The 144,179-nt window shown below is 45.1% G+C and overlaps 1 protein-coding gene across 5 annotated transcripts; it reads right to left on the reverse strand.

Moving 5' to 3' along the window:
* Positions 1-3,774: 3,774 nt before the first annotated feature.
* On the reverse strand, positions 3,775-68,277 carry ELAVL3 (ELAV like RNA binding protein 3). Of its 5 annotated transcripts, none has more exons than XM_077261928.1 (7): positions 67,670-68,277; positions 42,366-42,570; positions 28,831-28,934; positions 19,212-19,365; positions 14,205-14,430; positions 12,566-12,604; positions 3,775-6,224 (listed from the first exon to the last, which is right to left on the reverse strand). In XM_077261928.1, exons 1-7 carry the CDS (start codon positions 67,676-67,678, stop codon positions 5,876-5,878), a joined length of 1,086 nt encoding a protein of 361 aa, XP_077118043.1. In that variant the 5' UTR covers positions 67,679-68,277; the 3' UTR covers positions 3,775-5,875. The 5 variants fall into 5 exon arrangements, with proteins under 5 accessions (XP_077118043.1, XP_077118042.1, XP_077118044.1 ...); XM_077261927.1 differs by having other exon boundaries at positions 42,366-42,573; positions 67,670-68,271; XM_077261929.1 differs by having other exon boundaries at positions 3,775-6,203; positions 42,366-42,573; positions 67,670-68,270.
* Between the last annotated feature and the right edge of the window lie 75,902 nt (positions 68,278-144,179).

The following is a 144,179-nucleotide window of genomic DNA, read 5'->3' on the forward strand; positions in this document are numbered from 1 at the left end:
CATCGGGTTACTAAGCGCGGCCCTGCGCTTAGTTACCCGATGTTTACCCTGGTTACCAGCGAACGCATCGCTGGATCGCTGTCACACACAACGATCCAGCGATGACAGCGGGAGATCCAGCGACGAAAGAAAGTTTCAAACGATCTGCTACGACGTACGATTCTCAGCAGGGTCCCTGATCGCTGCTGCATGTCAGACACTGCGAGATCGTAACGATATCGCTAGAACGTCACGAATCGTGCCGTCGTAGCGATAAAAATGCCACTGTGTGACAGTACCCTTAGGTTCCATAATCCCGTTCAAGAACCAGGGAGGTATACCTGCTGTACTGATACTGTCTTATCTCAGATTTTAGCCGGTTAATCCTTTCTTTGCCATCCCCGCCCACCAAATAGAGTGACTCCAATTCTTTACGCAGTCTTAGGTACTGGCCATACTTACTCCTCACATTATTAACGGTCAGTCTCTTCAAGAGGGATCTGATATGATCCTTGACATCCTCACACCAGTCAGCCATGTTGTCATAGAATTCCATTCTCTGTAGATGACCCTGAAAAAGGAAGTGGACACAACTCCGAACATGCATGTCAACCAGGAGGCTGGAATTTAGCTTCCACAACCCTCTACCTATGTCAGGATGGTTATCGGTCCCCAGGCAGAAATACAAAGCAAGGTGGTCAGAGTAAGGGACAACCTTCTCACTCATGGCACTGACAGTTTCAGTAGGACTCACAAAAGCCAAATCTATCCTACTGCTTCTGTTGGAACATGAATAAATGAATTTTTGCTTCCAACCTCCCTGTGTGAAAGCGTCAGTCAGTTCGGCCTGCAAAATGAAGCTATTTAAGACTTTGCCATCCCTGGTCACTGTCCTGCCTGAGGAACTGTCACCAGATGTCATTATGACATTAAAGTCACCCACCATTACCACCGGGAGAGAGGTGAAGAGATACAGCTTGACATTATTGAACAGCTGGATCCTGTCAGTGGACCATAGATATTAATAAGCCGGAGCCGTCTACCATGAACTGTGACATCTAGGACCAGACACCTTCCCATAACCACCTCCGTCATCTTATGTACAGTCACATAGTTTGTGTTAAATAGGACAGCAACCCCAGTGTAAGGCTCTACAGCCAGTGACCAGAATGATGGACCGGACCGCCATTCCCTTTCAGCCTCTCTCATTAGCCCCTAAGTCGTCAGTCGTGTTTCCTGTAGGATGATGACATCTGTGTTCAGGTATCTAAGATGGTCATATACTGCGTGTCTCATTTTCCTCACCTTAATGCTGTTCACATTAGTTGATGTAAATTTTAAAGAAAATCCCGCCATAATAATACATAAGAGGATCAGAGAAGTAGAACCCATCATCATAATTCAGAATTGTTCTGTCCATCACCGGTCTCCATGTCTGATGCTACATTAGTGTCTATGGGTAAGGGCTTCCGCTTTGTAGGTGGATGGTCCTCTATATCCCTGTCACATTCTGCTTCTATTCTTTTTAGTTCTTGTTCAAAATTTGCATCTGACTCAGACAGAAGTTCATAACTGTTAGACACGACCACCACACCAACATCGCTGCTGAGTTTTTTTCTTGCATTTTTGTCACTGTCCTATCTGTCCTCAGGTTTACGGAAGGACGTGTTTTTTTCCCTCCTTTTGGTCTGCTTGATGTTACCATTATCACGTAGTAATGGAGATACAGATGCACAGGCTTCCTGTGGCTACTGGCCTTGGGGGATGACCTCCATACTCCCCTGTGCCTCCTGCTGCTCTGGTGTTACATGGTCTGACTCCTGGTGGACCTCTGATCTAGTGAGTATCTCACCTGACATTAATGGCTCCTCTTCCTGAGTCTCTGCCTCTACCACCAAATCCTCATCAGGAAAGTCCCTGCAGATGTTATACAAGGCATCTGGACAGTCCTTGTGAGGGTGGCCAATCTTCCCACACAGGTTGTACCTTATATTTTGGCAGTCTGTAGCTACATGTCCTTCTTTCCCGCACAGGCTGCACTTGACCATAGTATAGACATTTGCCAGATAACCGGCTTTGCCACATTTAAAGCACTTGCGAGGCTGCCCAGGATAGAAGCAAACACCCTTCTCCCTCCCAATGAAGAAGGAGTTAGGCAAGTGGGCAGTGATGTTGTTATTCTGCGGCAGCTTGACCAGGACTTTCCACCCTCCTGTCCAGATACCATCACCGTCTTGATTCTTGGTGAGATCAGAGACAAGGTCACAATGTTATATATGTTATATTCTTGCACTTCGGGGGCAGCAGTATAGTAGTTCTGTGCTTGAAAATTTAAAATCAGAAAAAGACAGACCAATCAACATCTCACTTAAGATGTCAGTACCATACATATGAACAAGGTGACGCTGCATGTGAACAGATGTATTGTAAGAAATCCACATATCAGCTGTTCTTTGTCATCAGATTCATTTTTCCTTGTGGAATTTTTCAGATTTTTCTGCGGAATAATGTTGATGGGGTTTTGTAACGTTTTCTTAAATCGCAATCACACCTCTTACTTCAACCCTTATGAAATAATCAGCACAACAAAACATTTTTTTATTAATAATCTTTTTATTTCCTTTTTTATACGTTTTATTATTCAGTGCTCTCAGCTCAATGGATTTCAAACCAGCTTATAAAAAAATGCAAGTTATTCTTTTTTTTTTTTCATTTTTTTTTTTTTTAAACAATGTGTCAACCCCTTTTTTTTGTTCTTTAAATAAATTATTACCGTTTCCTCCAATTCCCAAATAAGCCCTATATCCTCTATAGAGACTGGGCTTTGACCGGATTAAAAAAAAAAAAAAAGAAAAAGAAAAAAACTTGTTTGCTTACGCTCAACAAACATAAATATGCACATATTTATACCCACACAAATAAAGAATAAATACTTCCAAATAAGTTAAAAACAACATTTCAAAAGATCTCGCCAGGTTCTCAGATTTTTTTTTTTTTACATTTTTTTCTATTGTTCGTTTCATTTCTTTACATAAATGTCTTTTTTATGCTCTGTCGACTTTTCATTTAATTTTTTTTAATTTCAAGAGATCCTACAACATTCTACTAAACACAGTCAAAGAAACCACACAGAACCTAGAACACAAAGAACAAACTAAAATTAAGGGGTCGAGAGATGTCCTCCGAACCCAACTACCTTATATATATTTTTTTAAATATTAGAAATAAAAGCACAAAAAAATGTAATTAAATCATATTAAAAAAACACACACATTTGTTAGAAAACTGTCTGAAGTCTAAACCTAAAAAAATGAACAAAAAAAAACGAGTTATAGAACAGACATTAACTAATAAACAACCAAATTATCTCTACTTTTATTTTTTTGTTTTTAGCTACACAATTCAACAGCAAGCTAATTCAATGTATATATTATGTATGGATATTTGCTTTTCTTAAGACTTCAGTCCCACTTTCCAAATTTTTTTTTTTTTAATTTTTCAATTTATTTCTGCTCTGATTACATTGAGAAAAGCCAGCTCTAGCACATCTATTAATTTTTGCATTTGATATATACTGTCCCCTCCCTGTGAAAATATTATCGCTTTGGTCAGACTAATATGTAAAAGAGAGGTGGAAAAAAAACCTAACGAAAAATATAATAAAAATAATTTCAATACTTGCTTTGTAAATTATATATATAGATTTGAATTGGTTTAACATTGTATTTTATTAATTTTTACATTTAACTAAATTATTATTATAATAGTAAGAAATATTTTTGAATTGGTTTCACATTTTTTTTTTAAATATTAAATTTAATTACATTATTATAGCAATAAAAAATATTTTTATTACGACTATTAAAGGGAATCTGTCAGGAGGTTTTTTTACGTAATATGAAGTAGAGATAGCGACCCTGATTCTGGCAATGTGTCACTTACTGGGCTGTGTTTTGCTGTTTCAATAAAATTAGTGTTTTATCAGCAGGAAATTATCACTACAGGACTAGGTGTCTCATGCCTCCTAGTCCAACCACGCCCCCAGCTCTGATATGCAGAAAAGGGCCAATCAGTGATGTGGGCGGGGTTATACACAGCTCAGAATTCTGAGTTCTGTTAAATCTGCAGCAGAGAAAACTGTGATTCTATCACAACTGCTGCACCCAGTAAACTAAGTGATACATTGCCGGAATCAGGGTTTCAGCCACTAGATCATACTGCAAATACTTGGTGACAGATTGATTTCCTTTAGTAAAATTCGAGAAATTAGATTTTTTTAATTTTTATTTTACTTTTTAGAAGTCTATGAAATTCCAATAGTAGAGTAGGGCTGATTCTCAATGTAAGTCATTATATCTAAATAATAATTTTTTGCTTCTGTTTGAGTGTTGGAATCGAAAAATATTATTTTTTTTTCTACTATTTTTGAACTAATGAAAATAAATTGGAAATTTTTGATTTCTTCCTTTTTCTCCTGATAAGTGGGACTGAAGCTTAACTTTTAACCAGTCTAGACATTTTAACTCAAGCCTGGCACAATATTTAATAATAATAACGATAATAATAATTAATAAAAAAAAGACACAATTTTTGGGATTTTCCATTATGATGATGGATGTCGCATGTTTTAATTAATAAAACAGGGGCCACTGTGTAAAATATATAAAGACAGTCTGAATGAAAAGTCTTTTAAACAAGTCCCAAAAATTTGGGAATCCCGGAACATATAAATATATTGCAGTTCAAATCTAAAATGCATCACGGGTTCGGATATTTTTTTTTTTTTCTCTTAGGCAATAACAACTTGGGGGAATTAAAATGATATGAATTATTGCAAGTTGTTTTTTTGTTATTTTTCTGTTGTATTCCTGAAGCGAATATGACTATCCGTTTAATGACCAATCCACAAAATACAAAATAAAAAAAAAAAATTATAAAATGATCAAAACATTTTTATTTCTTGCACTTGCCAACATAAATGTAAATATGAAATTTCAATATTTTTGTGACCCCCAAGTTATTTTTGCATAATATGTTTCACTTTAATTCTTCTTGGAAGCCACAAGCATGGAAAAGGGGTGTTTTATCTGGTAGAAAAAAAGTTTATTTTTGTGTTTTTTTTTGTTTTTGTTTATTTGTTCTGTTGCTTTACCCCGTAATGATTTAAAAGACCTATTATTATGTACCTATATATTTTTCATGGACTCTTTATTTTGGGACAAGTGCGAAAGGCTTAAAATGCTCATTGAGATTTTTTTTTCTCCTTTTTTATAAAAATAGATATTTTTTTTTTGTTCTCTCGTTTCTGCTCTCATTTCTTTGTTTTATTACTCGTAAGGAGAAGAGAGGATATCGAGTGGTGGGGATGGGATAAGGGATAGAGGCAGTGAAATGGTGCTAAGCCATATGGCAGCAGGTTAGTAAACCAGTTCACGACCAAAGTGAGAGAGGTTAAAAACCAAACAAGTGCTATCTTACTTGAAATGTTAGCCCGTTCCGAAAAATGGAGGTGGGACACTTTTTTACCCACATTTTTGCTCACTTTGAATGGTGCCCAATCACATCTTGTGGTTACACCAAGTTCTGAAAGTTCTAAGATAGGTGACCCTTTAGCAGGCCATATGCCCAGTTTGTTGGCACCAGTGGCGTCAGACCCTTCATAAAACCCTAGAACAGTCAGAATTGGCTCCCAAGTCCTAGACGTGGTCAACTATAAACCAATATATCCAGTCCTGGTAGACCACATGAAGCCCATCTTTGTTCTGAGCAGGAATCAGCCTGTCTATAATTTCAGGAGTGTCAGAATGTGATGTATGTCTAGACATTGGCATACCTTACCCTCTTGCCTGAACACCTTCTCTCTCACTCTCCCCTACCCTCCACTCATTGCCTTCTTTCATGCTTTGTGTTGTTTACTAGTTTTGAATGAAACTTGCAGGACCCTATCCCCCAGCCGGTATCCGTTCAGACTGGCAATGGCCATGGCCGCCTCGTCGTAGTTTGTCATGGTGACGAATCCGAAACCTTTGCACTTGTTTGTGGTGAAGTCCCGGATAACTTTGACGTTTGTCACTGCACCGAATGGCCCAAACAGTTGCCACAGGACGCTCTCGTCAGCCTCCGGAGATAGGTTGTAGACAAAGATGCACCAGCCGGCAGAGGTAGGACCTGTCAAACTGACTCCGGCAAGATTGGTAACACTGTCGATGGTTATGGGTGAGAACCTGGGGAGGAAAGAGAGCGGACTACATTGGGTGTAAGGAATAGGTCCATGAGAGTGAAAAGTAGGAGTGAATCATTAGAAAGAAGGACACCCTAAAATATACCATATTGAGGAACAAAAAGGTGATTGATTACTTGACCTGAAAAAGAGCCCAACATTTCGTTTTCTACCAAGTTAATGAAAGAAAGAGTGAGGGATGAAGACATGGAAATGACTTAGAGTTTTACACTAACTGCAAATATGTATGATGGGATGGAAGAGAACCCAAGCAGATACATCAAGACTCCAAAAGGACAAGGATGATCCTCAAAGATTCAGGAACGTATGCTCAAATAGAAGTTCTTCAGCTACGTCAACATGAGGAGCACATGGATCATCAGGACATTCAGGTATTATATTCCTGTGCTACATCTGGTCTACTACTCTAGTAACAGGAAAGAGGAATGCAAAATGTTACTGCTTTTCTGTTAGCTCTCAGCTACATAACACAACTAGGGCAAGGCGGAACTCTATGTAGGAGTCAATATGAGGCACTCGGTGGCTTGATGCTGAGATATGCCCAGTCTACTACAGTTCTACTTCAGTTACTGCAGGTACAATGAAAACTACATTCACATTGTTGCTGACTTCCAGTTAGCTCTCAGGTTTGGTTCTATGGAACGTTGGTTTTCCTTGGAACATGGTTAGAGGTTCCAGTTTACAGTAAGTCCTGACCTCACGTTTCATTACTAGACTTGTGCCGATGACAGCAGGACATAAATTCTATTTGCCATGGCATGCGAACTTGGAAATTGATCCGCACATGACACTGACTATGCAGATATACATTCAATAAATTAGGGATGGTGCACATATTCTGATGTAGCCACATAATAATAATAATATTAAGGAAATAGCACCTCTGTGTACTATGGCAGAGTTGAAATGTAGGCCTTATGAGCCATGATCTAAATGATTGTCGAGCCTCCCAGGCTTCTCACAGTCACCAGAACTTTCACGCGGACTTTGGATGTCATCTGTGAACTTCCTGCTAAAGTTAATTATGGAGGAGCTGGAGGTAAGTGTATTCTATATAAGCTCTATGGTTGGCACTTGTTGGTGTGATGTGGCTGGATCTGTTCTGGGAGACATTAGCTGGCACTCCTAGGAGAGGGCTTTGCATGGCTCTGTTCTGGTGGCGCTGTAGTTGGTACTGTTATTGGAACCATGGGCAACACAGTGCTATTGTAGTATTATGGTTGCCACTGCGACTGGCCCTGTTATTGAGGTGCTATGGTCGGTCCTTTTATGAGGAAGCTGTATTTTACCCTCGTAAGGTACTGTTATGGGGCAGCTTTATTTGACTGTATGGTGGTACCACTGTTGGTACAGTTATGAGGAAGCTGTATTTGGCTCTGTTATGGGGCTACTATGGCTGGAATTGTCATGAGAGCTGCGTGGCTGGCTCAGTTCTAGGGCACTGTAGCTGGTACTCTTAGAGCACCGTGGTTATAAGGTTACTGGATCTGTCCCTGATATAGGAGCCCTTTGACTGTTCCAGTCATTAGGCCACTTTTACTGTCCCTGTTTTAAGGCACTATGACTGGCAGTGTTATCACGGCACTATGACTGGCACTGTTATCACGGCACTATGACTGGCACTGTTATCAGGGCACTATGGCTGACTGGCACTGTTATCACAGCACTATGACTGGCACTGTTATCACGGCACTATGACTGGCACTGTTATCACGGCACTATGACTGGCACTGTTATCACAGCACTATGACTGGCACTGTTATCACGGCACTATGACTGGCACTGTTATCAGGGCACTATGACTGGCACTGTTATCACAGCACTATGACTGGCACTGTTATCACAGCACTATGACTGGCACTGTTATCACAGCACTATGACTGGCACTGTTATCACAGCACTATGACTGGCACTGTTATCACAGCACTATGACTGGCACTGTTATCACGGCACTATGGCTGGCACTGTTATAACAGCACTATGGCTGACTGGCACTGTTATCACAGTACTATGACTGGCACTGTTATCACGGCACTATGACTGGCACTGTTATCAGGGCACTATGACTGGCACTGTTATCACGGCACTATGACTGGCACTTATCACGGCACTATGACTGGCACTGTTATCACAGCACTATGACTGGCACTGTTATCACGGCACTATGACTGGCACTTATCACGGCACTATGACTGGCACTGTTATCACAACACTATGACTGGCACTGTTATCACAGCACTGTGACTGGCACTGTTATCACGGCACTATGACTGGCACTGTTATCACGGCACTATTACTGGCACTGTTATCACAACACTATGACTGGCACTGTTATCACAGCACTGTGACTGGCACTGTTATCACAGCACTATGACTGGCACTGTTATCACAGCACTATGACTGGCACTGTTATCACAGCACTACGACTGGCATTGTTATCAGGGCACTGTAGCTGGCACTGTTATCACAGCACTATGACTGGGACTGTTATCACAGCACTACGACTGGCACTGTTATCACAGCACTATGACTGGCACTGTTATCAGGGCACTATGACTGGCACTGTTATCACAGCACTACGACTGGCACTGTTATCAGGGCACTATGACTGGCACTGTTATCACAGCACTACGACTGGCACTGTTATCACAGCACTATGACTGGCACTGTTATCACGGCACTACGACTGGCACTGTTATCACAGGACTATGACTGGCACTGTTATCACAGTACTATGACTGGCACTGTTATCACGGTACTATGACTGGCACTGTTATCTCAGCACTACGACTGGCATTGTTATCAGGGCACTGTAGCTGGCACTGTTATCACAGCACTATGACTGGGACTGTTATCACAGCACTACGACTAGCACTGTTATCAGGGCACTGTAGCTGGCAAAGTTATGGAGCACTGTGACCGTTCCACTCATTAGGGCACTGTGATTTTCTCTGTTTTGAGGTAATATGGGCTGGCACTGTTATCAGGGCACTGTCGCTGGCACAGTTATTAGAACACTAGGATAAGCTCTCTTATGGTAATACTATGGTTGACTCTTTGATGAGAGGACTGTGGCTGTCTCTGATCTAGGGTACAGTAGCTGCTACTCTTGTGGAAGTATGGAGGCTGGCACTGCTATGAAGCAATCTGGCTTGCTCAGTTATTGGGTGTAGTGAAATATGTATAGGTATATTTGTGTGACCAGCAGTAATTTAACATCTGTCCTGAGACTGCAGATCTCACAGGGATCACAGGATATATTATCCTGAGAAAGCAGTCTACTGTCTCCAATCTCGCCAGGGAGCCTCGCTAAGAACCAGGAAGGGGAAACGTTTCACACCTTCGGCTCTTTTGAAGAGAGATGTCAATCACAACCTGACACTATCTATCTGTGAGAAACTTTACACAGGGAATTTCAGGGGAGATAATATATTCATTGGTGGAGTGTTCATGGCCCAGTCAATAAACAAGCAATTATAAATATTAACATGAGAGGCTGGTCTAGAAATTTGACCTCCAGGGTGACTCTATAAATTAGGCCTACACCTAAAGGGGGGTGTTCACAGATTGAGGGGCAGCCAAGCTGATGTGTTCCAGTCCATATTCGTACCCCCCTCAGGGAGCAGAAAGCAGACTACAAAGTTAGATATTTCTGTAAGTTTTCTCCCGTTTATTTTTATAACTGTTTTGCATATTTGTATGTCACTTTTTATTACCATATTTTTATACCCTTTTTATTGTAAGCACTGTACCTTTTCTATTAAAGCATAAAACTTTAATAAGTTGAACCTTGCATGTTCTAAAGAATCCATAGACTTATGATTGGCAGACAGTAGTAGTAATATTTCCGGGACTCATCGCCCGTGTGTTCGGTGAGTGGTGGCAGCGTGTATGAGTGGGTGTGTGGCCTGGGTTGGTGTGTGATTTATGCTCCCATTACAGCATAGGACAGAGGTTGAATGCTGGACTGAGAGAGGGGAGATAGATTAACCCTTGCAGGTGCAACCCCAAGTCACGTGCTGAGAAGTGGGTACGTGACATTAGGGTACTTTGATTGGCTCTGTTGTGAGGGTACTATGCCTGGCACAGTTATGAGAGCCCTGTGGCTCGCTCTTATGGGATCCCGCAGCACTCCCAGTCATTAGGGCACTGTTTTTGTCTCCGTTATAGTGGTACTATGCCTGGCAATGTAATGAGCGGACTATGGCTAGCACAGTTATGAGGGCACTTTGGCTCTGTTATTATGGCTGGCACTGTTACGAGCGGACTGTGGCTTGCTCTTATGGGCGCACTATGGCTGGCTCTATTCTGGGGACTGTTGCTGGTACTATTGCGGTTAGCTCGGCTATGGGAATAATGTCGCCCACACTGCTATAGGAGTAGTATGACTGACTGCCACTGTTATGGAGCACTGTGACTGGCTATTATGGGGCTGGCTCACTTCCTTGACCATTCTAATTTTTGGAATAGCTCATGTACATATTTATTTTACATTTTTTTTATGGCCACTCTAGAAGCCCCACCTCCACTAATAAGCCAAATGTGAGTGATCGAAAATCACAAACCCATGTCATTATCCAAGGATGATAGAAAACTGGCTTAGGAACATGGAGAGTTTACAGCCAAAAGTTAGATACTTTCTACTGGGGAGTGTATCTAACACGTAATTAGATACCAGGCAGTACTACTACAGTTATCTCTATATGCAGAACATAACAAAATGTCTGAAAGCTTAAAGTAGACATATCACTTGCTCATAAACAATGGTGTTAAATATCTTGTAAAAAGGTCCCCTGACTCTACTGCTCTCTTCCATTTTGCGCAGGGTCGCTCCTTTCCAGAGATATTCAACTTTGTATTTTCTGTAGGACAGTATGTGAAATCTCTGCTTGTAGTGCAAATGGACACTTCTTCATAGTCTTCTCTGGGGGTGATGGGGGTGTGCACTTTTACCTCTTTCTCCCAGACACTACCAATCAATGCTAAGCTGTGATTGGCAACATCTGGGAGGGAGGCATGAAAGTATACACTTCCAGAAAAGGCTCTGAAGAAACGTCCAGTTGTGCTTCAACCAGAGATTTCACATATTGGGCTCCAGAAGAAATAAATTTGATTATCTCTGCAATGGAGCAACGCAGCGCAAAACGGAAAAGCGTGGCAGAATCAGGGGAGCTCAGAGATATTAAGAAGGTATTTAAATCAATTTTAAGAGCAAGTGGCAGGTCCTCTTTAATAACATGGTGGATATAGAAGCAAAATTCTGTCCCACATAATAACCAATCAAATAAGAGCTCTGCTGAGATGGGGATCAGGTGACCTTAGCGGTAAGTACTATTGTTGGTCATGCCTAACTCGAAGCAATGTGTAGTTGATGGTATCATAGTTCCAAAGAGGTCATAAGGGTTATTGGCAGAGATAAACCCACCCCATCCAAGTGGCTTTCAGCTCAACTGGGATCTGTCAACCCATTGCCCCGGCTAAAATGACTGTCCATTAGCGCTAATATCTGATTGGTTGTTATGGCTAATGGCACAATAACAGTGCTAACACCATGTAATTATATCTGCTTTTCACTTTAGACGATACAAACGACTAAACACAACACAACACAGTCAAAACAATATGGTAAAAAAAGTCTAAAAAAAAAACAAAACAAAGAGAACAAACAGGTAACACAAAAACTGAAAAAAAAAAATCCAAAATACTAAAAAAAAAATCTCAGAGCAGCCAAAAGGTAGCAAATAATTTATAGTCAGCCATGAATCTAAGTAGGGGAGAGGACGGGGAACTGCTGGTTATTGTACGGGCGAGAGATACCGTCTCGTGTTAGTATGTAGGGAATATCCATAAAAACAGAGAACCAACCAAGGGCCCTCTTCTGGTGTTGTCCAGTCCTTCGTTAGTAGAAATGGCTGAATTAGGTTTTTGCCCCTTTCCTATTTTAGGTGTCTATAAAGAAGGCTAGACCCGTGCACACTCATAGTGGCATAGGCAAGGAGAAAATAGTCCCTCTTCCCATGTAAGGGGGGCAAAAAGGCCGATGATGTTCCACAACTACGAGGATTATTATGAAATTTTATGAAGAACTATAAAAGCTCCCATCAAAGTACCTATGGGGTCAAAACTTTTTATGCTTAGCGACCCAGAGCCAAAAAATTATATTTACCCAATCGTTATGATCCTTGCTGTTACTATTGAGACCAAATACCCTTTTAATCTACATCTCTCGTGAACGTATCGCCCTTTTCAGAAGGGTATCTCAGCCCGTTCATTAAGCCGCAGTGGGTACAGACTAAGAAAAGAGCGCAAAGTGACCAAAGGGATGGGTCTGGGTCTCTTATTTACCTCTTGACTCCATACGCCATGTTTATTAAAGAGTCCAGCCTGTGAGAGAAGGGACAGGAGAGGGAGTGGTACGTTAGTCATCGCGCAAGGAATAGAGGGATGGGGGCCACAATGCCGCTCCGAAGGAACATGAAGAACAAAAAAAAAGACAGGAAAAAAGTAGTAGGAAAAAAAAAGGAAACAAAGAAAAAAAACAAAGAGCCGTGAGCTGACCACAACTATATTCCATACATCAATGTATGTATCCCTACATATCATCACATACATGACACTGGTCTACTTCTTTCACACATATGGTCACACAGTCTTTTCTGCTGAAGCATAGTCATGAAAGTTTGGAGCTATACAACGTCACCCAATAGTGGGCACCATCAATAGCCACGCAATGCTTCACAACCATACCCTACAGTAGACATTTCCACTTTTTGTGCCACCAGGAAACTTCTATTCAGTGATTTCCAGTTGGGTAACCAGTTTGTGTTGGTCATAACCCAACAGACATTGCCCAGGTCTTAGTAGTCAATCTCAAGATCCATACAACCAGCATTCAACCATGACAAGACAATGTTGACAAGACTTCTCGTGCATTGGTCAATTGGCCCTGTGTTTGACAACTTTTGCTATTGTGCAGGATGATAGTATTCCCGAGAATACAACAATATCACAAAACCACCTGGAAACATCTAAACTCCAAAGCTTGGTCATCAATCAAAACATTGTAAATGTGTAAAGAATAGAGGGATTCTTGGAGAAAGGAAGTTGTCCCTGTCTCGGACAATGGTTCATAGACTTTTTGATATCCACACAACGTTTTTTTATATGCCTGGATGTTTTAAGGGCATTTCAAATAATCTGGGATCAAGTTGTGTCATATATAATTGTACTAGGTTTCGAGACAGCTAATTGTGTCATGGGACATGTTGAAGACCACATTTGGATATCCTATAAGCGAGACATGGAGATCTTAGAAGGTGGTGACATAAATACAGTAATATAGAAGGTCTTTTTGGATAAAGAACAATGTTTAAACCACTTGGAAAGACTTGATGGTCTTTCAAATAATCTGGGATAAAGATGTGTCATGTTTTATTGTACTAGGTTTCGAGACAGCTAATTGTGTCATGGGACATGTTGAAGACCACGTTTGGATATCATATAAGCAAGACATGGAGATCTACGAAGGTGGTGACATAAATACAGTAATATAGATGGATGGCAAAAGTTGGGAATCAAGGAAATGTTGAGAAAAAGGTATGTGGTGGACAGATAATAATGGGTGTTGGCAGACCGTAAGGCGGCAAGGAAGAACCTTAGAAGAAAAAGAGAGGTCCACCACTTCTTCCTATTCTATAGATTATGCAGGTGTATGGCACCTATACATCAACAAAACACCTGCAAAGGGCTTGAGCACTGTATAGACATCAGTTGTAGGTGGTATATAAGAATGCCATAGAGAATACGATGAGTTGGCATTGAGAATCAGAAAAATTCATTATGAAGAGCTTTGACTAGACACGGTTAGTGACAAATGTATGGTATGAGGGATGGGACTGTAGCATGAAGTGGGGAAAGTTCAAGAAGGGAGATGAGAGGTTTGATATTTTACAAAGGACTGTATTTTGGGTGGTGGGTATCTCACCTGAATCTCTGTGTCTGGTGGTGAAGAGGTCCTGTGTACCTCCGGGCTGTGGTCTGGTAAAGGTGGGTAAGCAGAGCTTGGCCTGTTTTCTGACTAGGGTTGTTGGCAAATTTCACGGTGATTGGTTCACTGGCACCAAGAGGTTTTTGCCCGTTCAACCCTTTGATGGCCTCTTCAGCCTCTATCCTTTTATCGAATCGGATGAAACCTACTCCTCTAGAAACACCTGCAAGGAGAGAAATGCAAAATTATGTGTAATGAAACATCCACTTACAGGGCGTAACGAACTGCTTCGATTTTGTGAACAGTCTACATTTTCTATGGCTTTTGGAAAATAATCTCGCGGCAAGTGATCCAGCTGTAAATTCTATGTGAATTTATCTGAAGATTTCCTGAGTTCCTCTCTAGGTGACCGATATTTACAATCCTTGTTCTACTTATGCTAAATTTGGTCACCGCAAAGTCAATTTTCTGTACAGTAGCCTAGCTCTCTAGGTGACATGGACTTGTTTTAAGTCCCTCCCATTGATACAATAGGACGTATAATAAGGTTGCATACATTATGGTGCAAAAGTTTTTAACAGGTATGGAAAAAAATGCTAGAAAGTAAGAATGCTTTCAAAACTGGAAGTGTTAACCGTTTATTTTTATCAATTAATGAAACGCATCACTTCCAGGACTCCTTGTTCTTCTTTACACTGAAGAAGTTCTTAATGGCATTGGCCGTATGTTTGGAGCCATTGATCTTCTGCTGAGTAAATTTGGAGCCAATCAGAAGCCTCACTGATGTATTGAATGATGGATAAGTATCTGCTTGTGTTTCTTAACACCGAGGACACAATTAAACCTGACTCAATCCACAACTCCATTTGATGATTGCTGACGAAAACTTGCATGGAGCCTCTACCAAGCATCACTGTTCCTGTAGACCCTCATTATTGTGCTGCTCTACATCCCATTGGGTACAAACTGTCTTCTGTTACAATCTTATATTTCACATTCTGATTCATCTGTCCAGATCATCACTTTTCTGTACCTCCTATGCTTTCATGAATAGGTGAGTCACTTGGCCTTGCTACCATGTGGAAGGTATGGTCTTTGGTGGCAATTTATATGTAGACTACTTCTGGCCAGACTTCTATGAACAGTAGACGGGTGCAGCTGGGTCCCTCTCGTTGCTGCCTGTTCTGGGTTGATGGCACTGCTGGGCATCTTCCTTCCTTATTTCAAAGGAAAGTAAACATGATGTGTATTTCATCTGCTACAAAAGTTTCCTTGGCCGACCTCTCTGTCTATGGTCCTCAAAGTTCCCCATTTTTTTGGTGCATTGTCTGAAAAGCTTGAACGGCACATTTAGAAACCCCAGTCTGCTTTGAAATCTTTACTTGGGAGAGACCAAGCTGATGTAGTATGCAGTTAGGTCCAGAAATATTTGGACAGTGACAGAATCTTCGTGATTTCAGCTCTGGAGGCCACTATTTTGGATGAAAAATGAAACAACTGAGATGCCATTGAAGTGGAGACTTTCAGATTCAAAGGATTGAATAAAAATGTCCTGTGAAACATTTAGGAATTGCAGCCATTTTTCTAGAAAGCCTTCTCAATGGAGGGGCTCAAAAGTAATTGGAGAGATTGACCTTACCATAAATAAAATGTTCGTTTTTAATACTCCATTGCAACAATGATGACCTGAAGTCTGTGAGCCACGGACGTCACCAGACGCCGGGTTTCCTCCTCTGTGAGGCTTTGTTGGTCTTTACTGCGGCTGACTTCAGTTGTTGCTTGTTTCTTGGTCTTTCTGCTGTAACCCCTTCATGACCTCGAGATTTTCTGTTTTTGAGATTTTGTTTTTTCTCACTCTCTTCCCAGAGCCATAAAACTTTTTATTTTCCATCAATATGGCAGTGTAAGGGCTTGTTTTTTTTCAGGAAGAGTTGTACTTTTCAATGACACCATTGATTTTACCGAACATCGTATTGAAGACCGGGGAAAAAGATTCCAAGTTTGGTGAAATTGCAAAAAAAAAAAAAAAGTGCAATTCCACAATTTTTTTTAACCATGTTCACTATATGGTAAAACTGACCTGGTATTATGATTCCTCAGATCAGTACAAGTTTGCAGATTCCAAACATGAGTCTCATGGTGCAGAGGCAAGTTCACCGCAGTTCATCGGGAGAATTTCACTGCGGTGAATTTGAACTGCGGTGAACTCGCCTCTACACCCTAAGACTTTCTCACAGTGCTAGCGGGGACCTCACTGAGGTCACGACAGTTCAGCCCGGCTGGGAACGCAGCCTCAGTGACCCGCAGTAACCTCGATGACATCACTGCCAGTCACTGATGCTGCGGTCCCAGCAGCTCATTCACCAGTGGTTCTCAACCAGGACAGTCGCATCTTGATACCGTCCAGGTTGAAATCTATATATCCCCAGACATGGATTACGGCGTGGGACAGAACGTCAGACAGGTGAGGGATATTGTTGTTTTTTTATTTTTGTTTTATTACAGGAGACTAGGGATTCAGTGGAATTAGGCGTTAGGTGAGTTAAATTGTGTTTGTTATTTTTAAATTAAAAAGTAAAAGTGTTTTGTTTTATTTCTAATAAAAGACTTTATTCTGGCTATATAAAAAAATAGTAGTAAAGCCACACCCTATAAAAACAACGTCTCTATGGACAGCAGGGTGCCCGTCCTTACCAGGGGATCCATCCCAGTATATCAGTCCAAATCCAAATAAAGAAGGGGACAGCACCACAGCAATTGTGAAAAATGCTTGATTAAGGTCTACGGACCGAAACGTTGCAGAAGGTGGAATAAACACGAGAGCTGCTTTTTCACAATTGCTGTGGTGCTGTCCCCTTCTTTATTTGGATTTATTCTGGCTATGTCTTTATTTACCATGTAACTATAGGATTAGTAATGGATATGTATCATATAGGCACTTCTCCATTACTAAGCCATGGGCTTGATGCCACCTGACAATACAAAGGTGACATCAACCCTACAAATATTGACCGCACTTTCAACCGCTATTTTGGCAAGTGCGAAGAGCCGGGCAAAGTGCCAGAATTGGCGCATCTAATAGATGCGTCTTTTCTGGGCATCTGTGGACTGGTATTTTTAGGCCCAGAGTTGGAAACCCCTCTATTCTTGATAACCAGCCTAGCTAAAGCTGACAGCTGATGGTTGCAGCGCCCAGCTGTGAGTTTTGCCTGGCTGGTTATTAAAAATACAGGGGAATCCAAGCCATTTTTCTTTATTATTTATTTACAGCTCAGGAGTGGCTGATGAATACTCTCATCAGCTGCTCCTGCTCTCACTGTTATTACCGGCAGCAGGTGTTGGCTGATGGAAGCAGTAGTCCCATCAGCTGACATCAATGACCACAGTGTGGGACAGTGTGGGAACCGCGTCAGTCTGACCGGTGGTGATGAGTCTGAGCAGATAGTATCGGCTTGTACACACAGGATTTATTAGTCTGTTTCTGTGTTCAGTCACATCATCAATAACCACTAGTGACCCGGAGCTATTGGAAGCCATGTATGCCAGCGCCATCATACTGCCTCCACCATGTGTTACAGAGGATGTGCTGTGCTTTGGATCATGAGCGGGTCAAAGCCTTCTCCATTCTTCTTACCATTATTCTGGTACAGGTTGATTTTGGTTTTGCTTTTCCAGAACTTGAACGGCTTCTGTAGATGTTTTTTGGCCAAGTCCAATCTGGCCTATTTTTAAGGCTGATTCATGGTTTGTACCTCATGTTGAACCCTTTGTATTTGTTCTCATGGAGTCTTCTCTTTATGGTAGACTTAGAAACTGAAACAGCTACTTCCTGGAGAGTGTTCTTCACGTGAGTGGATGTTTTGAAAGGGGTTTTTCTTCAGAATCGAAAGGATTCTGCCATCATCCATCACTGTTGTCATCAGTGGAAGTCCCAGCCTTTTTGAGTTCCCAAGCTCACCAATACGCTTTTTGTGCAGAATGCAAAAAACTGTTGATTTGTCCACTCCTAACATTTCTGATATCTCTCTGATGGATTTCTTTTTTTTTTCTTTCAGCCTAAAGATGGTCTCTCTTTCATTGAGAGCTCCTTTGACCCCATGTTGTGGGTTCACAGCAACAGCTTCCAAATGCAAATGTCCCATCTGGAATCAGCTCCAGACCTTTTACCTGCTTGTATAATGTTGGATTAATGAGGGAAAAGTCCATGCAGGCCACTAAAGAGCTTTTACAATAATTTTCCAGTTGCCTTTGGTCCTTTTAAAAAGAGGCAAACACATATTAAAGAGCTGTAATTTCTAAACCCTTACTCCAGTTAGGATATGAATACCCTCAAATTAAAGCTGAGAGTTGGCACTTTAAGCCAATATTGGTTATATAACTATATCTTGAATATGTTTTGGTAAACAGCTAAAATGCCTAAAATGCCAAAACTTGTGTCACTCACTGTCCAAGTATTTCTGGACCTAACTGTAGCTACTATGTGTCTTGTTGCTGTGCACATTTATGATTTGTGACATGAAACTGTCTTCCACAACCTCACCTTTGTGGCAGAGTTTGTCTGTTCCTCACCCAGTGTTAAGCCTCCTACACAGCTGTTTCTATTTTAGTTTATGACTTTCAACCTTTATCTGAAAATGATGATCATTATCACCTGTTTGGTATAATTGATTGCTCATACATCTATCTATAATCCTACAAAATCCCAGACTTTGTGGAAGCGCACCGAGAAGAACTGATATTGTTTTGAAGTCAAAGGGAGGTCACACCAAATATTGATGTGATTTAGTTTTCTCTTTTCACTTTACGTTTTGTTAATTAATAAAAATAAACTATTAACACTATTTTTTAAAGCATTTTTAACCTACGGCCATTTTTCCACACCTGCCTAAACCTTCTACATAGGACTGTATATGGACAGGCCATGATAGCAGCCATCATGGGGTAGGTGGTCCATGCCAAATACTTGCTCCATCTTTATTAATGCCCCAGTGTGATAATATATACCTGTGACCTGGTCGACCAGGATCCGCGAAGTGATAATTCTGCCGTACTGGGAGAAGAGCTGTTCCATCTCTTTCTGATTCATGGTTTTCGGGAGACTGCTCACGTACAGGTTGGCATCGCGTATGGAGGCTGAGCTTGGGCGGGCGTAGGACACCTGGGAAAGATAGGGAATGACAAAACATGGTACCAATAATAACCGTATGTAGGTGTTCATACCACGTGTGAATGGGGAGCATGGGGTTGGGCTAGGGTCAGTATGCGGCCATCCAGTCCCCGAGATTTCGGTAGCTTGCAGGTGAACACACAGTGTAACAGTGGGGTCTGCAGTATATGACAGTCAGGCGGCACACAGCCATCAGGTATGTGCCCCGCGGGTTGTACGCTCTCCTACATAATGCCGGTGTTTGCCGCCGTTAAGAGGTTAATTGACTGATTTCCCCCGAGAGGTTTGACTGTTTGCTGCACCTCTAGACACTGTTACCACAGAAATGCTAGGCCGCTCTAGGGAGCCTACCCTGAGCCTACGTCACCGTCACACAGAGAACTGATGCAATTGTGTCCATCCATCACTCTACACCTCCTAGAGTAATCACTGCAATGTGGCGGTAAGCTAAATACTGTAATTATGTGCACAACACCACCACCAGCAGAATAGTGAGTGCAGCTCTGGGGTATAATACAGGATGTAACTCGGGATCAGTAATGTAATGTATGTACACAGTGACTGCACCAGCAGAATAGTGAGTGCAGCTCTGGGGTATAATACAGGATGTAACTCGGGATCAGTAATGTAATGTATGTACACAGTGACTGCACCAGCAGAATAGTGAGTGCAGCTCTGGGGTATAATACAGGATGTAACTCGGGATCAATAATGTAATGTATGTACACAGTGACTGCACCAGCAGAATAGTGAGTGCAGCTCTGGGATATAATACAGGAGGTAACTCAGGATCAGTAATGTAATGTATGTACACAGTGACTGCACCAGCAGAATAGTGAGTGCAGCTCTGGGGTATAGTCCAGGATGTAACTCAGGATCAGTAATGTAATGCATGTACACAGTGACTGCACCAGCAGAATAGTGAGTGCAGCTCTGGAGTATAATACAGGATGTAACTCAGGATCAGTACAGGATCAGTAATGTAATGTATGTACACAGTGACTGCACCAGCAGAATAGTGAGTGCAGCTCTGGGGTATAATACAGGATGTGACTCAGGATCAGTAATGCAATGTATGTACACAGTGACTGCACCAGCAGAATAGTGAGTGCAGCTCTGGGGTATAATACAGGATGTGACTCAGGATCAGTAATGCAATGTATGTACACAGTGACTGCACCAGTGGAATAGTGAATGCAGCTCTGGAGCGTAAAATTGGATGTAACGTATTCTCAGTCAGGGCTGGACAGATAGACTGTTCTAGCTGTGGGCTTCTTGGGTCTGCATTACTTTTAACAGTCTTCATGTGTTAGTGTAACAAAGTAGTGGGCTATAGGCTCCCTAATCACCACAGTCTCTGGCAGGCTGCAGACTACTCCAGGCAGTCGGCCTTCCAGAGGCCGGGGTCATGCAGGGAATGTCAAATGGTGCCATGACAATATTAATTACACTGGTCAACAGCATTTTTGGTGCCAAAGATATTTCATCGAATTTAGGGTATTTTTGGGGTGCTGATTCTGAATATGTCATCAGTTTTGCCAGATTGGCTCAAGTTTTTGAGATTTTTGGTATCTTATTTATATCACTTGTTGGTAAATGCGACGCATCATCTCATTAATTTCTTTGGATTAGTACTTGAACTGAGCAGTTCTCAATATAGTTTTGTGTTAATTAGTGTTCTAAAAGTTTGTTCATAGCTTGATTTTTGCACTAACTTTATGTTGTTGTCTGTTTTCCAGTGAAAAGCATGAACTCATCAAGAAGAAGTTGTCTTAACGATCCAGACTCATTCTGTTACATTTGTGGTGAATACACACTGCCAAAACATAGAAGAAACATAACAGACTTCGTAAAAAAAGTGTATTTTGCCTATTTTGGGGTTATGCTTGGGGACCAAGACAAGTTTTGGGCACCACACATAGTGTGCAAAGCATGTATCGAATTATTACGAAAATGGAGCAAAGGACAAAGAAAAAGCTTCAAATTTGGTGTTCCAATGGTGTGGAGAGAGCCAAAAAATCATCATGATGACTGTTATTGATGGTAAACACAGGTACAGGCACATCTTCACAATGAGGGACAGGCCTTCTTGCAGATTCCATGTTACTCCCATTTTCGTTTCTTATGCTTATTGAATCCTTGCACTTGCACTGCACAGAAATAACAGTCATCATGATGATTTTTTGGCTCTCTCCACACCATTGGAACACCAAATTTGAAGCTTTTTCTTTGTCCTTTGCTCCATTTTCGTAATAATTCGATACATGCTTTGCACACTATGTGTGGTGCCCAAAACTTGTCTTGGTCCCCAAGCATAACCCCAAAATAGGCAAAATACACTTTTTTTACGAAGTCTGTTATGTTTCTTCTATGTTTTGGCAGTGTGTATTCACCACAAATGTAACAGAATGAGTCTGGATCGTTAAGACAACTTCTTCTTGATGAGTTCATGCTTTTCACTGGAAAACAGACAACAACATAAAGTTAGTGCAAAAATCAAGCTATGAACAAACTTTTAGAACACTAATTAACACAAAACTATATTGAGAACTGCTCAGTTCAAGTACTAATCCAAAGAAATTAATGAGATGATGCGTCGCATTTACCAACAAGTGCTATAAATAAGATACCAAAAATGTCAAAAACTTGAGCCAATCTGGCAAAACTGATAGCATATTCAGAATCAGCACCCCAAAAATACCCTAAATTCATTAAAATATTTTGGACACCAGAAAATTTTTTTTTTTTTGTTGACCTGTGTTATTAGCACTGCCTGTGCTGGACTTCAGAGGAAAAGGAGGAGGGCAGCTGAGAATAGGATGTGGTGCATCTCTGTGTATTTATATATATATATATATATATATATATATATATATATATATATATATATATATATATATATATATATATATATATATATATATATATATATATAATATACACACACAGTACAGACCAAAAGTTTGGACACACCTTCTCGTTTAAAGATTTTTCTGTATTTTCATGACTATGAAAATTGTACATTTACACTGAAGGCATCAAAACTATGAATTAACACGTGGAATTATTTACTTATCAAAAAAGTGTGAAACAACTGAAATTATGTCTTATATTCTAGGTTCTTCAAAGTAGCCACCTTTTGCTTTGATGACTGCTTCGCACACTCTTGGCATTCTCTTGATGAGCTTCAAGAGGTAGTCACCGGGAATGGTTTTCACTTCACAGGTGTGCCCTGTCAGGTTTAATAAGTGGGATTTCTTGCCTTATAAATGGGGTTGCCTTTTTTTTTTTTTTTTTTCATTTGTACAGCACTTAAGGATATAGGTAATGGAAAGTTGAATAAAATGATGCCATGATATCTGTGATCTGACATCTTATTCCAGAGAAATCCACATTTTTCTGAACATGTAAATGAGCTGTTAAGATCTCTGGGCCTGACATAGATCTCCCTGAGAATCTGCCTCCAGAGCTTATTGTAAATGAAAGGGGGCATCACCAGTGTGAGACATGTAATGACTGACAGTCTGCTCTCCTGCTCTAAGTGTCTCACACTAATGCCTACTTTCATTTGTAATAAGCGAAGATTCTCGGGGAGGTCTATGTCAGGCCCATAGTATATTGAGGCACAGAGAGGGGCACTATTGCTATATAGAGGCAAAGAGAGGGGCACTATTCCAATATAGAGGCCAGAGAGGGGCACTATTGCTATATGGAGACCAGACAGGGGCACTAATGCTATATGGAGGCACAGAGAGGGGCACTAATGCTATATAGAGGCCAGAGAGGGGCACTATTGCTATTTGGAGGCACAGAGAGGGGCACTATTGCTATATAGAGGCCAGAGAGGGGCACTATTGCTATATGGAGGCACAGAGAGGGGCACTAATGCTATATGGAGGCACAGAGAGGGGCACCATCCACTATAATTTACTGTGCCATCTGCATATTTTACACGTACTGTATATATGGTTTACAGAGCAATAGCACAGTGAATGTTTAATTCTTCTGCAGCGCCACCAGAGGACAAATGAAGTATTACACAGTTCTGACTGAAATGATTGGTCTGTGTGTAATATATGGATGTGCCGGGTCCTCCAGGGTGAGGGACGCCCATTGTTGCCACACTTTGCCGGATGTTGGGGGGTGTAGTAATCCCCTCTATTAAATATCTCTGAATTCATAGTAATATAATGTCACAATGCTCTGCTGGGAGTTGTAGTCTTGTTGTTGGGCTGATTTCCATTTCTATGTCTCGTCCCAGGGCACGATGGCTGCGTGCTACGTGTCACTTTCATTAGGTCGGAGTGGAGATGACAGCCATTAAACACGGCGCTGTGTTCGGTCACGGAGCCGCCGCTGTGCGCCTGACCCCGCCATTATTATCCTTGATGAAGTCACTTTTCGGCTACACAGGACTTATCCTGTAACTTTTCCTGTGAGGAGCTGATTTGGGCTTTAATCACAGCAGCTGGCTTCCTGCGCCAATCTCTGCTGCCCCCATCACTTAATCTCCAGGGGAAGCACCCCATAATTAGCCGGAGAGGGGACAGATGGCGGAGGGCCTTTGTCTGCCCTCCTCCCTCCTCGCCCCACTATTCACAGCATCGCTCTCCCCCAGGGCCAAATATTTCAATGACAAAAGGGAAGACAAATAAAAGAATCTTCCTCCCTGACCTGCTGCCTCCACCATAAGACCTGACCTTCAGGGAGAAGATGGAGAGATAGGGGGCATCTGTCAGTGCAGCCGGCAGGGCGGGGGGCACATCTGACTCCATTGTGGCAAGGTGGGATACAGCCACTATTCCCATTCTCTGGATGTACACACTGCTCACGTCACAAGTAGGAAAATATGGATTGCTCATCCCAACGACATGGCGTATCTAAGCCACGTGTGATAAAGTGTACCTGGGCAGGTGTATCTCAGCGCATCGTGGGTGATACTCTACAGCAAAAAGCACATGAATGGCTGAATGGCATGTTTGCAGCTAAATCTGTGGCAAATGTTTTTTTTTGTATGGTGTATCCAATCCTGCCATATGTGATACCTTTTGCTGAGTTGTTATATCTAAGCATATCATGTGTGATACTGTCTGCTGATCCCCTGTATCTAAGCTCATAATGTGCGATTCTGTTTGCTGAACTGATTTATCCAAGCCTATGTGTGACATTGTCTGCTGATACACTGTATCTAAGCATGTGTGATACTGCCTGCCTATACACTGTATCTAAGCCTATCGTGTGACATTCAAATGAAGAAACGGACAGCGCCACACCAGGAAGTGAAGAAAAGCAGCTCACATTTTATTCTGCCTCCTGCGGCAACGTTTCGGTCCAAAGACCTTTGTCCGAAGACCGAAGACCGAAACGTTGCCGCAGGAGGCAGAATAAAATGTGAGCTGCTTTTCTTCACTTCCTGGTGTGGCGCTGTCCGTTTCTTCATTTCAATTTGTATCTTTTTCATCTGGGATGGACCCCCTGGTGAGGACGTGCGCCCTTATGTCCACAGAGACAATGTTGTTTTAGGGTGCGGCCTGGCATTTATTTTTTGGATACTTGTATCGTGTGACATTGTCTCCTGATACACTGTATCTAAGCCTGTGTGTGTTACTGCCTGCTGATACACTGTATCTAAGCCTATCGTGTGACATTGTCTCCTGATACACTGTATCTAAGCCTACCGTGTGACATTGTCTCCTGATACACTGTATCTAAGCCTATCATGTGACCTTGTCTGCTGATACACTGTATCTAAGCCTGTGTGTGATACTGCCTGGCTATACACTGTATCTAAGCCTATCGTGTGACATTGTCTGCTGATACACTGTATCTAAGCCTTGTGTGACATTGTCTGCTGATACACTGTATCTAAGCCTGTGTGTGATACTGCCTGGCTATACACTGTATCTAAGCCTATCATGTGACATTGTCTGCTGATACACTGTATCTAAGCCTGTGTGTGATACTGCCTGCCAACACAATGTATCTAAGCCTATCATGTGACATTGTCTGCTGATACACTGTATCTAAGCCTTGTGTGACATTGTCTGCTGATACACTGTATCTAAGCCTGTGTGATACTGCCTGCTGATACACTGTATCTAAGCCTAGCATGTTACATTGTCTGCTGATACACTGTATCTAAGCCTGCGTGTGATACTGCCTGCCTATACACTGTATCTAAGCCTATCGTGTGACATTGTCTGCTGATACACTGTATCTAAGCCTATCGTGTGACATTGTCTGCTGATACACTGTATCTAAGCCTATCGTGTGACATTGTCTGCTGATACACTGTATCTAAGCCTAGCATGTTATATTGTCTGCTGATACACTGTATCTAAGCCTATCGTGTGACATTGTCTGCTGATACACTGTATCTAAGCCTATCGTGTGACATTGTCTGCTGATACACTGTATCTAAGCCTGTGTGTGATACTGCCTGCCAATAGACTGTATCTAAGCCTATCATGTGACATTGTCTGCTGATACACTGTATCTAAGCCTGTGTGTGATACTGCCTGGCGATACACTGTATCTAAGCCTAGCATGTGACATTGTCTGCTGATACACTGTATCTAAGCCTGCGTGTGATACTGCCTGGCGATACACTGTATCTAAGCCTATCGTGTGACATTGTCTGCTGATACACTGTATCTAAGCCTATCGTGTGACATTGTCTGCTGATACACTGTATCTAAGCCTGCGTGTGATACTGCCTGGCGATACACTGTATCTAAGCCTATCGTGTGACATTGTCTGCTGATACACTGTATCTAAGCCTAGCATGTTACATTGTCTGCTGATACACTGTATCTAAGCCTGCGTGTGATACTGCCTGCCAATACACTGTATCTAAGCCTATCGTGTGACATTGTCTGCTGATACACTGTATCTAAGCCTATCGTGTGACATTGTCTGCTGATACACTGTATCTAAGCCTAGCATGTTATATTGTCTGCTGATACACTGTATCTAAGCCTGTGTGTGATACTGCCTGCCAATACACTGTATCTAAGCCTACCGTGTGACATTGTCTGCTGATACACTGTATCTAAGCCTGTGTGTGATACTGCCTGCCAATACACTGTATCTAAGCCTATCGTGTGACTTTGTCTGCTGATACACTGTATCTAATTAGAAAAAGATATATATCCACCAGTCCAAAATAATGAATCAATGCAGGGTGTGACTATGAACTAAAATGTAACTTTTACTGTACAATTCTAAAATGGTATGAATAACCAACATGAACAACACACATACAGGACTCACAGACAAATCACATTCACAGGAATGTATAACCACAAAATCCCCGAGATTTTTTAAGCCACAATACACTTTAGCAATCTCTTTAGGGGAAAAAACAGAATTCTCCTAACATGAGGATCACAGAAAGCAATCGCCAACCGTAGGACTCATATTCCAAATACCTTCTCATGGAATGGAAAAACCGCAGTGATTGACATCTGGAACGATCTCACCTCAAAGGTCTTTGGTATGGATAGGAGCGCTCACTGTTGGCGCTGCATCCGGGAGGGGGACACATTCCGGCCACACATCCATCCACACATCCATCCACACTCGCTGCCAAAAGGATATTTGCTTAACCCCAAAATAAAGAAACCATTTCCCTACGTGTTTCGTTGTATAGACTCATCAGGGGAAAATTATAAACTGTCCCCCCAACTCCGTGGTGGGCACTCCACGCGGGGGGAACAAAGCCATTCCATGAGAAGGTACTTGGAATATGAGTCCTACGGTTGGCGATTGCTTTCTGTGATCCTCATGTTAGGAGAATTCTTTTTTTTTCCCTAAAGAGATTGCTAAAGTGTATTGTGGCTTAAAAAATCTTGGGGATTTTGTGGTTGTACATTCCTGTGAATGTGATTTGTCTGTGAGTCCTGTATGTGTGTTTTTCATGTTGGTTATTCATACACTGTATCTAAGCCTGTGTGATATTGCCTGCTGATATACTGTATCTAAGCCTATTGTGTTACATTGTCTCCTGATACACTGTATCTAAGCCTGTGTGATATTGCCTGCTGATATACTGTATCTAAGCCTGTCATGTTACATTTTCTGCTGATACACTGTATCTAAGCCTATTGTGTTACATTGTCTCCTGATACATTGTATCTAAGCTTGAGTGTAATACTGTCTGCTGAAATACTGTATCTAATCGTGTGTGATATTGTCTGCCAAAACACTGTATCTAAGCATATTGTGTGATATTGTCTACCGATACACTGTATCTAAGCCTGTGTGTTATATTGTGTACTGATTTGCTGTATCTAAGTCAATTGTGTGATATTTCTGCTGATACACTGTATCTAAGCCTGTGTGTGATACTGTCAGCTGAACTAATGTGTCTAAACCTGTGTGATACTGTCTACTGGTACACTTGTATCTAATCCTGTGTGTGATACTGTTTGCTGAACGAATGTATCTAAACCTGTGTGATACTATCTGCCGAACTGCTGTATCCAATCCCTTTATATGTGATACTGTCTGCTGAGCAGATTAATCTAAACTTATTCAGTGTGATATTGTCTGCTGACCTGATGTATCTAAGCCTAGAACGTGATACGGTCTGCTACTCCGCTGTATCTAAGCCTGTAATGTGATACTGTCTGCTAATCTGCTGTATCTAAGCCTTTTTATGTTAGAGACTGTCTGCTAAGTTGATGTATCTAATTTTTTCTTGTGATACTGTCTGCTGAACTAATGTATCTAAGCTTTTCAAGTGATACTGTCTGCAGAACTAATGTATCTAAGCCTTTCATGTGTGATACTGTCCACCAAGCTGTTGCATATAAACCAATCATGTGGGATACTATCTGCTGAGCCAAAGTATCTAAGCCTATCATGTGGGATACTATCTGCTGAGCCAAAGTATCTACGCTTATCTTGTGTGATACTATGCTTCTGAACTGTTGTATAAAAGTCAGTCATGTGTGATACTGACTGCTGAGCCCAAGTATCTAAGCTTATCATGTGTGATAATATTTACTGAGCTGATGTATCTAAGCCATTCTGCTGTAACTGTCCACAGAGCTGGTGAATCTAAACCATAGTGTGATGCTGTCCATGGAGCTGGTTTATCTAAGCTGTAGTGTGATGCTGTCCATGGAGCTGGTGTAGCTAAGCCGTAGTGTGATACTGTCCATGGAGCTGGTGTATCTAAGCCGTAGTGTGATACTGTCCATGGAGCTGGTGTATCTAAGCTGTAGTGTGATACTGTCCATGGAGCTGGTGTATCTAAGCAGAAGTGTGATACTTTCCATGGAGCTGGTGTAGCTAAGCCGTAGTGTGATACTGTCCATGGAGCTGGTGTATCTAAGCCGTAGTGTGATACTGTCCATGGAGCTGGTGTATCTAAGCTGTAGTGTGATACTGTCCATGGAGCTGGTGTATCTAAGCAGTAGTGTGATACTGTATGCAGGAGACACTCCTCACCTTGATAGTCTTCGTCTGTAGCTTCAGGCCATTGAGGGTGTTTATGGCTTTATCTGCGTCATTGGGGTCCACGTAGTTTACAAATCCGTATCCCAAGCTCTGACCTGCAGGGAGAAGTTAGATACCTGGTGGTCAATGTTATCTCATAGTCATAGGACAGAAGTCAGAGACAGCACAGAAGGCTCCCAGCTGGAGCTGCACTTTGGGGTCAGAGGTCTCCTGGTGACCACAAAGCCACCACCTGCCCGTACCAAGATCCTGCGTCTAGATACATGTATTTGGGAGACGTATGGAATATATGACGGGGGTTTCTGAGGACGAATCCCATAGATAATGGCATCCTGTCCACCATAGTGCTACATTTACACAACCGTGCTTCTAAGAGGTTGGGTTTCACCGTCCAGCCCTGACCCTAGGCCGAAGACCTTCGAAATGTCTCCATCTGTCAACCATGTTATTTCCCACAATTTCTCTTCCTGGTCTTCAATATGGCAGTGAAGACGTTTGGTCGTAGCCTGATTTTTGAGGAAATAATGGTTGTTACCGAGGCCACCAGAGGTCTCAATTATGTCAACAGAGGGGATTTGGGCCTTATAAATGGCTGCCCCCAGATTCCGGCCCACTGGATGGAGGTCAATAAGGGTTATTATTAGAGGAACGTATGAACTCCGACATAAAATGGCAGCCATATATTCCACCACTATGAGGCACATTGAGATCGACGAGGGTTAGTAGATCGACAGGTGGCTTTAAGGTCAACAATAGGGATCACCCCAAAAATCATTGTCTCCCCTAACATCCGCACGTAAGATGGAGAGGGGCATAGGCCATAGACATGTTATGCTATTGATATAGGGGAGGATGAGTTAATATTCACCCTTTTTCGAGAGTCGGCATAAGAATTTAATCAAGATCCCATTATTAAATCAAAAATGAAGGCAGCCATGTTATCATCAATTATCAAAGCAGAAGTAAACTACCATCAGATGAATAATAAATCTCAACCATAACACAAATATGCAACTTAAAGGGGGACTCCGTAATATTACAAATAAAGTTTATTGAAGCCTGTATTGAATGATCTCACTCTGTATAATCTATGTCCAGCACTAGAACACATCTTGGCCTCTCCTTACGATGTATATAACGACATACATTTCATAGTATCGTGTAACCACACTTTTCTGATAGGAAGACTAGCCTTGTTGTACGTGGCAACCAATTAGAAATCAGCTTACAGTGTTGTGGAAAAATTAAAGCTGCAATGCGATTGGTTGCTACGGACTACAAGACAGTAACCCATCCTATAGATACTCAGCGTCTGGTTTATTTCATGTATATCAGCTTTTCTAGGCCCCTGACTTACAAACTTGCTAGGCAGGAATTTTGATTTGTGACTTAGGGTTCTGGAAAAGATAAAAACAATGCTAAAACAATAATAGCAGCCATATTGGTGTTCATCCAAGTTTCTGAGTGACTACTAAGAAGCAGCTGAAAAGAATTTTTAAAGAGTAAGATTTTCTGCCCAAAGTGAGCTCTGTTAGGCTACATAGCAAGCCGATCACTGATCGTTTAGCTCCATTTACACAGCGTAACAATCGGCCCATGTAATAGAGCCTTTTCTAGCAGTCTGTTATGACTTAAAGGGGACATGTCACCAGGTGAAAAGTGAACACTTTATGCTCTTATTTTATTCCTGTTGCTCCCTTGAGATTTCCAATGTTTCTTTTCTTCAAAACCATCATACGGTTCTAGACGTATGGGTCTTTCTATCTACTGTACATCTAATATTTGTTGGTCTTTAAAAGGGGTGTGGCTCACAAGATCCTCTGGGGCGTATATTTCGGCTGCTCTGCATAAATAGCAGTAAGCCACGCCCCCTTAGTAAAAACTATAAACATCAGCAGAAAATAAAAAGTCCCCAAATCTATGGAACCGTATGGCAGATTTAAAAAAAAATAAAAAATATTCGGAGGATCAGCGGGAATTTAAAAAAAAAACAACAAAACAAATCTAGACATTTTTTACTCAGTGACTGGTCCCCCTTAAAGTAATCCATGTAGTTTTACAGGGATAAAAACAGTCAGTGAATAATTCTTCCACTGATGACCCCTCCATAGGAAATCAATGATGACTGACCTTAAAAAAGCAACCTCATTTTATTTAAAAATGTCCTGGGTGTGAGCCTTCCCACTACCAACAATGAACAACAACAACAACAACGTAGTACAACAGCGAATATCTTCCACTAATAAGGACCAATAATGATAAACAGTCATTTACACAATCCCGGGCCAAAGATGTGTCCCTGACCAGGAGAACGCTCCGAGTCCGAGTAGAGGATGACGATGGATGGAAGGATAGATAGGAGATCGTTACAGATAGGTAGATATATTTACATTAGTTTTACAAAGTTTTTACATCTGATAAGATGAGTTTTGGCACCCTGATAGAAAGAAAGAATTACGGTATACAAGATCCGATAGATATTTCTATATGTTAGAAATCTTGTTCTATAAGATAGATAGATAACAGATAATAGATAGATAGATAGATAGATAATAGATAGGTAGATAAATAATAGATACATAATAGATAGATATATACATATGTAGCGCCCCCACTGCCGCAGGGCCGGGCCTCTGAGTCTCTGCTTTGGGGTTGTCACGGTGGCTAGGCCCAGTCCGTGACCCTGCCGAGGGGCGTACAGTGATAGATATGATGGATGAAGGTGGTGGTGAGGCTGTGGTGCGATGCAGTAAATAACTGCCTTTACAACTACTATACACAGTATAGAGCATAACATTACTTTCAGTTTAAGAGCACTGAGCCATCTCTATATGGCTCCTAGGAGGACTCAGGGTTCACCTTCTATCCTCATTGTCTATCAACATTATCAGCATTTCTTTACAATTAACTAGTTGGATACATATAACTTCCTCATATAAACATTATCATCACTTTCTTTCATCAAACATTATTGCCACCTGTCTTAAAGCAATATCACCATTTAAGTGCAACAAATGAACATCCCCTTTAAGAGGGGACCAAGTCTCTATGAGGTAGCATATCTTCTCAAGCTACCAGTCCATACTCGGCAAAGGTTCCAGTGTGGTATCTTCACAAAGAGTCCTTTTTGAAGTAAAACCAGTAGGGAGCACCTTTAATAAGGTGCAAACTATTTACAAAAAGTTTGTATCATGCACTGTTCATGATTGCTCCGGCACGCCCCCAAGGTACATGGTGGGTCCGGGTTCCCCGCTGCTCCGCAGGGACAGGTTCCATTGCCTTTTCGGCAGGAGGTTCATCTTCGGATGTTTCAGCGGCGGCCTGGAGCGCGACGCACCGCTGGACGCCCCGCGCCATCCAGCCAGCTTCGCCTGTTTCCCTCCTCCACCTGGTGTAGGTTACAGCGTCACCTGGCTCCAGGTCGCGAGTGAACCTTCCGCCGCAGGGCTCTACCTCCTCCCGGTCTACGCGGACTTGTAGTGGCTCCCCGATCTCCTGTATAACCCCTCTTCCATGTCGGGGGTTAAAGGACACCACTACACCCCAGTGTGACGTCGGGATTTCTCCCACGCTGGTCAGGTCAATCCGGGCTGCAGGCTGGGGCCGGTTCCGCCACGCTGTCGTCAGGCGCCGCAGGTGTTCGGCCTCCGGCAGAAGTTTCATGCCCTGCGCCCGCAGCGTACCTTCAGCCACGGCCGGGTTGGGAGGAGCAGGGGACATCGGAGACAAGCGGACCACCGTGGGCTGGCCCAGCCGAGCGAGCACGCGGGCATCGGCCTCCAAACGGAGGTCAGTCCCACGCGGTGCTCCCGGCGTCGCCATCTTTTCTCCTTCTCCAGTGTCCTCTTCCCGCGGTCTCTTTCATGGGCGGCCCCGTCTCCATGGTCTCCACCCTCCGAACAGGATCAGGAGGCGGACCTCAGCTGTTGACGGACACGTCCTCAGGACACAGAAATATTTAGACTGGGCGGCCATTGTTGTTCGCGCTCTCCAGCTTGCCTATGCCCACTCCACGCCCCTCTTCTTCTCCTGCGCTCCCCTCAGCGCTATAATGGCGGCGGATTTTGGCGGTAAATGGCGCAGCACAGTCTTTGCAATAAAGTACAGTCCAAGCACAACAAATCACAGTTCCAAGGCACACATGACCTGATTCTTCAGGCTTAAGTAGATCCTGTTCGTGACGCCAAATTGTAGCGCCCCCACTGCCGCAGGGCCGAGGGGTACCCGGTACCGGGCCTCTGAGTCTCTGCTCTGGGGTTGTCACGGTGGCTAGGCCCAGTCCGTGACCCTGCCGAGGGGCGTACAGTGATAGATATGATGGATGAAGGTGGTGGTGAGGCTGTGGTGCGATGCAGTAAATAACGAGGACACCAGGTTGCAGTCTCTTTACCTCTTTACTGAAGATCTCTGGGTCCTCAGTCCGGAATCCGGATAACCAGGCTGCGCAAGTCCGGCCGGTCCAATGGCACCTCCAAAGTTCTCTTAGCAGGTGGAAATCTGTGCCTTCCTTCTAGCGCTATGTGTTGCGGTCCTTCCCTGCTGTGCTTACAGAAAGTCCCCACAACTGTTGTGTCTGTTTCCTAAGTTCCCTCACAACTCGATTAGATGATGTTCTGCTAATCCTCCGTCCCTCCCTGGTGTTCTGGTTGGGACGGCACCCGTTTGACGGGTAGGCTCGGAGCTCTTCCGGGACCCTAGAGTCGCCCCTCTCCACAAGTTGCCCCCCAAGACTGCATAGGTGATTTAAGTTAGACAGCCCGCCTTAGACTGACTGTCCTGCCGCTGTTTAGAGTATTGCTTGAAGCTGGATGTTGAAATACCCTCTCGGCGTTCCGGCCACCGGTAGTGCGCCTCAGTAGGGTGTTGCTTCGGTCTTACAGCACGACCCCTACTGGTATTCTCCTTATTGCCTTGATCTCGTTTCTCACTCAGCACAATCTATCTCGCTTCTGACCTTCCTTGGGCACCGCCGCTATCCTGAGCAGGCACGGTCCCGTTAAGTTCGTTCAAGTTGCCAAGCCTCTGTCAGGATCCCACCCCTGACAGAGACCCTACCGAATCTTCCCCCACAACACCCTCTGCCACAAGGTTTTGCCTGGTTCCAACCCAGTCAGCTTTCTGATCTAACTTCCTGCCTGACCCCCAGTTTACCCACTATGGTGGGGAGTGGCCTAGTGAATAGAACCCTTAGCTCCCCCCGGAGGCCCGACTGTGAAATGTATTGGTGTCTGTGATACCTGATCAGATGAACTCCTTCAGTGCCATCAGACGCACCATAGCCCCCCTTAGTGGCGGAGCCACAGTACTGCAACGACCAGGACCCTGGGGCGCTGCACATATATAGATAATAGATAGATAAATAATAGATAAGAGAAAAATAGACAGATAATAGATAGATAATAGATGATGGATAATAGAAAGATAGATAGATAGATAGATAGATAGATAGATAGATAGATAGATAATAGGTAGATAGAAAGATAATAGATAGATAATAAATGAATGATAGATAATAGATAGATAGATAATAGATAGATAGATAGATAATAGATAGATAGATGATAGATAGATAGATAATAGATAGATAGATGATAGATAGATAGATAAATAATAGATGATAGATAATAGATAGATAATAGGTAGATAGATAGATAGATATATAATAGGTAGATAGATAGATACTAGATCGATAATAGATGATAGATAATAGATAGATAATAGATGATAGATAGATAATAGATAAATAGATAGATAATAGATAATAGATGATAGATAATATAGATAGATAATAGGTAGATAGATAGATAATAGATGATAGATAGATAGATAGATAGATAGATAGATAGATAGATAGATAGATAGATAGATAGATAGATAATAGATGATAGATAGATAGATAGATAGATAGATAGATAGATAATAGATAGATAGATAACACAGGTCAACAAAAAAAAAAATTTTTTCTGGTGTCCAAAATATTTTAATGAATTTGGGGTATTTTTGGGGTGCTGATTCTGAATATGCTATCAGTTTTGCCAGATTGGCTCAAGTTTTTGAGATTTTTGGTATCTTATTTATAGCACTTGTTGGTAAATGCGACGCATCATCTCATTAATTTCTTTGGATTAGTACTTGAACTGAGCAGTTCTCAATATAGTTTTGTGTTAATTAGTGTTCTAAAAGTTTGTTCATAGCTTGATTTTTGCACTAACTTTATGTTGTTGTCTGTTTTCCAGTGAAAAGCATGAACTCATCAAGAAGAAGTTGTCTTAACGATCCAGACTCGTTCTGTTACATTTGTGGTGAATACACACTGCCAAAACATAGAAGAAACATAACAGACTTCGTAAAAAAAGTGTATTTTGCCTATTTTGGGGTTATGCTTGGGGACCAAGACAAGTTTTGGGCACCACACATAGTGTGCAAAGCATGTATCGAATTATTACGAAAATGGAGCAAAGGACAAAGAAAAAGCTTCAAATTTGGTGTTCCAATGGTGTGGAGAGAGCCAAAAAATCATCATGATGACTGTTATTTCTGTGCAGTGCAAGTGCAAGGATTCAATAAGCATAAGAAACGAAAATGGGAGTAACATGGAATCTGCAAGAAGGCCTGTCCCTCATTGTGAAGATGTGCCTGTACCTGTGTTTACCATCAATAACAGTCATCATGATGATTTTTTGGCTCTCTCCACACCATTGGAACACCAAATTTGAAGCTTTTTCTTTGTCCTTTGCTCCATTTTCGTAATAATTCGATACATGCTTTGCACACTATGTGTGGTGCCCAAAACTTGTCTTGGTCCCCAAGCATAACCCCAAAATAGGCAAAATACACTTTTTTTACAAAGTCTGTTATGTTTCTTCTATGTTTTGGCAGTGTGTATTCACCACAAATGTAACAGAACGAGTCTGGATCGTTAAGACAACTTCTTCTTGATGAGTTCATGCTTTTCACTGGAAAACAGACAACAACATAAAGTTAGTGCAAAACTCAAGCTATGAACAAACTTTTAGAACACTAATTAACACAAAACTATATTGAGAACTGCTCAGTTCAAGTACTAATCCAAAGAAATTAATGAGATGATGCGTCGCATTTACCAACAAGTGCTATAAATAAGATACCAAAAATCTCAAAAACTTGAGCCAATCTGGCAAAACTGATGACATATTCAGAATCAGCACCCCAAAAATACCCTAAATTCGATGAAATATCTTTGGCACCAAAAATGCTGTTGACCAGTGTAATAGATGATAGATAATATAGATAGATAGATAATAGGTAGATAGATAGGAGACAAAAATTAGATGCAGCACACCAGTTAAAGGTGAATAAGATGCTTATTTAATATCCCCAAGTGGCGATGTTTCGGCTGTGAGCCTTTCTCAAGCCGCAAACAGCTGACAGTGCCACCTTTTATAGGTGTATCCATCTACATAGTGCATAAAGTGTACAACAATTAGGAGATATCATAAATAGATTGACATGATATACACTATTTTTAACAATATATAACATTATTGGCATGTAATGTGCATACAGTGCAATTAATAGTGCGTGTAATAAGTACAGTACATGGAAACCAGTTTATGTACTGTACTTATTACATGCACTATGTAGATGGATACACCTATAAAAGGTGGCACTGTCAGCTGTTTGTTGCTTGAGAAAGGTTCACAGTTTTGAGCCGAAACATCGCCACTTGGGGCTATTAAATAAGCACTTAATTCACCTTTAAGGGTATGTTCCCACGGTCAGTAAACGCTGCGGCTTTGACGCTGTGTATATCCACGGAGTGCAACTCGCAGCGTCCAGATGTTTACAGCATAGCGGATTGGATTTCAAGAAATCCCATGCCCACTATGCGTCCAGAGACGCCCGCAGAGACTGACATGCGACACGTCTTTCCAGACCACAGCATGTCTATTTATTTTGTAGACACACAAGCCTCCTCAAGATAAATCTCACCCGTACAATGTATAGGATGCGGTGATTCCGCACGGTTCAATGAACACATGCAAACATGTGCTGCGTCCAAAGCGCTGCCAATTACTGACTGTGTGCACATACCCTAGCTGCTGTGCTGCCTCCATTTTTGTCTCCTATATAGAGGTTTGGTTGTTGCCTTGAAGGCACAGCACCCAGGTATATTGTTGCTTTTCGATTTTTTCTTTTTAGATGATAGATGATAGATACAGTAGATAGATAATGGATAGATTGATATTAGATAGATAATAGATAATTAGATAGATATATAATAGATAGATAGATGATAGATAGATGATAGATATAGGATAGATAATAGATAGATTGATATTAGATAGATAATAGATAGATAACAGAGAGATAATAGATAGATATTAGATAGATAATAAACAGATAGATAGTAGATACTTGTGAAAAAAATGGAACAGCAGACTATATAAATAGTGGGCGCAAAGGCCTCCCAAGCAAATTATCTGTAATTTGCCAAAAATATAGAAGCATATTATGGGCTAAATAAAGTCCACTTTATTTTTGGGTAAATATTGGACTGCTGCCTGTTTTTTCGCTTCTAGATATAAGATGCATAGATTAATAGATAGATATTAGACAGATAGTAAATAGATAGATCATAGATAGATGATATAGAGATAATAGATAGATAAATAGATAGATAGATAGATAGATAGATAGTAGATACATAGATAATAGATAGATTGATGGATAGATAGATAAGATAGCAAAGCGTTTTCAAGTTGTCCCTTCCTCAGTTCGAAATGTAATTAAGAAATTGCAGTTACCAGGAACAGAGGAGGTCACGATAAGGTCTGGATGACCAAACAAAATTTAAGTGAGAGCTTTTTGTAGGATTACTAGAGAGGCAAATCAGAACTCCCGGTTGACTGCAAAAGACTTTCAGAAAGATTTAGCAGACTCTGGAGCTGTGGTACATTGTGCTGTTCAGAGACACCTGCACAAATATGGCCTTCATTTAATAGTCATCGGAAGAAAACCTCTCCTGCGTCATAAAATTCAGCATCAGAAGTATGCAGAAGAACATCTAAACAAGCCTGATGCATTTTGGAAACAAGTTCTGTGGATTGATGAGGATAAAATAAAACTCTTTGGCCATAATGATCAAAGGTATGTGTGGAGAAAAGAGGGCACAGAATTTCAGGAAAAGAACATCTCGCCAACCATTAAGCATGGGGGGATCAATCATGTTTTGGGGTTGTGTTGCAGCCAATGGCACGGGGAACATTTCACGGGTAGAGGGAAGAATGGATTCAATGAAATTTCAACAAATTAGTGATGCAAAAATAACACCATCTGTAAAAAAGCTGAAGTTGAAAAGAGGAAGAGGATGGCTTCTACAAATGGATAATGATCCTAAACCCACATCAAAATCCACAATAGACGATCTCAAAAGGCGCAAGCTGAAGGCTTTACAATGGCCCTCACAGTCCCCTGATCGGAACATCATTGAATATCTGTGGCTAGACCTCAAAATAGCAGAGGATGCAAGACGACTCAGGAATCTCGATGAACTGGGAGAATTTTCCAAGGAAGAGTGGATGAAAATCCCTCAAAAAAGAAAGACTTGTCTGACTACAAAAAGTGTTTATAAGCTGTGATACTTTCAAAAAGGGGGTTGGTACTAGATACTAACCATGCAGGGTGCCCAAACATTACACTGGCCAATTTTCCTTTTTGTAATTTTTAAAATGTAAAAGATGAAAATATATATATATATATTTTTTTTTGCCTAAAATACAAAGCAAATCTGTCATCTATAACTTTCGTCCTTTTAGAGATCACTTCATCTTGCGATGAAAACTATATCTCCAAACACTAACAAATACTCGGAGATCACCCGAGCGTGCTCGGGAAAACCCGAGCAACGAGTATATTCGCTCATCGCTATTAAGGACGGACTGGAGGGGTGCGAGAGGCTGAGAAGGTTGGCCACAGAGGAGGATGTTGCAGTAGTCGAGGCGGGAGATGATTAGGGCATGCACGAGCATTTTGGTAGAGTGTGGGTTGAAGAAAGGACGGATTCTGGAAATATTTTTGAGCTGGAGGCGACAGGAGGTGGCGAGAGCTTGGATGTGCGGTTTGAAGGACAGGGCCGAGTCAACGGTTACTCCGAGGCAGCGGATTTTGGGGACAGGGAAAGTGTGATTTCATTTATTGTGATAGATAGATCAGGTAGGGAAGATGTGCGAGATGGAGGAAAGATAATTAGCTCAGATTTGTCCACATTGAGCTTGAGGAAGCGAGAGGAGAAGAAGGAGGATATGGCTGATAGACACTCTGGGATTCTGGAGAGCAGAGAGGTGACGTCTGGCCAGAGAGGTAGATCTGAGTGTCATCAGCATATATTGTAGATGCTACTGGAAGCCATAGGACTTTATGAGTTGTCCCAGGCCAAGTGTATAGATTGAGAAGAGTAAGGGGCCAAGGACAGAGCCTTGAGGGACACCAACAGAGAGGGGGCGAGATGAAGAGGTAGAATGGGAGAAGGAAACGCTAGATAGATGATAGATAGATAGATAGATAGATAGATAGATACAGTTGTGGCCAAAAGTATTGACACCCCTGCAATTCTGTCAGATAATACTCAGTTTCTTCCTGAAAATGATTGCAAACACAAATTCTTTGGTATTATCTTCATTTAATTTGTCTTAAATGAAAAAACACAAAAAGAATTGTCCTAAAGACAAATTGTATATAATTCCACACCAAACATAAAAAAGGGGGTGGACAAAAGTATTGGCACTGTTCGAAAATCATGTGATGCTTCTCTAATTTGTGTAATTAACAGCACCTGTAACTTACCTGTGGCACCTAACAGGTGTTGGCAATAACTATATCACACTTGCAGCCAGTTGACATGGATTAAAGTTGATTCAACCTCTGTCCTGTGTCCTTGTGTGTTCCACATTGAGCATGGAGAAAAGAAAGAAGACCAAAGAACTGTCTGAGGACTTGAGAAACCAAATTGTGAGGAAGCATGAGCAATCTCAAGGCTACAAGTCCATCTCCAAAGACCTGAATGTTCCTGTGTCTACCGTGCGCAGTGTCATCAAGAAGTTTAAAGCCCATGGCACTGTGGCTAACCTCCCTAGATGTGGACAGAAAAGAAAAATTGACAAGAGATTTCAACGCAAGATTGTGCGGATGTTGGATAAAGAACCTCGACTAACATCCAAACAAGTTCAAGCCGCCCTGCAGTCCGAGGGTACAACAGTGTCAACCCGTACTATCGGCGTCTGAATGAAAAGGGACTGTATGGTAGGAGACCCAGGAAGACCCCACTTCTTACCCCGAGACATAAAAAAGCCAGGCTGGAGTTTGCCAAAACTTACCTAAAAACGTTTTGGAAGAATGTTCTCTGGTCAGATGAGACAAAAGTAGAGCTTTTTGGGCAAAGGCATCAACATAGAGTTTACAGGAGAAAAAAAAGAGGCATTCAAAGAAAAGAACACGGTCCCTACAGTCAAACATAGCGGAGGTTCCCTGATGTTTTGGGGTTGCTTTGCTGCCTCTGGCACTGGACTGCTTGTCCGTGTGCATGGCATTATGAAGTCTGAAGACTACCAACAAATTTTGCAGCATAATGTAGGGTCCAGTGTGAGAAAGCTGGGTCTCCCTCAGAGGTCATGGGTCTTCCAGCAGGACAATGACCCAAAACACACTTCAAAAAGCACTAGAAAATGGTTTGAGAGAAAGCACTGGAGACTTCTAAGGTGGCCAGCAATGAGTCCAGACCAGAATCCCATAGAACAACTGTGGAGAGATCTAAAAATGGCAGTTTGGAGAAGGCACCCTTCAAATATCAGGGACCTGGAGCAGTTTGCCAAAGAAGAATAGTCTAAAACTCCAGCAGAGCATTGTAAGAAACTCATTGATGGTTACTGGAAGCGGTTGGTCGCAGTTATTTTGGCTAAAGGTTGTGCGACCAAGTATTAGGCTGAGGGTGCCAATACTTTTGTCTGGCCCATTTTTGGAGTTTTGTGTGAAATGATCAATGTTTCGCTTTTTGCTTCATTCTCTTTTGTGTTTTTTCATTTAAGACAAATTAAATGAAGATAATAATAACAAAGAATTTGTGTTTGCAATCATTTCCAGGAAGAAACTGAGTATTATCTGACAGAATTGCAGGGATGTCAATATTTTTGGCCACAACTGTAGATAGATAGATAGATAGATAGATAGATAGATAGATAGATAGATAGATAGTTAACACAATGTAACACAATTTTTGTTCCTGGCTTCCAAGTGTAATATTTCAATTGCTTATGTTTAAAGACAATGGAAAACAACTTCATCCAGCACAAACTTTGATTTTATGAGCACAGGACAGAAAAATGTCTTATATATTGTGTCAAATAAAGGAAATTATACTATAAAAAATTTTTATTAATTTTTTGTTCCTGGGTCCAAAGTGTATTTTCCTGGACCGTTGTGCCTAAAACAAACAGAAAATAATTGTTGTTCCACAAAAACTTTGCTTCTGTGATCAGGACAATGACATTTTGAAATTTGTCTGTTTTCGGGAAAATTCTCCATTCGTATTCAATACTGAGTAGTCTTCATTGTCCTTGATCACAGAAGCAAAGTTTTTGTGTAACAATTATTTTCTATTTGTTTTAGGCATAACGGGATAACGGGTTAGAAAAACACACTTTGGACCCAGGAACAAAAAATTCATAAAAATTTGTTATAGTGTAATAGATAGATAGATAATACATAGATAGATTGATAGATAATATATAGACAGATAATAGATAGATAGATAATAGATAAATATATAGATAATAGACAGACAATAGATAAATAGATAATAGATCAATAATAGATAGATAATAGATAATAAATAGATAATAGATAGATAATAAATAGATAATAGATAGATAGATCATATATAGATAATAGATAGATAGTAGATAGATAATAGATAGATAAATAATAGATAAATAGATAGGTTGATAGATAATATATAGACAGATAATAGATAGATAGATAATTAGATGATAGATAGGAGATAGATAGATAATAGATAAATAGATAATAGATAGATAATAGATAATAAATAGATAATAGATGATAGATAGATAATAAATAGATAATAGATAGATAGATAGTAGACAGATAATAGATAGATAATACTGTAGATAGATAGATAGATAGATAGATAGATAGATAATAGATAAATAGATAGGTTGATAGATAATATATAGACAGATAATAGATAGATAATTAGATGATAGATAGGAGATAGATAATAGATAGATAATAGACAATAGATCGATAATAGGTAGATTATTAGAAATAGCAGGCTACACTCAAACTGATTGTGCAAAAAATGAGGACGTTTTATTAGTCCATGTGGTGAGTGACGTTTCGATCCCATGCTCTGTGATGAGACCGACATGTTGCCATACGGCACATCTGCATGTATCCCATCCTGCCCACAATGACAATGGCCAGACCGTGCCCAATGATGCCACCTATTAACCCTTTATATGGCCTCATACCTGTGATTTTATCTCTGACCAGCTTGCAGGACTCAATATCTCCGATGCTTCCGAAAAGGCTCTTGAACTCTTCTTGCGTCATGTTCTGAGGAAGATAGTTGACGATCAAGTTGGTTTTACTGTCGTCCGCAGCTCCGTTTGTGCCGTTGAGAATGCCCACACTGCCGGGACCATTGCTGGCCTGCGTCTCCATGGTGCTTATTATCTGCTGGAGGGAAGAGAAGAAGAGGAGAGAGCAGCACGTCAGCGTCCATCTTTATGTCACGGCCTCATGAGTCACATCATAGCCTCATCTTATGAGGTCATCTGTAATAGCCCCCTCCCTGGAACACTTTGCCGGCCATGTGATTATGTCACCATATGCCGGAAATCTCATGAGGTCATCGGGAATATGAGGCTGACCAGTTGTGATGCCTTCACAGCATGAGGTCAGGCAAAGTCTCCAACATGGCCTCCAAATATCAGGGCTCTTTAAGAATATGGGCCTAAGGGACCTTCTGGTCCCCCTAATGCCCTGTTCAATAACAACCCTTGAACCGACTATAGTTAGACTCCTGGATCAGGATTTACAGAACTGCTGCAGAACCTCTTAGTCTACACACATATGCTGCTGCAGAACCTCATGTTAATCCTCACTATGGCTCCTCACTAAGAGGTTCTGCAGCAGCTGGACTGAACATGACACTCTAAAGTCCTGGGCCCCAGTGTGGTGTTTAAATGTTGAGGAACATGTGTTCTGTAGTGATAGGATGTCATCTAAACTCGCTTCTACACCGGCCGCCATCACGGATAGGAAGGGACATCTGAGTACATGTCAGTGTATGGAAGGGCTCGATGGGCATCTGTCTGCCGCGAGCCTCCTGCCGTAATTAGCCTGGCAGCCGCGAATAAGCAGGACGTCTTTAACGAGATTTCAGCAGCATTATGCCTGTAAAGACCCTGCTCATCCTCCAGGCCAAGGATTAAGGGAAAGGGAACAGGGGAGATAAAGCTTTAAACTCATTACTGGCCACCCTACGGCGGTGAATGGGTTAAGGACAAGGCCCCCTTCTTCCCCCACCTTCCCTGAATGAAACCCCTTCAAGCGAATCTTTATCCTAGAAGGAAATGCTGACAGTTCTTTTAACTGGGTACCAAGTCATTGCCAGTGACCCAGATATGGGAACGCTGGCATCAAAGCCGTTCATGCTTCTTCTATATATAGCAAGAACTAAAAATATAATAATAATAAATACAGCCATCACAACTTAATAATATTAATATCCAATATTATTATTAACCGAGCCTCCCCGTTCAAAATAGAGATGCCGAGATACATTGCCAATGGGCAAGGTTCAAGTAATGGTGAATGGTAAGAGGGGGGAGGTGCCAGTTATATTTGGTTCCTGGTCCATAATGGGGGCCGAAAGATCCCCTGTCACGTAAGAAGACCAATACTGTAAGTGGTCCGTGCAGGTGGGAGCTTCATTATCGATTTTGTATTAAGGACCTGAAGTTTCAGGTCCATTCCTGAAAATTTGATCTTAAAGGGTTTGTCCAGTGAAAACAAATTAGATGGTAACTTGCTGATTGTTGGGGGTCCGACCAGTGAGCAGCAAAATTTGTATCCCAGATGGAGAATTTTTATCTCTGTTACAAAATGGCATGGCAGGTCGAACACCAGACCAATGCTCCATTCACTCTCTATGGAGAGCCTGAAAAAGCCAAGGGTGGGGATACATGGAGAGACGATTGATCATGAGCACTACCGCTCCATTCTTACTAGGATAAAAGTTCCTCCTTTCTCCTAGCGGTTGGACCTCCACCTTATCCTGTGGATAATTTGATAACTTATTGTCACCAGAGAACCCCTTAAAGTAAGCTGAAGGACCTTTGGACCGCTTTGAGGCTCAAGGGTCCAGATGCAACTGCAACCTCAATATTTCCACCACTACAAAACTTAGTCAGCCATTGTATCAATTGAGCCAATTTAGGGAGAACCCAACTCCTGAAACCCCTTCCCACCCTGTTAATACATCACAATTCTCTTTTGTACATTGTGAAATGTCTGCTAAGGATCATGGTTGGCCCCAGTAGTATAAGGACTACATTGCCTCCAACATACGACAGGAATTGTCCCATCAACCCATTATCAAATACTTTCAAGTAGCCATAAACCTTTGATTTGTTCTTTTTCTTCTCTCTAAAAATGTCCTAGTCCTTGAAGGCCCTCATAAAGGTCAGATAAAAATGGTCCGACTGCTGACTGTTTGTCGACAGCTCAAAATACATCTCAAATTGCCTCGGCCAGAAGTGGATTTTGGATGGAGCAGCCAACACTCACCATGACCGCAGAGGACCAACATTCTCTATTAGTGTTTTGAACGAACGCTTGTTGGTCGGTCATTGGTCCAAACAAACCACTGTTTGTTTCACCTATTTAGCCAACGATTGTTCAATTTGGTCAAAATTTTATTTAACTGACAAATTGTATTTAACAAACTTTGGGGGGGTTGTCAGCTATTTTTCTTTAGAAGCCTACAGCTGTTTTACATAGAAATCCTTAAAAGTTTTGTTTTTAGAAATTTGAACACTATGGCATATAGATATTTTGGATATTGTCAACCCCTTTGCTTTCCCACTGTTCCCGAGTATTACATTTTCCATTTTCCTTAAATCTTCCATACGGTTCCAGAGAATTTGGTCTTTACCAAGAGGGCGTTGCTCACAGGGTGATTATGCAAAGCAGCCTAAAGACACACCCTAGAGGATCCATTAAGCCACACCCCTGAGTAAAAGCAATAAAAATTTGCGGTAAGTAAAAGGCTCATATCTCTGAAATCATATGGCGGATTAAAAAAAAAGAAAATAAAAATTGGAAAACTCAGGAAAGCAGTGGAAAAATAGATATAAAATTTGGGTTAAAAATGGCCAATTTTTGTCAGGGCGACAAGTCTTCTTTAAAGGGCTACTCCACCTGTCATAACTAGGAAAAAGTAGAGAATTGCAGTAAATGTGGGCTCAGAATTTACAATTTTACTATGGTTTCAAATGGTCATTCAAACAGCAGAGGCGTGATCAATATTGGGATGAGTTAGTTAAAGTATATATGTAATAAGAAGCACGGTTTCCCATGACATTTCTGCATATTAGAGGTCATCACAAGGTCCATACTAATGAGAGTCAAGTCAGCTTTCATGGACGTCATCCATGTTCTGGGGCTGTGTCCTTCAGCGAGAATAAAGCAATGAGAGTGGAGTCAGTATCTTTCGCTATTAATTTTAGTATTTTTTTTTTTCACCAGTGAAGTGAAAAAAATGCAATAAATCCCTAGTGTTGTCTGCCTTTGGAAACTTTTTTTTACTTAAATGCATGTATTTTGGGCTAATTGGTTAATATGAAATATTTCACCTTCTGCAGCCTCTGCGAGGCACTATTTATTGCTGGCTGCAGAATGAGGTAACTGAGAATCTGTCAGTGAGCTTGTTTTGGTGGAGGTCTAACAGGGAAAATTAGTAACCCTTTTGTTTTTCCTTTTTTTTAAGCTGCTTTCAGCTGATTTATGACCAAAATTTAATGGATTGGGACATAAATAGTCTGTAAATGCAAAACGGTGCAACATTTTTAATGAAACCCAATTGCAAAAATGTTTTTTTAGGCCCAGAAACATATTTTAAGTAAAATATATAAATAAAGTCCCCCGGAGATGGACAACTTTTTAATATTTTATTTGCCATGGGTCATTCAACCTAGGTTTCCCAAGTCAAAGATTTACATAAATCCTTTAAATTTTACTAAATTGTATTAATTAGACAAAAAATATAAGATAAAAACTAAGGCTGTAATGACCACTGGTTTCTTAGACACAGACATAATGGCCGAGTCACATTTTCCAAAATGTGAGAGATTTCCAAGACTTTTCATATTGAAGGTGGAAATGCCCTTTAATTGTGGCTCAGCCTCCATTTTCCGAGTATCTAGCCTCCGCTTTTTCTGTCAGCAGCCTCTATGATTTATTCGATATGGCTCAATCTTCACAGGCGTGTGCGCACAGGCCCGGTCCTGCGGCAAAGCCTTTCATTATCAGCCACCCCCTGCAATTCCTTTGCAGACATCTGTCTTGCTAGGCCTGGAATATAGGCCCGAGGCCTACTGGTCCTGTTGTCATAGAAACTGAGCATCCTGTGGAGAAAACCGCAAGTGCTGCTGTACCACGCTCCGCTATACCCCCTTCATCTCCCTCTTGAGACAGAGAATGACAAAGCTGAAATACAAATGCCGCGACAGTATGAGTCCGTGATATGATGTTTTGCCATCATACGGGTTTTTGCTTTTTTTTTTTTTTTTTAAGAGGATGGAAGTAATGATGAGCGAAAGTGGTCGGATAAGGTGTCATCTGCACTTGTGCTAACCGAGTGTTTGACTCTATATATTACAGTATACTATATATATATATAGTTTATATATATATATATATATATATATATATATATATATATATATATATATATATACACACACACAGTATATACATATCTATATCTATATATATATCTATCTATATCTATCTATATATCAGGGGCAGATTATAATAGGGTCAATCTGGGCGGTAGCCCAGGGCCCAGCGGTGTGGGGGGGTCCTCGGCTACCGCTCAGATTGCCCACCGCCATCAGGGCATTACTGCCCTGACTGGCGTATGGGCCCGGTGGGCAGAGAGGGGGCCCGCATCGGGCCCCGTCTCATCTGCTCACCGGGCCCCTACCGGCGCTGTGGCAGTTTCACCTATTGACGTGCGGGTGCGCGCCCGCACTTCAATAGTTAACAACAGCCGCCAGACAATTGGAGGCTGGCAGCTGAAGTCGGCCGCAGGCACAGCGCACACTTCGCTGGCGTCTGACGTCATTGTCAGTCGCCTGCGAGTGCGCGCTGCTGGAGGGAGCTTCGCCGCTGGAGCGCAGGTCAGGTGAGGAGAACTCATATTTTTTTTTTTTTTTTTTTTGCTAACGGCTATCCGGGGGGCCGGGCCAGAATGCTGGACACTGTCTGGGGGCAATGCTGGAGACACTGGGGCAGATTGTTGGACACACTGGGGGGAATGATGGACACACTGGGGGCAATATGCTGGACACACTGGGGGCAATATGCTGGACACACTGGGGCAGATTGCTGGACACATTGGGGGCAATGCTGGAGACACTGGGGCAGATTGCTGGACACACTGGGGGCAATATGCTGGAGTCAGACACTGGGGCAGATTGCTGGACACACTGGGGCAGATTGCTGGACACACTGGGGCAATATGCTGGACATACTGGGGCAGATTGCTAGACACACTGGGGGCAATATTGGAGACACTGGGGCAGAATGCTGGACACACTGGGGGCAATATGCTGGACACACTGGGGCAAATTGCTAGACACACTGGGGGCAATATTGGAGACACTGGGGCAGAATGCTGGACACACTGGGGGCAGGATGCTGGACACACTGGGGGCAATATGCTGGAGACACTGGGGCAGATTGCTGGACACACTGGAGGCAATATGCTGGACACACTGGGGCAGATTGCTGGACACACTGGGGGCAATATGCTGGACACACTGGGGGCAATATGCTGGACACTGGGGCAGAGATGCTGGACACACTGGGGGCAGAGATGCTGGACACTGGGGGCAGAGATGCTGGACACTGGGGGCAGAGATGCTGGACACACTGGGGGCAGGACTGGAGACATGGGCAGAATGTAGATACAGGGCATGATTGGAGACATGGGGCAGAATGAAAGACATGGGGAAGGATTGGAGACAGATTGTGCAGGATCATGGGGCAGGATGGATACAATGGAGACTGATGGGGCAGGATGGGGAGATCATATGGGGCAGGATGGATACTCATGAGGGCAGGATGGGAGAACATATGGCTGGAGCCAGGAATGAGATACACGGGGCCAGGATGGGGGATATTATTATTACCATAGGGGCTAATTAAGGGATATTATTACTGCAGTGATGTATTTATTTTATTTTTTGAAGACACTGTTTTAAATGAGGGGGTGGTCCTGTTACTGTGTAGAGTGACACTATGTTGCCTCTTTTTCTTCATGTGGTGTAATGTAGAAGTTGAGAAAAATTAATTAATGTGTTCTACAAGCGGAGCTCGAGATAACTGTGTTATTTCCTGCAGAGACGAGCCCTGGCTGGATGAAGTGATGGCGGTCTGTGCTGGATGAAAGATGAAGGACTTCACCTAGAGACGTCACTGGTGAGTCAGTGTTACCTATACACTGACACTATACACTGTATACTATATACTGGACTGAAGGGTAAATTGACTAGATCAATGGATGTTTGACAGGTTATAGTTTCACACAGCAACTATTTTTCTGGAATAATCTGGTTCAGGTATATGATGACCCCGTCACATGACCCCATCGCATGACCCCGTCACATGACCCCGTCACATGACCGGGGGGCCCACAGTGTCTGAACAGCCCGGGGCCCTGGCTACCCTTAATCCACCCCTGCTATATATAACTATATTATAACTATAATAATTCATATATAAACATCCATATCAACCTCTTTAGGACTGTAAAGGAAATCTAATAAAGCATAAAAAAAAATAAAACATATTTAGTCAGATAGTTCCCCATGTGACAATACTAAATATGTTTCTTTAGGTTTTTTTTGCTTTTTTAGATTTCATTTACACTCCTGAAAAGGGGGCTGATATGAACGTTTTTTATGAACCTACATAAATATATATAAAACTGTAATAATTCTTATCTAAACGACCATATCAACTTCCTTTTTAGGAATGTAAGGGAAATCTACAAAAGCGTAAAAAAAAACAAAAAAAAAACATACTTCGTATTTTCGCATGAGGAACTATCTGATCTAATAAAATATTATACGTTTTGTCCCATGCTGTAAAGTTTAGAAAAAGGGGGGGGGGGGAAAGTCGAAATGCAAAATGTACGTTTTTTGGTCATTTTTGCCTCCCCAAAAGAAGAGGAATGAAAGAATATCCTAAAGTCATATGGTCCACAAAATAATGAAAATTACAGCTCGAAAAAAAATCTCTAATACAACTCTATTGACTGAAAAATAACAATAAAAAGTTAGAGCTCTTGGAAGGTGAAAAGGGGCCCCCTGGGTCCTGTCACGCAAGGACCCACACAAGCCTGGAGCCGGCCCTCCCGGTTGGTAGCACACCCAGGCTCTGGTCAGAGGTGGTCCAAGAGTTTCCACGGCTTTATGTGAGAAAACCAGGACTATCAATGGTCTTTGGTAGTTTTTGGCTCGGTAACACAAAAATGTGCTGGAAAGTGCAGATCCGGCAGAATTGCTTTTGCACTCCTTAGGTTTTCCTATAATGTGGCAAATTTGACGTAAAGCCAGGTACGAACAAAATATGCTGATTAGAAGATGCTTCCTGCAGGGAATCAATATGTACTCTGCGATTCAGCAACTAAAACTGCCTACACAAAGCATAATTAGTGTTACCTTCCTTCCCATAGCCCTGCATTGAGTATTCTACAGTATGGGGGTTTACGCTGATTAGTGACGGCTTTACTATGAGTCTTGGTGACCAACGTTTTCCTAAAAAAGCTGCTACAATATACTGACTATATACTGTATGCTACACAAAGATGTTTGAGAAGGTCCACTCACTATGGCACCATGCCAAATCGAAATAAGAAATGTGTATACCTGTCAGCTGTATACTGCCAATGGTGGCAGTCTGTGCAGCTGCTATGGGGCCAGTGATCTGGGTGGGGCCTGGTGCCAGCATCGGAAAAACCACCTTCCCCGTCCGTCATAGCATGTTCAACTATATCGGCATCCTGGATGATGGAGGAGGGAGCGTCAGCTGACGATCCTTCTTCCATCATTCTTCCTCTGCATCTAACGTCTCAGTGCAGTGGGCGCGATTACGTCACTACATTGTACCCTCTGTGCTGAGATGTGCGGCGCTACAGACAGCTTGATGCAAAGACCAAAGGAGCTTGGGGGACGAGTAGGAGATGTGAGTATTGTATTTTTTTTTAAACCAGTGAATACATTGTGGTGGCCATAATACTATATGGAGGACTACAGGGAGTGCATTATACTAAATGGAGGACTATAGGATGCATTACACTGTATGGAGGACTATGGAGAGTGTATTACACTATATGGAGGACTATAGGGTGCTTTATACTATATGGATGACTATGGGCAGTGCATTATACTGTATGAAGGACTATGGGGTGTATTATACTATATGGAGGACTATAGGGGAGCATTATATTATATGGAGGGTCATGGGGTACATTATACTATATGAAGGATTATGGGGTGAACTACATTATATGGAGGACAATAGGGGTGCATTATACTGTATGGAGGATTATGGTAAGTGCATTATGCTATATGGAGGATGATGGGAAGTGCATTATATCATTTGTAGGATGATGGGTAGTGCATTATACCATATGGAAGGCTGTAAGGCCCATTACACTATATGAAAGGCTATGTGGGGGTGATTGTAATATTTAGAGGTCTATGTAGTGGCCATTATACTGTATGCAAGCAATTATACAGTGTGAAGGTTTGTGTGGGGTCCATCATACTGTATGAGGGACATTGTACTGTTTGGATAACTAGTGCAGGTCATTATACAGTATTATACACTTCTGCAATTCACTGTGGGTGTATCATTCAACATTTATAGGGTACTTGTCTCAGCATCTTTCTTATGCTTTACATTGTAAAGACTGAAAAGTTGTGAGATATGATCTTCTGTGACCCAGCAGCTGATATGTGTGTATTGTACCTGTACTGCGTATACCTGTCATGGTGTAGTAGTAGTGTAAGGAGGAAATGTGTGTACTGTATCTGTGCTGTGTATACCTGTCATGGTATAGTAGTAATATGAGGAGATGTGTGTACTGTAACTGTGCTGTGTATACCTGTCATGGTGTAGTAGTGTGAGGAGGAGATGTGTGTACTGTATCTGTGCTGTGTATACCTGTCATGGTGTAGTGGTGTGAGGAGTAGATGTATGTACTATACCTGTGCTGTGTACACCTGTCAAGGCGTAGTAGTATTATGAGGAGGAAATGTGTGTACTGTACTTGTGCTGAGTGTACCTGTCATGGAGTAGTAGTATTATGAGGAGGAGATGTGTGTAATATACCTGTGCTGTGTATATCTGTCATGGTGTAGTAGTATGAGGAGATGTGTGTACTGTACCTGTGCTGTGTATACCTGTCATGGAGTAGTCATGTGAGGAAGAGATGTGTGTACTGTAATTGTGCTGTGTATACCTGTCATGGTGTAGAAGCAGTGTGGGAAGGAGATGTGTGTACTGTACCTATGCTGTGTATACCTGTCATGGTGTAGTAGTAGTAATAGTGTGAGGAGGAGATGCGTGTACTATACTTGTGCTGTGTATACCTATCATGGTGTAGTAGTAGTGTGAGGAGGAGATGTGTGTTCTATACCTGTGCCGTGTATTTCTGTCATGGTGGTGTAGTAGTAGTAGTATTAGTAGTAGTAGTGTGTGGAGGAGATGTGCGTACTGTATGTGTGCTGTGTCTACCTTTCGTGGTGTAGTAGTGTGAGATTTGTGTACTGTACCTGTGCTGCGTATACCTGTCATGGTGTAGTAGTGTGAGGAGATGTGCTTACTCTACCTGCGCTGCGTATATGTCACACACAGTGTGTGAAGACTAAGTGCAATACGAAGGGATGAGGGGAGGGAAGGAAGCCCAAATGCAAGGGAAAGGGGGAGTGTAAACCCCATAGGCAGATCTAATGGCACCCTGCCTAACTTACCTTCCCTATATTAGTTCCACACCAATCGCCGAGCAGGAAACCTAAGCCCTTTATATCCCTAGAGCTAGGCCCTGAATAGGAAAGGGGTGGAAGATCACTGGTCAGTCCCTACTGTACCCTAAACATAAGAAGGGAGACAAACAAGGGGGAAGAAACTTAGCTTGAGCAGACTCAGAGAGGTAACACCAAACGTCCTCCAAGAGCACCAGAGAGGAAGTAAGCTGACTGCTATAGCTCCAAGCCTTCACAAGAGAAAATGTAAACATTACCCGAAGCTTTCTGAAGCAGACAGAGTCTATAAACACCCAGGTCCATGTGTGTCAATTAGAGCCAGAGGGAGGTTGCCACTGGGTCCAAAAGTCAGAAGGATAAAGAAGGCGTCTGCAATGCCAAACGCAGAGACCTTATGCAGCCACATGCAGAGCGACTGTCTGTTGAATCTGACACACCCGTGACAGTTCCCCCTTCTTCGAGTGGCCTCCGGACACTCAGGACTGGGATTCTCAGGATAACAGGTGTGGAGTGAACGAACTAGCTGGAGGGCATTCACCTCTGATGCTGAAACTCACATCCTTTCCTTTGGGCCATAACCTTCCTTGTATACAACCACCATGATATTCCTTGTAGACAACCACACAAAGTCATTCACATTCAGGTCTGGACCTGGCAAGCATTTTCTGTGAGCCATACGCTCGTTCCTGTCTCCCATGATCTTCAAATTACTCAGAATCCCCCCCCACCACACCAAAGAGAGCGACAAAGCAAAACGCTCCTCCTCAGGAACTCACAAAGCCACTACCCCGCTAAAAGTACCACATTATGGATGGTAACTGTATGCACCAACGATGATTATTAATAGCAAATTCTTCCATTAGTAAGAAGGATGCCCAATCCTCCTGATTCTCGGAGACAAAACATCTGAGGTAAGTCTCCAAATTCTGATTAACGCTCTCGATCTGTACATTCGACTATGGATGGAAGGCAGAAGAAAAGGACAGCTGCACCCCCAGTCGAGAACAGAGTGTCCTCCAGAACTTGGAAACAAATTGGGTCCCCCGATCTGACCACATCGAAGGGAACCCTGTGAAGCTTCACAATCTAATTTATAAACACCTGAGCAAGAATCTTGGCATTCAGAAGTGCCGGTAATGCGACAAAGTGTACCATCTTACTGAACTTATCTACGACCATCGAATCCACAGTCGTAGGTCCGTAATAAAATCCATGGACAAGTGCGTACATGGCCTGCTAGGAATAGGTAGCAGAAGAAGAGTATCAGACGTGCTATACTTTAGAACGCGCGCAGATACTACAAGCAGATACGTGTTTCACCACATGCCGATGCAACCCTGGCCACCAAAAACGATGAGAAATAAGGTCCACAGTTGCCTTACCACCTGGATGAACAGCAAGCACAGAGTTGTGATGTTCCTTAATTACTTTGCTACGCAGATTAGATGGTACAAATAACCTTCCTGAAGGGCAGGAGGTAGGGGCGTCCCTATTAGCCTCCAACATCCCCTTTCTGCCAAATCGGGGTAGGGTTCTCATGGTCACCACCACCAGGGAAGCTCCGGGACAAAGCATCAGCCTTGACATTTTTAACCCCTGGACAGAAAATGACAACAAAATTGAACCTAGTAAAAAACAGGGAACACCTAGCTTGCCTAGGGTTGAAAAGTTTAGCTGATTGAAGATATGAGAAGTTCTTATGTTCAGTAATAAAAGTAATGGGATGAACAGCCCACTCCAGCCAAAAGCTCCCTATTGCCCATGTCATAATTTCTCTAAGGGTACGTGTCCACCTTCAGGATGGCCAGCGGTTTGGACAGAGCGGCAAACCCGCTCCGCCCTAAGCTCCGCCCCCTTCTGTGACGCGATGATGCCGGATGTGTTCATTGCACACATCCGGCATCATCGCACCCAATACATAGGGCCCTGTGTTTTACCTTGCGGCGGCGCAGCGGCGCCGCAAGGTAAACGGACATGCTGCGATCTTACAAGACGCGCTGCGTGTCCGAAATCGCAGGGCCGCTGGGTGCGTGTTACCACGCATAGTGAAGACGGGATTTGATAAAATCCCCTCCACTATGCTGTAACACGCAGCGTTTCCTGAACGTGGAAACATACCCTGAGCCGAAGATAATTTCTTAGAAAAGAAAGCGCATGGACACCATTTACCAGGGGATGGACCCTGAGACAACACAGCCCCAACACCCACCTCCAATGCATCAACCTCCACAATTAAGGGGTGGGAAACATCAGGTTGACTGGGTACAGGGGCCATGTCAAAACAGCTCTTTAGGGAGGAAAAAGCCTGCAGGGCAGCATCTGACCATTTGGAAAAATCAGACCCCTTCCTTGTCATGTCAGTAAGGGGTTTCACAATTATTGAATAATTTTGGATGAGGTTCCGGTAAAAATTAGTAAAGCCCAGAAAACGTTGTACAGTCTTCAGGTTCTCGTGACAGTCCCAACCAAGGACAGCACGGACATTCTCTGGATCCATCCGAAAACATGACAACAGGTTCCACAAAAACTTCACCTCCTGGACGACGAAAACACATTTTTCTAGTTTGCCATATAGTTTGTTATCCCTTAATATTTGCAGCACCTGTTTAACATGCCCTCGATGTGTCTCAAAATCTGGTGAGTAAACAAAAATATCGTCCAGATAGAACACCACAAACCTGCCCACAAAATGAGGGAAAATATAATTAATGACATGTTGTTAAACCGCCAGGTGCATTGGTCAGACCGAAAGGCATGAGCAGACTCTCGAAATGACCTTCAGGGGTACTGAACGCCGTTTTCCATTCATCCCTTCTCTGATTCTAACAAGGTTGTAGGCCCCCTGAAATTCAATTTGGAGAACACCTTAGCTCCCATGAACTGGCTGAATAGATCCAGAATCAGAGGAAGAGGGTATGGATCTCGGATGGTAATCTGATTTAATTCCAGGAAATCTAAGCAGGGATGTAGACCGCCATCTTTTTTCTTCACGAAGAACCCTGCCACCACGGGCGAAGATGATGGTCAGATATGTCCCTTCTCCAGACTTTCCGCAATGAAATTCTTCATGGCTTGTCTCTCAGGGCCAGAAAGATTATACAGTCTGGACTTTTGAAGTTTAGCTCCAGGGGTCAGGTTCATAGGACAGTCATATATACGGTGAGGAGACAAATCCTGACACCACCTCTCAGAAAAACGTCATCAAAACCAGACAAAAATGCAGGTAAGGTTACTGTAGAGAATGTAGAAAGGGAAATATTTGAACAGTTCTCATGGCAGTAATCTCCCCACTCAGCGATTTCCCTGGCTTGCCAATCCACCAACGGATTATGTTTCACCAACAGGGAAGACCCAATACAATTGGGGTGGGGAAACCGTCCTGGACATAGCAAAGAATTATCTCACAATGAACCAACCCCACCCTCAGTCTTACATTATGTACAATCTGAGTGAGAGCTTTATGTGCAAGTGGTGCTGAGTCGATGGTGAAGATGGGAATGTGCTTAGTTAAAGTACAGTAGGCAAGCCCATGAGTTCTAGCAAACTCAGCATCAACCATGCTGACTCCAACTCCACTGTCAACAAACACAGAAATCTGCTTGCTTTTGCCTTCCAGCCCCACCTTTGCTGTCAGGACAAACCGGGAACTGCAGGAATATGCACCACTTGCACCGAGTCTCCTTTTGCTTTGACATCAAAGGACAGGCACCAATAAAATGTCCCTTTTTTCCGCAAAAAAAACACACTCCCTTCTTTTTGTGAATCTCTGAGGAAATGTTTGATGCAGAAGCACCCCCTAACTGCATGGGTTCCTCCACCATCCCAGAACTGGTTCACCACCAGATTGCTCCATTGATAAAGGGGCACTACCCTGAAAAGGAGGCTCCGCAGAAGGTGGCCTTACCCACCTATCCCGAAGGCGTCTATTGACACGTATAGCCAACAACATAGCAGCCTCCAAGGACTCAGGGGTTTCATACACTGCCAAAGCAACTTTCAACCTTTCAGTAAGGCCCTGAAGAAATTGGCTTCTGAGAGCCGGGTCATTCCATCTTATATCAGTAGCCCAACTGCGGAATTCGGAGCTATACATCTCCATTGACCGATTCCCCTGTTGACGGTGACAAATCCTGGACTCAGCCAAGGAGACTTGGTCAGGGTCATCATAGATAAGGGCTAGAGCCCCCCAAAAATCCCTCTACAGACTGGAAACAAACTGAATCCTGCGGCAAAGAGAAAGCCCAGGATTGAGGATCTCCTTGCAGAAGAGAAATCACAATACCAACTCGTCGCTCCTCATTTCCAGAGGAGTGAGGACGAAGTTTAAAATACTGTTTGCAAGCTTCCTTGAACACAAAAAAAACCTTGTCCCTACCTCTTGAAAATCTGTCTGGGAGGGCAACCTTGGGTTCCAGCTGGACCTGCCTACCTGCAGAGACCCTAACATCAGCGACCGGCAGCAGCTGTTACTGCTGCTGAACCTCGTATTAGAGGTCATTGACCTCCAGAGACAGACAGTGTAGCTGCTCTGCCAGCCCTGCAACTGGATCCATAACCAAGGGAGAAAGAAAAAAAAAAAAACATGCCCAAGGAGGTAAAAAAAAAATAAATTCACAAATACAACCACGTGTCATTTTTTTTTTAATGCACGGACAATGATAATGTCACGCACAGTGTGGGAAGACTAACTGCAACACGAAGGGATGACGGGAAGTAAGCCCAAACACTTGGGAAAGGGGGAGTGGAGATCCCTAGGCAGATCTAATAGCACCCTGCCTACCCTACCATCCCTATATTGTTTCCACATCAATCGCCAAGCAGGAAACCTAAACCCTGTATATCCCTAGAGCTAGTCCCTGAATAGGGAATGGGGGTACACACTGGTCAGTCCCTACTGTACACTAAAGACAAGAAGGGAGACAAACAAGGAGGGAGAAACTTAGCTTGGGCAGTCTCCAGAGAGGTAACACCAAACGCCCTCCAAGAGCACCAGAGAGGAACTAAGCTGACTGCTATAGCTCCATGCCTTCACAAGGGAAAATGTGAATATCACAAGCGGATCCCTGAAGCAGACTGAGAGTCTATAAACACTCAGGTACAGGTGTGTCAATTAGAGCCAGAGGGAAGTTGCCACTGGGTCCAAAAGTCAGAAGGATTAAGAAGGCGTCTGCAATGCTAAAAGCAGAGACCTTCTGCAACCAGATGCAGAGCGACTGCCTGTTGCATCTGACACACCTATGACAGGATACATGTCATGGTGTAGTAGTAGCGTGGGGAGATGTGTGTACTATACCTGTGCTGTGTATACCTGTCATGGAGTAGTAGTATTATGAGGAGGACATGTGCCTAATGTACTTGTGCTGTGTATACCTGTCATAGTGTAGTATTAGCGTGAGGAGGATATGTGTGTACTGTGCCTGTGCTCTCTACACCTGTCATGGTGTAGTAGTATAAGGAGGAGATGTGTGTACTGTACCTGTGCTGTGTATACCTGTCATGTTGTAGTAGTAGTGTGAGATGTGTGTACTGTACCTGTTTTGTGTATACCTGTTATGGTGTAGTAGTGTGACGAGGAGATGTGTGTAATGTACCTGTGCTGTGTATACCTGTCATGGTGTAGTAGTAGTGTGAGGCGATGTGTGTAATGTACCTGTGCTGTGTATACCTGTCATGGTGTAGTAGTGTGACGAGGAGATGTGTGTAATGTACCTGTGCTGTGTATACCTGTCATGGTGTAGTAGTAGTGTGAGGAGATGTGTGTGCTGTACCTGTTTTGTGTATACCTGCTATGGTGTAGTAGTGTGAGGAGGAGATATGTGTACTGTACATGTGCTGTGTATACCTGCCATGCTGTAGTAGTAGTAGTATGAGGAGATGTGTGTACTGTACCTGTGCTGTGTATGCCTGTCATGGTGTAGTAGTGTGAGAAGGAGATATGTGTACTGTACCTGTGCTGTGTATACCTGTCATTGTGTAGTAGTAGTGTGAGGAGGAGATGTGTACTGTACCTGTGCTGAGTGTACCTGTCATTGTGTAGCAGTGTGAGAAGGAGATATGTGTACTGTATCTGTGCTATGTATACCTGTCATGGTGTAGCAGTGTGAGAAGGAGATGTGTGTACTGTACCTGTGCTGTGTATACCTGTCATGGTATAGTAGTAGTGTGAGGAGGAGATGTGTGTACTGTACCTGTGCTGTGTACACCTGTCATGGTGTAGTAGTTTGAGGAGGAGATGTGTGTACTGTACCTGTGCTGTGAATACCTGTCATGGTGTAGTAGTTTGAGGAGGAGATGTGTACTGCACCTGTGCTGTTTATACCTGTCATGGTGTAGTAGTGTGAGGAGGAGATGTGTGTACTGTACCTGTGCTGTGTCTACCTGTCATGGTGTAGTAGTGTGAGGAGATGTGTGTACTGTACCTGTGCTGTGTATACCTGTCATGGTGTAGTAGTTTGAGGAGATGTGTACTGTACCTGTGTTGTGTATACCTGTCATGGTGTAGTAGTGTGAGGAGGAGATGTGTGTACTGTACCTGTGCTGTGTATACCTGTCATGGCGTAATGGTAGTGTGAGGAGGAGATGTCTGTACTGTACCTGTGTTGTGTATACCTGTCATGGTGTAGTAGTGTGAGGAGGAGATGTGTGTACTGCACCTGTGCTGTTTATACCTGTCATGGTGTAGTAGTGTGAGGAATAGATGTGTGTACTGTACCTGTGCTGTGTATACCTGTCATGGTGTAGTAGTGTGAGGAGATGTGTGTACTGTACCTGTGCTGTGTATACCTGTCATGGTGTAGTAGTGTGAGGAGATGTGTGTACTGTACCTGTGCTGTGTATACCTGTCATGGTGTAGTAGTGTGAGGAGGAGATGTGTGTACTGTACCTGTGCTGTGTATACCTGTCATGGTGTAGTGTGAGGAGGAGATGTGTGTACTGTACCTGTGCTGTGTATACCTGTCATGGTGTAGTAGTTTGAGGAGGAGATGTGTACTGTACCTGTGCTGTGTATACCTGTCATGGTGTAGTAGTGTGAGGAGGAGATGTGTGTACTGTACCTGTGCTGTGTATACCTGTCATGGTGTAGTGTGAGGAGGAGATGTGTGTACTGTACCTGTGCTGTGTATACCTGTCATGGTGCAGTGTGAGGAGGAGATGTGTGTACTGTACCTGTGCTGTGTATACCTGTCATGGTGTAATGGTAGTGTGAGGAGGAGATGTCTGTACTGTACCTGTGCTGTGTATACCTGTCATGGTGTAGTAGTGTGAGGAGGAGATGTGTGTACTGTACCTATGCTGTGTATACCTATCATGCTGTAATGGTAGTGTGAGGAGGAGATGTCTGTACTGTACCTGTGCTGTGTATACCTGTCATGGTGTAGTAGTGTGAGGAGGAGATGTGTGTACTGTACCTGTGCTGTGTATACCTGTCATGGTGTAGTGTGAGGAGGAGATGTGTGTACTGTACCTGTGCTGTGTATATCTGTCATGGTGTAGTGTGAGGAGATGTGTGTACTGTACATGTGCTGTGTATACCTGTCATGGTGTAGTAGTTTGAGGAGGAGATGTGTGTACTGTACCTGTGCAGCCACTCCCTGTGTCACTACAGCCAAGAGTAACAAAATATTAAAAGAACTTCAAGTTGCGCAAAAATATTTTTACATTTCAAGTAATTTTACGCCGTAAAAGAAACCTCTTTAAAGAATGGGGGTCTTTGTGTATATCGGCTGTAGTGAATACTAGTGATAGCGGCTGCACACGAGATGGTGTGTCTATGTCTGCTGGGTGACAGCGTCGCTGCAGCCTACACAGTCTGAGTCTTTCAGGTGAATGCACAGTATAAAAATAACCCAGGTGTATAAAATCATCTCACAAAAATAGACGCTCTCCTCTTCCTCCTGTGTAGGCATCTATGAATAGAGAGGAGACAGCGAGGAGGGGTCGGAGCAGATCTGAACAAAGCGCACAAGTAGAAGGATAATGACTGCAGGAGATGTGCCTGGATGAGGTGCAGCCACAAAGATACTGCAGCCGTTAGGACCTGCCCCACAACCCCCGCACCTCGGTCTCTTCATCATACCTAAAATAAAACTGGTGCAATTACGTCAAAATATACGACATCCAATACATGAGCCATAGGTATCAACGTATGCACCCCTAAAAGACTGCCATGTGACGCCACAAAAAGTAAGCAGTAGGTGACAGTTCTCTCTTACGCCTTCTGTCAGCTCCAATATTCCACCATTTTTTCCCATTAGCGATTTTGCCATTTTTCACTTTGGACTCTCCTCCACCCACTATTGGTTAATTATAAATCCGAGAGCCCTTTGGACTTCACTGCACCCCTTATAGCAGTTGTCCCCAACCTGTTTTAATTTGAGAGCCACATTCAGCTTTGAGAGATGGCCAGAAGTCACAATCTATGGGAAGAAATCATAGAAGCCAGAAGTCACAATCTATGGGAAGAAATCATAGAAGCCAGAAGTCACAATCTATGGGAAGAAATCATAGAAGCCAGAAGCCACAATCTATGGGAAGAAATCATAGAAGCCATATTTAGACCAATGTCTGATAACCGGTCCTTAAAAGGTTATTCTGGCTGACTTTCATTTCGGAGAGGAAAGCAGCACCAGTGACAGATACCTAAAGGTTGACAGGTCTCAGCTCTTGTCCTTTTCTAATCCTCGTACCTGCGTGATACCTGCCGTGCGTGATACCTGCCGGTGGTGGTGCACATGTAGTGACATGTGCACCATGGGTAGGTATCACCGGTGGTGCAGGGGCACCAGGACCTCTCACCTTCGATATTGAAGCGAGTGGAGCTGGATAATTTTTAATTGGGAGATGAGCCGGTGACGTTATGTCAGGATGAATGTGCCATCGGCGGGTCCTGATGAAGAGGAGTCGTCCACAACAGCGGCCAATCACACACACGTCACTGCAGGTATCTGTAGCTGTGATGCACCTCCCAATACAGAAGGGAGTGGAAGCAGAATAAATATTTAATGGTAATTATGTAAAATGCACACTCTTATGACCTGCTTTCCTCTCACTTTAATAACTGGTGGCGGTGGAAAATGTGGAAGAGGGTAGATTTTGGGGAGCATTGGGGAACCTGGTGTTTGTATTGGGCATACTAGAGGAGTCTGCAATATGGTGCAGGCAGGCAAGAAGTGGCCAGGAGACCTGAAGTGATGAGGAAGACTGTTCGGGACAAGATAGGAGGAAGAGGAGGTGGCAGGGACAGCCCCGCGCTAAGAGGGATACGTCACTAACAAGTAGAAGGCAGTCTTTGCATGACTCGTCCTATATTTCACTTCATCCTACTCTAGTCTGTCTGGTGTACCAACGATAATGTGCCGATCTAGCAGATACTTCTGCCCTATGGCTCTACTTCTGAGGTTGAGGAAAATGAACCAAATCTTTCTCAGTCAGTATGGCCATGTTGAAATGTCACCTAAATCAATAGTACAAGTGTGTGTATATATTCTACATCCTCCCCAGTTCTGAATTCTCAGCTACACTGCTCAGTACTGCTGTGAATGTCCTCCGTGCTACTTCAGCTTCTGAATATGTGCTACATAGAAACAGGAGAGAAGAAGTTGCTCATTCCTGTGCATGCTGTTTTTGGAAGACATCAAAGCAGCTAGTCTCTAACCACTAGCTCAGATACTGAAAATTTGAGCTAGAGAGGGAAAAATTGAGGAAGAAGTAGGATCCAACTCATACAATGAAATAGTATTTATGTACACATAAAGTGCAACTTATTCTAAAAAGACGTCTGAAAGGATGGATACGACTTAAAGTTGTAATTAAGTTGGAGAAGGGTAGGGTAGGTTTTTGTCATAGATACAACATAACACACTAGAATTTTGGCCAGATTTATGATATTAATAGGGGAATACTTTATTGATTTCCAGATAGGGCAACAAATTTACCCCAAAATTGGAAAGTCACATGGATAGTCATAAGGACTAGTAGTGTCATTGTTATAGGACTTCTGAGGAGACTTTCTACATTGACTACTTTTTACTTCTACTGTAGAGGAACACTGAAGGTCAGCGGCTACACAGATGATCACCATTATCTCGAAACAAAAGGTAATACTTATCCACTCGAAATCCAGCATCGGTCTTGTGTCTTTTCCTTCTCTGGCGCCCAGGTCTCTCCTACCTTGTGTGCAACAGGTTGGTCCTGCTGAATCAAAGTACCTTTCTGTCTGCTTGACTCTATTCTAAGGTGCAGTCTGCACACTCGTCTCTGCTGTACCAAGGTCCTTGACCATGTACATTGCCCAGCCGATCTAAGGTGCTGTCTGTATACTCAGCTCTATTATTCCAAGGTGCCTGTCAACATCTTATCTGCTAATCCTTGCTGTTCCATGTGCTGTCTATCTTGTACAGCTCTGCTGTTACACATATTGTCTAGCCTATCCATCTTCCCTGATTCATGTGCCCTCCATCACATCCAGTTCCTCCGATCAACTTGACATCCAAAATAGCCAACTCTACTGATTCTTGGAGTTCCACGCAGCATCCGGCCTATCTAACTTGGCTGCATAAATGCCATTTGTCCATGCTTCTCACCATGACCTTCAGCTAGGCGAGTCATAACAGTAATATTTTGGACTTCTCATCATCAACTGAATTGATATGAAGTCCAAGTTGTCCAAACTCATCAGATGGCCAGACTTAATCATTAATGAAAGGAACTTGAATGAAGATCACCATGGACGTGAGTGAACGGAGGAGGAAGTGGAAGCACCCACCAAGTGATGCACAAATTTGGAGCTGTGTTGGCATATAATCTTTAATTATAAAATGACAGATGAACGTTGATTAGCTAAATTGCCAATAAGGCGAATGATGAAAAGCACTGAAGAATATTAAACCAAAGCCTTCCTGGAATATTGAAAATGGAAAATCTACTCAAGGATCTGGGATGAAAAGTCAAACTATGATTCGGTAGAGCAAGGTTTCCCAATGGTCCTAGTGTTCAAGACCAACAATGAAGTTATGGAGTATTGTATTAGTGTTAATCATTACCCAGCCAGTAATGGCATCTATATGACTATAACGAGCACAAGGACTGTCTGCAAGGTTTTTGTCTGGGTCGAGGGCAATAGACTATACTGTGAAGTGACGGCATGGGTGATGACATGGCGGCTCACAGTGATACTCACAGGTCACATCACTATGGTGTAAAGTCTTTTTTAATTCATTGCTCTCAGTCCTCATTACTGGGAAAATAATGCTAATTAGTCCAAGCAAAGCCACTCCACTTAAGTTGTTCATTTGGTTCTTCTTTTATAATTGTGGGCCCTTTGAAGCCCTGCTGTAAAGTAACAATTTGTGGCCTAATTGCTTAATTAGAAGATGTAATGGTTGTTGTCTACTAGTTTGATGCCTGAAAATTCACATAGTAAACAGAAACAGGTCCATTCATTGTGGCCATGACAGGCTTGCAAAATTCACACTGCTGTACATTCATACGCATCACATAAAAATAAGTGTCCATATTCTACATCACTCATATACTACTGTGGTCTTAATTTATTTTGAGGGATGCTCATTGGTCATTAGTATAATTAGAGTTGACAAACGCATACTCATTCAAACAGAAGTTTGCTTCACTTCCTGCCACCATGTCATCATTCAGTGTATCCATGTATTCAGTGGGTTCCATATACTTCCATGATAAGTGAGAAGGTGCACATTGCAGTAACACCATTTAACTATTTCATTATTATCAGAAGCTTTAAGAAACATAATCATAATAAAAACTGCGTTTCCAGAAAATAGTGACAGAATAAGATACTGTATATGTCATATCAGATCTGATATCTTCAGATCCGTGCCACTGCTATGTTCTGGCATCAAAAATTGTCTTGTAAATGTAGACTTTCTGGGGTATTTTATTTTAAGACCACACAAGTCTGATATTCAAGAAATTAAAAACATTTTTATAACCAGGGGTGTATTATACACCCATAGCGGGACCTAACAACATTCCATTTTTTTTCCTGATACTATTTATTTACTTGTGCATCCCCCTGTCCTTATGATTCCAAGAAATTCTGGAGATATATAGTTAATGGAGCATGTAGTACCCTTCCAGGAATTTGTACATTAGGCAAAAGTGGAATGACAATGGGTGCCATCTTCATCTCTACAGGCGGATACATGTAGGCAGGGCCGGGGGGCTTTGTGACATGGCCTTTGAACAACTTCTGTAACATTTATATAGTCTCATGTTACTAGCCCCTTATTGTTTTAGATTTACTTATTGTTACATTTATCTTTTATCTTACAGATCTCTGGGTGACCCTGTAGCACACAAAGCTTTCAATCTGTGTTTATGTAAATCAGCATTTTACCTTGGCCAAAACCCTCAAAGATTGACCTGGTAACACTGACTACAATACTGAATTTCATCTTTTCTCCTTCACAATGTCCTTCACATCATCGTTGCTTCCTCTTAGCGTCCACCTCCATTCTTCCCCTCAGTATCTTCCCCCCTCCTCCTCCACATCCTGCTGCACCTCATGATAGATTCCCTTTTATACCCATATGTACGTCCCCTCCATTTTCCACTAATCCAGCCTATGAGACTCTGTTTCTAGCCCAATGTATCATGGTGACACCCGCCACATACAGACCACGGTCTTCCATTCTCGTCTTTGTCTCAGAAATTTCCTCCTCATCAATCTGATTCCATCTTGGGTATAAGTCCCTTCCTTCCATCGCCTCTCCAAATCTCATTATGGTCTCCTTCATCTATCTCCCTGTCACCCTGTCAATATCACCGACTTCTCTATTGTAATGTACCGTAAGTTCCATGTTCAAAACTGCAGCACATAAGCACCATTCCCGATTATTCAGTTCTGCATATAAACAGCACCCTGACATGTAAATCTCTGCACTGGGTATACGAGGCCCACATGTGTCGGCCTGCAGAGATGTGCAGCACGATTTCATAATATATATCCCCGCTAGCCGATCTTGGCAGAGCCAAGCTTGTCAGATGGAGCAGGGCTGAGTTTACCATTTTGCTCAACCCATTGTGAAACCATCTTTCATTGTTTTGTCACCCAGGCCAGCAGGTGCACTGAATACATTCAGAGATCTCGTGTTCCACGAACGATGTGTCGCTGAAGGGTTAAATAACAAATTCAGATCTGCTCCATCTGTATGTCTTGGGTTAGAGTGTGAAAACTGAGCGTGCCAGACAGAGGATGGATTGTGTGTGACGGAGAAAGGGCTAGGAAGGGAAGGATAATGCAGAGAAAGCAGAGAGGAGGAGGACGGAGCGAGAGCAAGGTTCCTTACAGAATGGAGCTTTTGAAGAGGAATGCATGGCACGGACGCGGGCACTGGCAGCATGTAACATAAGGTGGACTGTCACGGGCAGGGACGCCGGAAGTGGCTGGCAACCAAAACCACAAATAGATAAATAGATAATAGATGATAGATAGATAGAGATAGATAGATAGATAATAGATAGATAGATAGATAGATAGATAGATAGATAGATAATAGATAGATAGATAGATAGATAGATAGATAGATAGATAGATAGATAGATAATAGATAGATGATGAATAGATAATAGATAGATAGTAGATAGATAATAGATAGATGATGGATAGATAATAGATAGATAGTAGATAGATAGATAGATAGATAGATAGATAGATAGATAATAGATAGATGATGAATAGATAATAGATAGATAGTAGATAGATAATAGATAGATAGTAGATAGATAGATAATAGATACATGATGGATAGATAATAGATAGTAGATAGATATATAACAGATAGATAGATAATAGATAATATATAGATAATAGATAGATGACAGATAGATACATACATACATACATAGACAGATAATAGATAGATAACATATAAATAGAAAGATAGATAATAGATAGATAATAGATAAATAGATAATAGATAGATAATAGATAGATAGATAATATATAGATATTAGATAGATAATAAATAGATAATAGATAGAGATATATAATATATAAATAATAGATAGATAATGAATAGATAATAGATAGATACAGTATATAATAGATAGATAGTCGATAGATAGACAGATGGAACATGTGATACGTGCAAGGCAGGAGTAATGTGTCAGATAATATTATGTGAAGCCATATATAACATCGTACAGTATAGACCAGGCGGTGTGTGAGCGTGCCAGGCACGTGCAAGGACGACCTAGGGCCGGATGTTTCTGGAAATGGGTCATATAAGGAAGTCAGACCAAAGTATTGTGTGGCCCAAGATGTCAAGAACGGGAGGCAGTAAAGGGGAAACAAGGCCATAGATATAGTATTGTGTGACCAGGTGGTGGATATATATATATATATATATAATGATAGATAGATAGAGAGTTAACAGATAGATAGATAGATAGATAGATAGATAGATAGATAGATAGATAATAGATAGATAACCAATTCATGTATTAGTCAAGGCATGGACATTGATAAGATATGGGGAATTATTCTAATGGGTTTTCTGTATACATCCATCATACACGCGTGCTCACACGCCCAGTGACTGCCATGTCTCTTCTATTGTTCTCAAGAACCCCCACCCCCATGTTCCTGTAGGTACCAGCTGCAACTGGGCAGGGTGTTGGTGGTATCAGTCTGTGCAGTGTCTGCATTTTCATACCCCATCCATCCCAAGTCATCTATCTATCTATCTATCTATCTATCTATCTATCTATCTATCTATCTATCTATCTATCTATCATCTATTACCTATCATCTATCTATTATCTATCTACAGTATTATCTATCATCTATTATCTATCTATTATCTATAGATCTATCTATTATCTTTCTATCTATTATCTATCTATCAATCTATCTATCTATCTATCTATCTATCTATCTATCTATCATCTATTATCCATCTATCTTTCTACCTATCATCTATCTATCATCTATCTTTCTATCTATCATCTATCTATCATCTATTACCTATCATCTATCTATTATCTATCTACAGTATTATCTATCATCTATTATCTATCTATTATCTATAGATCTATCTATTATCTTTCTATCTATTATCTATCTATCATCTATCTATCTATCTATCTATCTTTCTATCATCTATCTATCTATCATCTATCCATCTATCTATCCATCTATCCATCCATCTATCCTCCATCCCGTAGTATCTCAGAGCACCAAGGACACGCGCTCTCCTTCTCCTTTCCCGTCACTCTCCCTCCCCCACTTTCTGTCCTCATTGCTGCATTGTAAGATGCCTTCTGGTCCCAGCTGGGACTCCCCTGAGATTCCTCTTTCCATCCCTCCACCTTTCTCTGCATCTTCTTCTTCCTCCTCCTGTGCTAGCACAGCACCAAAAACATAACTCACCCCATCATCCTCCTAATTCGACCCCTTTCTTCTCTAAACATTTTCTACATAAAAAGAAAAAAAGAAAGATGGCGGTACTTACAGTCACCATGCTGAGGGAACGTAGGTTGGATCCTGTCGATTTTCGGTTGCGCCTCTCTTGCCGTCGGGATCCTTTTCTCAGCGTCCTGGCGTCCGAGGTGCGCCTGCCCACCCCGCCGCTCCCTTGCCCCCTCCCGGCGGCCGTCACGGGATCGAGACAAGAAACCGGAGCGTGAAGAAAAAAAAAAGCTAAATATTACAAAAAAAAAAAAAAAAAAGATTTATATAAAATTCGAGCGCTATGAAAAATATTCCCCTCGGCTTCTTAAAAGGGGGAAAAATAATATCCAAAATTTTATCAAAAATGGTAGAAAAAGATCCCAAAATAGATATATCTATAGATAGAAAAAATAGTCTCGATAAGGCAAGAAAAAAAAAAAAGTGCTGTGCAGGCCGATTGGGGTGAGGGGGGGTCTTTGTCTGGAATGAAAAGGAAAGTGGGGGGGGGGGTACGAGATTTTGGAGACAGGGATTGAGAGAAAGGGAAGAGGGAAGAGTCTGGTGTGATTCGTTTTAATCCCAAAGTAGCGTCACCTTGCTCTCCCTTCATGTGAACGGTGTGATCCCCCTCTGCACATTTATATACGGCACTGCGGATGGTGCGGCTCGCTCCGTTATTGGCTGCGGCATTGGAAAAGGGTGAGTGCGGAGGGAGGGACATGATGGATCTACCCCTCCTCTCTCCTTGCGATTTTTTTTTTCTTTTCTCCTCCTTTTCTTTGCTCCAGGCCCCCTGAGTAGAGAGACACATAGAGGAGGGGATGGTCGCACCTGCCAAGCTGCCCCTCTATGTCTCCATCCGTCAGCTATGCCCCCCATCCCTCTGGAAGTCGCCCTTGTGTCCATCCTCCTCCTCCTCTGCATCCTTTTCCAGTCCCTCCTCTGCCTCCTGTTCCTTGTGGTCCTTTGCCCTGGTCCTATCTGATGTCTTTCTACTGCCTGTCGGAGGTGGAATGGTGTAGTGTGCGAGGGGCTGATGTAGCAGAGCCGGTGTGGCGGGGCTGGGCTTAGTCTGCATTTTCATATTCCGAAGAGTTGCGACAAATGACAAACTCAGTTCTGTTTCTGCAAGGATTGATTTTTCCGCAGTCCATTACTAAGTATTTATATCTCCACTATATTATTATCGTATAGCGCCGACAGATTCCGCAGCACCGTACAAAGAATATTCTTTCATTCTTCCAATCAATATTTGTTTCATCAACTAATTTATCAAAGTTTTCTATACTTTTGTTCCAGGAATATTCCACAGGGACGATGATATAGCGCCCCAGGTGTTCACATATCTACGGTAAAGGGACCTAGGAAAACAGAAAAGGTGACAGAGGTGAAAAGAAAACACAGAAGAAAGGAGAGGGAGAAGCGGAAGTAAGGATGGAAAATATAAGGAAAGAATAAAGGTAGGAGGGAAGGAAGAAAAGGAACAAATAAAGAAGGTAGGATGGAAAAGAGTAGAAAGGAAGGGATGATGGGGAAAGGGATGTGAAAAGGAGGGAAGAAAAAATACAGGGTGGAGTGAGAGATGGAAGGGTGAAAAAGGAAGAAATTAAAATAAAGGGAAAGGGAAATGAAGAAGGAAGAAAAAGAAAAAGATAAAGGAAGGAAGGAAAATGGTAGGAAGGAAATGAGATAGTAATGAAGAGGAAGTAAAAAAAGAGAAGAAAGAATAAAAATATGAGAGAGGGAGGAATTTGTGGAAGAAAGAGTAAAGGGGAAGCAATAAAAGGGAGAAAAAAAAGAAAAAATTAAAGAAAGAGGAAGGGAAAGAAAGTAATAAGAAAAAAGAAAGAAGGGAAGGAAAGGAAAGAATTATATAAAAGATAATGAACAGAATAAAAATGAATAAAGGAAAAGAAAGAAGGAAAGAAAGAAAGAAAGAAAAAAAGAAAGAAAGAAAGAAAAAGAAAGAGAGTGAAAAAGATTTACAAAAATTACAGAAAAAAGAAAGGGAGAGGGGAAGAACAGGAGAATAGAAAGAAGTGAAAGGAAGTATAGAAGGAAAAAAAGAACAAAAGAGCAAAAAAGTAGGAAAAATTAGAAAAAAAGGAAAAAAGAAATGCAGGGGAGAGAGAAAGAGAAGTAAAGAAGAATTAAGAAGAAAAATGAAAGCGAGAGTTGAGGGAAGGAAGGAATTACATAAAAGAAAGGAAGAACCAAAGGAATTATGTGAAAGAGAATGGTAAGACAGAAAGGAAGAGCAGAAGAGAAAAAGGAAGGAAGGAAGGAAGTCCTCAGGTCACCAAGGGCAACATCTGTTAGGAATTGATATATTCTCCCTGTGTTGCGGGGGTTTCATCCGCAGGTACAGATAGGGAATTTAGATTGTGAGCCCCAACGAAGACAGTGCCGATAATGTCTGTAAAGTGCTGAGGAACTGATGGCACTGTATAAGTGAGTAAAATAAATTAAAAAGGTGTGTATGAGCTGTATGCTGTATGTATTACTATCACAGTGGTGTACTAGCTGTGTGTATGACTATGATAACCCCACAGTATATAATGACCCCTTAGTAGCCCCAACACTGTATGATGGCCCCCACAGTAGCCCTCCCCTATGATAGAGGGTGTATGAGCTGTATGCTTCCTTATACATAGTTTAATGCCTACAACACTCCCTTATACAGTGGGTACAGAAAATATTCAGACCCCTTTAAATTTTTCACTCTTCATTCATTCATTCATTCATTCATTCATTCATTTTTTTCACATTAATGTTCACTCTGCACCCCATATTGACTGAAAAAAACAAATGCAGAAATGTTTGCAAATGTATTAAAAAAGAAAAACTGAACTATCACATGGTCATAAGTATTCAGACCCTTTGCTCAGACACTCATATGTAAGTCACATGCTGTCCATTTCCTTGTGATCCTCCTTGAGATGGTTCTAATAGTCTGATAGGACTTGATTTGGAAAGGCGCACACCTGTCTATATAAGACCTCACAGCTCACAGTGCATGTCAGACCAAATGAGAATCATGAGGTTGTAATAGAGTGCAGGGTTGCGTATGTCACCACGGAACAGACAGACCAACTGTTGAAGGGGATTTATTAACAGGGGTAAAATTCTCCTCGCAGGGAGTAAACAGGGGGTTAATGGAGTCAAACAGTAAACAGTAAACAATTAAGCGGAATCAAAAGGGTTAACGAGTGTTCTGGTAACTTATCAGCCCAGGGAGGTCCTGACTGGAGGGTCCTTATTTCTCAATGTGGATACAGTCACCAGCAGGGCTTGAGATCCTGAAGTCTCTTCTGTGTCTCCTGGAAAGTCCGGGGTTAAGCCTCTGCAGCCTGTTCTTCTCAAAGTGAAACTGGAACCAGGAAATAGCACAGCCTCCATCGCTGCTGCAGGAGCCTCTGTGTACCAGGCTGACAGTCTCTCTGTAATAACGCTGTCACACACACACTGTGCAGTTACTTATCACACTCAGGGATCTTTGCTTGTCACTGAGGTCACCAGGGCTGCACAGTCACTGTCTCTGATTCAGGAGGCTTCCAAATCTACACCCCCACATCCAGCCTTCACTCTGGTGGATATCTCAGCCTCAGTGCCCTCACGGGGAGCACTACTTTTAGGGGAGCACGGCGCTGCAGCCTGCCCTCTCTTTGGCGCGCTGCCTTCTCTCTGCTCTCCCGCTCTTTTCTGACCACTCCCCTCTCTCTTCCCAGCAGTCCCCTGGTCCCCTCTGTCCAGGGCGGAACGTCTTTCCCCCAACAACCCAGCTGTCTGACTATGTGGTTCCAGGCAAGGAGCAGGGAAAGCAACCTCCTTACATTCCCCCTCTCTTAAAGCTCGCCATTCCACGGCCGAGGTCTGTTCGTGCTTCTCTTTGTTCTTCTGAGGGGAGTCAGATACTGGCAATCCTTGCATCTCCTTCTGCCTTTCTTCTTGCACATACTCCCAAACTAAATGGTTTAGGAGCTGTTCATCAGTCAGGTTGAGATATGCTTTCTCTGCTTCATCAACAACTGTTGTCCTCTTCTTCTTTTTCTTCTTCTTCTTAGCCTTGCCGGTAGCAGGTGTTTGCGTAGGGGCTTCTTGCTCGGGTTCCTCAGTCTGGGGGCTTAGTACAGGTAATTCTTCTCCATAGCTCCCCCTCTCTTTGACAGGAGCATTCTCGTCGAAGCTTGAGTCAGATGAATTAAGACCATGCAGGCCGGACTCTTTGTCATCTGCGCCGGGCTCTGCGGACATCACTTCCCAGGGCTTCTCAACCACACGCCCTGTCTCACACAGCTGTTCCATTTCCCCTGTCCAATCAGGAACTGGTGAGCTGACAGCCAGCACATTCTTCACCTCAGGGGATGACATCAGTGGTTTCTCCTTCTCATTGGCTCGGACCTTGAAAACGAGTGTCGCAGGAACACTTGGCACTTTCTCTCCTTCTTCGGGAACTCGTGCTGGGCAAGGTAGTAAAGCACTTCGGTGGTCTTCTTGAGTGAATGTCACTTTCTTTCCTCCGGACTGAGTCTCACCAACAAAACCTTCAGACCCAGGCTGTAGATCCACCAGGTTCACCTTTACGCATTGGGACAGCGCAGTCATTTCACCAGAGATGCTTGACACCTTCTCCACCTCTCCTTGGCGTCCGACGTGATACTGTCTTGTCCTAGGTGGAACTCTTCTCTTTCTGCCGTACCATTCCCTCCAGGGGCGACGTTCCCTCCAGTTAGCAGGACCCTCAGAGGGGTGAGCGGATCTCTGCCACCGCTCTTCTCGGGTAGGGCAATTTCTGGACATGTGTCCCACCTTTCTGCACGACCAGCACTCACTTCTGCGACGGTCTGGAGGGCGCTTCAGTCTGGATCGTCGACCTCGGCGGGGGACATCTCTCATCTGCGGCTGCTCTTCACCCCAGGATATGGAGTTACACTCTGGGGCCACCACCGAAGCCTTCTTCATGCTGCTCACCTCTCCTCTATCTCTTTCTGGCGGCTTCCGCACGTTGCCTCGGGGTATGCCGCTGGTCCCCAAAATGGCAGTAAGGGCTTTCCCCAGACTCTCAATCTCCTCCCAGATTCTTCTTATCTTCAGCTGGGAATCTCAGGTCCACATCGCCTCCTCTTCATTGTGACTGGGTGCTCTGCAGTTGTAGCATCTAGGCAGTCTTCTTTGCCGAGCGGCACTAGTCTCACTTTGGGGGGCGGTCTCTCTTTCTCGCACCGGAGGGCTGTACTCTGCAGCAGAGATCTTCTTATATTCAGCCACCTCCTCACGGACTCGCTTAACCTCCTTCTTCAAGTCTTCTACCCATTGAGGGGCTGTTACCTCCCTGCTCCATACCTTTCCCACTGGCCCTACCACCCCTTGCTCTTGCTCGCGCGTGCGTGCCTCACTCCCGACCTCAGAGAAAGTCATATCTAGCTTTACGTGCATGCACTCTCGCAGGGCCTGTTTCATCAACACATCTCGCAAGCCTCTCACCAGTTGGTCTCGCAGCACAACGTCAACTGACCCCACACCTACGCCATCCTTCCGTATAATGGCAGTATGAATCTCCTGCAGTGCGTTCATATATTGCGTCACGGTCTCCCCCTCTCTTTGTACCCGGCGGAACAGTCGCATGCGCAGCTCCCCTACGTCAGTGGGGTCCCCATGCGTCTCCTCAAGTATATGTAATACTTTGTCCAGGGTATCTCTCGCCTGAGGGGGTCTGAGCATAACAGAGTCCCATGCATCCCCCTCTAGGGCCATCACAGCTATTTCCGCCTGCAGAGCCGGTGTCATAGGATGCATCCGCATCATCCCTCGGATGCGCTCCGTCCAACCCCACAACATGACATTACTCCCTGAAAATCTTGGCAGGTTAGCTAACATGGCTCCCAGGGAGATGCTAGACCTGGGACCTCCATCAACTGCTTGGTCTGCCCCTTCCGCGCTACCGTGTGACATCCTGCCGACTACGCCAAGTGTAATAGAGTGCAGGGTTGCCTATGTCACCACGGAACAGACAGACCAACTGTTGAAGGGGATTTATTAGCAGGGGTAAAACTCTCCTCGCAGGGAGTAAACAGGGGGTTAATGGAGTCAAACAGTAAACAATTAAGCGGAATCAAAAGGGTTAACGAGTGTTCTGGTAACTTATCAGCCCAGGGAGGTCCTGACTGGAGGGTCCTTATTTCTCAATGTGGATACAGTCACCAGCAGGGCTTGAGATCCTGAAGTCTCTTCTGTGTCTCCTGGAAAGTCCGGGGTTAAGCCTCTGCAGCCTGTTCTTCTCAAAGTGAAACTGGAACCAGGAAATAGCACAGCCTCCATCGCTGCTGCAGGAGCCTCTGTGTACCAGGCTGACAGTCTCTCTGTAATAACGCTGTCACACACACACTGGGCAGTTACTTATCACACTCAGGGATCTTTGCTTGTCACTGCGGTCATCAGGGCTGCACAGTCACTGTCTCTGATTCAGGAGGCTTCCAAATCTACACCCCCGCATCCAGCCTTCACTCTGGTGGATATCTCAGCCTCAGTGCCCTCACGGGGAGCACTACTTTTAGGGGAGCACGGCGCTGCAGCCTGCCCTCTCTTTGGCACGCTGCCTTCTCTCTGCTCTCCCGCTCTTTTCTGACCACTCCCCTCTCTCTTCCCAGCAGTCCCCTGGTCCCCTCTGTCCAGGGCAGAACGTCTTCCCCCCAACAACAAAGCTGTCTGACTATGTGGTTCCAGGCAAGGAGCAGGGAAAGCAACCTCCTTACAAGGTCAAAGGAACTGGCCAAAGAGCTCAGAGACAGAATTGTGGCAAGGCACAGAGCTGGCCAAGGTTACAAAAGAATTTCTGCCATATTGAAGGTTCCTAAGCGCAGAGTCGCCTCCATAATCCTTAAATGGAAGAAGTTTGGGACCACCAGAAGTCCTCCTAGACCTGGCTGTCCAGCGAAACTGAGCAATCATGGGAGAAGAGCCTTGGTGAGAGAAGTAAAGAAGAACCCCAAGATCCCTGTGGCTGAGCTCCAGAGATGAAGTAGGGAGATGGGAGAAAGTTCCACAAAGTCAACTATCACTGCAGCTCTCCAACAGTGAGGCCTTTATGGCAGAGTGGCCCAACGGAAGCCTATCCTCAGGGCAAGACATATGAAATCCTGCATAGAGTTTGCTAAAAAAACACATGAAGGACTCCCAGACTATGAGAAATAAGATTCTCTGGACCTCAGACTTGGCTGAAGTTTCACCTTCCAACAAGACAATGACCCTAAGCACACAGCTAAAATAACAAAGGAGTGGCTTCAGAACAACTCTGTGACCATTCTTGACCGGCCCAGCCAGAGCCCTGACCTAATCCCAACTGAGCATGTCTGGAGAGACCTGAAAATGGCCGTCCACCAATGTTCACCATCCAACCTGACGGAACTGGAGAGGATCTGCAAGGAAGAATGGCCGAGGATCCTCAAATCCAGGGGTGAAAAACTTGTTTGAACTGATCATTCCCAATAAGACTCATGGCTGTACTAGCTCAAAAGGTGCTTCTACTCAATACTGAGCAAAGGGGCTGAATACTTATGACCATGTGAGATTTCAGCTTTTCTTTTTTAATAAATTTGCAAAAATTTCTACATTTCTTTTTTCTTTCAGTCAAGATGGGGTGCAGAGTGTACAGTAATGAGAACCAAAATGAACTTTTTTTTAATTCACCAAATGACTGCAATGAAACTAAGAGTGAAAAATTTAAAAGGGGTCTGAATACTTTCCGTACCCACTGTACATAGTGTGATGTCACCACAACTCCCCTATACACATTATGAGGGGCCCACAGCTCTAATATACACAGTATAATGATCCAAAACTGGATGTATGATGCTCCTGCAGCGCCCCAGAGTTCTGGTCGTTGCAGTACTGTGGCTCTGCCACTAAGGGGAGCCATGGTACGTTCGATGGCACTGAAGGAGTTCCTCCAATCAGGTATCACAGACACCAATATGTTTCACAGCTGGGCCTCCGGGGGGAGCTAAGGGTGCTATTCATTAGGCCACTCCCCACCATAGTGGGTAAACTGGGGGTCAGGCAGGAAGTTAGAGAGAACGCTGACGGGATTGAACGGAGCAACACCCTGTGGCAGGGGGTGTTGTGAAGGGAGAGACTGTAGGGTCTCTGCCAGGGGTGGGATCCTGGCAGAGGCTTGGCATTGAAAGAACGTAACGGGTCCGCGCAGGCTCCTGGAAGCGGCGGGACTCAAGAAAGGACTAGAAGCGAGATAGATTGTGCTGAGTGAGAAACGAGATCAAGCAGAAGGAGAATACCAGCAGGGGTTGTGCTGAAAGAGGCAGCACCCTGCTGAGGCGCAATACCGGTGGCCGGAACGCCGAGGGAGTGGATTAGAATACAGCTTCAAGCCATACTCCAAACAGCGGCAGGACAGTCGGTCTCAGGCGGGCTGTCTACCACATATCACCTATGAAGTCTTGGGGGGCAATTGCGGGAGAGGGGCGACTCTAGGGTCCCGGAAGAACTCCAGGCCTACCTGACAAATGGGTGCCATTCCAACCTGAATACAGGGAAGGGGTGGATTACAGAGGAACATCAAATCGAGTTGTGAGGGAACTTAAGAAACAGACACAACCGTTGTGGGGTTACTTTCCGTGAGCACAGCAGGGAAGGACTACAACACATAGCGCTAGAAGGAAGGCACAGATTTCCACCTGAGAGGAGAACTCTGGAGGTGCCATTGGACCGGCCGGACTTGCGTAGCCTGGTGAACCGTGTTCCGGACTGAGGACTCAGAGATCTCCAGTAAAGAGGTAAAGAGACTGCAGCCTGGTGTCCTCGTTATTTACCGCGACTTACACCCCACAACCGTACCGCTCCATCGCTACCATTACTACCACTTATTGCACCGGACGTCCCCCACTGACGGACAGGGCCACGGACCGGGTCTAGCCACCGTGACAACCCCAGGACTGAGACCTAGAGGCCCGGCTCCGGGTACCCCTCGGCCCTGCGGCGGTGTGGGGGCGCTCCAAACTTGGCGTCACGAACAGGATCTACTTAAGCCTGAAGAATCAGGTCATGTGTGCCTAGAGACTGGGATTTGTTGTGCTTGGACTGTACTTTATTGTAAGACTGTGCTGCGCCATTAGCCGCCAAAAGTTCCCGCCAAAAGGTGCCGCCATTGCTACACCCAAGGGGAAGGAGGGCGTGTTATGGGCGGAGACTCCCAGTGTGGCGCGAGAAATGGCTACCGCCCCCTGCACTTCTGGCTGCAGAGGAATGACCTGCCCCAAAGCAGAAGAGAAACACCCCTTGATATGCAACGGCGGGAAGCGGGTGACGGAGAAGCCCGACCTCGGAGAAATGGCGGAGCTAGGTGCATGCACTGCCACCGACTATCAGGCAGCGATGATGAACGGCGAGTGCCTGAGCGAGGAAGAAGCAGTTCCGGCCTGCCTTTCTTCACCGGAGATGGACCGGAAGCCTGCGGATCCGACAGCGGAGTTACGTCCACCAATCCCGACCTCGGGGTTGGAGGAGGAGGAACCACAGCCAGCGGAGCCGAATCCGAGCATCCCATTGGAGGAGCCCCGGTCCGGGCTGCAGCCGACTCCAGCGTCCTTGTTAACGGACCAGAGCGACGCCGGTGGAACCACATCAGGCGCAGGTATGGGCGGCGCCCCTACTCCCCTGGACGGTTCTGCTCTCCCGACCGATCCTCCCCACAACAGTAACCCCGCGTTTACAATCGACCGGGCGGTTCTCACCCCCGGCGCGTTGGGGAAGTTGTTACCACCATTGCCAACCCGGTGGGGAGAGCCCATAGAAATGGACCCAGGAGGGGTGATGTTCCGATGGGATGTTCCTTGGGTAGAGCAGGATGGGATTCCAATGGAAGGTCTCACTATTGCGATACTTACCTGGGACCAATACAAACAATGCGTGCTCCAGCATTGGGGGCAGCGCACTGAAGTTGAAAAACGGGAACTGCAGAGCAAAAAAATGATCTATGATGGGACGGATGCTGTCAGGCGAGGGACGGTGGCAGCATTCCACCCAAAGAAGGGGTGGGGTTCCATTTGGGAGTCGGGTCTACCTACTGGCATCTTCGTTGCCGGCTACGATGTGGAAACTCCCTGCTGTGATCGAGAAGGTGAACCACTCCGGGAGGGGGATCAGGTGACGTATACCCGTCACTGGAACACACAAGGATGGCGTGCCCGGAAAGTTCAGCGATACGAGTCTGAGAGAATGGCACCTGTGGCCCCAACTGTGGTCAATCCAGGGCTGCCAGACCTTGTTACTGTTTCTACTGTACGCTTTGTAGCAGCTCCTGAACTTGCCGATAGAGTTAGGCTTCAAATTCAGACAGCAGGCGACCAGGTGGTCCCTGCGGAGCTTGCCGCTGGTGTCCGCGCTACAGTGACTGGGGTTCAAGGGCCCGAGCCACCAGAAGAAGAATAAACCTCGATACCATGAAAATGTAAATAGTTACTGTTTGTTCTTTTAAAGTTGCTGCTAAACCTGTCCAGGGTTAATGGATCCCTTTGTTGACCCGGGATCCCCTTTGTTTGTTTTTCTTTTTCTTGAAGTTTTTGCACCAAGTTACACAAACTGCAGAAATCATGGACTGTGCATGATTCGAACTTTCTTTTGTAAATAGTTTGCACCTTCTTAAAGGTGCTCCCTACTGGTTTTAGCCAAAGACACTTTGCGAAGATATTTGCCCTATTGGTTTGAGCCAAAGACACTTTGTGAAGATACCTTTCCTACCGGTTCTAGTTAAAGACACTTTGCGAAGATACCATACCGGAACCTTTGCATGGGCTGGTAGGCTGAGAAGACGAGCTACCTCGGAAAGACTTGGTCCCCTCTTAAAGGGGATGTGAGAAACTGAACTTGAGAGATACTGTTGCAGAACAGTAATGCCATAATGATGCCTTGAAAAGAAATGTAACTGTTTTACATGCTAAGTTATATGTGTTGAACTTGTTGAAATGTGAAATCTAAATAATGTTTTGCAGAAAGAAAAGATGCAGAGAGCCCGTAGGGGTAGATGTAGAGGTCTGCATAGTTGAAAGTAAGGAAGTAATGATGAAGGTGAGGATAGAAGGTCAACCCTGCGTCCCCATAGAAAGTTACTTTGTTACTAAGGACAGAAGGCGAACCCGTAGGGGTTAGAGAGTGAGTCCTTAAAGGAGCCGAGTAGAGCGGGCTCAGAGTTCTTTAAACGAAAGGAATGTTATGTCTATACTATGTATAGTAGCGAAAGGCAGTAGGCCCTGGCTGAACGGGGCGGTCCTGTAAAAGAAAGGAGAGGCAGTAGGTCTGGTGCCATAGGGACAGGCGGTCCTGCAGGTTCAAAGTAGGAGAATGTGAAGTTACCCTACCCTGTAATGTGATTATAGGAAGGCCTTTGGTAAACTAAGAGTGTATGTTTCTTAAAGGCAATGTTAATTTATTGTTCCAGAATTTGCACTAAGTAGAATACCCGGTTGGGTAACAGGAGTTATGTATAGCCTGTAATTTATAATGTTGACTATGTTTGTAACGTTAAAAGTGTCCTCACCTCCCATAAAGGGAAGCCTGTTCAAGTATACTTATTGTTTTGCACTCAACAAAATTGTATGTCTGTTTACTAATCTGTATTGTTGTTTTTCTTCCCAGTCCCGGAGTACTGTGTTTAACCAGGGGGGAGTGCAGCGCCCCAGAGTTCTGGTCGTTGCAGTACTGTGGCTCTGCCACTAAGGGGAGCCATGGTACGTTCGATGGCACTGAAGGAGTTCCTCCAATCAGGTATCACAGACACCAATATGTTTCACAGCTGGGCCTCCGGGGGGAGCTAAGGGTGCTATTCATTAGGCCACTCCCCACCATAGTGGGTAAACTGGGGGTCAGGCAGGAAGTTAGAGAGAACGCTGACGGGACTGAACGGAGCAACACCCTGTGGCAGGGGGTGTTGTGAAGGGAGAGACTGTAGGGTCTCTGCCAGGGGTGGGATCCTGGCAGAGGCTTGGCATTGAAAGAACGTAACGGGTCCGCGCAGGCTCCTGGAAGCGGCGGGACTCAAGAAAGGACTAGAAGCGAGATAGATTGTGCTGAGTGAGAAACGAGATCAAGCAGAAGGAGAATACCAGCAGGGGTTGTGCTGAAAGAGGCAGCACCCTGCTGAGGCGCAATACCGGTGGCCGGAACGCCGAGGGAGTGGATTAGAATACAGCTTCAAGCCATACTCCAAACAGCGGCAGGACAGTCGGTCTCAGGCGGGCTGTCTACCACATATCACCTATGAAGTCTTGGGGGGCAATTGCGGGAGAGGGGCGACTCTAGGGTCCCGGAAGAACTCCAGGCCTACCTGACAAACGGGTGCCATTCCAACCTGAATACAGGGAAGGGGTGGATTACAGAGGAACATCAAATCGAGTTGTGAGGGAACTTAAGAAACAGACACAACCGTTGTGGGGTTACTTTCCGTGAGCACAGCAGGGAAGGACTACAACACATAGCGCTAGAAGGAAGGCACAGATTTCCACCTGAGAGGAGAACTCTGGAGGTGCCATTGGACCGGCCGGACTTGCGTAGCCTGGTGAACCGTATTCCGGACTGAGGACTCAGAGATCTCCAGTAAAGAGGTAAAGAGACTGCAGCCTGGTGTCCTCGTTATTTACCGCGACTTACACCCCACAACCGTACCGCTCCATCGCTACCATTACTACCACTTATTGCACCGGACGTCCCCCACTGACGGACAGGGCCACGGACCGGGTCTAGCCACCGTGACAACCCCAGGACTGAGACCTAGAGGCCCGGCTCCGGGTACCCCTCGGCCCTGCGGCGGTGTGGGGGCGCTCCACTCCCATACTATATGATGGTCTCCACAGGAGCCCCCACTCTGTATGAAGGCCTCCATATTAATCCCCATGCTGTATGATAGTCCCCTTAGTAGCCCCCATACTGTATTATGGCAAACACTGTAGCCCCAATCTGTTTGATGGCTTCCACATTAGCATTTACATTGTATGATGGCCCCCTTACTAGCTCCCACCCTGTATGATGGCCCCCTTACTAGCTCCCATCCTGTATGATGGCCCCCTTACTAGCTCCCATCCTGTATGATGGCTACCTTACTAGCTCCCACCCTGTATGATGGCCCCCTTACTAGCTCCCATCCTGTATGATGGCCCCCTTACTAGCTTCCACCCTGTATGATGGCCCCCTTACTATCTCCCATCCTGTATGATGGCCCCCTTACTATCTCCCATCCTGTATGATGGCCCCCTTACTAGCTCCCACCCTGTATGATGGCCCCCTTACTAGCTTCCACCCTGTATGATGGCCCCCTTACTAGCTCCCATCCTGTATGATGGCCACCTTACTAGCTCCCATCCTGTATGATGGCCACCTTACTAGTTCTCATCCTGTATGATGGCCCCCTTACTAGCTCCCACCCTGTATGATGGCCCCCTTACTAGCTTCCACCCTGTATGATAGCCCCCTTACTAGCTCCCATCCTTTACGATGGCCCCCTTGCTAGCTCCCACCCTGTATGATGGCCCCCTTACTATCTCCCATCCTGTATGATGGCCCCCTTACTATCTCCCATCCTGTATGATGGCCCCCTTACTATCTCCCATCCTGTATGATAGCCCCCTTACTAGCTCCCATCCTGTATGATGGCTCCCTTGCTAGCTCCCACCCTGTATGATGGCCCCCTTACTAGCTTCCACCCTGTATGATGGCCCCCTTACTAGCATCCACCCTGTATGATGGCCCCCTTACTAGCTTCCACCCTGTATGATGGCCCCCTTACTAGCATCCACCCTGTATGATGGCCCCCTTACTAGCTTCCACCCTGTATGATGGCCCCCTTACTAGCGTCCACCCTGTATGATGGCCCCCTTGCTAGCTTCCACCCTGTATGATGGCCCCCTTTTTAGCTCCCATCCTGTATGATGGCCCCCTTACTAGCTTCCACCCTGTATGATGGCCCCCTTACTAGCTCCCATCCTGTATGAAGGCCACCTTAGTGCCAACCCCTCCATATGATGGCCCCATTAGTAGCCCCCCTTATGATAGGAGGTGTATGAGCTGTATACAGTGTGTGTGATGTGAGCAGGCGGTGACGGGTCACTGTGTATGACTATGGGCAGAGATGTGCTGAGGTTGTCACTTTCCTCCTGACATTGTGTTGGACACAATGGAGAGCGCTGAGTTCTCCTTCCAGCTGTAGCTGTGTATTGTGCTGCCCCTTGTCCAGCACCTGCCGCTCCCCCCTTAGTCCTCATATAGCTTACTCTGACCCCTGCTAGGGCCTGTCGGATGATCACGGATATTTTATATCATGCACTGTATAACACACTAAGATATCGCTATATAAAGCGATCCATGCATGCTGGCACTTGTACTTCTACACTAGCTGGCATATCACACTCATCTATATAGAATCGTTCTGTGGATATGAGGGCTCATTTCCACTGGCGAGAGACAAATCGGTCCGTAATCTGGACCGAAAAAACGGATGTAACGTATGCGAGTGTCATGCGAGTGCAATGCGATTTTTAATCGCATCATCCGTATGGCATCATATTACTGTCCGATTTGTACGCACCGGTGTCCTTTGAAAAGCCGGCAAATCAGTGCTGTGTACAGTAAAATCACACTGACAGGTTAGAATAGAGTAGATATATACACATAGACTAGGTATATATACATATATACATGTCAGTGAGACACCTATATATGTATATTTATATTTAATGCAGCGCAAGATATCATTAAAGCCGCTAATTCAATTACCGGCTTTTCATTTCTCCTTCCCAAACCCGACAGGATATGAGACATGGTTTACATACAGTAAACCATCTCATATCCCCCTTTTTTTTGCATATTCCACACTACTAATGTTAGTAGTGTGTATGTGCAAAATTTGGCCGCTGTAGCTGCTAAAATAAAGGGTTAAATGGCGGAAAAAATTGGCGTGGGCTCCCGCGCAATTTTCTCCACCAGAGTAGTAAAGCCAGTGACTGAGGGCAGATATTAATAGCCTAGAGAGGGTCCATGGTTATTGGCCCCCCCTGGCTACAAACATCTGCCCCCAGCCACCCCAGAAAAGGCACATCTGGAAGATGCACCTATTCTGGCACTTGGCCACTCTCTTCCCACTCCCTGTAGCGGTGGGATATGGGGTAATGAAGGGTTAATGTCACCTTGCTATTGTAAGGTGGCATTAAGCCAGATTAATAATGGAGAGGCGTCAATTATGACACCTATCCATTATTAATCCAATAGTACGAAATGGTTAATAAAACACCCATACACATGATTAAAAAGTATTTTAATGAAATAAACACACAGGTTGGGGGCAGATGTTTGTAGCCACGGGGGGGCCAATAACCATGGACCCTCTCCTGGCTATTAACCCCTTCACCCCCAAGGGTGGTTTGCACGTTAATGACCGGGCCAATTTTTACAATTCTGACCACTGTCCCTTTATGAGGCTATAACTCTGGAACGCTTTGACGGATCTTGGCGATTCTGACATTGTTTTCTCGTGACATATTGTACTTCATGTTAGTGGTAAAATTTATTCGATATAACTTGCATTTATTTGTGAAAAAAACGAATATTTGGCGAAAATTTTGAAAATTTCGCAATTTTCCAACTTTGAATTTTTATGCCCTTAAATCACAGACATATGTCACGCAAAATACTTAATAAGTAACATTTCCCACATGTCTACTTTACATCAGTACAATTTTGGAACCAAAATTTTTTTTTGTGACGGAGTTATAAGGGTTAAAAGTTGACCAGCAATTTCTCATTTTTACAACACCATTTTTTTTTAGGGACCACATCTCATTTGAAGTCATTTTGAGGGGTCTATATGATAGAAAATACTCAAGTGTGACACCATTCTAAAAACTGCACCCCTCAAGGTGCTCAAAACCACATTCAAGAAGTTTATTAACCCTTCAGGTGTTTCACAGGAATTTTTTGAATGTTTAAATAAAAATGAGCATTTAACTTTTTTTCACACACAATTTATTTCAGCTCCAATTTGTTTTATTTTACCAAGGGTAACAGGAGAAAATGGACCCCCAAAGTTGTTGTACAATTTGTCCTGAGTACGCTGATACCCCATATGTGAGGGTAAACCACTGTTTGGGCGTATGGCAGAGCTCGGAAGGAAAGGAGCGCCATTTGACTTTTCAATGCAAAATTGACTGGAATTGAGATGGGACGCCATGTTGCGTTTGGAGAGCCCCTGATGTGCCTAAACACTGAAACCCCCTACAAGTGACACCATTTTGGAAAGTAGACCCCCTAAGGAACTTATCTTGATGTGTGGTGAGCACTTTGACCCACCAAGTGCTTCACAGAAGTTTATAATGCAGAGCCGTAAAAATAAAAAATCATATTTTTTCACAAAAATGATCTTTTTGCCCCCAATTTTTTATTTTCCCAAGGGTAAGAGAAGAAATTGGACCCCAAAAAATGTTGTGCAATTTGTCCTGAGTACGCTGATACCCCATATGTGGGTGTAAACCATTGTTTGGGCGCATGGCAGAGCTTGGAAGGGAAGGAGCGCCATTTGACTTTTCAATGCAAAATTGACTGGAATTGAGATGGGACGCCATGTTGCGTTTGGAGAGCCCCTGATGTGCCTAAACATTGAAACTCCCTACAAGTGACACCATTTTGGAAAGTAGACCCCCTAAGGAACTTATCTAGATGTGTGGTGAGCACTTTGACCCACCAAGTGCTTCACAGAAGTTTATAATGCAGAGCCGTAAAAATAAAAAATCATATTTTTTCACAAAAATGATCTTTTTGCCCCCAATTTTTTATTTTCCCAAGGGTAAGAGAAGAAATTGGACCCCAAAAAATGTTGTGCAATTTGTCCTGAGTACGCTGATACCCCATATGTGGGTGTAAACCATTGTTTGGGCGCATGGCAGAGCTTGGAAGGGAAGGAGCGCCATTTGACTTTTCAATGCAAAATTGACTGGAATTGAGATGGGACGCCATGTTGCGTTTGGAGAGCCCCTGATGTGCCTAAACACTGAAACCCCCTACAAGTGACACCATTTTGGAAAGTAGACCCCCTAAGGAACTTATCTAGATGTGTTTTGAGAGCTTTGAACCCCCAAGTGTTTCACTACAGATTATAACGCAGAGCCGTGAAAATAATTTTTATTTTTTTTCTCAAAAATGATTTTTTAGCACCCAGCTTTGTATTTTTACAAGGGTAACAGAATAAATTGGACCCCAAAATTTGTTTTCCAATTTGTCCTGAGTACGCTGATACCCCATATGTGGGGGGGAACCACTGTTTGGGCGCATGACAGAGCTCGGAAGGGAAGGAGCGCCATTTGGAATGCAGACTTAAATGGATTGGTCAGCAGCCGTCACGTTGCATTTGCAGAGCCCCTGATGTACCCAAACAGTACAAACCCCCCACAAGTGACCCCATATTGGAAACTAGACCTCCCAAAGAACTTATCTAGATGTGTTTTGAGAACTTTGAACCCCCAAGTGTTTCACTAAAGTTTATAGCGCAAAGCCGTGAAAATAAAAATTCTTTTTTTTTTTCACAAAAATGATTTTTTAGCCCCCAGTTTTGTATTTTCACAAGGGTAACAGGATAAATTAGACCCCAAAAGTTGTTGTCCAATTTGTCCTGAGTACGCTGATACCCCATATGTGGGGGGGAACCACTGTTTGGGTGCATGACAGAGCTCGGAAGGGAAGGAGCGCCATTTGGAATGCAGCCTTAAATGGATTGGTCTGCAGGCGTCACGTTGCATTTGCAGAGCCCCTGATGTACCCAAACAGTACAAACCCCCCACAAGTGACCCCATATTGGAAACTAGACCTCCCAAGGAACTTATCTAGATGTGTTGTGAGAACTTTGAACCCCCAAGTGTTTCACTACAGTTTATAACGCAGAGCCGTGAAAATAAAACATCTTTTTTTTCCCACAAAAATGATTTTTAGCCCCCCAAATTTTTATTTTCCTAAGGATAACAAGAGAACTTGGACCCCAGAAGTTGTTGTTCAATTTGTCCCGAGTACGCTGATAACACATATGTTGGGGTAAACCCCTTTTTGGGCGCACGGGAGAGCTCGGAAGGGAAGGAGCACTGTTTTACTTTTTCAACGCAGAATTGGCTGGAATTGAGATTGGACGCCATGTCGCGCTTGTAGAGCCCCTGATGTGCCTGGACAGTGGAAACTCCCCAATTCTACCTGAAACCCTAACCCAAACACACCCCTAACCCTAATCCCAACGGTAACCCTAACCACACCCCTAGCCCTGACACACCCATAATTCTAATCCCAACCCTAATCCAAACGTAAATGTAATCCAAACCCTAACCCTAACTTTAGCCCCAACCCTAACTTTAGCCCCAACCCTAACTTTACCTCCAACCCTAGCCCTAACCCTAACCCTACCCCTAACCCTAACCCTAAACGTGACTGAAATACGTGGCACTGAAATACGTGGCACTGAAATACGTGGCACTGAAATACGTGGCACTGAAATACGTGGCACTGAAATACGTGGCACTGAAATACGTGATACGTGGCACTTAAATACGTGGCACTGAAACACGTGGCACTGAAATACGTGATACGTGGCACTGAAATACGTGGCACTGAAATACGTGGCACTGAAATACGTGGCACTGAAATACGTGGCACTGAAATACGTGGCACTGAAATATGTGATACGTGGCACTGAAATACGTGGCACTGAAATACGTGGCACTGAAATACGTGGCACTGAAATACGTGGCACTGAAATACGTGGCACTGAAATACGTGATACGTGGCACTGAAATACGTGGCACTGAAATACGTGGCACTGAAATACGTGGCACTGAAATACGTGATACGTGGCACTTAAATACGTGGCACTGAAACACGTGGCACTGAAATACGTGATACGTGGCACTGAAATACGTGGCACTGAAATACGTGGCACTGAAATACGTGGCACTGAAATACGTGGCACTGAAATACGTGGCACTGAAATACGTGATACGTGGCACTGAAATACGTGGCACTGAAATACGTGGCACTGAAATACGTGGCACTGAAATACGTGGCACTGAAATACGTGGCACTGAAATACGTGGCACTGAAATACGTGGCACTGAAATACGTGGTACTAAAATATGTGGCACTGAAATACGTGATACGTGGCACTGAAATACGTGATACGTGGCACTGAAATATGTGATACGTGGCACTGAAATACGTGGCACTGAAACACGTGGCACTGAAATACGTGGCACTGAAATACGTGGCACTGAAATACGTGGCACTATGACTGTCAGAAAATGTTCATTAAACGGTTAGGGGTGAGGTTAGGGGTAGAGTTAGGGTTAGGGTTTGGATCCCTTTATCACCTTGATGGTGGTGGGTGGCTTTTCAGTGTGTTTAAATGCATGCGTTTTTAACGCAAACAAACGCATGTGCTTAAAAACGCAAGAAAATACTGCAGGTTGTATTTCTGAAAATGAACGCATGCAGAAAAAAAACGCATGCGTTTGAAAACGCGACCAAACGCGTACAAAAAAACCGCATGCGTTTTCAATGTTAAATATAGGGAAAAAACGCATGCGTTTTTTTGTGCAAAAAACGCTGCAGACAAAAACGCAAGTGTGAAACCAGCGACGCTTTTTATAGCAAAAAAGTTTTTGCGTCTCCACATTTTGAGACCTATAATTTTTCCACATTTTGCTCCACAGAGTCATGTGAGGTCTTGTTTTTTGCGGGACGAGTTGACGTTTTTATTGGTAACATTTTCGGACACGTGACCGTTTTTGATCGCTTTTTATTCCGATTTTTGTGAGGCAGAATGACCAAAAACCAGCTATTCATGAATTTCTTTTGGGGGAGGCGTTTATACCGTTCCGCGTTTGGTAAAATTGATAGAGCAGTTTTATTCTTCGGGTCAGTACGATTACAGCGATATCTCATTTATATCATTTTTTTATGTTTTGGCGCTTTTATACGATAAAAACTAAAATATAGAAAAAATAATTATTTTCGTATCGCTTTATTCTCAGGACTATAACTTTTTTATTTTTTTGCTGATAATGTTGTATGGCGGCTTGTTTTTTGCGGGACAAGATGACGTTTTCAGCGGTACCATGGATATTTATATCAGTCTTTTTGATCGCGTGTTATTCCACTTTTTCTTCGGCGGTATGGTAATAAAGCGTTGTTTTTTGCCTCGTTTTTTTTTTTTTTTTCTTACGGTGTTTACTGAAGGGGTTAACTAGTGGGGCAGTTTTATAGGTTGGGTTGTTACGGACGCGGCGATACTAAATATGTGTACTTTTATTGTTTTGTTTTTTTTATTTAGATAAAGAAATGTATTTATGGGAATAATATATATTTTTTTTTTATTATTTATTTAGGATTTTTTTTTTTTTTTTTTTTACACATGTGGAAAATTTTTTTTTTAACTTTTTTACTTTGTCCCAGGGGGGACATCACAGATCATTGATCTGGCAGTGTGCACAGCACTCTGCCAGATCGACGATCTGCTGTGCAGGGCTGCAGGCTTACCAGTGTCTGCTCTGAGCAGACACTCGGTAAGCCACCTCCTTCCCTGCAGGACCCGGATGCCGCGGCCATCTTGGATCCGGGACCTGCAGCCAGGAAGGAGGTAGGAGACCCTCGCAGCAACGCGATCACATCGCGTTGCTCCGGGGGTCTCAGGGAAGCCCGCAGGGAGCCCCCTCCCTGCGCGATGCTTCCCTATACCGCCGGTACACTGCGATCATGTTTGATCGCGGTGTGCCGGGGGTTAATGTGCCGGGGGCGGTCCGTGACCGCTCCTGGCACATAGTGCCGGATGTCAGCTGCGATATGCAGCTGACACCCGGCCGCGATCGGCCGCGCTCCCCCCGTGAGCGCCGCTGATCGGTGATGACGTACTATCCCGTCGGCGGTCATACGGGCCCACCCCACCTCGACGGGATAGTACGTCAAATGTCGGGAAGGGGTTAATATCTGCCCTCAGTCACTGGCTTTACTACTCTGGCGGAGAAAATTGCGCGGGAGCCCACGCCAATTTTTTCCGCCATTTAACCCTTTATTTTAGCAGCTACAGCGGCCAAATTTTGCACATACACACTACTAACATTAGTAGTGTGGAATATGCAAAAAAAAGGGGATATGAGATGGTTTACTGTATGTAATCATGTCTCATATCCTGTCGGGTTTGGGAAGGAGGGGGCAAAAGCCGGCAATTGAATTAGCGGCTTTTATGCTATCTAGCGCTGCATTAAATATAAATATACATATATAGGTGTCTCACTGACATATATATATGTATATATACCTATTCTATGTGTATATATCTACTCTATTCTAACCTGTCAGTGTGATTTTACTGTACACCGCGCTGAATTGCCGGCTTTTCAAAGGACACCGGTGCGTAAAAATCGGACAGAACTCGCATGGTGCGAGTGCTGTGCGATTTTTTTCTCGCACCCATTGACTTGCATTGGCGAGTCTCGTCCGAGACTCGCAGCAAATCGCAGCATGCTGCGATTTTTTTCTCAGTCCGATTTCGGCTGAGAAAAAAATCGCAAATGAAAAGACACCTATTGAATAACATTAGTCCGAGTGCAATCCGATTTTTTATCGGATTGCACTCGTCCGTTTTCCTCGCCAGTGGAAATGAGCCCTTAGGGTAATTGTAGTTTCCTGAAAAGAGTAGATACACCAGTCAAAAATATATCAACGGTTATATTGCATGATATTTGCTGTTCTCCACTGTCCATGGTACTGAACGTCAAGACACAGCACTGTGTCATAAAGTTCATTTAACCTGCCCTGTACAAGAACACTAAGCTGGACACGTATGTTCTAATATTCACAGAAGTCAATCACATGATTCCAACCTTCTATATTCCCAAACATCAGGAGCAGTATTATAGTAGTTATGTTCTTGTCTCTAGTCTTTTGCAGCCTCTAACAGATTTTATTCCAGGATTGCTCTGTATTTAGAGCCAACAATCTTCCCATATACTCTGACAAGCATCCCTGCACCTGCTGAAAAGCCTCCCCACAGCATGATGCTGCCTCCACCATGTGTGACGTGGGCATGGTGTTTTTAGGCAGATGTGCACTATTAGTTTTCCGCCACACATAGCGTTTTAGATTTAGCTCAAAAAGTTCTACTTTGGTCTCATATGACCAGAGCAACTTCTTCCAAATGCTCACTGTGTCCCCTACATGCATTTTTGCAAACTGCAAAAGGAACTTCTTATTGGCTTGCTTTCAAAAAAAAAATTTTTCTTGCCCCTCTTCCTTCCATAAAAAACAGACTTGTGGAGTATGCAACTAATTGTTGACCTGTGGACAGATACTCCCAACCGAGCTGTGGATGTCTACAGCTCCTCCAGAGTGACCATGGGCCTCTTGGCTGCTTCTCTGATTGGTGCTCTCCTTGCTAGGGATGTCAGTTTAGGTCAGGGATGTCAAACTCACATACGTAAAGGGACAAAATTAAAAACCTGGACAAAGTTGCAGGCCAACCTTGATATTTACTAAAAACATGTCTACAATTGAGAACTTTTTTTTATCATTCATTACAGAATAATGGGTCTCACATTGTCCTTCATATAGTATAATGGCCCCACATAGTCCTCCATACAGAATAATGGGTCCCACATAGTCCTCCATACAGAATAATGGGTCCCACATAGTCCTCCATACAGAATAATGGGTCCCACATAGTCCCCCATACAGAATAATGGGTCCCACATAGTCCTCCATACAGAATAATGGGCCCCACATAGACCCCCATACAGAATAATGGGCCCTATATATTCCTCCATGCAGAACAATAGGCCCCACATAGTCCCCCATACAGAATAATGGGCCCGCGTAGTCCTCTATACAGAATAATGGTCCCCACATACTGATCCATACAGAATAATGGTCCCCACATAGTACTCCACACAGAATAATAGGCCCTACATATTCCTCCATACAGAATAATGGGCCCCATATAGTCCTCCATACAGAATAATGAGCCCAACATAGTCCTCCATACAGAATAATGAGTCCAACATAGTCCTCCATACAGAATAATGGGCCCTATATAGTCCTCTATATAGAACAATAGGCCCCACATAGTCCCCCATACAGAATAATGGGCCCACGTAGTCCTCTATACAGAATAATGGTCCCTGTTATGATCCGGTGGTAGGATCTCCAAACTGACCTGACACATATGACCAGAATATAGGACAAGTTCTGGGGATGTGGAAACTATACTGACCGCAATCCTGATTCTATCCAAACACACTAAAGGTAGCCGTGGAGCGTTCCTGAAATCCTAGACACCACGTTCACAGCCTGAGAAACTGACTACCCCTAGAGAGAAAGCAAGGCCTCACTTGCCTCAGACAAATATCCCCAAAGTTTTAGATAGCCCCCCACAAATAATAACGGTGAGTTAAGGGGAAAACACAAACGTAGAGATGAAACAGGTTTAGCAAATGAGGCCCGCTAATACTAGAAAGGCAGATAAAGATAGGTGTCTGTGCGGTCAGTACAAAAACTATCAAAAGTAAACCACGCAGAGAATACAAGAACCCCCACACCGACTCACGATGTGAGGGGAGCACTCTGCACCCCAGAACTACCAGCAAGCAAAAAATCACATAAAAGCAAGCTGGACTGAACTCATAATATACTGAGAAACGTTTTCAAGGAAATAATGAGAAACTAAACAAGAAAACTTAGCTTCTCATAGCAGGAGACAGGTCACAAGGAATATTCAGGAGAGCACAGGATCAGGACTGAATACACCGACAGCAGGCGACAAGTATAGGTCCAGGTGAGTTAAATAGGCCCAGCCTAGCAGGAGATGAAACAGCTGAGCCAGCCAAGACCAGCCATATCGCTAAAGGCCACCAGAGGGAGCCCAAGAAAAACTCACACAGTACCACTCATGACCACAGGAGGGAGCCCGAGAACGGAATTCACAACAGTACCCCCCCCTTGAAGAGGGGTCACCGAACCCTCACCAGAGCTCCCAGGCCGATCAGGACAAGCCAAATGAAAGGCACGAACCAAATCGGCCGCATGGACATCGGAGGCGACAACCCAGGAATTATCCTCCTGACCATAACCCTTCCATTTCACTAAGTACTGAAGCCTCCGTCTCGAAATACGAGAATCCAAGATCTTCTCCACCACATATTCCAACTCCCCCTCAACCAAGACCAGAGCAGGAGGATCAACAGAAGGGACCACAGGCACCACATATCTCCGCAACAATGACCTATGGAACACATTATGGATGGCAAACGATGTTGGGAGGTCCAAACGAAAAGACACAGGGTTGAGGATTTCCAAAATCTTAGAAGGACCGATGAAACGAGGCTTGAACTTAGGAGAGGAAACCTTCATCGGGACATAACAAGAAGACAACCATACCAAATCCCCCACACGAAGTCGGGGACCCACACAGCGACGGCGGTTAGCAAAGCGCTGAGCCTTCTCTTGGGACAAAGTCAAATTGTCCACCACATGGTTCCAAATCTGCTGCAACCTATCCACCACAGAATCCACCCCAGGACAGTCAGAAGACTCAACCTGACCCGAGGAGAAACGAGGATGAAAACCAGAATTGCAAAAGAAAGGTGAAACCAAAGTAGCAGAACTAGCCCGATTATTGAGGGCGAACTCAGCCAATGACAAAAAGGTCACCCAATCATCCTGGTCAGCAGAAACAAAACATCTCAAATAAGTTTCCAAGGTCTGATTAGTTCGTTCGGTTTGACCATTCGTCTGAGAATCGAAGGCTGACGAAAAAGACAATTCAATGCCCATCTTAGCACAAAAGGATCGCCAAAATCTGGACACAAACTGGGATCCTCTGTCGGACACAATGTTCTCCGGATTACCATGTAAACGAACCACATTCTGAAAAAACAGTGGCACCAAATCGGAAGAGGAAGGCAACTTAGGCAAGGGTACCAAATGGACCATTTTGGAAAAATGATCACAAACCACCCAGATGACAGACATCTTCTGAGAGACAGGAAGATCTGAAATAAAATCCATGGAAATATGCGTCCAAGGCCTCTTCGGGACAGGCAAAGGCAAAAGCAATCCACTGGCACGAGAACACGAAGGCTTGGCCCGAGCACAAATCCCACAGGACTGCACAAAGGAACGCACATCCCGCGACAAGGAAGGCCACCAAAAGGATCTCGCCACCAAATCCCTGGTACCAAAAATCCCAGGATGACCCGCCAACACCGAAGAATGAACCTCGGAAATAACTCTACTGGTCCATCTGTCTGGGACAAACAGTCTCTCCGGTGGACAACGGTCAGGTCTATTGGCCTGAAACTCCTGCAACACCCGTCGCAGATCAGGAGAGATGGCAGACAAAATCACCCCCTCTTTGAGAACACCAGTCGGTTCAGAAACTTCCGGGGAGTCAGGTACAAAACTCCTAGAAAGGGCATCAGCCTTCACGTTTTTCGAACCCGGAATATATGAAACCACGAAATTGAAACGAGAGAAAAACAGCGACCATCGAGCCTGTCTCGGATTCAACCGTTTGGCAGACTCGAGATAAGTCAAATTCTTGTGATCCGTCAAGACCACCACACGATGCTTGGCTCCCTCAAGCCAATGTCGCCACTCCTCAAATGCCCATTTCATTGCCAACAACTCACGATTACCAACATCATAATTCCGCTCGGCAGGCGAAAACTTTCTTGAAAAGAAAGCACATGGTCTCATCACAGAGCCATCAGAACTTCTCTGCGACAAAACAGCCCCTGCTCCAATCTCCGAAGCATCAACCTCGACCTGAAAGGGAAGAGAGACATCGGGCTGGCGCAAGACAGGAGCTGAAGAAGACCGACGTTTCAGCTCCTGAAAGGCCTCCACGGCCGCAAGAGACCAATTCATCACATCAGAACCCTTCTTGGTCAAATCCGTCAAAGGCTTCACCACACTAGAAAAATTAGTGATGAAGCGACGGTAAAAATTAGCAAAACCCAAGAACTTCTGAAGACTCTTCACAGATGTAGGTTGAGTCCAGTCATGAATAGCCTGGACCTTGACTGGATCCATCTCGATAGTAGAAGGAGAAAAAATAAAGCCCAAAAAGGAAACCTTCTGGACTCCGAAGAGACATTTAGAGCCCTTCACAAACAAGGCATTGGCACGCAGGACCTGAAATACCATCCTGACCTGCTTCACATGAGACTCCCAATCATCAGAAAAGACCAAAATATCATCCAGGTACACAATCATAAATCTATCCAGGTACTCTCGGAAGATGTCGTGCATGAAGGACTGAAACACAGAGGGGGCATTAGAAAGCCCAAAAGGCATCACCAAGTACTCAAAATGGCCTTCGGGCGTATTAAATGCTGTTTTCCATTCATCGCCCTGCTTTATGCGCACAAGATTATACGCTCCACGAAGATCTATCTTGGTGAACCAACTGGCCCCCCTAATCCGAGCAAACAGATCAGACAACAGTGGCAAGGGGTACTGAAATTTGACCGTGATGTTATTTAGAAGGCGATAATCTATACAGGGTCTCAGAGAACCATCCTTCTTGGCCACAAAAAAGAACCCCGCACCCAAAGGAGACGAGGACGGGCGAATATGTCCCTTCTCCAAGGACTCCTTTATATAACTCCGCATAGCGGTATGTTCTGGTACAGACAAATTAAAAAGTCGTCCCTTAGGGAACTTACTACCAGGAATCAGATTTATGGCACAATCACAATCCCTATGAGGAGGTAGGGCACTGGATTTGGGCTCATCAAATACATCCTGGTAGTCCGACAAAAATTCAGGGACTTCAGAAGGAGTAGAAGAAGCAATTGACACCAAAGGAGCATCGCCATGAATCCCCTGGCAACCCCAACTTGACACAGACATTGCTTTCCAATCCAGGACTGGATTATGAGCCTGCAGCCATGGTAGACCCAACACGACAACATCATGCAAATTATGTAGCACCAGAAAGCGAATTACCTCCTGATGTACAGGAGCCATGCACATGGTCAATTGAGTCCAGTACTGAGGTTTATTCTTGGCCAATGGTGTAGCATCAATTCCCCTTAGCGGGATAGGGAATTGTAAAGGCTCCAAGATAAAACCACAGCGCCTGGCAAATGACAAATCCATCAAATTCAGGGCGGCACCTGAATCCACAAAAGCCATAACTGAGTAGGATGACAGAGAGCAAATCAAAGTAACAGACAAAATGAATTTAGGTTGTACAGTACCAATGGTGACAGACTTGGTAAAACTTTTTGTGCGCTTAGAGCATGCTGAGATAACATGAGCAGAATCACCACAGTAAAAGCACAACCCATTTTGACATCTGTAGTTTTGCCGTTCAACTCTGGTCAGAATCCTGTCGCATTGCATAGGCTCAGGTTTCTGCTCAGGAATTACTGCCAGATGGTGCACAGGTTTGCGTTCCCGCAAACGCCGATCAATCTGAATGGCCAAAGACATTGACTCATTCAGACCCGCAGGCGTGGGGAACCCCACCATGACATCTTTAAGGGCTTCAGAAAGACCCTTTCTGAAAATCGCCGCCAAGGCATACTCATTCCATTGAGTGAGCACAGACCACTTCCTAAACTTCTGACAGTAAATCTCTGCTTCATCTTGACCTTGAGAGAGAGCCAGCAAAACCTTCTCTGCTTGATCTACCAGATTTGGTTCCTCATAAAGCACTCCAAGCGCCAGAAAAAACGCATCCACATTTAGCAATGCAGGATCTCCTGGCGCCAGAGAGAATGCCCAATCTTGAGGGTCACCACGTAACAAAGAAATGACAATTTTAACTTGCTGAACAGAGTCACCAGAGGAGCGAGGTCTCAGAGAAAGGAACAACTTACAATTATTCTTAAAGTTCAAAAACCTAGATCTATCTCCGGAGAACAGTTCAGGAATTGGTATTTTAGGCTCTGACATAGGACTGCGGACTACATAATCCTGAATGCCCTGCACCCTTGCAGTGAGATGATCCACACTAGAAGACAGACTCTGAATGTCCATATCTGCAACTGAATTCAGAACCACCCAAAGATTAAGGGGAGGGGAGAAGCTAAACACAGTGCAGAGGAAAAAAAAAAATGACCTTAAGATTTCTCTTCTCCCTCTTCTGCTGCATTAACACTTTTGGGCCTGCTGTACTGTTATGATCCGGTGGTAGGATCTCCAAACTGACCTGACACATATGACCAGAATATAGGACAAGTTCTGGGGATGTGGAAACTATACTGACCGCAATCCTGAACCTATCCAAACACACTAAAGGTAGCCGTGGAGCGTTCCTGAAATCCTAGACGCCACGTTCACAGCCTGAGAAACTGACTACCCCTAGAGAGAAAGCAAGGCCTCACTTGCCTCAGACAAATATCCCCAAAGTTTTCGATAGCCCCCCACAAATAATAATGGTGAGTTAAGGGGAAAACACAAACGTAGAGATGAAACAGGTTTAGCAAATGAGGCCCGCTAACACTAGATAGACTGAAAATAGATAGGAGTCTGTGCGGTCAGTACAAAAACTATCAAAAGTTAACCACGCAGAGAATACAAGAACCCCCACACCGACTCACGATGTGAGGGGAGCACTCTGCACCCCAGAACTACCAGCAAGCAAAAAATCACATAAAAGCAAGCTGTACTGAACTCATAATATACTGAGAAACGTTTTCAAGGAAATAATGAGAAACTAAACAAGAAAACTTAGCTTCTCATAGCAGGAGACAGGTCACAAGGAATATTCAGGAGAGCACAGGATCAGGACTGAATACACCGACAGCAGGCGACAAGTATAGGTCCAGGTGAGTTAAATAGGCCCAGCCTAGCAGGAGATGAAACAGCTGAGCCAGCCAAGACCAGCCATGACCAGCCATATCGCTAAAGGCCACCAGAGGGAGCCCAAGAACAAACTCACACAGTACCACTCATGACCACAGGAGGGAGCCCGAGAACGGAATTCACAACAGGTCCCTACATAGTACTCCACACAGAATAATGGTCCCCACATAGTACTCCACACAGAATAATGGGCCCTACATATTCCTCCATACAGAATAATGGGCCCCACATAGTCATCCATACAGAATAATGGGTTCCACATAGTCATCCATACAGAATAATGGGCCCCACATAGGACACCATACCGAATAATGGGCTCCACATAGTTCTTCATACAGAATAATGGGCCCCACATAATCCTATATACATAATAATGGGCCTCACATAGTCCTCCATACAGGATAATGGGCCCCACATAATCCTCCATACAGAATAATGGGCTCCACATATTCTTCCATGCAGAATAATGGGCCCCATGCTATAGGCAAATCAGCAAAGAGATTGATCAAAAGATAAAGCTAATGAAGTGAGAGTGCTTGGATGATTGCAGTTGTGAGCTCGTAATATGGCAAGAAAGATTGAATAAATATATAAACTTAATGGCCAGAATGGAGGCCTAGGGCTATGTAGATGGTAAATAGAAAAATGTGCTATTAGTAAAAAAAAAAGACGATCAGCAAACAAGGCGTTAACCGCAGTGAACTCTGTGTGCAGCAGTGATCAAGTGAACAGCACTCTTGTGAGTGAGAAAGTGTCTCCTGTACTGATACTCCAAGTGAGACCCTGCTTAGTGCTATGAGTGGGACCCGGCTCAGCAGTGCTATTACATATATTATAATGGACCCTCCGCCACTCATCTCAGTGAATAGAGACCACATTGTGCAACCATCAGTAGCAGATCTGGTTGTCTCGGCTGTAAATTGCGTTGTTATTTTTATTGTCTTACAGGTCTTGGATTGCCAAGGACGACAATCATTAAGGAGGCTGTGTATCTAAAGGAGTGGAAAGTTGTAGGCACCTCTTCTGAATACTACATTAACATAATGTATTGACCTGTTTATATGTGTTTTACATCCTATGTGGCCTGCAAAAGTTTAGTTAGCCTGGTACTGACAGGAATAATGATTGGGCCAGCCCATGGTTTGGAAGACGTTTAAGTAGACATTAGGAAGTCCGTTCCCGTCTAGTAGGCAGTTAATAATAAAGTTCTAAAGGAGAAGGGTCATATATTTGCAAACCAGCATTTGTTAGGGTTGTGTTGGGCGAAAAGAGAGAAGAAATCTGGGATACCTGGGTAGCAAGCCAGGAACCGATGATAGTAGTGTTAGTGGCGTTCCAATCCTAGAACAGCAGGCTAGTGGTGTGTTTATTGAAAGATTAATATTCATTGAAGCTGTAGGTGTTAGCCAGACCTGGAAGCCTCAGTGAAAGAAGACTAGACTGACCAGGATGGGACAGGGGTTCTTTGCTAGAAGACACGGGGACACACCTTGACCCATGTGGCTCTTGTAATCTGTAAATTATAACAGTTGTAAGGTGTCGCAACGACACATCCCAACCTGTGCGACCCCTACAAAGGAAGATGGAGGCCCTCATCCATGTGTGCTGTGTTCCTGCAATGTGTACCATAAGATATGTTCCGACACATGTAACCATCAAGATAAAAAAGATATGTCCATACCTGCTATCACATGTATAAATGTTCTACAAATGTGTTCAGTAAAGGAAAGATTACTTTTGTATTTCTGCCTCTCTCATTTCCTTTGTAGTTATTGGGACTTCTCTGCCATACTACTCTACCTGCAACTGAGGAGGATTAAAGCACTGATCCACCTGCAGCTGAGGAGAACTTCAGCACTGATCCACCTACAGCTGAGGAGAACTTCAGCACTGATCCACCTACAGCTGAGGAGAACTCCAGCACTGATCCACCTGCAGCTGAGAACTCCAGCACTGATCCACCTGCAGCTGAGGAGAACTCCAGCACTGATCTACCTGCAGCTAAGGAGCGCTCCAGCACTGGTCCACCTGCAGCTGAGAACTCCAGCACTGGTCCACCTACAGCTGTGGAGAACTTCAGCACTGATCCACCTACAGCTAAGGAGCACTCCAGCACTGGTCCACCTGCAGCTTAGAACTCCAGCACTGATCCACCTGCAGCTGAGAACTCCAGCACTGATCTACCTGCAGCTAAGGAGCGCTCCAGCACTGGTCCACCTGCAGCTGAGGAGATCTCCAGCACTGGTCCACCTACAGCTGAGGAGAACTCCAGCACTGGTCCACCTGCAGCTGAGGAGAACTCCAGCACTTATCCACCTGCAGCTGAGAACTCCAGCACTGATCCAATCGCAGCTAAGGAGAACTCCAGCACTTATCCACCTGCAGCTGAGGAGAACTTCAGCACTGATCCACCTACAGCTGAGGAGAACTTCAGCACTGATCCACCTACAGCTGAGGAGAACTTCAGCACTGATCCACCTACAGCTGAGGAGAACTCCAGCACTGATCCACCTGCAGCTGAGAACTCCAGCACTGATCCACCTGCAGCTGAGGAGAACTCCAACACTGATCTACCTGCAGCTAAGGAGCGCTCCAGCACTGGTCCACCTGCAGCTGAGAACTCCAGCACTGGTCCACCTACAGCTGTGGAGAACTTCAGCACTGATCCACCTACAGCTAAGGAGCACTCCAGCACTGGTCCACCTGCAGCTTAGAACTCCAGCACTGATCCACCTGCAGCTGAGAACTCCAGCACTGATCTACCTGCAGCTAAGGAGCGCTCCAGCACTGGTCCACCTGCAGCTGAGGAGATCTCCAGCACTGGTCCACCTACAGCTGAGGAGAACTCCAGCACTGGTCCACCTGCAGCTGAGGAGAACTCCAGCACTTATCCACCTGCAGCTGAGAACTCCAGCACTGATCCACTCGCAGCTAAGGAGAACTCCAGCACTGATCCACTTGCAGCTGAGGAGAACTTCAGCACTGATTCACCCACAGCTGAGGAGAACTCCAGCACTGGTGCACCTACAGCTATGGAGAACTCCAGCACTGGTCCACCTGCAGCTGAGGAGAACTCCAGCACTTATCCACCTGCAGCTGAGAACTCCAGCACTGATCCACTCGTAGCTAAGGAGAACTCCAGCACTGATCCACTTGCAGCTAAGAACTCCAGCACTGGTCCACCTGCAGCTGAGGATAACTCCAGCACTGGTCCACCTGCAGCTGAGAACTCCAGCACTGGTCCACCTGCAGCTGAGGAGAACTCCAGCACTGATCCACTTGCAGCTGAAGAAAACTCCGGCACTGATCCACCTGCAACCGAGAACTCCAGCACTGGTCAACCTGCAGCTGAGGAGAACTCCAGCACTGGTCCACCTGCAGCTGAGAACTCCAGCACTGGTCCACCTGCAGCTGAGGAGAACTCCAGCACTGGTCCACCTGCAGCTGAGGAGAACTCCAGCACTGGTCCACCTACAGCTGTGGAGAACTCCAGCACTGGTCCACCTGCAGCTGAGGAGAACTCCAGCACTTATCCACCTGCAGCTGAGAACTCCAGCACTGATCCACTCGCAGCTAAGGAGAACTCCAGCACTGATCCACCTGCAGCTGAGGAGAACTTCAGCACTGATTCACCCACAGCTGAGGAGAACTCCAGCACTGGTGCACCTACAGCTATGGAGAACTCCAGCACTGGTCCACCTGCAGCTGAGGAGAACTCCAGCACTTATCCACCTGCAGCTGAGAACTCCAGCACTGATCCACTCGCAGCTAAGGAGAACTCCAGCACTGATCCACTTGCAGCTAAGAACTCCAGCACTGGTCCACCTGCAGCTGAGGATAACTCCAGCACTGGTCCACCTGCAGCTGAGAACTCCAGCACTGGTCCACCTGCAGCTGAGGAGAACTCCAGCACTGATCCACTTGCAGCTGAAGAAAACTCCGGCACTGATCCACCTGCAACCGAGAACTCCAGCACTGGTCAACCTGCAGCTGAGAACTCCAGCACTGATCCACCTGCAGCTGAGGAGAACTCCAGCACTGATCTACCTGCAGCTAAGGAGCGCTCCAGCACTGGTCCACCTGCAGCTGAGAACTCCAGCACTGGTCCACCTACAGCTGTGGAGAACTTCAGCACTGATCCACCTACAGCTAAGGAGCACTCCAGCACTGGTCCACCTGCAGCTTAGAACTCCAGCACTGATCCACCTGCAGCTGAGAACTCCAGCACTGATCTACCTGCAGCTAAGGAGCACTCCAGCACTGGTCCACCTGCAGCTGAGGAGAACTCCAGCACTGGTCCACCTACAGCTGAGGAGAACTCCAGCACTGGTCCACCTGCAGCTGAGGAGAACTCCAGCACTTATCCACCTGCAGCTGAGAACTCCAGCACTGCTCCACTCGCAGCTAAGGAGAACTCCAGCACTGATCCACCTGCAGCTGAGGAGAACTTCAGCACTGATTCACCCACAGCTGAGGAGAACTCCAGCACTGGTGCACCTACAGCTAAGGAGAACTTCAGCACTGATTCACCCACAGCTGAGGAGAACTCCAGCACTGGTGCACCTACAGCTATGGAGAACTCCAGCACTGGTCCACCTGCAGCTGAGGAGAACTCCAGCACTTATCCACCTGCAGCTGAGAACTCCAGCACTGATCCACTCGCAGCTAAGGAGAACTCCAGCACTGATCCACTTGCAGCTAAGAACTCCAGCACTGGTCCACCTGCAGCTGAAGAAAACTCCGGCACTGATCCACCTGCAACCGAGAACTCCAGCACTGGTCAACCTGCAGCTGAGAACTCCAGCACTGATCCACCTGCAGCTGAGGAGAACTCCAGCACTGATCTACCTGCAGCTAAGGAGCGCTCCAGCACTGGTCCACCTGCAGCTGAGGAGAACTCCAGCACTGGTCCACCTACAGCTGAGGAGAACTCCAGCACTGGTCCATCTGCAGCTGAGGAGAACTCCAGCACTTATCCACCTGCAGCTGAGAACTCCAGCACTGCTCCACTCGCAGCTAAGGAGAACTCCAGCACTGATCCACCTGCAGCTGAGGAGAACTTCAGCACTGATTCACCCACAGCTGAGGAGAACTCCAGCACTGGTGCACCTACAGCTATGGAGAACTCCAGCACTGGTCCACCTGCAGCTGAGGAGAACTCCAGCACTTATCCACCTGCAGCTGAGAACTCCAGCACTGATCCACTCGCAGCTAAGGAGAACTCCAGCACTGATCCACTTGCAGCTAAGAACTCCAGCACTGGTCCACCTGCAGCTGAGGATAACTCCAGCACTGGTCCACCTGCAGCTGAGAACTCCAGCACTGGTCCACCTGCAGCTGAGGAGAACTCCAGCACTGATCCACTTGCAGCTGAAGAAAACTCCGGCACTGATCCACCTGCAACCGAGAACTCCAGCACTGGTCAACCTGCAGCTGAGGAGAACTCCAGCACTGGTCCACCTGCAGCTGAGAACTCCAGCACTGGTCCACCTGCAGCTGAGGAGAACTCCAGCACTGGTCCACCTGCAGCTGAGGAGAACTCCAGCACTGGTCCACCTACAGCTGTGGAGAACTCCAGCACTGGTCCACCTGCAGCTGAGGAGAACTCCAGCACTTATCCACCTGCAGCTGAGAACTCCAGCACTGATCCACTCGCAGCTAAGGAGAACTCCAGCACTGATCCACCTGCAGCTGAGGAGAACTTCAGCACTGATTCACCCACAGCTGAGGAGAACTCCAGCACTGGTGCACCTACAGCTATGGAGAACTCCAGCACTGGTCCACCTGCAGCTGAGGAGAACTCCAGCACTTATCCACCTGCAGCTGAGAACTCCAGCACTGATCCACTTGCAGCTAAGGAGAACTCCAGCACTGATCCACTTGCAGCTAAGAACTCCAGCACTGGTCCACCTGCAGCTGAGGATAACTCCAGCACTGGTCCACCTGCAGCTGAGAACTCCAGCACTGGTCCACCTGCAGCTGAGGAGAACTCCAGCACTGATCCACTTGCAGCTGAAGAAAACTCCGGCACTGATCCACCTGCAACCGAGAACTCCAGCACTGGTCAACCTGCAGCTGAGGAGAACTCCAGCACTGGTGCACCTGCAGCTGAGAACTCCAGCACTGGTCCACCTGCAGCTGAGAACTCCAGCACTGATCCACCTGCAGCTAAGGAGAACTCCAGCACTGATCCACCTACAACTGAGGAGAACTTCAGCACTGATTCACCCACAGCTGAGGAGAACTCCAGCACTGGTCCACCTACAGCTATGGAGAACTCCAGCACTGGTCCACCTGCAGCTGAGGAGAACTCCAGCACTTATCCACCTGCAGCTGAGAACTCCAGCACTGATCCACTCACAGCTAAGGAGAACTCCAGCACTGATCCACCCGCAGCTGAGGAGAACTTCAGCACAGATTCACCCACAGCTGAGGAGAACTCCAGCACTGGTCCACCTACAGCTATGGAGAACTCCAGCACTGGTCCACCTGCAGCTGAGGAGAACTCCAGCACTTATCCACCTGCAGCTGAGAACTCTAGCACTGATCCACTCGCAGCTAAGGAGAACTCCAGCACTGATCCACTTGCAGCTAAGAACTCCAGCACTGGTCCACCTGCAGCTGAGGATAACTCCAGCACTGGTCCACCTGCAGCTGAGAACTCCAGCACTGGTCCACCTGCAGCTGAGGAGAACTCCAGCACTGATCCACTTGCAGCTGAAGAAAACTCCGGCACTGATCCACCTGCAACCGAGAACTCCAGCACTGGTCAACCTGCAGCTGAGGAGAACTCCAGCACTGGTCCACCTGCAGCTGAGAACTCCAGCACTGGTCCACCTGCAGCTGAGGAGAACTCCAGCACTGGTCCACCTGCAGCTGAGGAGAACTCCAGCACTGGTCCACCTACAGCTGTGGAGAACTCCAGCACTGGTCCACCTGCAGCTGAGGAGAACTCCAGCACTTATCCACCTGCAGCTGAGAACTCCAGCACTGATCCACTCGCAGCTAAGGAGAACTCCAGCACTGATCCACCTGCAGCTGAGGAGAACTTCAGCACTGATTCACCCACAGCTGAGGAGAACTCCAGCACTGGTGCACCTACAGCTATGGAGAACTCCAGCACTGGTCCACCTGCAGCTGAGGAGAACTCCAGCACTTATCCACCTGCAGCTGAGAACTCCAGCACTGATCCACTTGCAGCTAAGGAGAACTCCAGCACTGATCCACTTGCAGCTAAGAACTCCAGCACTGGTCCACCTGCAGCTGAGGATAACTCCAGCACTGGTCCACCTGCAGCTGAGAACTCCAGCACTGGTCCACCTGCAGCTGAGGAGAACTCCAGCACTGATCCACTTGCAGCTGAAGAAAACTCCGGCACTGATCCACCTGCAACCGAGAACTCCAGCACTGGTCAACCTGCAGCTGAGGAGAACTCCAGCACTGGTGCACCTGCAGCTGAGAACTCCAGCACTGGTCCACCTGCAGCTGAGGAGAACTCCAGCACTGATCCACCTGCAGCTAAGGAGAACTCCAGCACTGATCCACCTACAACTGAGGAGAACTTCAGCACTGATTCACCCACAGCTGAGGAGAACTCCAGCACTGGTCCACCTACAGCTATGGAGAACTCCAGCACTGGTCCACCTGCAGCTGAGGAGAACTCCAGCACTTATCCACCTGCAGCTGAGAACTCCAGCACTGATCCACTCACAGCTAAGGAGAACTCCAGCACTGATCCACCCGCAGCTGAGGAGAACTTCAGCACAGATTCACCCACAGCTGAGGAGAACTCCAGCACTGGTCCACCTACAGCTATGGAGAACTCCAGCACTGGTCCACCTGCAGCTGAGGAGAACTCCAGCACTTATCCACCTGCAGCTGAGAACTCTAGCACTGATCCACTCGCAGCTAAGGAGAACTCCAGCACTGATCCACTTGCAGCTAAGAACTCCAGCACTGGTCCACCTGCAGCTGAGGAGAACTCCAGCACTGATCCACTTGCAGCTGAAGAAAACTCCGGCACTGATCCACCTGCAACCGAGAACTCCAGCACTGGTCAACCTGCAGCTGAGGAGAACTCCAGCACTGATCAACCTGCAGCTGAGAACTCCAGCACTGGTCCACCTGCAGCTGAGAACTCCAGCACTGATCCACCTGCAGCTGAGAACTCCAGCACTGATCCACCTGCAGCTGAGAACACCAGCACTGATCCACCTGCAGCTGAGGAGAACTCCAGCACTTGTCCACCTGCAGCTGAGGAGAACTCCAGCACTGATCTACCTGTGAAGGAGAAAATGTCTAATGAAATCAATTATTAAACCTTATATAAGTCAGTTCCGATACGGTGTAGCAAGATGGAGTCTATTTCCTGATCAGCAGCACACTGGAAGGAACTTCTGGAATGTGAAGACGTTACTGAATATTGGACAAAGAAACTGAATACCATATATGGAAGTGAAGTTGAAAATGAAGCTTGGAATGAACCAATCAGAGTGACACTATTCTGAAGTTGTGCGACCTCCCCCATTTCCTGTGTTCAGTATTATCCTTTGTTCAGAATAAAGCAGTTGTGAGTGAGCCATCGCTGAGAGAGGCTGTGTGTGTATCGTCTTTGTGAATCTGATACATTCTGGGCCTCTAAGCTAGCACTCAGCTTATATTTGGTCAGGTACAAGCAATCATATTGATCTCACTTTAAGAGATCACCCTCACACACCTACAGCTGAGGAGAACTCCAGCACTGATCCACCTACAGCTGAGGAGAACTCCAGCACTGATCCACCTGCAGCTAATGAGAACTCCAGCACTGATCCACCCACAGCTGAGAACTCCAGCACTGATCCACCTGCAGCTAAGGAAAACTCCAGCACTGGTCCACCACCAGCTGAGGAGAACTCCAGCACTGGTCCATCTGCAGCTGAGAACTCCAGCACTGGTCCACCTACAGCTGTGGAGAACTCCAGCACTGGTCCACCTGCAGCTGAGGAGAACTCCAGCACTGATCCACCTGCAACTGACGAGAATTCCATCACTGATCCACCTGCAGCTAAGGAGAACTCCAGCACTGATCCACCCACAGCTGAGAACTCCAGCACTGCTCCACCTACAGCTGTGGAGAACTCCAGCACTGGTCCACCTGCAGCTGAGAACTCCAGCACTGGTCCACCTACAGCTGTGGAGAACTCCAGCACTGGTCCACCTGCAGCTGTGGACTCCAGCACTGATCCACCTGCCGCTGAGGAGAACTCCAGCACTGGTCCACCTACAGCTGTGGAGAGCACCAGCACTGATCCACCTGCAGCTGAGGAGAACTCCAGCACTGATCCACCTGCAGCTGAGAACTCCAGCACTGATCCACCTGCAGCTGAGAACTCCAGCACTGGTCCACCTGCAACTGAGGAGAACTCCAGCACTGATCCACCTACAGCTGAGAACTTCAGCACTGATCCACCTACAGCTGAGAACTCCAGCACTGATCCACCTGCAGCTAAGAAGAACTCCAGCACTGGTCCACGTGCAGCTGAGAACTCCAGCACTGGTCCACCTACAGCTGTGGAGAACTCCAGCACTTGGCCACCTGCAGCTGAGGAGAACTCCAGCACTGATCCACCTACAGCAGAGGAGAACTTCAGCACTGATCCACCCACAGCTGAGGAGAACTCCCGCACTGGTCCACCTACAGCTGTGGAGAACTCCAGCACTGGTCTACCTGCAGCTGAGGAGAACTTCAGTGCTGATCCACCCACAGCTGTGGAGAACTTCAGCACTGATTCACCCACAGCTGAGGAGAACTCCAGCACTGGTCCACCTGCAGCTGAGGAGAACTCCAGCACTTATCCACCTGCAGCTGAGAACTCCAGCACTGCTCCACTCGCAGCTAACGAGAACTCCAGCACTGATCCACCTGCAGCTGAGGAGAACTTCAGCACTGATTCACCCACAGCTGAGGAGAACTCCAGCACTGGTGCACCTACAGCTATGGAGAACTCCAGCACTGGTCCACCTGCAGCTGAGGAGAACTCCAGCACTTATCCACCTGCAGCTGAGAACTCCAGCACTGATCCACTCGCAGCTAAGGAGAACTCCAGCACTGATCCACTTGCAGCTAAGAACTCCAGCACTGGTCCACCTGCAGCTGAGGATAACTCCAGCACTGGTCCACCTGCAGCTGAGAACTCCAGCACTGGTCCACCTGCAGCTGAGGAGAACTCCAGCACTGATCCACTTGCAGCTGAAGAAAACTCCGGCACTGATCCACCTGCAACCGACAACTCCAGCACTGGTCAACCTGCAGCAGAGGAGAACTCCAGCACTGGTCCACCTGCAGCTGAGGAGAACTCCAGCACTGGTCCACCTGCAGCTGAGGAGAACTCCAGCACTGGTCCACCTGCAGCTGAGGAGAACTCCAGCACTGGTCCACCTACAGCTGTGGAGAACTCCAGCACTGGTCCACCTGCAGCTGAGGAGAACTCCAGCACTTATCCACCTGCAGCTGAGAACTCCAGCACTGATCCACTCGCAGCTAAGGAGAACTCCAGCACTGATCCACCTGCAGCTGAGGAGAACTTCAGCACTGATTCACCCACAGCTGAGGAGAACTCCAGCACTGGTGCACCTACAGCTATGGAGAACTCCAGCACTGGTCCACCTGCAGCTGAGGAGAACTCCAGCACTTATCCACCTGCAGCTGAGAACTCCAGCACTGATCCACTTGCAGCTAAGGAGAACTCCAGCACTGATCCACTTGCAGCTAAGAACTCCAGCACTGGTCCACCTGCAGCTGAGGATAACTCCAGCACTGGTCCACCTGCAGCTGAGAACTCCAGCACTGGTCCACCTGCAGCTGAGGAGAACTCCAGCACTGATCCACTTGCAGCTGAAGAAAACTCCGGCACTGATCCACCTGCAACCGAGAACTCCAGCACTGGTCAACCTGCAGCTGAGGAGAACTCCAGCACTGGTCCACCTGCAGCTGAGAACTCCAGCACTGGTCCTCCTGCAGCTGAGGAGAACTCCAGCACTGATCCACCTGCAGCTAAGGAGAACTCCAGCACTGATCCACCTACAACTGAGGAGAACTTCAGCACTGATTCACCCACAGCTGAGGAGAACTCCAGCACTGGTCCACCTGCAGCTGAGAACTCCAGCACTTATCCACCTGCAGCTGAGAACTCCAGCACTGATCCACTCTCAGCTAAGGAGAACTCCAGCACTGATCCACCCGCAGCTGAGGAGAAATTCAGCACAGATTCACCCACAGCTGAGGAGAACTCCAGCACTGGTCCACCTACAGCTGAGGAGAACTCCAGCACTTATCCACCTGCAGCTGAGAACTCTAGCACTGATCCACTCGCAGCTAAGGAGAACTCCAGCACTGATCCACTTGCAGCTAAGAACTCCAGCACTGGTCCACCTGCAGCTGAGGATAACTCCAGCACTGGTCCACCTGCAGCTGAGAACTCCAGCACTGGTCCACCTGCAGCTGAGGAGAACTCCAGCACTGATCCACTTGCAGCTGAAGAAAACTCCGGCACTGATCCACCTGCAACCGAGAACTCCAGCACTGGTCAACCTGCAGCTGAGGAGAACTCCAGCACTGATCAACCTGCAGCTGAGAACTCCAGCACTGGTCCACCTGCAGCTGAGAACTCCAGCACTGATCCACCTGCAGCTGAGAACACCAGCACTGATCCACCTGCAGCTGAGGATAACTCCAGCACTGGTCCACCTGCAGCTGAGGAGAACTCCAGCACTGATCTACCTGTGAAGGAGAAAATGTCTAATGAAATCAATTATTAAACCTTATATAAGTCAGTTCCGATACGGTGTAGCAAGATGGAGTCTATTTCCTGATCAGCAGCACACTGGAAGGAACTTTGGAATGTGAAGACGTTACTGAATATTGGACAAAGAAACTGAATACCATATATGGAAGTGAAGTTGAAAATGAAGCTTGGAATGAACCAATCAGAGTGACACTATTCTGAAGTTGTGCGACCTCCCCCATTTCCTGTGTTCAGTATTATCCTTTGTTCAGAATAAAGCAGTTGTGAGTGAGCCATCGCTGAGAGAGGCTGTGTGTGTATCGTCTTTGTGAATCTGATACATTCTGGGCCTCTAAGCTAGCACTCAGCTTATATTTGGTCAGGTACAAGCAATCATATTTATCTCACTTTAAGAGATCACCCTCACACACCTACAGCTGAGGAGAACTCCAGCACTGATCCACCTACAGCTGAGGAGAACTCCAGCACTGATCCACCTGCAGCTAATGAGAACTCCAGCACTGATCCACCCACAGCTGAGAACTCCAGCACTGATCCACCTGCAGCTAAGGAAAACTCCAGCACTGGTCCACCACCAGCTGAGGAGAACTCCAGCACTGGTCCATCTGCAGCTGAGAACTCCAGCACTGGTCCACCTACAGCTGTGGAGAACTCCAGCACTGGTCCACCTGCAGCTGAGGAGAACTCCAGCACTGATCCACCTGCAACTGACGAGAATTCCATCACTGATCCACCTGCAGCTAAGGAGAACTCCAGCACTGATCCACCCACAGCTGAGAACTCCAGCACTGCTCCACCTACAGCTGTGGAGAACTCCAGCACTGGTCCACCTGCAGCTGAGAACTCCAGCACTGGTCCACCTACAGCTGTGGAGAACTCCAGCACTGGTCCTCCTGCAGCTGTGGACTCCAGCACTGATCCACCTGCCGCTGAGGAGAACTCCAGCACTGGTCCACCTACAGCTGTGGAGAACACCAGCACTGATCCACCTGCAGCTGAGGAGAACTCCAGCACTGATCCACCTGCAGCTGAGAACTCCAGCACTGATCCACCTGCAGCTGAGAACTCCAGCACTGGTCCACCTGCAACTGAGGAGAACTCCAGCACTGATCCACCTACAGCTGAGAACTTCAGCACTGATCCACCTACAGCTGAGAACTCCAGCACTGATCCACCTGCAGCTAAGAAGAACTCCAGCACTGGTCCACGTGCAGCTGAGAACTCCAGCACTGGTCCACCTACAGCTGTGGAGAACTCCAGCACTTGGCCACCTGCAGCTGAGGAGAACTCCAGCACTGATCCACCTACAGCAGAGGAGAACTTCAGCACTGATCCACCCACAGCTGAGGAGAACTCCCGCACTGGTCCACCTACAGCTGTGGAGAACTCCAGCACTGGTCTACCTGCAGCTGAGGAGAACTTCAGTGCTGATCCACCCACAGCTGTGGAGAACTTCAGCACTGATTCACCCACAGCTGAGGAGAACTCCAGCACTGATCCACCTGCAGCTAAGAACTCCAGCACTGGTCCTCCTGCAGCTGAGGAGAACTCCAGCACTGGTCAACCTGCAGCTGAGGACTCCAGCACTGATCCACCTGCAGCTGAGAATTCCAGCACTGATCCACCTGCAGCTGAGTAGAACTCCAGCACTGGTCCACCTGCAGCTGAGAACTCCAGCACTGATCAACCTGCAGCTAAGAAGAACTCCAGCACTGGTCCACCCAGGGCCGGCTCCAGGTTTTTGAGGGCCCCGGGCGAAAGAGTCTCACTGGGCCCCCCCTTTAACACATACCACAATTCATGAATCACAGATACAGCAGAGAAAGGCTACGTTCACATTTGCGTTGTGCGCCGCAGCGTCGGCGCCGCAACTCACAATGCAAACAAAAACGCAGCAAAACGCATGCACAACGCTGCGTTTTGCGCCGCATGCGTCCTTTTTTTCATTGATTTTGGACGCAGCAAAAATGCAACTTGCTGCGTCCTCTGCGCCCGTACGCGGGCGCCGCAGGGACGCATGCGGCGCAAAACGCAAGTGCGACGCATGTCCATGCGCCCCCATGTTAAATATAGGGGCGCATGACGCATGCGGCGACGCTACGGCGCCCGACGCTGCGGCGCCGGCCGCAAATGTGAACGTAGCCTTATATAGGTATAGTCCAATGCCAAAATTCACTTCTTACATGAGTGATAGCTATTGTAAATTCTACAATACCATACAGCAGAGGGGCTTTATATAAGTCAACCCCTTATATGCCAATTTTTGTGGAAAACTTTTTAGGCTATGTGCACATGTTGCAGAATTGCTGCGGAAATTTCCACGGCAATTCCGCAACTCCTGCTGCGGGTATATCGCATGCGGAATTGACATGCATATTCCCGCTAAACACTAGCGTTTTACAAGTGTAATTAGCTTGCGGAATGCTACCGTTTTCCAAGCGATCTGTAGCATCGCTTGGTAAACTGATTGACAGGTTGGTCACGCTTGTCAAACATTGTTTGACAAGTGTGACCAACTTTTTACTATTGATGCTGCCTATGCTGCCTATCCCTGACAGCCTTCCTGCTCCTCGCTCTGGTCCCAATAATGCATTGCGACAATGACCCCAGATGAAGTAGCAGTCTCACGAGACCGACGTCATCACAGGTCATTTTCGCAATGCATTATTGGGAATGGAAGCATCGCGAGGAGCGGGAAGGCTGTCGGGGACGCCGGAAGGTGAGAATATCATGATTTATTATTTTAATTCTTTTTTTTCTAACAATTATATGGTTCCCAGGGCTTGGAGGAAAGTCTCCTCTCCTCCACCCTGGGTACCAACCGCAAATTATCCGCTTACTTCCCGCATGGTGGGCATAGCCACATGCGGAAAGTAAGCGGATCAATGCTTTCCTATGTGTGCGGAATCCCTGCGATTCCGCATAAAGAATGAACATGCTGCGTTTTTTTCCAGAATGCGATTCCGCCGCGGAAAAAACCCGCATCATGCGCACAAAAATTGCAGATTGCATTCTAATAATAGGATGCTTAATGTATGCGTTTTTTTGCAGAAAAAATGCGGAAAAAAAAGCAAAAAATCCTGAATGTGTGCACACAGCCTTAAAGTAAACATTAGAAAGTATTAACGTAGAACATTTGTAAAAGGGCAAAATGGGTTGCAGGCTGCAGCATCACAACACATCAGTATTCGATGTCCCATTGTTTTGAATTTACTGTCAATTTGTGGTGCTGATGACTGACCCCAATAAGTGACATGTGCAAAAATGTATACATACAGTACATGTACATGGCACACACATACATGACACACACACGTACATTGCACACACATACATACAGTACATATACACGGCGCACACACATACATACAGTACATGTACATATCGCGCACACGTACATGGTACACACATATACATGGTACATACATACAGTACATGTACATGGCACACACACATACATGGTACACACATACATACAGTACATGTACATGGCACACACGTACATACAGTACATGGAACATACGTATATGGAACACACATGTACATGGCACACACAAACATACATGGCACACACGACACATACATACATACATGGCACACACGACACATACATACATGGCACACACGACACATACATATATGGCACACACACATACATACATGGCAGACACATGCTGCACAACAAATGCTCATTTGATTCATGTGATTCATATGAACACATACACATAGCTCATAGACAGCACACACTACACATACCACACACTATACACACATCAATTACACACACCTCACATACACTGCTTTATGCTGTAGGGAATGAGATGTTCCACACAGTATCAGCTGCAGCTCCTCCTGCTCCCAGCAGCACTATCCCAGCAGACACCTCCCTGCCCTCTCCTCTGCTGGGACTGCCGACAAGAGCAGGAGGAGCTGACAGGAGCCATCATCACAGGAGCAGCACACACAAAGGGTGCTGCACGACTTATGGTACCTCACATCACAGTTCAGGTATGTAGGTGACGGCCCAGGTCTTAGCTCTCCCTCCTCTCAGAAGCTCCGTGCAGGAGGACAGGAGGACGGTACACTGGCCTATGAATACATGGCCTGTGGTGACATCATGGTCACATGGCAGGTCACATGATCGTGATGTCACTACAGGTCCTCAAACAGTCTCTACATCGGAAGCTTCACTGATTATGATTATCAGTGGAGCTTCTGCTGTAGAGGCTGGGGGGCCCCTAACGCCGGCCCTGGCTGTATCCCAGACAGCATGAGTGGGCCCCCCTGTCTCTCCAGGGCCCCGGCACTTGCCCAGGTGCGCCGGGTGCTGACGCCGGCCCTGGGTCCACCTGCAGCTGAGGAGAACTCCAGCACTGGTCCACCTACAGCTGTGGAGAACTCCTGCACTGGTCCACCTGCAGCGAAGGAGAACTGCAGCACTGATCCACCTGAGCTGAGAGCTCCAGCACTGATCCACCTACAGCAGAGGAGAACTTAAGCACTGATCCACCCACAGCCTGTGGAGAACTCCAGCACTGGTCCACCTGCAGCTAAGGAGAACTCCAGCACTGATTCATCCACAGCAGAGAACTCCAGCACTGATCCACCTGCAGCTAAGGAGAACTCCAGCACTGGTCCACCTGCAGCTGAGGAGAACTCAAGCACTGGTCAACCTGCAGCTGTGGAGAACTCCAGCACTGATCCACCTGCAGCTGAAGAAAACTCCAGCATTGATCCACCTGCAACCGAGGAGAACTCCAGCACTGATCCACCTACAGCTGAGGAGAACTTCAGCACTGATCCATCTACAGCTGAGGAGAACTCCAGCACTGATCCACCTGCAGCTGAGGAGAGCTCCAGCACTAGTCCACCTACGGCCTGGCTCCGGTACGTGTGGTGACAGTTTCCTCACGTACCGGATACACTGACACACGTAGACACATTAAAATCAATGTGTCTCTGCACATGTCAGTGATTTTTCGCGGACCGTGTGTCCGTGTGCAAAACACGGAGACCTGTCTACGTGTCTCCAGCAGCACGGTCCGCAAAGCGTCCCACACACGGAGAACAGTGTGCACTCTCCTCCGTGTGCATGTACCGCCACAGGAGAAACAGCGCTACAGTAAGCGCTGTCCCCCCTGCGTGTGGTGCTGAAGCCGGCATTCATTCCTTCTCCCCAGCAGCGTTCGCTGGAGAGAAGGAATGAAAAATCAAGGGTTTTTTTGTGTTTAAAATAAAGTTCGTGGTCACCTCCCACCTCCCACCCCCTGTGTGCCCGCCTGCTTGCATTAAAATACTCACCCAGCTCCCGCGATGCTTCCTCTCAGCGCCTGCAGCTTGTCCTCTGTGAGCGGTCACGTGGTGCCGCTCATTACAGTGATGAATATGCGGCTCCACCTCCTTTTTCCGGTACCGGAATTATCTGGACATGTGAGACTGGCCTACAGCTATGGAGAACTCCAGCACTGATCCACCTGCAGCTGAGGAGAGCTCCAGCACTGATCCACCTGTAGCTGAAGAAATTCCAGCATTGATCCTCCTGTAGCCGAAAACTCCAGCACTGATCCACATGCAGCTGAAGAAATTTCAGCATTGATCCTCCTGCAGCCGAAAACTCCAGCACTGATCCACCGGCAGCTGTGGAGAACTCCAGCACTGATCCACCTGCAGCTGAAGAAAACTCCAGCACTGATCCACCTGCAGCTGAGAACTCCAGCACCGGTCCACCTGCAGCTGAGGAGAACTGTCCCTTCATATATTTGTACATTGTATGAAGATCGCCCATAATGTCACTAGTGAGGACAAGATCTGAAATCATTTCCATTGTATTCAGCTGTCTAGGCCGTAGGTGATAACAACCATGGCACTGTCCAGTCCGAGGTGGTACTAGCGTATCTGCAGCACTGGCTCAGCCAGCAGGGCATGGTGAGACGTCATCCCGAGAAGATCTATGATGAGGAGCAAATATGGAAAGGAGGATATTCTGTAAAGATCCACCTCATATAAGAGAATGGTGTGACCAGACATCTGCCCCACTCCTACCTAGGCTCATAGAGGGAGATATGTTACTACCTTGGTCAACCATGTCTGTTCCATAGATGTGGGGACAGGTACCTCGCCAAGAACTGCTCTCGTGTTAAGTGCTCAATATGAGAAGAGCTCGGGTATGCAAAGGATAAGTGCACAGGACCAGTCATCTGTAACCTGTGTACAGGACTAAAACATATCTCCCAGGAGTGCCCGAATGCAGAACATATATATATATATATATACATATACAATATATATATATATATATATACATACATATATATATATATATATATATATAATGATCAGATCTCCTTAGATGTTATGGAGGATGCATCACCAATAGATGTTGCACTACTAGTACCACCAGCCACACTAAAGAAAGATCCAAACTTCTATCAGCCATTGAAGAAAGTCCTGCAGGACTACCAGTCGTATAGACCTATAGTACCACCAGTTACTTAATGAAAGACCTAAACTACCACCATCAGCCAGTGAAGAAATATCCAAACTACCATCAGCTACTGGAGAAATATCCAAACTACCATCAGCCAGTGAAGAAATATCCAAACTACCATCAGCCACTGAAAAAAGATCCAAACTACCATCAGCCACTGAAGAAAGATCAACTTCAGATGTATCACCAACAGATGTTGCAGTACTAGTACCACAAGTCACTAAAGAAATACCTAATATACCACCAGTCAATAAAAAGAACCTTAAAGTGCAATCAGTCACTAAAGAAAGATCTCAAGTATCCAGAAAACCTGTCACCAAACTATCGAGGCATCAGCCCAGTAATCTGCCTAACCAGCTTGTCCAGTATGAATGAGGAAGCATTCGAGACCATAAAAAAGAAGAATACTGCGGATCCTTCCATAGTCGCCAGCATTGGTGATAAGTATCCGGCGTTACGGTGAACTGGGACAAGAACAAGAAGAAGAGGCCTTCATACATCCCTGAACATGGCTCTCAGGAGGTTGATCCTGACCTCCCAGTGTCCACAAATGGATGGAGCACTACAGGTAACAGCAATGGCAAGAGGAAGCAGACCAGAAAGTCTAAGGCTACGTTCACATTTGCGTTGTTGGGCGCAGCGTCGTCGATGCATGCATCATGCGCCCCTATCTTTAACATGGGGGGCGCATGGACATGCGCTGGTATGCGTTGTACTGCGTTTTACGACACATGCGTCATATAGACGCACAAGACGGCGCAGGGGACGCTACTTGTAGCGTTTTCCCTGCGCTGAAAGTCCCAATCTGTAGGATCTTATGACAACGCATGCGTCGCAAAATGCTGCGTTGTGTACATGCGTTGTTGGTCGCGTCACATCGCGTCGCTGACGCTGCGCCCAACAACGCAAATGTGAACGTAGCCTTAGTGGTCTTGATTCAACTGAGAATATGCTCGAGTAATGTGATAGTGTGAGGACTGGGAGCATCTGTTTAATGAGAGATCCGACGTCTTCTTTTTATAGTAGACGCATGAGAAGAGCAATGCCCATGTGTATGCATCCAAGAGAGAATGGAGAAATGGGCCATAAATCTGGTCCTTTGGTTTAGAGAGAAACAATGGTGTGGGAATCCTCTTCAGTAGCATAGATGTCCAAGTGGAAATAGTCCTGGAGATGTGGTGGGAGGTCATTAAAAGTGACATCAAATAGTTTATTATGCGAGCAGCCAAGAGACATACGGTAGTAATATGGAGTATATGACATACTCTGTTCGGAGAATGCTCCTGCTCCTACAGTAGGATGAATGGTGGAGAGGAGGTGGTCAGCCAAAGCATCAGCCAGATAAAGCAGCAGATGAGGGAGCTTCAGTTTGATTGCCTCAAGTCTCTCAAGGCGGAGGGACCCTTTAATTACCTGTAACAACAAGGTGAGTAAGAAAATAATGACCTGTTTGCTAAGTGAGAAAGGGATGGAGCAGTCAGAGCAGGAGAAAGTCCATAAGGTCATTGGTGATTATTGTAGAGATCTGCATAAAGGCTCTCAGATCAGTAATGATGACATTAAAGCCTATCTGAATGGGGCATCTCTGCCAACGTTAGACCCAGTGCAGGTGGATAGTATGGCTGGACCCATAAATGAGGAGAAGGTGAAGAGGAGTTCAGGGACTGATTAGCTCCAGAACTGGTGCAGGTCTATAATGGTTGCCTCTCTCGGAATCTGGCATCCATTGTGCTATTGTAGTTATATTCTTGAACAGAAGAGCAGTATTATAGTAGTTATATTCCTGTACATAGGAGCAGTATTATAGTAGTTATATTCTTGTACATAGGGGCAGTATTATAGTAGTTATATTCTTGTACATAGGGGCAGTATTATAGTAGTTATTTTCTTGTACATAGGAGCAGTATTATAGTAGTTATATTCTTGTACATAGGAGCAGTATTATAGTAGTTATATTCTTGTACACAGGGGCAGTATTATAGTAGTTATATTCCTGTGCATAGGAGCAGTATTATAGTAGCTATATTCTTGTACATAGCGGGCAGTATTATAGTAGTTATATTCTTGTACATAGGGGCAGTATTATAGTAGTTATATTCTTGTTCATAGGAGCAGTATTATAGTAGTTATATTCTTGTACATAGGAGCAGTATTATAGTAGTTATATTCTTGTACATAGGGGGCAGTATTATAGTAGTTATATTCTTTTACATAGGGGCAGTATTATAGTGGTTATATTCTTGTTCATAGGAGCAGTATTATAGTAGTTATATTCTTGTACATAGGAGCAGTATTATAGTAGTTATATTCCTGTGCATAGGAGCAGTATTATAGTAGCTATATTCTTGTACATAGTGGGCAGTATTATAGTAGTTATAGTCTTGTATATAGGGGCAGTATTATAGTAATTATATTCTTATACATAAGGGCAGTATTATGGTAGTTATATTCTTGTACATAGGGGCAGTATTATTGTAGTTATATTCTTGTACATAGGAGCAGTATTATAGTAGTTATTTTCTTGTACATGGGAGAAGTATTATAGTAGTTATATTCTTGTACATAGGGGGCAGTATTATAGTAGTTATATTCTTTTACATAGGGGCAGTATTATAGTAGTTATATTCTTGTTCATAGGAGCAGTATTATAGTAGTTATATTCTTGTTCATAAGAGCAGTATTATAGTAGCTATATTCTTGTACATAGTGGGCAGTATTATAGTAGTTATAGTCTTGTATATAGGGGCAGTATTATAGTAATTATATTCTTATACATAAGGGCAGTATTATGGTAGTTATATTCTTGTACATAGGGGCAGTATTATTGTAGTTATATTCTTATACATAGGAGCAGTATTATAGTAGTTATATTCTTGTACATAGGAGCAGTATTATAGTAGTTATTTTCTTGTACATGGGAGAAGTATTATAGTAGTTATATTCTTGTACATGGGGATCGTATTATAGTAGTTATATTCTTGTACATAGGGGGCAGTATTATAGTAGTTATATTCTTGTACATAGGGGGCAATATTATAGGAGTTATATTCTTGCACATGGGGGCAGTATTATAGTAGTTATATTCTTGTACATAGGGGGCAGTGTTATGGTAGTTATATTCTTGTATATAGGGGCAGTCTTATAGTAGTTATATTCGTGTACATAGTGGGCAGTATTATAGTAGTTATAGTCTTGAACATAGGGGCAGTATTATAGTAGTTATATTCTTGTACATATGGGGGCGTATTATAGTAGTTATATTCATGCACATAGGGGCAGTATTATAGTAGTTATATTCTTGTACATGGGGGCAGTATTATAGTAGTTATATTCTTGCACATAGGGGTAGTATTACAGTAGTTATAGTCTTGCACATAAGCCCAATGAGTGAAGACCTTGTGGATATGTGAGGCGCCGAAGACATGGCAGGACCCGTGGCGTAAAGATGACTGGTGGTCTGTGAATGAATACTTGACTGCAATAAACAAACAGGGAGCTGCTGGGACACAGTGAGGGCTGGGGAGAGGTGAGTATTAATTTTATTCATTTTTTTAACCCTCTTCTTAGCCATTTTGAATCTAGAAAAATGAAGGCTGATTAATCGAACTCACAAAATATTCGGACAATAGAGAATCTGAATTCATTTGTGGAATTATAGGAGACTGTTGTGAATTCTGCTCTTGGGCTCCCTCCGGTGGTCATAAGTGGTAGCGCTGCTGTCTTTGGATCACAGCATTCATCAGGTGTGTCCACTTATTGCAATTCTGACTGGGCTATTTAGTCTTGCTTGACCCTTTAGTTAGTGCCAGTTGTCCATTGTTTCCTGGAGGATTCACTTCCCTGCCTGGTCTCTCTTGCTTGCTGTTCATTTCAACAAAGATAAGTTCTGGCCTTGTTTTTTTGCAGTCCACATGCTGTGGGCCTGATCGTTCAAGTTATTTTCCATGTTTTGTCTTGTCCAGCTTGGTCTGTATAAAGATTTGTTCAGCCAAGCTGGTATCTCTGGAGATGCAGATATACTCTCCATATCTTTAGTTAGATGTGGAGATTTTGTATTTTCTGTGGTGGATATTTTCTAGTGTTTTAATACTGACCGCATAGTACTCTGTCCTATCCTTTCTATTTAGCTAGAAGTGGCCTCCTTTGCTAAATTCTGATTTCAGTCTGCTTATGTTATTTCCCTCTCCTCTCACAGTCAATATTTGTGGGGGGCTGTCTATCCTTTGGGGATTTTCTCTGAGGCAAGATAGTTTTTCCTTTTCTATCTCTAGGGGTAATTAGTCCTCCGGTTGTGTCGAGATGTCCAGGGAGTGTTAGGTACATTCCACGGCTACTTCTAGTTGCGGTGTTAAGTTCAGGGTCTGCGGTCAGTACAGGTACCACCTTCTCCAGAGTACGTCCCATGCTGCTCCTAGGCCACCAGATCATAACAGTACAACTGGCCAACAATGAGTTAATTGCATCTCAGAAGAAGGAAAGGAAAGTGCTGAGCCATTTTTTTTTCTGTAGTCTGTTGTGCCTTTTCTTTCCTTTTTACCTCTGGGTGGTTCAGGAGTTTGGCGCTGGTATGGATGTTCAGGGATTGGCTTCTCGTGTGGACCAGCTTGCTGCTAGAGTACAGGGTATTTCCGATTATATCGTTCAGACTCCGGTTTTAGAGCCTAGAATTCCAACTCCTGATTTGTTTTTTGGGGACAGGTCCAAATTTTTGAGCTTTAAAAATAACTGTAAACTGTTTTTAGCTCTGAAACCCCGTTCCTCTGGTGATCCCATCCAGCAGGTTAAAATAGTCATCTCTCTGCTGCGCGGTGACCCTCAGGATTGGGCGTTCTCCCTGGAAGCTGGAAATCCTGCTTTGCTTAATGTAGACACCTTTTTTTAAGCGCTAGGGTTATTGTATGATGAACCTAATTCAGTGGATCATGCTGAGAAGACCTTGTTGGCCCTGTCTCAGGGTCAAGAAGCGGCAGAATTATATTGCCAGAAATTTAGAAAATGGTCTGTGCTGACTAGATGGAATGAGGATGCCTTGGCTGCAATTTTCAGAAAGGGTCTTTCAGAATCTGTTAAAGATGTTATGGTGGGGTTTCCCACGCCTGCTGGTCTGAGTGATTCTATGTCTCTGGCCATTCAGATTGATCGGCGCTTGCGCGTGTGCAGAGTTGTGCACACTATGGCGTTGTCTTCCGAGCGGAGTCCTGAGCCTATGCAGTGTGATAGGATTGTGTCTAGAGCTGAACGACAAGGATTCAGACGTCAGAATAGGTTGTGTTTTTACTGCGGCGATTCTGCTCATGTTATTTCTGATTGCCCTAAGCGTACTAAGAGAATCGCTAGTTCTGTTACCATCAGTACTGTACAACCTAAATTTCTGTTATCTGTGACCCTGATCTGCTCATTATCGTCATTTTCTGTCATGGCATTTGTGGATTCAGGCGCCGCTTTAAACTTAATGGACTTAGAATTTGCCAGACGTTGTGGTTTCCCCTTCCAGTCTTTGCAGAGCCCTATTCCTTTGAGGGGCATTGATGCTACACCGCTGGCTAAAAATAAACCTCAGTTTTGGACACAGCTGACCATGTGTATGGCGCCAGCTCATCAGGAAGATTGTCGTTTTCTGGTGTTGCATAATTTGCATGATGCTATTGTGCTGGGTTTCCCATGGTTACAGGTGCATAATCCAGTATTAGATTGGAAATCTATGTCTGTGACTAGTTGGGGTTGTCAGGGGGTTCATGGTGACGTTCCTTTGATGTCAATTACCTCCTTCCCCTCTTCTGAAATTCCTGAGTTTTTGTCAGATTTCCAGGATGTATTTGATGAGCCCAAGTCCAGTTCCCTTCCACCGCATAGGGACTGTGATTGTGCTATCGACTTGATTCCAGGTTGTAAGTTCCCTAAGGGCCGACTTTTTAATCTGTCTGTGCCAGAACATGCCGCCATGCGGAGTTATGTTAAGGAATCTTTGGAGAAGGGGCATATTCGGCCATCTTCTTCACCATTGGGAGCAGGTTTTTTTTTTGTTGCCAAGAAGGATGGCTCCTTGAGACCCTGTATTGATTATCGCCTGTTGAATAAAATTACGGTCAAATTCCACTACCCTTTGCCTTTGCTTTCTGATTTGTTTGCTAGGATTAAGGGGGCTAGTTGGTTTACTAAGATTGACCTTCGAGGGGCATATAATCTTGTTCGTATTAAGCAGGGTGACGAATGGAAAACTGCGTTTAATACGCCCGAGGGCCATTTTGAATACCTTGTGATGCCATTCGGGCTCTCTAATGCCCCATCTGTGTTTCAGTCCTTCATGCATGATGTATTTCGGAATTATCTTGATAAATTCATGATTGTATATTTGGATGATATTTTGATTTTTTCAGATGATTGGGAGTCTCATGTGAAACAAGTCAGGATGGTATTTCAGACCCTCCGTGATAATGCTTTGTTCGTGAAGGGGTCTAAGTGTCTCTTTGGAGTACAGAAGGTTTCTTTTTTGGGCTTCATTTTTTCTCCCTCATCTATAGAAATGGATCCGGTTAAAGTTCAGGCAATTCACGATTGGATCCAGCCCACTTCTGTGAAGAGCCTTCAGAAATTTTTGGGCTTTGCTAATTTTTATCGCCGTTTCATTGCTAACTTTTCCAGCGTGGTTAAACCCCTGACCGATTTGACGAAGAAGGGCGCTGATGTGGCGAATTGGTCCTCTGCGGCTGTTTCTGCCTTTCAGGAGCTTAAACGCCGATTTACTTCTGCCCCTGTGTTGCGTCAGCCGGATGTCTCCCTTCCATTTCAGGTTGAGGTTGACGCTTCTGAGATTGGGGCAGGGGCCGTTTTGTCTCAGAGGAATTCTGATGGTTCCTTGTTGAAACCGTGTGCCTTCTTTTCTCGAAAGTTTTCGCCTGCGGAACGCAATTATGATGTCGGCAATCGTGAGTTGTTGGCTATGAAGTGGGCATTTGAGGAGTGGCGTCATTGGCTTGAGGGGGCCAAGCACCGTATTGTGGTCTTGACTGATCATAAGAATCTGATTTACCTCGAGTCTGCCAAACGGCTGAATCCTAGACAGGCCCGATGGTCCCTGTTTTTCTCCCGTTTTGATTTTGTGGTCTCGTACCTTCCGGGTTCTAAGAATGTTAAGGCGGATGCCCTCTCTAGGAGCTTTTTGCCTGATTCTCCTGGGGTCCTTGAGCCGGGCGGCATTCTGAAGGAAGGGGTGATTCTTTCTGCCATCTCCCCTGATTTATGACGGGCTCTTCAGGAATTTCAGGCTGATAAACCTGATCGCTGTCCAGTGGGGAAACTGTTTGTTCCTGACAGATGGACTAGTAAAGTGATTTCTGAGGTTCATGGTTCTATGTTGGCTGGCCATCCTGGGATTTTTGGTACCAGAGATTTGGTTGGTAGGTCCCTTTGGTGGCCTTCTTTGTCACAGGATGTACCTTCTTTTGTGCAGTCCTGTGGGACTTGTGCGCGGGCCAAGCCTTGCTGTTCCCGCGCTAGTGGGTTGCTTTTGCCTTTGCCGATCCTTGAGAGGCCTTGGACGCATATTTCTATGGATTTTATTTCAGATCTTCCGGTTTCCCAGAGGATGTCGGTTATCTGGGTGGTTTGTGACCGGTTTTCTAAGATGGTTCATTTGGTACCTTTGCCTAAATTGCCTTCCTCTTCTGATTTGGTTCCGTTATTTTTTCAGCATGTGGTTCGTTTGCATGGCATTCCGGAGAATATTGTGTCCGACAGAGGTTCTCAGTTTGTTTCTAGGTTTTGGCGAGCCTTTTGTGCTAGGCTGGGCATTGATTTGTCTTTTTCTTCCACGTTTCAACCTCAGACAAATGGCCAAACCGAGCGAACTAATCAGACTTTGGAAACTTATTTGAGATGCTTTGTGTCTGCTGATCAGGACGATTGGGTGGCTTTCTTGCCATTGGCCGAGTTTGCCCTTAATAATCAGGCTAGTTCTGCTACCTTGGTTTCACCGTTCTTTTGTAATTCTGGTTTTCATCCTCGTTTTTCTTCAGGGCAGGTTGAGCCTTCTGATTGTCCTGGGATGGACTCTGTGGTTGACAGGTTGCAGCAGATTTGGGCTCATGTTGTGGACAATTTGGTGTTGTCTCAGGAGGAGGATCAGCGTCTTGCTAACCGTCGTCGGTGTGTTGGTTCCCGGCTTCGGGTTGGGGATTTGGTCTGGTTGTCTTCCCGTCATGTTCCTATGAAGGTTTCTTCCCCTAAGTTCAAGCCTCGGTTTATTGGTCCTTATAGGATTTCTGAGATTGTCAATCCGGTGTCTTTTCGTTTGGCCCTTCCGGCCTCTTTTTCCATCCATAATGTTTTTCATAGATCTTTGTTGCGGAAATATGTGGTGCCTGTTGTTCCCTCTGTTGATCCTCCTGCCCCGGTGTTGGTTGATGGGGAGTTGGAGTATGTGGTTGAGAAGATTTTGGATTCTCGTTTTTCGAGGCAGAGGCTTCAGTATCTTGTCAAATGGAAGGGTTATGGGCAGGAGGATAATTCTTGGGTTGTTGCGTCCGATGTTCATGCTGACGATTTGGTTCGTGCCTTTCATTTGGCTCGTCCTGATCGGCCTGGGGGCTCTGGTGAGGGTTCGGTGACCCCTCCTCAAGGGGTTGTGAATTGTGCTCTTGGGCTCCCTCCGGTGGTTATAAGTGGTAGCGCTGCTGTCTTTGGATCGCAGCATTCATCAGGTGTGTCCACTTATTGCAATTCTGACTGGGCTATTTAGTCTTGCTTGACCCTTTAGTTAGTGCCAGTTGTCCATTGTTTCCTGGAGGATTCACTTCCCTGCCTGGTCTCTCTTGCTTGCTGTTCATTTCAACAAAGATAAGTTCTGGCCTTGTTTTTTTTTTTTGCAGTCCACATGCTGTGGGCCTGATCGTTCAAGTTATTTTCCATGTTTTGTCTTGTCCAGCTTGGTCTGTATAAGGATTTGTTCAGCCAAGCTGGTATCTCTGGAGATGCAGATATACTCTCCATATCTTTAGTTAGATGTGGAGATTTTGTATTTTCTGTGGTGGATATTTTCTAGTGTTTTAATACTGACTGCATAGTACTCTGTCCTATCCTTTCTATTTAGCTAGAAGTGGCCTCCTTTGCTAAATTCTGATTTCAGTCTGTGTATGTTTTTTCCCTCTCCTCTCACAGTCAATATTTGTGGGGGGCTGTCTATGCTTTGGGGATTTTCTCTGCGGCAAGATAGTTTTTCCTTTTCTATCTCTAGGGGTAATTAGTCCTCCGGCTGTGTCGAGATGTCCAGGGAGTGTTAGGTACATTCCACGGCTACTTCTAGTTGCGGTGTTAAGTTCAGGGTCTGCGGTCAGTACAGGTACCACCTTCTCCAGAGTACGTCCCATGCTGCTCTTAGCCCACCAGATCATAACAGGAGACTTCTGTTCACCTCAAATCCATTTGCTCATCTTTAGTTTCCATATATCTTGTCGCATACAGTGGATGCTATATTCTTTTGTATGTACAGTATATACTGCGGTAACAGCAGCTTGTACTTGTTCACACTTGCATCATTCTGTTCAGTGGTGCTGGTCAGGTTGGTTTCCTTGTAGCATATATTTGGAGGTGGTAACTGCCTCCATATCCGTCCAAGTCAAACTTGGGCAAAGTGCGGCCCTTTGGCTGTCCCTGTGTGATCTGTTATGTGGGGACATCATGCTATGTGGGTTGCTATGTGGAGACTTCATACTGAGTGGGGGGCTGTGTTGGGAAATCATACTGTCTGGAGGGCTGTGTGAGGACATCATACTGTGTGATGGGCTGCGTGGGGCATCATAATGTGGAAGGGGTCTAGGTGGGGGATGTCATACTGTCTGGGGGGTTGTGTGGGGACATCATACTGTGTACGAGGCTGTGTGGGGACATACTATGTGGGAACATCATATTGAGTTGGAGGTTATGTGGGGACATCATACTGTTTTGAGAGCGGTTTTGGGGCTTTATACTGTGTACATGGTTGTGTGGGGGTATACTGTGTAGGGGTATCATACTGTGTGGGGGCAGTGTGAGGGCATCAAACTGTGTGGGGGCTGTGTTAGGACAATGTAGTTTGTGTGGGGCTGTGTGGGGATATCAAACTGTGTGGGGGCTGTGTGAGGACATACTGTGTGGGGATATCATACTGTGTGGGGGGCTGTGTGAGGTTATCATACTGTATGGGGGCTGTGTTAGGACATTGTAGTTTGTGGGGGGCTGTGTGAGGACATTATGGTTTGTGGGGGATGTGTGGAGACATCAAACTATAAGTGGCTGTGTGTGGACATACTGTGTGGGGATATCATACTGTGTGGGGGGCTGTGTGAGGTCATCATACTGTATGGGGTGCTGTGTTAGGACATCGTAGTTTGTGGGGGGCTGTGTGGGGACATCAAACTATAATGGGCTGTGTGTGGACATACTGTGTGGGAGCTGTGCGAGGACATCATACTGTATGGGGTGCTGTGTTAGGACATCGTAGTTTGTGGAGGGCTGTGTGGGGACATCAAACTATAAGGGGCTGTGTGAGGATATCATACTGTGTGAGGGGCCTGTGTGAGGACGTCTTACTGTATGGGGCCAGTGTTAGGACATCGTAGTTTGTGGGGGGCTGTGTGGGGACATCAAACTGTGTGGGGGGATTGTGGGGACATCATCTTGTGTTGTTAGCTGCTGATCAAGGTACAAGGACTGCATAATAGGAGCAGCATGATTTACTGCTTTAAGTAAACATTATAAAAAGCAGTAAATTATATGGTGTTTCGCTGCTACAGGTAAGAATATAAGTTACATTAAGCCCTGTTGTGACATGTATTAGCAGTAGCAGTGATTAACAAACGTAATTCCGCTCGATATTAAGTGATAAAAATTAATATAAAACAAATTAGCAGAATTAAGCTCGGTCTGTTGGTTCGGCCTCCACAACAGTCCCTCCTGGGAAAATTAATTCCCCGCCCCATGTCTAAGGCTCTTTTCAGTTAGTGCTTTATCCTACATGTGGATCGTCCCACAAGGGTCGTGGGGTACTCGGTACCGGGTCCGATGTTCACAGGGGGATGTCACGGTGGCTGACCCGGTCCGTGGCCCTTGGACGTCCGTATAAAAGGGAAAGGTATTTAAAGGGATAAAGTTTATGTTCGTGACGCCACCTGTGGTATTCGGTCAGGGTGACCGATGCTGCTTTAGGGGGTCCGCTGGGGTGATGAAATGGCAGCTAGATGGTATACCTTCCCACAGGTGAAGTATATCCCCAGGGCTTCCCAGTGTGTAGACGGTGGATGGTGAGAGGCGCAGAGAAGAACGAGGACACAAGGTTGCAGTCTCTTTACCTTTACTGAAGACTTCAGCATACACAGTCCAGGGCACCAGATCACAGGGCAGGCAGAGTCCGGCCGGTTTGGAGGCAAGTTAGGAGTCCCCTTGTCCAGGTGGAAATCAGTAGCCTTCCCTTGCACTGCGGTGGTGTAGTCCCTCACTGCCTATGGCTTCACATAAGGGTCTCACAGATGTGCTCTCTCTGTCCCCCATATAGGATAGGACAAAACCTGTATGATTGGTGACATGCACCTGTTTATAGGGTCTCTTAGATAACCCTGCTCTGTATGTGTCACCTTGCCTCCCGGGTGTAGGTTCAGAGAGGTAACCTGCAATTAGCTGTCCTGCCGGTCTCTGAAATAAGGCGTGGAGGTCCTTACTCCCTCGGTGTTCTGGCTACCGGGATTCTGCGCCTCAGAAGGAGGCAGCCTGAGCGGGGCTGGTCCCCTTCTGGTATCCTGTCCTTTGCTTCAACTTCCTTCACGCTCGCTGCAATACAGTTCTGCCTTTCAATGTCTCTTTCTGGGAGCTGCAGCTCTGAGGGCATGCACAGCTCTGTGGACCCTCTCCTCTGTCCTCTGACAGGAATTCGCTGTCTGTCTGGAACTGACTGAGCTGAGCTCTGCCAGCAACTAACTTCTGTCTGGAACTTACTGACTTTCCCTTCAGACTACCAGATATATATATATATATATATATATATATATATATATACTGTATATATATATATATATATATATATATATATATAGGGAGTGACCTAATAAATAAGAGCAAAAGTTCCCCCTGGTGGCCCGGAGTATGAAATGCTTTGCATGTTTGTGATACCTGGATGCAGTTATCCTTTCTTGCCTCCAAACGTAGCATCACTCTCCCCGAGAGGAAAGCAATACCACTGTGACGACCAAGACCCTGAGGTGCCACACATTCTTTTTTCAATTTTTATTCTTTTGGCCTGGGAGAGGCATGTTGGTAGAAAAGGTTATACTCCCATAAAAAATAAAGTTGCCTTGTAGTGGCTGGTGGGCACACACAAATTGGCCAATTTGTGCTCTCAGTATTAGAGATGAGCGGTGTTCGAGTAGAACTGTTCACCAATTTCAAACTCAAGCTGTTCTGGGGGTTTTCAAGTTGTTTGACGAACTCGGACAATTTGCTTAAAATTCGGCTGTTCGAGTTCCTGTTCGATAACTGTTAGTTCCCCAAAAGCCTAGCTTGATTTGCACATTAAAACTGTTTATCATTGTTAATCGACTGTTTCAGTGTATAGTGGGCGGTGGGGGCAGGGGATAGATCTGTGCTGAAATACCGCCGATCTCCTTTTCTTTTTTTCTTTCCCTCATTTACAGAGGGGCGGTGCAGTCTCTCAGCCTATCAGCAGTGCGCACACACACAGCAATGTGCATGTGATGCAGACAAGCAAGGGCATGTGTCATTGGCTGTGTATGTCACATGTCCTTGCCCTATAAGAACCAGCCATTTTCCCTGTCGCCACCATTTCCTCACTGCTGCAGCTTAGTGTTAGACGGCACCGCTGCTGCTGTGGGCGCTATACAGTATAAGTGTAAATTGTGAGCGAATTTGCAGTTAGATAGAGAGAGAGATAGGTTTAGGGAGTCGGGACTAGTTGTAATATCAGCCCTTTTCAGGGTAGGTTACAGCAGTTCATAGCACTGTTTGCCAGGCAGGTCTGAGCCAGTGCTGTGCAAGTGTTTGTCACAGCATTTGGTGTAATCTAGCTCAGCCAATCCTTTTGGGCTAGTAGCATTGTCTGGTAGTCACCTGAGTAGCCCACCTGTGAAGCTAGCTACACCGCCTGTGTATCCAATAATTTTTTACTGCATCTAACCCAGTAAATCGTTTTGGGCTAGTACCACAGTTTGGCCACTCAGCTCTGCGCTATTTCCATACATCGTTTTTTGTTCCAACAACTACAGAGTTGCCAATTAGTTAAGCACCAATATGAGTGCAAAAGGCCTGCTGCTGGTGGAAAGGGGAATAGGCGTTTTGGAAAGGGAAAAAAAGGTTGTGTCCATGGGGTAGGAGGTAAAGCAACAGTAACATCTGCAGAAGAAAGACCTTCTTCTAGCCAAAGTAAGATGTCTACTTCTTTTCGTGGATAATCTGATATGATCCCTTTCTTACGAGCATCGCTATGAGCATCGCTACAAATTCCAGATGAGGCACAAAAAGAGCAGGTGCTTGAACGGATATCATGTGCTACTTCAATTGGGCTCTCCTCCACCTCAACTTCAACATCACAAATACCCCAGTCCTCAGAGGTGTCACCTCAATCACACTTGCTTCCTCACAGCTCCCAAGTCTCCAGCTACCCGTCTGAGTATGGGGTAACACAGATGGTTGAGTCTGCAGAGCTGTTTACTCATACTATAGCCTGGGAATCAGAGGTCTGCTCCAGAGCTTCTGTGAATCCAGACAAGGAAATAATCTGCACTGATGCCCAGAATCTTTGTGAGTCGGATACAGGCCCAGATGAAGAAGGTTCTGAGTATAATGCAGACCCTCGTTCCCAAACTGTAACTCCTGTTGGTGGAGACAATGAGGAAGATGATGATGAGACTGAGATACCTGATTGGAATGAAAACTTGACTTTTCGGTCTGGGCAGGGAGAGGTTGGCTCTGAGGATGACGGGTGTGAGAACACACAGGGTGATGATGACGAGGTTGGAGACTCCACTTACTGTCAACCCACAGTCCGCCAGTCCATGAGGTCAGCAGAGGAGGTGGAGGAGGATGCTAGTGACGACGAGGTTAGGTTGCGCCTTCCTGGACAGAGACGGAGTACTGGAAGCACATCAACAACTGCATCCTCAACCACAACTGTGCCTTTGAGCACAAGTCGTGGTGGCTCTTCAGGTCGCATGGGCTCTAAGCCTTGCATAGCCTGGGCATTTTTTGAGATCACAAAGGATGACCCAACTCATGTTGTCTGTAAGATTTGTCACCAAAATCTCAGTAGAGGCCAAAACATGAATAGTTTGAGTACTTCATGCATGAACCGTCACATGAAGCCATAAGTTGCAGTGGGAAGCTCACTCTGCTACAATGCGGCCTAGTGGGCCGGGCCAACCACCGTCTTCCCCATCAAGTGCATCCGCGGCCTCTTCGTCCTCAGTGACTGTGGGGACAGCAGTCGCACATGGTTTTGGACGCAGACCTTCCACCTCTTTACCCGCAACAGCCAGTGTGATTGGCAGTACATTTGCAAGTGGAAATACCTGCTGTGTTGAGCGCTCTCCAACATCATGACCACCACATTTTGATCAAGGCAACATAATATCTCCGCCTGCACCTTCCTCACAGACCAGCAGTTTGCCGGGGACACCCTACTCAACCCCGTCTAAGCACGGCAGCCAGCCCTCGGTCCCTCAGATGTGGACAAGTAAAAGACCATTTCCTCCTAGCCATGACAAAGCTAAGAGGTTGAATATCACCATCTGCAAGCTGTTGGCTACAGAAATGCTGCCTTTCCACCTGGTGGACACAGAGGATTTTCGAGACTTTATGTCCGTCGCAGTACCAGATGCCCAGTCGCCACTACTTCTCAAAGAAAGCTGTGCCTGCGCTACACCAGCATGTCGCACACAACATCACCGCTTCTTTGAAAAACTCTGTGTGTGACAGGGTGCATTTCACCACAGACACTTGGACAAGTAGACATGGACAGGGGCATTACATGTTGGTGACTGGGCACTGGGTAACTATGGTGACAGCAGGAGAAGGGGCTGCTGTCCAAGTCTTGCCGTCCCCACGAGTTGCGCGTCGATCCTCTGTATCTAGAAGTTCCTCCACTGCTTCTGCCTCCTCAACCTTCTCTCGGTCCTCCACCTGCACCCATAGCCTGTCTGGTAATGCCACCCACATTCTAACTGTGCAGAAGGAATCCTGCACACCTCCTTACTATGCTGTCACCAGGACTCAACGGCATCAAGCGGTGTTTACCTTGAAATGTCTGGGAAATGTGAGTCACACAGCCGAGAAGTTGTGGTCAGCTCTGGAGACCGAGTTCCATCAATGGTTGTCTTTAGGGTCGAGCGAAATCGGACAAATTCAAAAATCGCCGACTTTCGGCAAAGTCGGGTTTCATGAAACCCGACCGATCCTAGTGTCGGATCGGCCATGAGGTCGCCGATCTGCGCGCAAAAGTCGCGCTTCATATGATGCTTTCAGCGCCATTTTTCAGCCAATGAAGGAGGACGCAGAGTGTGGGCAGCGTGATGACATAGGTCTCGGTCCCCACCATCTTAGAGAAGGGCATGACAGTGATTGGCTTGCTTTCTGCGGCGTCACAGGGGCTATAAAGGGGTGTGCACGCCGACCGCCATCTTACTTCTGCCGATCTTAGCATAGGGAGAGGTTGCTGCAGCTTCATCAGAAGAAGGGATATAGTTAGGGAGGGAAGATTAACCCCCAAACTGCTTGTGCTGTAGCGATTTCCACTGTCCAACACCACCTTTTTTTTGCAGGGACAGTGGAGGCTATATTTTTGTGCATCAGCTCTGTAGCTTATTAGGCTGCCTTATCAGGCTCCCTGATAGCTGCATTGCTGTTTGCACCGCTGCTGTGCAAACCAACTGCTTTTTTAAAAGCAAAAATCCTGTTGCTCCTTTCTGCACAGTTATCTTGTTTATTTGTCCACACTTTTGTGTGCAGTCCTTTTTATTGCTGCCATACTTGTCCTAAGATCATTGTAGGGAGATTGAAATTGTACTACAGTCCTTGTATTTTTTCATATATCTTCCAGCCACTTTCTGCCACTTACATTGTATTGTTTTATACACTGGGCCTGAGTTTTGGTTCAGTCTCCCAAAAAAAAGTGAGATTCAAATTCTCACAAAGTGGATATACTTCAGTCCTTTTAGTTTGTCGTATATCAGCCAGCCACTGTCTGCCACTTAGATTGCGTTGTTATATACACTGGGCCTGAGTTTTGGTTCACTCCCCCCCCAAAAAAAAGTGAGATTCAAATTCTCACAAAGTGGATATACTTCAGTTCTGTTAGTTTGTTGTATATCAGCCAGCCACTTTCAGCCACTTACATTGCGTTGTTATATACACTGGGCCTAAATTTTGGTTCAGTCTCCCCCAAAAAAAGTGAGATTCAAATTCTCACAAAGTGGATATACTTCAGTCCTGTTAGTTTGTCGTATATCAGCCAGCCACTTTCTGCCACTTACATTGTGCTGTTTTATGCACAGGGCCTGAGTTTTGGTTCAGTCTCCCAAAAAAAAGGGAGATTTAAATTCTCAAGTTTATATACACCTTCTACCTTGTTTTACAGTACCATATAACGGTTGTTATTTTGGTTAGGCTACGTTCACATTTGCGTTGTGCGCCGCAGCGTCGGCGCCGCAACGCACAACGCAAACAAAAACGCAGCAAAACGCATGCACAACGCTGCGTTTTGCGCCACATGCGTCCTTTTTTTTCATTGATTTTGGACGCAGCAAAAATGCAACTTGCTGCGTCCTCTGCGCCCGGACGCGGGCGCCGCAGGGACGCATGCGGCGCAAAACGCAAGTGCGACGCATGTCCATGCGCCCCCATGTTAAATATAGGGGCGCATGACGCATGCGGCGACGCTGCGGCGCCCGACGCTGCGGCGCCGACCGCAAATGTGAACGTAGCCTTAGATTTTCCAAAAAATGAGGAAGTCTGGTGGAAGAGCCCGCAGGCGGTGGTTGCCAGCTGGTACTGATGGTGGTGGTGGTGGTGCATCTGGTGGTAGTGGCAAACGCACAATAGCACCTAAGGCTGGAGGTGTCTGGCTACACAAGGCCTCGAAGGCTCCCTTATCTGGGAGTAGGAAAACAGCTTTTAAAGCCGGAGCAGCAGGAAAAAGTTTTGGCTTTCCTTGCTGACTCAGCCTCTAGCTCTTTCGCCTCCTCTTCAGAAAGTTCCAAATATAAAAGCATCGAGTCGTCAGTGTTTGCTCCCAGTCAGGAACAAGACGTTTCCTTGTGTCCTTCACCCAAACCAAAAGTGAAGGATGCGTCAGGCGACACTACAGGTTACTCCATGGAGCTCTTTACACATACCGTGCCTGGGTTAGAAAGGGAAATTGTTAACTGCCCATTACAAGATGAATCGGACATGGAGTGCACTGATGCACAGCCACAGCTAGATTATTATGCTGTTCCATTGACTCAGATCACTACATTGCCCTCGCAGTGTACTGAGCCAGAATCTGACCCTGATGAGACTATGGTGCCCCGTCCCGAACGCTATAGCACCTTACACGGTGACACAGAGGAAGGTGCACATGACATTGAAGAGGAGGTGATAGATGACCCAGTTGTTGACCCAGATTGGCAGCCATTGGGGGAGCAGGGTGCCACTGCCAATAGCTCAGAAGCGGAGGAGGATGATCCGCAGTAGCCATCTACATCGCAACAGCTGTCATCTGGCAGGCCCGTATCAGGCCAAAAACGTTTGTCAAAAACAAAAACAGTTTTAGGACAGCGTGGCCATCCGGTGAAAGTAGCACAACGTGCAATGCCTGAAAAGGTATTCCATAGTAGGAAGAGTGTAGTGTGGCAATTTTTTAACCAAGATCCAAATGATCAGTCAAAAGTTATCTGTAAGAAATGCTCAAAGACCATGAGCAGAGGGAAGAATCTTCAAAATGTAAATACAACGTGCATGCTTAGACATTTAACCAGCATGCACTTGCAAGCCTGGACTAACTACCAAACGTCCCGTACCGTTGGTGCACCTGCTCGGAATGAAGGTAGTCAGCAACGCTACATTGCTTCCCTCACTGTAAGCCCACTAGTTAGGACACCACCAGCAGCAAATGTGGAGGTATCGTCGCAAGGCCAAAGCAGTCAGGGAATCACAAGGTTCTTGGTAGGAAACACTATGTAGGCCAACATCAAGAATACCATCACCAACCCTCTCTCAATCTGCCATGTCCACCACCACCACCGCTAGTTCCACCGTATGCAGCTCTCCAGTCCAGCTCACCCTACAAGAGACTCTCATTAGGAAAAGAAAGTACTCATCCCCTCATCCGCGTACACAGGGTTTGAACGCCCACATTGCTAGACTAATCTCGTTAGAGATGATGCCCTACCGGTTGGTTGAAAGCGAAGCTTTCAAAGACCTGATGGCCTACGCAGTACCACGCTATGACCTACCCAGTCGGCACTTCTTTGCGAGAAAAGCCATCCCAGCCCTCCACCAGCATGTCAAAGACCGCATTGTCCATGCACTGAGGCAATCAGTCAGTGGAAAGGTGCACCTCACAACAGATGCATGGACCAGTAGGCATGGCCAGGGACGTTACGTGTCCATCACGGTGCACTGGGTTAATGTGGTGGATGCAGGGTCCACAGGGGACAGCCATAGTGGGACAGTCCTGCCTTGCCCACGGTCTAGGAAACAGTTGGCTGTAGGCGTTCACCACCCCTCCTCCTCCTCCTCCAGAAGCGAAAGCTCGTCCACACAGCGCAGTCGCACGACCACTCCATCCGCAGCTGCCAGTGTTGCACATGAGGTGTCCCATTATCTAACAGCTAGTGGTAAGCGTCAGCAGGCTGTGTTACAAATGAAGTGTTTGGGCGACAACAGACACTGTTATGATCTGGTGGCCTAAGAGCAGCATGAGACGTACTCAGGAGAAGGTGGTACCTGTACTGACCGCAGACCCTGAACCTAACACCGCAACTAGAAGTAGCCGTGGAATGTACCTAGCGCTCCCTAGACATCTCAACACAGCCGGAGGACTAATTACCCCTAGAGATAGAAAAGGGAAAACTATCTTGCCTCAGAGAAAATCCCCAAAGGACAGGCAGCCCCCACAAATATTGACTGTGAGAGGAGAGGGAAAAACATACACAGACTGAAATGAGAATTTAGCAAAGGAGGCCACTTCTAGCTAAATAGAAAGGACAGGACAGAGTACTATGCGGTCAGTATTAAAACACTAGAAAATATCCACCACAGAAAATACAAAAACTCCACAGCTAACTAAAGATATGGAGGGTATATCTGCATCTCCAGAGATACCAGCTTGGCTAAAAAAATCCTTATACAGACCAAGCTGGACAAGACAAAACATAGAAAAGAACTGAACAATAAGACCACAGCATGTGGACAGCAAAATCAAGACCAGAACTTATCTTTGTTGAAAAGAATTGCAAAGCAGAAGAGACCAGGCAGGGATGTGAATCCTCCAGGAACAATGGACAACTGGCACTGACTAAAGGGTGAAGCAAGACTAAATAGCCCAGTCCAAATTGCAAAAAGTGAAAACACCTGATAAATGCTGTGATTCAGAGACAGCAGTGCTACCACTTACAACCACCGGAGGGAGCCCAAGAGCAGAATTCACAACAAGACACACCGCGGAAGTACTGGCCGAGTACTTGCAGCAACAAACTCAGTCATGGCTGGGCAGTGTACATCTTGAGGCAGGCAAGGTAGTCAGTGATAACGGAAGGAATTTTATGGCTGCCATAGCCCTTTCAGAACTGAAACACATACCTTGCCTGGCTCACACCTTGAACCTGGTGGTGCAGTGCTTCCTCAAAAATTATCCGGAGTTACCAGCCCTGCTCCTGAAGGTGCGAAGACTTTGCTCGGACATCCGCCGGTCGCCTGTACACTCCAGCCGTATGCTGAACCATCAGTGATCGCTGAATCTTCCCCAGCACCGCCTAATAATCGACGTTGCAACAAGGTGGAACTCCACACTGCACATGGTTCAGAGGCTGTGCGAACAGAGGCGTGCTGTAATTAATTTGTGGGAGGATACACATACACGGGCAGGCACTTGGATGGCAGACATGGAGTTGTCTGGTGTGCAGTGGTCGAAGCTACAAGACCTCTGTCAAGTCCTTCAGTGTTTTGAGGAATGCACACGGCTGGTAAGTGCAGACGACGCCATCATAAGCATGAGCATCCCACTAATGCGTCTGCTGATGCAAAGTTTGACGCACATTAAGAAGCAGGCGTCTGCAGCCGAGGAGGAGGGAAGCCTTGGTGACAGTCAGCCATTGTCAGCTCAGGGAACTCTCCTGTACGAGGTGGCGGACAAAGAGGAGGAGGAGGAGGAGGATTATGGGGATGAATATTTATGGGAGGAGGATGCTTCTCAGGGGGCAATAGAAACTGGTGGCATTGCAAGGTCAGGTACAGGGTTTTTGCGGGACACAAGTGATGTTGATTTGCAAGAAAGTGCTCCTCAACCCAGCACAAGCAGTGAATTGACACCTGGAACATTGGCCCACATGGCTGAGTATGCCTTGCGTATCCTAAAAAGGGACCCCTGCATTATCAAAATGATGACCGATTACGATTACTGGTTGGCCTGCCTCCTGGATCCACGATATAAAGGAAAATGACAAAATATCATGCCACATGAGAACCTTGAGCAAATATTGACTACCAAACAAGCAACTCTTGTAGACCGTTTGGTTCAGGCATTCCCAGCACACAGTGGCGGTGATGGTTCTCACACGAGCCGTGGGGGGCAACATGGCAGAGGTGTTAGAGGTGCACAAATCCGAAGTGGCGTTGGACAGAGGGGTTTTATGACCAGGTTGTGGAGTGATTTCGCAATGACCGCTGACACAACAGGTACTGTTGCATCGATTCAAAGTGACAGGAGACAGCATTTGTCCAGTATGGTTACGAACTACTTTTCCTCCCTTATCGATGTTCTCCCTCACAGGTCATTCCCCTTTGATTACTGGGCATCAAAAATAGACACCTGGCCTGAATTGGCAGAATATGCATTACAGGAGCTTGCTTGCCCTGTTGCTAGTGTGATATCAGAACGAGTATTCAGCGCTGCTGGTTCAATACTGATCGAAAAAAGGACACGTCTGGCTACCCAAAATGTTGTTGATCTAACCTTCATTAAAATGAACCAATCATGGATTTCAAATTATTTTGCCCCACCTTCCCCTGCTGACACGTAGCGTGCCTGAAAAATGTCTTGCTTTTGGCCTCCTCTTGCGGATTTCTTCAATTCCTCCATTTGCAGCTGCTGAATGTCCACCATAGGCCATTTTTATACCTCCCTAAATGGGCTGACTCCCCCCACAGGGCCGTGGTCACCACCTGGTGCAAGCACCCGTGCGGGTGCCGTTTGCCTGGACAGGTGGGTGGGCCCACTCTTGGGCGACTGCACTGGCACAGGGTCCCTCATAGTACAATGAAGTGTCTATGACGGTGGTGGTGCACAACCAACGTCAGTCACACCGTCGTAATATGAGGGGCCCTGTGTCAGTACCGCCGCCCACGAGAGAGTGTTCCCCCCCAGCTCGAACAGTGCTCTACCACTTGCAATACTTACCTCTCCCTGCTCCACCACTGTGTAGTCTGTGCTGTTCAATTCTTCAATGGCACAGCCAATACAAATTTGTTGAAATGATAGATGATAGTTAAAATATACAGGGGCCCTGGCCTCCATATAGACCAGTTAATACTTTGCGCCTACTACCACTGTCTGCTACTCAGCAGAGGAGCCCACCCCTGTACCTAGCTATGCCACCTGTTTATTTATGAACAATTTTTTGACTGACATTTAGCCCACTTTATTATTTGGGCCTACTAATTTAGTCTGCTACTCATTACAATTTTCCGACACTGAGCAAAGCAATGTTGCCTGTTTATTTATGAACAATTTTTTGGCAGACATTTAGCCCACTTTATTATTTGGGCCTACTAACTGTGTCTGCCACTCATTACAGTTTTCCTCCACTGAACAAAGCAATGCCGCCTGTTTAGTCCTGTTACCACATTTGAACTGCATTTAGCCTACTTTATTATTTGGGCCTACTAACTGTGTCTGCCACTCATTACAGTTTTCCTCCACTGAACAAAGCAATGCCGCCTGTTTAGTCCTGTTACCACATTTGAACTGCATTTAGCCTACTTTATTATTTGGGCCTACTAACTGTGTCTGCCACTCATTACAGTTTTCCTCCACTGAACAAAGCAATGCCGCCTGTTTAGTCCTGTTACCACATTTGAACTGCATTTAGCCTATTTTATTATTTGGGCCTACTAACTGTGTCTGCCACTCATTACAGTTTTCCTCCACTGAACAAAGCAATGCCGCCTGTTTAGTCCTGTTACCAATTTTGAACTGCATTTAGCCTACTTTATTATTTGGGCCTATATCTGTGTTTCCTCCTCATCCTGCCCATTGCCCAGCCACTGCTAGATGAGTCTGCTGGTACATTGACCCAGACTACTACATTCCCCTTGCACTCTACACAGCCAGAATCTGACCCTGCTGAAAGTCAGGTTCCCCTTCCCGCATACTACACCACCTTACACAGGGACAAAGAGGAAGGTGCAGATGAAAGTGCAGGTTCCTTCATCAGGTGGGGGGGCATACTCGTTGGCAATGTCATTGGCACAGGGCCCCTCATAGTACGCAAAAGTGCCTCTGCCAGTGGGAGGCGCCACCCGCCGTCAAACACACCGCCGTACTATGAGGGGCCCTGTGCCAGTGCCAACAAGTGGGCCCCCCCGCTTGCTTAGGATCACAGCACTTGCAAAGTTGAAATACTTACCTCTCCCTGCTCCACCGCCGTGACGTATTCCGCGTTTCCTGGGCCCACGAAAATCTTGAGCCAGCCCTACCCCCCCACAACTTTAGCCAAATGACCCCCAAATTTCAATGCCTAATTATTATAAAGTAAATTAAGATTGACAAGCTTCAGTAATAAGAATTGATGTTTTTGGCACTGAAATGGGCACTGTGGGTGTTTTCCTGTCCTCCACTCACTGCCGACTTTGATTCCCCATTGACTTGCATTGGGTTTCGTGTTTCAGTCGGCCCCCGACTTTTCGCAATAATCGGCCGATTTTACCTGACCCGACTTTTGACAAAGTTGGGTTTCGCGACACCCGACTCGATCCGAAAAAAGTAAAAGTCGCTCAACTCTAGTTGTCTTCACTGAACCTGCTGCCAGGAAAGGCTGTGTGCGACATGCTGCAAACCTGGGTGCGGCCCTTCGCCGGGCAATGTCACACACGTGCCTTGTATGGCTCACATTTTGAACCTGGTTGTCCAGCAATTTTTATCCCACTCTCCCGGACTAGATGGGCTTCTGCTGAGGGCACGGTCGCTGTGTGCTCACTACCGCTGTTCGCATCCCACAGCTCAACGACTTACATCTCTACAGAAGTCGTTGGGCCTCCCAGTTCACCAGCTGAAATGCGATGTGCCCACATGGTGGAATTCAACTCGCTCATGTTGCAGCGACTGTAGCAGCACAGACGAGCCCTGGTGCAATACGTAATGATGTATAGCCTGGGCCAATGAGATCCAGAGGTGGGGCAAATCACGCTGCAAGAGTGGTCTCAGATCAGGGACCTATGCACCCTTCTGCACAGTTTTGAAATAGCGACGAAGATGTTTAGTGCTGACGATGCCATTATCAGCATGACTATTCCAGTCATTTACATGCTGGAGCACACCTTAAACAGTATTCGGAGTCAGGTGGTGGGACAAGAGAAGGAGGAGGAGGAACAGGAGGAGTCGTATGTGGAAGAGATAATATCTCCAAGGTCCAGTCGGTCGGCAGCACCAAGGCAGCTGGCATTGGAGGCTGGGGGAGAGGGATTACCGAGGGCACATGGTAGCAGCCAAACTGTTGAGGAAGGTGCAGGAGCCGGTGAAGAAGTGGAGGACAAACTGACGCTGGGCATGGAAGACTCATCAAATGAGGGAGACCTTGATCAAATTTCTGTTGTGCGAGGTTGGGGGGAGAGGGCAGAGGAAGGATTCTCATCTCGCCGCCACCAAGACAGCAAGGACTTGGTCCTCCTGGATGCGCAAGACACATGAATGCCTTCTTGCTGCACTACCTGCAACATGACCCTCGGATTGTCAGAATCCGAAGTAATGCCGACTACTGGGTTGCCACACTCTTAGATTCCCGGTACAAAAGTAAATTTGGCAAAATAATTCCTGCCATAGAAAGGGATTCACGCATGCAGGAGTATCAGGAGAGACTGTTACAGAATCTTACATGTGCTTTTCCACAAAACACCAGTGGTGCACGTAGTCAATCTCTGAGTTCTAACTTCCCGTGGGACTGTCGAGTCATCACTCAAACCGTAACAGTAACATCGTATCTGGTGGTAACAGCAATTTTTTCCAATCGTTTCAAGAATTTTTTAGACTATCCTTTGCAAGGCCACAGGAGACAAGAAGTCTGACGCATAGCCAATGCCTATAGCGGATGGTACAGGAGTATCTCCAAGTTAACATCGATGCCATGACTGTGGAACTGGACCCTTGCTCATTTTGGGCTTCCAGTCTGGAAAAATGGCCTGAGCTCGCCACTCACGCCTTGGAGATCTTGTCGTACCGCGCAGCCAGCGTTCTCTCTGAACGTGTGTTCAGCGCTGCTGGTGGTGTGCTGACAGATAAGCGCACGCGGCTGTCCAGTGACAATGTAGACAGATTAACGTTCATCAAGATGAACAAATCCTGGATCCGCATGGACATTTCTACGCCTGTGTCATCCTGGGGAGACTAAAAGCTTGATGATTTTTGAAAACCACCTCTCCAACCATTTTAAGAAACTCTGGGGAAATTGATGCCACTTAAGTGGTGTCTGTGACCCAATTTTTGGAAAAAATGAAGACTCTTTTTGGTGTCCCCTTGCTGTGTTTTACATGACGTTGGCATCGTCAATTCCAGGTAGGTGGGGTCGCTCCTCCCCCCCTTTTAACCTTTAGAAACTACATACACTATGGCTTGGGGTAACACAGATGGTTAATTCTGCAGAGCTGTTTACTCATACTATGGCCTGGGATTCAGAGGTCTGCTCCAAAGCTTCAGTGTCTGCTAGTCAGCAGAGTACCCCTCCCATGAAGCAAGCTACACCGCCTGTTTATCTAAGTACTAATTTTTAACTGCATCTAGCCCAGGCAGTACTTTGGGCCTAGTAGCAGTGTCTGCTACTCAGCAGAGTACCCCACCCATGAAGCAAGCTACACCGCCTGTAGATCTAATTACTAATTTTTATCTGCATCTAGCCCAGGAAATCCTTTTGGGCCTAGTAGCAGTGTCTGCTACTCAGCAGAGTACCCCACCCATGAAGCAAGCTACACCGCCTGTTTACCTAATTACTAATTTTTATCTGCATCTAGCCCATGAAATCCTTTTGGGCCTAGTAGAAGTGTCTGCTACTCAGCAGAGTACCCCACCCATGAAGCAAGCTACACCGCCTTCTTCCTTTTTCACACTAACCCCTCGGCTCTGGGGTGTCCTCTCTCCCTCCAGCTCTCTCCTTCTCACAGGTGGACTACCGTGTGTATTCACACTGTGGCGAATCTTTTGGGCCCAGGCATAAGAAGTCGTCGAGGTAATGGTTAATATGTGCCCCCTTAGAAATGTCCATGACAACCCATTCGAGGAAGCAACTAAGCGCCTCAAATAGTGAGCAGGATATGGAGCACCCCATGGGCAAACTGTGATCTATGTAGTATGCTCCTTCACAGAAGCAGCCCAATGGGAGGACACTATTCGGAGGCACAGGTAGTAACCGGAATGCCCCCTCAATGTCTGTTTTGGCCATTAGGGTGCCCCTTCCCAACTTCTTGACCCACCTGATTGCCTCGTCAAAGGAGGTACAGTACATAGTACTGTACTTAGTTCTGCGTCGATGTTGTCGTTTACTGACCTGCCCCTTGGATATGACAAATGGTGGATTAGTCTGAGTAAATTGGGTTCATTTTTTGGCACAACTCCCAATGAGGATACCACTACGTCTTCTAAGGAAAGTGTTCTGAATGGACCCGCCGCCATTCTACCTAAAGATATTCCTTTTTTAAATTTTTTTGTCACAACGTCTGGGTGCTTGGTAGGGTGATTTTAGATTTTTACTCCAGCCTTTATTGATTTTAGAAGGGCATGACATGCCTATATCTGTGTCTCCTCCTTTTACTCCTCCACCTCTTTTCTTTTCGCATGACTATATGTACTTGTGACTTTTCCATGTGTTTGTTGTGTCTTCTGAGCAGTTTGTCAGCTTTTGGACACCTTTTAAGGTGTTTTCTATGTGTTTGTATGCCATTGGTTTCAATGGGGTTCGACGGTGTTCGTCGAACGTTCGACGAACATTTGTCGAACACGCCCTAATTCGACGAACCAAACCGAACTCGAACACTAGGGGGGTGGCTCAACACTACTCAGTATCTCAATTTTAGAAGTATATTTTATGTGACAGTAATGCAGGTTATTTTCCATACGTTCAATATTTGCCTATGTCGTGTGACTTGTAGATAGATGAGGACTGTATCAGAGCTATGGGGAGTCTGAGGGTCTCCTGGAGGGTGATCAGTTAGGATATAAAGTGAATGAAATTCCAAGTATTCTAGTATCAGTCCATTATTTGCTCCCATTTTTCTCTAATTATTATTATTATTATATTAATATCTGCCTCACTGATCCTTATACTTTTCCGGCTCCGCTGTCTTCTACTTGGCTTGAACATGTGTTTTAATCAAAATATTTTACGGTTGCCATCTGTCTGGAAACTTACCAGTAGTCATTAAAAATTCAGCGATTGATTATTACAGAATCTCCGCTCGTCCAATCTCTGAAATCCTAAATTTATAAAGTTGGGGTTTTTTAAAACAAAAAATTCTGATTTGACTTCTACAATTTTTAAAATTAAGAAGTAAAAAAGATAAATTAACCAGTGAAATATATTGATTTTTAAATTAAAGAAGTAATTACACATAAAATATTCGACAATAAAAAAAACCAAAAAAACAAAAGAAGCTAACATAAAATATATTTTATATTCAAACATAAAAACAAATAAACCAATATAATGAATGAAAGAAAAGAAAAATTAAATAAAATGTGTAATTACGATTTAAAAAAATGTGCTAGAGAATTAATTGAATTTACTCTAGTTTTCAAAACTTGATATGGTTTGATATGTAAAGTTTGTCAGTGTATGATCTGATTAGTTCTACAGAACAGATCCCTGGGTGTACAGTATAGGCTCCTCTCTTGGGATGAATGGCGTAGTTATAGGAAGGGTGTCGCCCTCTTGTCTTTTATGGGATCAGATGGCTGGGTCTTGCTTACACCCCTTCCAAAGTTGTGGTTAGAACCATATGCCACTAATTACCTATAGTTCCTTACATCTGTCACCCCAGCCCCCTGCTTCTCCAACTCCTGCAATCTGCCAACCCTGAACAGCTCCCTGACAGCACTATGGAGAAAAATGTAACATAAAACCTGCACAAAATAAAAAAAATAAAAAAGGTAATAAAGCAAAATAGAAACAATGGTAAAAAAAACCCATAAAATCTGCAAAAAAGCAATAATAAAGTTATAAATCAAAATAGAAACAATGAAAAAACTTGTAACATTAAACCTACAAAAAAGCAATAATAAAAAAAAGTTATAATACAAAATGGAAAAACATTTAACATAAAACCTGCAAAAAAAGTGAAAGTAAAAAAGGTAATAAAACTAAATATTAACAATGAAAAAAATAACATAGAATATGTAAAAAACAATAAAGTTATAAATCGCAATAGAAACAATGGAAAAACTTGTAACATTTAACCTACAAAAAAGCAATAATAATAAAAACGTTACGGAATAATACAAAATGGAAAAACATTTAACATAAAACCTGCAAAGAAAGGATAATAACAATAAAAAAGTAGTTATAAAACAAAATGGAAAAAAACATGTAACACAAAACCTGTAAGAAATCAATAGTAAAAAAAGGTAATAAAGCAAAATAGAAACAATGGAAAAACTTGGAACATAAAACCTGCAAGTAAAGCAATAATGATAAAAAAAAGCTATAAAACAAAATACAACCAATGGAAAAACATGTAATATGTAACCTACCATGATAATTATGCAAATCCATAAATTATGAAAACATTATATATATATATATATATATATATATATATATATATATATATATATATATATATACACACTCAGAAAGTTTCACTGTCTAATTACCTTTGTTTCCAGTATATTTTGCAGTATATTTTGCTTGTTTTTTTTTTTATAATCATTCGTCGGGACAAAAGGAAAAGAACATTTTAGAAAAAAAATAAAATTTTTCATTTTTATTTTAATTTTCATAGAGTTTTACAATTTCAAAAATATTTAATTCTTGTAAAGTGTCATTATCAATACAAATTAGATTTGACCAACATATTTCACTACAAAAGGAAAACTACAGTAAACCCCTTATATGCATAATTGAACATTTTCCAAAAATTAATTTTAGATAAAAAGGTAAAAAGAAGCTAAATTCTAAAAGTTCCATTGTGCTGACCTTATAGGTAAACCTGGGTAATGTCATGTAGTAATATTTTCCAATACTTTTTATAAAACATTTTCAAAATTTTCTTAACAAATTTAAGAATAATCTGTCAAGAGTAAGACAAAATAATAGTGACTCACCAACAATTCAGGATGCTAATCAGTAGGAAGAACAGCTATAAAGAACATCTCTGTCCCTGGAGGACCAGTCGTGTCCTTACATTACATGGGCAATTCATTGATTTTCGATAGTATCTGTGTAATAATTCATTTCCCCTGCGGTGGTGCTGTAGGAAAATTGAACACTTGCTGCTCAGTTCCCGCACTGTTTACAACAGCTTGAGGTCTTGACGTATGGAAACTAGGAAGCCTTCTAATAAAGGGTTAGTGCTAGGTATAGGAATAGGGATAAGCTTAGACAGTAATGCCAAAAAATATAACAATGGGTAATGTTTAATTTTTTAATTTTTATATGTGATTCCAGCAAAAAAAAAGAGAAAAAAAAACAGGAGTATTTTCCTAAAATTACAATATGTGTGCTTGGTAGAGTGTCAGGGTCATTATCCTGTACCCCGAGTGTCAGGGTCATTATCCTGTACCCCCAGTGTCAGTGTCATTATCCTGTACCCCAAGTGTCAGTGTCATTATCCTGTACCCCCAGTGTCAGTGTCATTATCCTGTACCCCAGTGTCAGTGTCATTATCCTGTACCCCAAGTGTCAGTGTCATTATCCTGTACCCCAAGTGTCAGTGTAGTAGGCAGTGTTCACACAGTTATGCAGTTTCTT

The sequence above is a fragment of the Ranitomeya variabilis genome, chromosome 5 (genome assembly GCF_051348905.1).
Source record: "Ranitomeya variabilis isolate aRanVar5 chromosome 5, aRanVar5.hap1, whole genome shotgun sequence".
NCBI classification, from domain to species: domain Eukaryota; kingdom Metazoa; phylum Chordata; class Amphibia; order Anura; family Dendrobatidae; genus Ranitomeya; species Ranitomeya variabilis.

Bases quoted from the DNA above. Each gene is read 5' to 3' on its own strand.
- ELAVL3 (XM_077261924.1), bottom strand. The intron at 42,574-67,669 runs GTAAGTACCGCC...TCTTCCCTCCAG, and splicing joins GTTCCCTCAGCATGGTGACT to CAGATAATAAGCACCATGGA. The intron at 28,935-42,365 runs GTATGAGGCCAT...TTCTCCCTGCAG, and splicing joins GGTCAGAGATAAAATCACAG to GTCAGAGCTTGGGATACGGA.